This window comes from Sturnus vulgaris, chromosome 13 (assembly GCF_052056855.1).
Source record: "Sturnus vulgaris isolate bStuVul1 chromosome 13, bStuVul1.hap1, whole genome shotgun sequence".
Taxonomy (NCBI): Eukaryota; Metazoa; Chordata; class Aves; order Passeriformes; family Sturnidae; genus Sturnus; species Sturnus vulgaris.
The window spans coordinates 15,136,853-15,260,487 of record NC_142255.1 but is presented as its reverse complement, the minus strand read 5'-3'; the positions used below and the strand labels follow the sequence as shown (position 1 = coordinate 15,260,487).

At 42.3% G+C, this 123,635-nt stretch overlaps 1 protein-coding gene across 6 annotated transcripts; it reads right to left on the bottom strand.

Annotated features, from left to right (window-relative positions):
- Nucleotides 1-17,181: 17,181 nt before the first annotated feature.
- Nucleotides 17,182-58,927, bottom strand: LOC148222261 (uncharacterized). 6 transcript variants are annotated; one of them, XR_015806548.1, is made up of 5 exons: nt 58,776-58,927; nt 56,683-56,791; nt 54,627-54,743; nt 22,580-22,683; nt 17,182-21,201 (listed from the first exon to the last, which is right to left on the bottom strand). XR_015806548.1 is itself a non-coding variant. In XM_088172642.1 (4 exons), the coding sequence occupies exons 1-4, from the start codon at nt 58,843-58,845 to the stop codon at nt 20,993-20,995; spliced, it is 492 nt and encodes a 163-aa protein (XP_088028768.1). In that variant the 5' UTR covers nt 58,846-58,927; the 3' UTR covers nt 17,182-20,992. The 6 variants fall into 6 exon arrangements, 1 of the variants encoding a protein (XP_088028768.1); XR_015806546.1 differs by lacking the exon at nt 54,627-54,743 and having other exon boundaries at nt 17,182-17,368; nt 17,591-21,201; XR_015806547.1 differs by lacking the exon at nt 54,627-54,743 and having other exon boundaries at nt 17,182-17,368; nt 18,810-21,201.
- Between the last annotated feature and the right edge of the window lie 64,708 nt (nt 58,928-123,635).

Here is a 123,635-nt window from a genome sequence, read left to right as displayed (position 1 = left end):
AAAACAAAGCATAAAAGCTCTCATGTCCCTTCCAAGTGAGTATTACCACTGAGGTATAGAAACACCAAACATCTTCTTTTGACTCTGGCATAGAGGCTTGTCCCCCATGAAACTGAAAGCTGAGTGGAAGCAAACCTCACTCAGAGACACCTGCAGACTGCAGAGGAGCAGCACGAAGCAAGGGGCAGCTTCTCCCACCCCTCCCATTCCCAGGTCCTGGGGGCCTGCAGGAGCTGAACTGAAACGTAGAAAATTGCAGGCAATGAGAGCAGACAACGTGAGAGCTTCCAAGGGCAGCTGCTTCCATTTGACTCCTGAACTTTTGTTTCTATTCTAATAGCAAATCAAACCTGTGTGTTTTATAACAGCCAGAGCATCCTCCAGCTTTGTCAAGCTCCCCCAAAAGATAAGATGTTTACCAAAAGGTAAGATGCTGTTTGAAATCCCCCAAATGCAGGCCTTTATAAGTTGCACCCCCATCCTTCCCATTATTTAGAAAACCCTGAAATGTGCTTCAAATTGCACATTAAATCCTTTAAATGGCTGTGACACTCCCTCATTTAACCCTCTCAGTTAAAACCCATTTTAAGATGATGCCTGTTACAAGGTCTGATCACTAAGTATTTCTCCATCTCTTTTTTTTTTTTTTTTTAATTTATTGACTGGCCTAGAAGAGCTGATCACATCCCTATATGACTGTCCCAGGATACATAAACACATCCCCTGGTAGACATTCAGATTACCTCTAAGATGCAACTGAAAAAGTTGTGTCTTAAAGCAATCTGGTCTCATTAGTGCTCGCAGCTTGCTGGCAGTTTTTCATTTTCCTGAAAACTAATCAGGCTATCCCTATCAAACCAATTGGTTGCATGCAACCTGGAAGCAAATTTTATGAAAAAAAGAAGGAAAAATTAAGATATTCATTTGCAGAGACCTTCTAAGACTTAAAGCAGCAATTCTGTGCATCCTCTCCCACCTGGCCAATATTACTGACAAATATTCTGTATTAATTTGAATAATTTCGATAAACATGACAGTGAACACAGGTACCAATATCCTGCAGCAAAAAGTCAGGTGTTGAAACTCAGAAAAGCTGATTTATATATGTGCAAGATAGAGAAAACAACCCTCAAATTGACCAATGAGGAGGGGAAAAAAATCCACTTCCACTACAAGGTTATGTTTCTGCTTTGGCTTTAGCTATACTAAAAATGGGCTGAAGATGGAGAATTTCTTTACAATATTTCCCCAATTAAGAGAAAGAAATCACTGGGAGATCTGTCCAGCAAGATTACTGGACTTACTTGGTAAAACTAAATTACTTCATTGATCCTCACAGACATCCTCCTTCCTTTTAAAGTCTATGTGAGAGGGAGGCACAAAGGCTGAAAAATTGAAGCCTAGATGTAGCTGAAAAACAGACTAGAAGGCTTGATTACATTTTCCATCAAGTTACCCTGGTTTATTGCATTGCAGCCCTGGAGAATTTGATTAGCAATTTCTCCTCTTCATTCATCCTCACGTCATCTGGATTTCAAACCTCTGATCCATATCTGCAAACATGCTAATACAGATCCCTGCTAGGTCTTGTCACTACCCACTCCTGACATACCAGAATTTTAGTGTCAGAAACTCCTCTTTATTTGTGGCTAACTGGTGCAAGCTCCTCACAGAACCTGCAGAATAAATGGGCAGAAATAAGAGAAGCCCAGGGCAAACCTGGACTGAAGTCAAAGCGAGGTACATGGAGCAAGTTTATATTTTTTTAATGTGGTGATCACATAATGATATATTACCTCTAAAAAATGGAAGATATAAAGGTGAGTTGATGACTTGGCTTTGCCTGTCTTTAGGCTCGTGCAGTGCACATGGGCACCATCAGGACTCTGACACACACCAAAATGTGCTTTAGGAAGGAACATAAAGAAATCAGTCCCCTTGCAGCACACACCATCCCAGAGCAGATGCTGTGATGGAGGCAGTGAAAAATGCAAATTTAAAGTGCAAATTTAAATCATAACAACAGCACTACCAGGTTATCTGGAGTGCTAACTGCAAAAGCCAAGGAATATCACCACTAATGTCATTATCACAGCTCATCTTTGCTTGCCACACGTCCCTTTCACAAGTCAGAGAGAGGGAAAAGCTTCCCTATATCCTCTGTCACAGGGATGGGGTTGGGTTTTTTTTCCTTTTTTCAGGCCATTGCAGAGATTTGTACAAAGTAAAGCTTCCATTGCTCTGAAAGCTTTCCAGCAGTGTCTTTACAACCCCACCTCAGCAGTGTCACTGGTATCACTCTGCACTGAAGACAAACCCTCTCCCTCAAAACCTCAAAATGTAAAAGTTTAGCCTGTTAACAAAAAAAGTTTACATCTGCAGCTCTCCTTGGATCTGGGGCTGCTCCCATGGAGAGACAGAATTACAGCAGGACAAAGGGAGGAGTGGAAACCCCGGGGGCTCCCAGCTGAGCAGAGCTCCAGGAGGGACCATGAGCAGAGCGGGTTTGCAGGTGCTTGGCTGCAGGGAGAATTTGCTTTGCAGAGCCTAAGAAATCACCCAGGGAGGGTGGATGGGGGTTACACCATCTGCAAAGAGAGAGCTGCAGCATCTGCTGAGCAGAGGAGCTGGAGGGCTCCATGCACAAGTGAGCTCTGTGCCAGCAGATGGCACCGGGAAACCATAAATCCATAACCTGCAGGATGCAGGAGCACATCTGCTCCTGCTGCCTCCAGCGATCCTTCACTCACCGAGGCTGCACAGCGTTGGATAAACACACTGATAAGTGCAATAATTCTGCACTAACTCCTGCTCAGGGCTTTTTCTGCTGCAGCTCCATTTATTTACTTCCGGCCCTTGCTGTGGCAAGGCTGATAATAGCTATGTACAGAGAGGGAAGAAAGGAAGGGGGAGCACGGTGGGCTGCCTGTTGAGATATAGAAAAAGTGGCATGGCAAGGGCAAATATTCTCCTCAGCCAAGCCAGCGCTCTGCTCACTTGTCTCAGCTGCAGGAAACATGATGTGAATTTAGTCTCAGCATACCTGCATATACAGGCAGCTGGGGAGACTGGTAAATATTGTGGTTGAATTTTAATTCAATTATTTCTCTTTATTTGCACTGTTTCTAGGCACTTATTCATGAAAATTCCTCTCCTGTTTATAATATCATAGAGCACCTGAAACTCAGCTCACATTTCCACAGAAATGTGTTCTCAGAAAAATGACAGCAGTTACTGACCAAAGATGGGAGGGAATCACTTGGCTAAGTACAACAAATATTTTGTTTCTAACTTCGTCCCATAGCAAGAGGCCAGCATGGTTTGTCCAGCAAAATCTCTAAAAACTGTTCCCAGCAATTGCTTCAGAGGCTGGGGTATGGGAAAATGCTGCCTTGGTGACAGCAAAGGGAAACACTGGGGAACAGAAGAGAGCAGCTGTGATTGCAGGGCTAAGCCTTGGCCACATGAAACTGTGTGAACAATATCCCTGAATTTCTGGATTTTATCCATTCCAGGTACTGCTCTGCAGTCTTCACCTCCAAATCATATAATGTTTCCTCCAAATCTAAGGCCTTTTCCTCACGTTACTCTTTCCTTCTATAGCTTACTCAGAGGGCTTCCAGTTTTAAGAACAGCAATATTTACATTTGCTGCTGCATACCTCCTTCCAGAGCCATGTCTTGGGGCTTTTAGGAGTGTGCCTGAGCAAACATGACTCTTTATATAGACTTCAAGAAGAGGTAACTCGAGTAAACACTGTGTGACTTAAAACCTTGAAAGCTAATATTTGGCAAGCTCTTGTGTTCACAACTTTGGAAAGGCTCGCCTCTGGAAATAAAGCAAGAATATCTCCTCCTTAGGAGGGAAAAAAAAAAAGTCAGAGTGGCAAATCCACACCCAGGACTAACACTGGAATTCCTGACTTCATATATTATCCTATGCTGGGAACAACCATACCCAGATGCTGGTTTTATAGAGCCAGGTTTTACAGATGCAGACCCCCAGGACAAGACTTTGAAGAGGAGTCTTTGTACCTGCCTGATCTGTACGGGCAAGTTGCCCCAAGGCTTGTGAAAAAGCTGAATATCTGTCCAGCAAAAGTAGGAGAAGTGGAAGCAGCCACGGACTGATTAACAAAACAAACCAAACAAATAACCAAAAAAACCCAACAACCCTCACACCAAAAGAACCCAAAACTGAGCACTTGACTTGATAGGGATGTAGTGGTGAATGTATTGTAGGCTGTAAAGAGTGCCCCAGCCTAACAACTTTGCTCCCAGTAAATTAATTCAGGTCTCTCACAGCTTTAGCAGATACTCTAGGAAAGGCTGCATCTCTGTGAGTTTTTTGCAAACTCATATGATTTCATTGCTCTTCATGTTAGCCCATTACTTCAACAAAGCTCTCAATTCCATATATTAGTAACAAGGAGGGAGGGTACCAGATAAACAACTCTCAAACATTTTTTTCCTCTTCCAGACAAAGTAATTCAAAGATCAGCATCATCTCCCACGTTTCAACATGAAAACTAAGGCACAGAGCAGGGGATGGGCTGTGCCAAGCATGGCACAACAATTTGGTCAGCAGATCTTTCCAGATTATGTTAGCTGCACATGAGCTTGGCCCCACAGTAACTTTGAGAAGAAGCAAAGCCCAGTTACCATTCTTCTGCCACTGCTTCCAAACTCCTCGGCAGAAAAGGAACATAAAGATCATTTTCCCAGGAGGATACTGATAGCAGGATAGAAATAACACAGTAAACACAATTCTCTTGAGCTATCTGGCTCAATGTAAAACCAAAGGGGTCAATTTGCAGAACAGCTGCACTCAGCTCTGTAGAGGTCTAGGGATTAATTTCTCTCACATGCTGGATTGGATATTTATCTGATATTTTTTTCCTGCTCTTCAAGAGACTTTGAACACAGTTCCAGCTTTCCCAGTGTCTGTTTAGGAGCTGCTCTCAAGTTGGAGGTGGTCCTTGCTCTAGTGAATGACACTTCCATGGGGACACTGTCTATGAGCTACCACAACCAGGAGCACAGAGCACACTCTTGAGTCTATACCAGGGCAACACAAACTATAGCAATGCCACGTCTTTGACAGGCTCTCCAGGGACCATCACAGATGTTTTGGAAGCTATTTTGCAGCAACAGCTTCATTAGAAGAACTCAGCAGGAACTCTGCGCTCCCCTCTCCTTGCAACCGCCCCCTGCCACATTGTAACAATGGTAAGTCTTAATTTTCTTTGCTGAATCTGTGACAGGAAGAGTTGAAGAGATGATCATATGGAAGCACTGCTAAGAATCCCATGTGTAGGTAGTTGTTTGCAGCACTCACTGTCACTCCCCAGAGGCACCAGCTTTGGAAAGTGAGAAGTGATCTCCCACATCACAAACAACCCCACACCATTTTTATCTGGGCACTGGAGATAATGGTAGCACAACCCTGCTCACGAGCAGGAGCTTTAATCCTTTTCAACATGCAATAAGGAAGCAGGGCAGCAATGAGGAAAAAATCTCTATGCATGCAGGTATTTGGTTAAGCACAAAAAGGTCCTGGCATCTCTCCAGCCCAAATTGCTCTTTCCTTTGATGCTGGATTCCATCTACCTCATGTAATGGCCCATTGGTTTGGCTGTCAGCAAGAACTGGACCTGAGGCACATACCTCTGCAGGTAGTTGACTAATCCAATTAAGTGGAAGCAACAGAAAGTTGAGATCCCTCTTGTATTCTGGACATGAGCAGGAAAGAGGCATAAACAAGGGACTTTTACTTACCAAAAGAAGTTAACTCAAGAGTTTAATTTGGGAAACTTGCCACAGACAGCCATGGAAATCATTTTACTATTATAATTAATAGCTTTCCTTCAGCTTATCTCCACATGTTTTCATGGTAGCTGGTATCACCGCTTTGATTTTACAGGAAATCAAAGACAGATGAAATATCCTCTCCAAATTTCTTCTTCCTTCCAGGCCAGTAGCAGAGCCTGGAACAAAACATGGATCTCAAGCAATATCTGAAAGTTTAGATCCTGCCAGGCTAACCTTCTAATACACTTTCAAGTTTGTGTTCAGACAAGTTCTTCAGAAGCTGTTAAATAAACCCAAAGAACTTCTGAATTATATCACTTATCCATACTTGTTCTGATGCAATTCTTTTTTGCAGATCAGTTTGGTATCCCTTTTTCCCTCCATCTTTTATCTGCAATTATTGCAAAGCCACCCATATGGTGCCTGTTTCATGGTGAACTGGATTTTCGTAGCTGACCCCACTTCCTCTCTAAGCAAGAACAGCCAAGCTCCAAGTGTGCTCTTGAGCTCAGGTTTGTAGAATCACAGGATGGTTTGGATTGGAATGGACCTTAAATCTCATCCCACCCCCCTGCCAAGGACAGCTTCTCTGTGTAATATCTGCTAAGAGTACTGATTGGCTCTGAAAAAACTTAGAGGACAATAGCAGTATCTTCTTTCTTTGGATACATTTTTTTGCCTTTTTGTTGAACACAAGTTGTCATTGAATTTTGGCCTGCCCATTCCTTCTGGTAACTCTAGGTCCAGTTTCCCTCCTCCTCCAGGCACTGGAAAGGATTGCAGGAGCTGGTTGAACACCAGAGCAAGATGCATTGCTGAGCAGGTACCCAAACAGTGTCCCAATAGCAGCTGCAATGACCTCTCCACTGCATCTTAATGGAAAATGCTGGGAGCACCAGCAAACACCAAAGCAGGCCTTGAACTGCCACATTTTTCTGAGGACTTCTTTATAGGTCAAAAGAAAACCATTGTCCTCAAATCCCACACAGCCTCACTGAGCCCTCAACAGGATTTCAAGGATCAGCTACTGCACCTCAGACATAATCACAGCTACAGCCTGCCCCAAACACTCTCATGTTAGAGTTCACTGTCACCAGCTTTTCAACAAGTTGAACTTTTTTTACCTCCCACAAAAGACACTCCAGCAGCTTTGGGGCCTGACAATTCACACTCTCTCTCTAGGATAACCAGTACAGCTCCTGTGTGTTTGTAGGCTTGTTAAAAGGCTTATCAAACTTGAGTAAAGCTTCACCATAGGAAAAATAAAACTTCCTATCAGTAGAAGCTTCATATCAGATCAATAAACAGTAACACAAGGCCTGAACAGGAAGTCCCTTTCAATAGGGACTTTGGATAAGTAACAAAAATTCACATAAATCAATCAGCATCTTTATGCCCACACACTTCTGATTCCACCAGGGGAATCCACAGCCATCACTGCAAATACTGGGCTTGAACAATCTGCTCCAAAGGATAGGGAGATAAGCAGCAACCACAAAAATCTGCTAACACACACAGGTAATCTGAGAACTAAACTGCCAGCTGCATTTGCAAACCAAATTTTACATTTTCCCCATGACATACATTTTGACATAAACCCCAGAAATTTGGGGAGGATTCTTCCAGAGTGTTTCTGAAAAAAATCTGTAACTAATTATTCAATCATCTTTGGCCATAATCCTGACGTTTCTGTTCAGACCTTATGCACACATGGAAGAGCTGCACACAAGGCAAATTTAAATTTCACATTTTGGACTCTGAGACAAAAGATTCTCAGGAGGAATATCACAAGATCTTCATACCACCAGCCTTTCTCTCAATATTTATAGGAGAAAAACTGGGCATAGGGTTGGGAATAGCTGAAGAATTTTCTGCGGACTTGTCCTGCACTTACTCCTCCAAACAGCTACATTATTTGCCCCAAAATAATTAAAAATATAAGCCTTAGTTTGAGCAAAAGATTTTTCTGTGGAATTTCTGGGTTCTAAGAAATCACCCCTTAACAGAAACTCTTCCAGCATGTAGGGAATATTTGACATTTCTGCATGAGGAACAGCTACCACTGCATGGGGGTACAGGGTACCTGACTGCAGAAATGTTCAGATTTCCTGAAGAATTATACTGGAAGCACCCAGACATATCTGAGCTCACCTTTCACCCTCAAAATCCATTCTCCCCAGCAATCCCAGCTCCCTAGGAATGACTTGGCTTCTGGGTTGGTGTTAGCCTGTTTGACCAAAATTTTGTTCAGCCTGTTTGGGGGATATTGCTCGTTAAAGAATTTGTTTAGAGAGATGGGAAAGAATCTCCCTTTGTTTTTAAATGGATCCAATACAACATAACCCCAAGCTCTTTTCTGTGGCTGAAACCAGCCAGCACAGGTAGCCAAGATGTGCTGGCAGGCAGCAGATCACCACTCAGTAAATACACATTACTCACCTCACAGCAGCCAAGCAACCCAACTCTTCATTTCACCTTTCAAGCACTAATTAATGGCAACAGCGTGAAAATGTAATCTATGATCCCTCTATAAGCTGTCAAGTGTTTACAGAGGGGAAAAAAAGGAAAGTTTTAACAGAGCTGGGAAAAGGCAACTCCTGCTCCACACACAAATTTGTGCTCTGCCTCACAAAACTCTGCTTTTATTTAATTTTTATCATCACCATGTGTTTACACCAGAAATGCCTTGGTGGGAAGTAAAGGACAGAGACAGTGCAATAGGAATGGGCTCTAAAACTTTCAGATTTCATAGATCACTCCTTTGGATGAGCCACCTCAGAGCCTTTGTTTCTTCTCCCTGCACAGCCTGAAGGGGAAATGTCATTGAAAATTCAAGAGAGGAGCAAAAAGTAGTTCTGGCCTTGCCTTTCCCACAAACAGCTGTGCCAATGCATCCGTGCCTGGTCCAAATCTCAGCAGACAGGATTTGCAGCAGACAAATCTCCTCCACTCTGGCACTTCACTGGCAGCCTCATCAGGACTCGCAGCCCAAAGGCTGGAACAAGCCATCCCAATTAAACCACTGACACCCCTGGAGAGATTCCTTTCTTTGAAGGGAGAGAACAGGCTGCAATTCCACTGCCATCTTTGCACAGATAAACAGCCAGCCTTTTTCTGTGCAGGTGCCAGCTTTGCCCCTATGCACTCAAAATTCAGCTTTTTTCTCTCTTGTTCTGTCATCACAACTCACTGCCAGTAGCACTTTATCTCATCCCATTTTATGGGTCACATGTGCAGCATTGTCTTGGTCAAATTATGAAGGCACAAACACCACCTGCCACTGGTTGGTGGGCTGTTAATCTGCCTTATCTGTGTTCAGGTAATCCATGTGCCATTTTCTAAGCACCAAAATTCCATTATTTCTATTTGGTTTACCCAAAACTCCATATTCTGAAATCTTGTGGTTATGAGAGCCCTGGGTTTGATTTAAAATAGCAATAGAATCAGCAAATTACAGAAATTACTTTTAGTCACGTGAGTGACCCTGTGCTAAAACCAAAAATAATTTAAGGCAAGAGTCAAAACCAAGAAATGGGAAGGAAAAAAAAAAAGCATCACCAGAATAATATGTACTGCAGTCCAGACTACAAGGGCTATAATAAAATCCAGATATAAGGTATTTCAGCCTAAGGTTAATTCCCAGTGAAGTTTCCGAATGACATTTGCCTTACATTCATATCAGCAAACTCCTCTCAGGGTTGGAATGGTATCACTGAAGGCCACAGGATCAGGCCCTGAAGGAAAAATAAATAGTATTTAACTGTTCAGAATTCCTCTTTTTTCTCCTCTGCCTGGATTTCCTCTGGCATTTATCTGAGATCACTGCAATATACCCTGATTCCCAGAAATGTGCATTGGGCACCCAATACGTGCATTTTCTTCAAGGCTTTGGTAATATCTTGCCTAGAGAATTTGGGGTCCAACCCCTTTCCAGCAGGAGTGTCCCCCATCCATGAATCCTCCCACACTCCCTGTGTGTACTTCACTAAATGTGCCTGCAGCATTTTCAGACACCTTTACAGGAACCAGTCCTCCAGCTGAGCACATTTCCAAAAAGGAACACAGACACATTTACCCAAGCAAAAGAAATATTTGAAAATTCAGATGATTAAATACAGCCTGCTGTTCATTTTACCTCTGTGGTCTCTGCTAAGTACCATAAATCCTGGTTTCCCTTTGAGACAAATTGTCACATTATAGCCCTGCTATACAGGCATGCACACATTCCTTGCTATAAAGAGAAGGAGAGAAATCCATGCCAGATTAGGACATATGGAATCTCTGTTTATGGATAAATCATTTTTAAACCCCCTCTCTCTCTCTCCCTCCATGAGTCATGTGTGAATTGCTTAAAGTGTCCTGTCAACAATAGTTTATTTACATACAGAACTAATTAGCATTATTATGGCAGACTGGAGAAGCAGGATTATAGCAGGGAGACATCATCAGATGAGTGATGCCATTTTAGGAAGGTTGGGGAATGGAGGTTTGCAGCTCTCTAGCCCAGAATTTCATAAACTGGCCACCTTCCAAGCATGCCAAGATGAAACTAATTTTTAACATTTCTTTCATTACTGATAATATTACTTCACAATTAAAAGCCTAAATCCTAATTTGTGTTATCTTGATTTTTTTGTGATACGCATTTCAGAGTAGGGCCTGGTCAGCTTCTTTTGCTTGTAGACCACTGTCTCAGTTCCATATCTTAGCACCACAAAATTGAGTTTAGATTTCCAGTAGTACAGATCCATTAATAATTTTTAAAGGCTTTAAATGCCCTAAAACATTTATATTCTCTATTTGAAGATTATTTAAAGTCAGCAACTAAATTTTAAACTAAATTAAATTTATATAGCCTCTTTAGGTTACTGAGCATAGTACATACAGCTACTCTGGGACTTGCATGGACCTTTCATCATTAATAAGTGGAACAAGATAATTACATGCTCCAGTAGCTCTTAGGGGTCTAGAAGTTATCACCACATAACCTGCTTTATAATGCAGGAAGAAATCATCTGTGCTAGAGCTGGGGGTATAATTCAAAGAAATTTCCATAAATATATAAACACTGTGAAATGAATTCATGTGATGTGCAGGCATTTTATTTCAGAGCTGCTAATGTGTTTGCCCATTAATTTGTCAGGAATGTTCACTTTGATTTGCTCCATTTACCTTAGGAGGATGTTCAACAGCAAAACAGTCAAAACTGCAAAATTAGTCTGAAGAAGAGCACGTTAGGTAAGTGCTGCTGAATTTGCTCTAAAAGGTCCTTGCACAGGTGTCTGCCCATGCAGAATAGCCAAATGCAGGAAGAATAAGGGCCAGAAGCTGCTTTGAGCTCAGGAGAGGATTTCTGACTCCACACACCCTTGACTGATGGAGATGCCTCCTCCTTAGCCCCACAAAGAGATTCCCTCTTCCACACTTCTTTTGACAGGATCAGTCCCCAGGCAGAGACACCCTGCTCCCAATTTACTGCCTCCCTTCTGGGGCTGGACTTCCACACCAGCTGTGACAAAAGATGTTAGCACTCAGAAGGCTCTGGAAAAACTTTCACATTATTTGGAATTGTAGTTAATAAGTGCTTTCTGGCTGGCTCCAGATTTCCCAGGGATTATTTCCAGCAATATTCCGACTGTGATGGACAAGTTTTCCCTGCAGAGCTTCGCAAAGCTCCCTTCAGAGGCAGAGTGGCTGTGTGAGAGGGCACAGCCCCCTGCCCTGGGCTGGAGCCCTGCAGCTCCCTGGGGTCAGCAGGCAGCTGCCTTCTGCACCAGGAAGGAGCCCTTTGCTGGGAGATGCTTCACTGCTCCCCACAAGTGTAAAACAGTGATCCCTCAAGCCTTCTGCTCCCCTTTGCATGGACAAAAGCCCTACAAGATACCCGAGTTTTCCGGTGCTGCAGACACTGGCACATCTGTGACAGTCACGACACACCAGGATCACCTTTGCTTTCTGTCACCCTTGAGTCACCCGTGGCTATCACACAGCCCCTGGCTCAGGGCTTTGCAGGGGGAGCTGCCAGGTCCCCACACTCCCAGCCTGTGCAGGCAGGTCCACACAGCTGACTGTGAGCATCTCCCAACCCTGGCACAGGATCAGGGGCTGGAAAAGCAGAAAGCATGGCCAAGCTTAGGAGCAAGCAAGTGGAAACCTGCACAGCCTTGAGCATCTAGAAATGGTCTGAAGAAATATTAGATAAGCACAGAGTGTTTTGCCATCTGAACAACTTCTCTGTTTCTGTTTGGCACAGCTGTTTACATTTTGGGGTGTTTTGTTTGATGGTTTGAGGGGTTTTTTTTGCAAGCAAGTTCCTAATATTTCCCCTTATCGTGATTTTCCCAGTTTCTGACCATTTTTAACAGTTAACAACAGCTGAGCAATTACAAGATTTGGACCTGGAGAAATTGCATTGCTCAGAAGCCAAAGAGGAAGTTTTAGTCTTGAGAAGAACTGAACTTGATAGCAGTGAGGGACAGAGCCCATTCCAGCACCATGAGCATTTCAGTGGGCATTACAGAACTACACTGCCTTCTCCTCAGTGAAAGAAGACTGACACACAAGCCCTGGACTGCAGGCACGAGGAAAGAATACTGGGAAGAGCACTGCCAGTCCTTACTCACCATCTTGGAGATCTAGAAGGTGATGCTACCATTGGGGATGGGAATGGGTGTGAAGAAAAAAGAAACGAACATTGGGGACTTCAAGGAAGTGTTTCCAAACCCTGCCAGGTAAGATTTCCACACAAGCTGACAGAAACAAATGCTCTTACGAGGTACTTCCTACACAGCACCACCCCACAGATCCATTTGGAATGTCAGCCCCCTCAGATTCTCCCTCCCAAGAGGCGATGCCAGCACTGCCCAGCAGCCAGGTGTGCCCTGCAGGTATGAGGCAGATGTGCTGCTGTTTGCCTTGCACACTCCCCAAGCTGATATTTGAAACTTCAGCTTCCACTTATTCACATCTTCGGAGAGATAGCTTTGTTCCTTTGCTCTTGGCATTTTGATCTCCAAACACTTGAATAAGTAGAGTTTTGATTGTGTTAGGATGAGGGCAGCAGGGATCCGCTGCTGTCACTACACAGCACATGCACTTAGTACACAAGAGGCTCTCAGCGAGTCAGGTTTCACTCCTGACATTGGGTTTTCTGTGTGAACCATTTCTTTTGCTGAGTTGGCATTTATACACCCTCCCCCTTTCACCATTTGAAATCCGAGACAAATATAAGCTTGAAGTCCTGACATTTTTTTTCCCCCCAGAAAGCTAAGCTGGTGTTTACATGTGGCCACCCAAATTCCAGACCAAGCTGCAGAAACCCCGTTCCACTGTACATAAAGCGTGTAAGTTCTGGCTGGTGCTGGTTCCCACATTCCTGATCCAGGCAAGCTGGATTGAAGTTCCTCCCTCACAGCCTGCACTTCTCCTCCATGCATCTAAACTTACAGGGGTGAATCGACACAAAGGAAAGCCTGGACAAGTGCAAACTAATTTTTCCACAAATTTAAGTGCAGAATAACCTCCCCTCCCTGGCTTTCTCCCCATCATCCAGCTGTGCCCATAAACCAGAGCCTGAAGAACCAAGGCAGGAGTTGAAGGCAGCTATTAAATCTGCTCCCTGGAGCTTTAACACTTGGAGCAATTTGTAGTGGAATTATTCTCCCAGCTCAGCTTGCAAACCACCTCCACACAGGGTTCAGTGCTGGGGTGGAGAAACCTGCTCTCTGCCAATCCTTCCTGTCCAGAGGAGGGGCTCAGATGGGCACACATCCCCTCATTGCCCTTCCAGCTGGCGAGGGAGGCCAAGTCCAGCCTCTTCTCCTTCTTGAAACACGTTATTGTTAGTGTTAGCTGATCTGCCAGATATGCCAACTGTCTGGCAAGCCATTCCAGGCAGCATTGTTTGTTTAGGATAGGACTGGGCTCTATGAATCCAAATTAGACATGGGTTTTTTTGGTTTCTTTTATAACTACCTCAGCCAGGAATGTCTGAAGGTGTGTTGGGCTTGAGGAGACAGGGAAACAGCAAAACAGGCCACAAGCCTAGAGCTTTATAAGGGTTTGTGTGTGTTTCTTTTTTTAGTTATTACCTTGCCTCCACTTTAGATTCTTTGGGAAACCAGAGTGTATCTGTATACCAAATTCTCCTTATCATCACAGAAGAGGCATTGATTTGTTTTTCAGCAATGGACTACAGAAACCAGATTTTTTTATTGTTTGGGTTCTCTTGTTTATGTTTTTTTTCCTCCCTCTCCTCTGGAGGGCCCTCAAACACTTTACTGGTGAGCACTGGAAAAGTGAAAAGAGGAGTCCATCAATACTTCAGCTCCCCCTTCACTGCCACCACTGCTCCAGAGGAAATGCAGACCCTCAAGTCTCAGTAATAATGATCAGAGGATGAGCTGACTGTTCCTCAGCAAAGCTGTTCTAGACCCTGGAGCCACACCCCATCCCACTTCCACAGCTCTCAGATGTTCACATTCAGATACCTACACAAAGCATCCCAACTACTGAACTTTGGCATATGGAAGCTCACAAAAAACCCAGGCATCTGAAGAGCTGTTGCTATTTCTCTCTAGTCCCAGAATTGCCAAGGAAGGGAAATAAATGGGGTCTTAGTTGAAATGATCTGAAGCACATGTTGCTCCACCCCAGGCAAAGTTGCCAACCTGGAAAACCTCTTGCAGCCAAAAAACATAGACCAGGCTTCAGCTCAAGGACTAGAAAGTAGATCTATCATAGCTATAGAAGATGAATATTATATTTAAGCCTCAAAATTACCCACCATTGAAAAAAAATAGCCATTGTCAGCTCCTTCTTGAGAGCAGCTGCCCTTGGGACGGAGCAGGAGAGCTGATGGTCCCAGGCCAGGAGCCCTGCAAGCTTTCCTCTAAGGAGCACAGACTACCTCCTCCAGGCAAACCAAACCCTCCTTTTACCACAGCCCCTCTGGGCTCGTCCCTCTGGCCAGCTCTGCCCCTCAGGTGCTCAATTGCAGATTAAATTGCAGATTACTTGGTGCTCTTTGGCCCTTCCCAGGCTGGTGCCATGGGGGTGGGAATCACCAGCACATCTCTCCTGGCCACAGGTGGGCAGATCCAACCATTCTCCATCAGAACCATGTGTCCCTCCCTGCATATCAGCAAAGTGCTTTAATCAATTCATGGCTGTCATTTACCCAAATTCAATCTCAGCCTTTTTGCATTCACATCGTTCCCAGGCATGTCCCAGGCAGTAAAAACACACCTACATTTGCCTCCTTCATAAGGCACAGCATCACTATAGCTGTTTCTCTTAGCTTAAGGGAATCTCTTTACAAGAAAACTGTGTGAAATTGTTAAAGAGCTTTGTTCACCAAAAGTAGCATCATAAAATACAAAGCACCAGCCAGACTCTGAGCAGCCCAGTGCCTTGAAGAAGTGAAGCAGAAACACACATAAACCTTGAGCAAGCACACACCAGGGAAAACTGCCCTGAAATTACCCTCTAGGATCTGCCTTTTGAGACAGGGTGAAGGTTCTGTGCAAAATGAACTTGCATTTATTTGGAAATAAATGACAAATGGCTCCATTTGTCTTTTATTCTCCCGTTAACGCTTGAACCTGGGGATTATTATCCCTGCAGTGCCTAAGGCTTGCAGATGAAGTGACCTCCTCATCTGGACAGGATTTCCTTCATTTGGGGAATACCTTTCATCAGCCCATTCAGCCTTTTCACCTGTACCTTTGACCGAATACTTACTTCTCAAGTAATTTTGAAGAGTTTGCCAATTTAGTTCCATAGCTGGGATTTAGCTGCACAGCTCTGGGGCAAGGAGAACTCCTGTGAATGCTGCTTGACAAACAAGATCCACAATATAATAATTAATTCCATAAGCAGGAGCTGGGGCACAAACTCCATAAAGAGACAGTCTGAACAACCTTTTTTTTTTTTTTTTTTGCTTTAGCCACTTCCAGCCACCTCGAGCCATTTATCTGGTGTCTCTGTTTACCTTCCTCCCTCAAAGAGGAAATGATTGGCAGGATGAACAAATAACACAACCCAACCTGAAAAGTGTGATTTTATCATTTTGTACATTATCAGTGATATTTGTTATGGATTTGTTATGGAGTTTTCATTGTATTTTTATAAAACCTAGATATTTTAACTCTCATCACACACATCTGGAAGAAGAGCAGGGAATTAAGATTCTCTGGGACATAAATTATCAGAAATATCAAGATTTCAAGTAAAAATTGATACCTTGGAGACAGAAATTGTGGTGAATAAAAATTCCAGGGTCCTATCAACAAAGACATATTCAAAGAATACAAGTTCATACTCTTCTCCTTGCTACCTCTGCAGCAAATGTGTTTATGTGTATTTTTCCATTTCATTTCCTCATGCTTCTCCCTTTTTGTTACTCACTCGAGCTGTTAATTTTCTCTCCCCTCTTGCATTCGGCTTATGTTTATAATTAATTGTTTCTGTAGTAGATTATAAGTAAAAAGAAAGGGAGACTGCTTTCTAATATTTGACCCTCAATAGCAAATATCACATATCAGTAGAATAATTTATATGCTAATCCTAAAAATTCTGTTTTCCTGTTTAAATCAAAAGGTTAAGGCATTGTTCCATCCCATTTTTAATAATGTGTTCATGGCTTTATTTTGCAGTGAGGAGCAATGTATTTCCACATTGGGCCTGGGGGAAGAGGGAAGGTTGCTCCCTGGATAAGATTATATTTGTTTCTGTTCTTTTCATTGTCCCGGTCATTAACTCCAAAATCCAGTCATTTAATCCAAAAATTAGCTGTATTTCTTGTAGGTTTTTTGCTTATCCCCACACTGAGGTCTTTGCAGTGATCTGGAGATGTGTAACACCAGTAAATTAATATTATTTCTATAGTACTGGACCTCCACTGCACCTACGCCTGATTTATCCTACAATCAGCAGGAGAAAAAGCTTCAGGCACAGCAGAGAAAGGAGAGAGAGGCAAGAATAAGCTCAGGAAACATACTGAGTCATCCAAAATGCTGCAGATAATGATTCAGGCCTGGCTGAAACGAGATATTAATTTCTCAGTGTAGTTCTCATTCTTTCCTATGGATTGCCTTAACCTTGGGCACAGACGAATTTCTTCCCTTCACTGCAATTTCTCTTCTGTCAGATGGCAAAACCCCACAAATGCTCTTTGTAAGAGTCATCTGAATAAATGGACAGGACATTTATAGTAGTTCTGTTTTAATATATGTGGTTGCCTAAGAGCTTTGTTCTACCCAGATATATCCTCATACTGGCATTTTATTTTCTTCTCCCCCAAAACAGCCCAAGATGTTGGATTATGTGACTTCCAACAACTCCAGAAAAGATACACCTGTAAAAAACGGGCTTGTATTGCAATAAACAGAAATATCAAATTTTATTTGGTTTCAGGAAACGTCATGGATTTTTTTCTCTCCCAGTGCAAAGATCCACAAGCACCAAAACCTGTTTAGTTTTCTTCCATTTTCAGTCTTCAGTTTTTGTTTTCCCTTTTCTTTTCTGTTGAGAAAGCAAAGTGCACGTAGATAGAAAACCTGGAGACAAAAAAGGAAAATATAGATTGAGAAAACTTTAAAAATTACACCTGAAATGAGTCATGTTTCTGAAGTTCAATTTTGATTTTTGTGGGTTTTTTTCCACTGGAATATCAAAATATATGAGGACAGTAAGTTAATAATGTTTGGACTCTAATAGAATATTGACCTATTTTGCTTCGGAGAGAGGGGAGGAATAAATCTAGAAATAATCTAACTCACAGGACATCCTGTTGCAGTCAGCTCTTTTCCTGCAGCAAAGAGGTGGGAAACAGTGGCTGTCATTATCATCATCATCATTATGATACATAGAAATGTTGATCGTAATTATAGTACATGCCACAGAGAGCTGTGAAGTGCATTTTATTTCTCACAAAATATCCTGGAGGTGCAAATTAGACAAAAATAGGATTAATTAAGTCTCTTTTGTCTGCACATTTCCATGCTGATTTTAGGCACTTTTAACTGTGTTAGAGAAAAATCATCAGCTATAGCAAGATACGTTTGTGACATAAAAATATGTATTTTTAATGAAGTTGCTTCCAGGAATGCCTTTCATGCTTAACCTAGCAAGGGTGTTCTAGGTGGTCCAGAAGAACTCTGGACCTGAGGTGACCTATGCAAGGCTTTGTGCTGTGAGAAGTAAACACTGAATCAACACAAACTGATTCTTAAATGAACATAAACATCTGTTAATTGTTTTCTGATAAAAGTGTGATGGATGTATTAGCAACTCTAGATCCAATCAAGGAGGAGAGATAAGCTCTGCTTGCTGATAACAGCCTGATTCATGCACACAGAGGAGACAGGTAAATTGAATTTCCATGGAAATTATGGGGTGGGGGAAGCCTCACAGAGGTGAGGAGATGCTACTGCTTCTTGCTGTGGCCATACAGATATGCAAATATTTTACAGCAGTGCAGTGATGAAAGGTTTTCTTGTGAAAACGAGTAGAGAGGAGACCAGGACCAAAGGAGCCTGGAAACAAAAGCACTTCCATGCTCTGGTAGTACTCTGAGAGAAGAGGGACCGAATATCCAGGATTTTGTCATGAGCAGGGTTTATTGGGACTGAACTGCTCAAAATGCTGCCTGAGAAAAGCCATTCTATTGAACTGGGTCAGAGATGTGTGAGTGACCAAGCTTCTCCCTCATCTGGCTCTCTAGAATCAACAATAATGTTTTGTACCATGAAGAGACACTAAGATCTCAATGTCTCCTGCAGCTGCTTTGCCACTCTGCACTGTGAGCAAATAACCTTTTCCTTCACCCCCTCCCTGAACCCATTTCCCAGATTTACTTGGCATTCTTTTTCCTTTGTTGAAACTCTGAGTCCAAGCCTGGGGAAGTTCACACCACATCTTGTCTTGGACTTTCCATCCAGTGTCACCACATTCAGGGTTTTGTCCACTGGGGTGTTTGTGATGACTGAAAGAACTTACCCTCAGTCAGGCTTGACTTCATGTCAGCAAAAAGACCCAGCAGGCCTTCATGAGCCAGACCTCCTTCTTCTTCTCCTCCACTTCTTTCTAAGTCCCTTCTGACAAAACCAAGGACCCTTGGGCCATATTTCCTATTTATTTCACTGTCTGAAGCTAATTTGAACAGATGCACAGAGAATGACAGTTAAACAGCCTGAAAAATAGGTTTCCAATCCCTGAGGCAAAGTTTAAACTATTCTCTTTTTTTAATTTTTTTTTTGCATCTATCAAAACAGCCTGAGACAACCCTGCTGCTGAGCTAATGGCTAGCTTAGAAATTGCTGCATTCTCTTGTTTTACCCTTTAACCAGGTTTAGACTGAAAGCTTTGTGTTTCAGATTCAACAAAAGAACTACAACAAGAAGTAATTGTACATCACTGTTGGGTATCACCAGTCAAAGAAGATGAAATCATTTGTGAAATGCTCCTATTTTCCAGGGCTGATGTAGCTTGTAAGCTGTTTTATTTCTTCATTACTGCTCTCCTTAAAGCTCACTCATGCAGTTCAGGCAATTCACAAGCAATAGGAACTCTAATCCTGCTGCCTTCTTTAAGATCTCATGGCACCTTCTGAAGAGAATACTTATATCAAATTCTTCCCCTCCATCCAAGTCTTCTCTTTTGATTTTCCTTTTTTGTCTATGAAACAGATGTGCTTTGCTTCTGGGTTGGAAGTCAACCAGAAGTATTTAGCCCCAGAGGCATTTGCATTACAGCAAGGGACCACTTTGTTCCTATGGAAATCACCTGAAGAAGAAATGAGAAAAGGTAAAATATCCTTGAACATGGATTATGCCATTAAAAGTGAACCATAACGTCATCAGACTCTGAAAAAAAAAAGAGAAATTTAAAACACCCATTCCTTTATACTAAAATAATGCTAGGTCATGCTGTCTACTCTTGCATCGTTCTAACAATTTAGGCAAGTGTTTGTGTGATCACCTAGGAATCTCCGATTTTTCACTCTCTGTTTTATAGTGTTTTCAGGTCTCCAAGTATAAACATCTACTTGGATACTGAACGTCACACAAATGCCTTTAACAGCCCTGAATACAGCTAAACAGCACTTTACTACCAGGATGTTGAAACATGTTTATATAAAATATGTTTACAAAATTTCAAAGAATATAAATGTGTACCAAAAGGCATACAAAAATAATTGCAGGATACCAAGAAAAACTTGACAGGTTTAAAACCAAACATTTGCCATGAACATTTACCCTAACTACTAAGGTTCTACTCCTAACCACCAGCAAGCGGATAGAGAGGCTCCATCAACCATTTGTTTTCTTTCCATTGCTTTGTTTGGCTTTAATTCTAATTAAAGACATCCAGAAAACTTCAGGGAGTTATTTGTCTTCAGACTATAGTTAGAATTCAGGTCTAATATCGTTATTTATTCGTGGAGATGAGAAGATGGAGCTGTTAGAGAACCAGAGCCATTCAGGAAACTCACTGATAAACAAACACATTCATGTCACATATGTGTGATATCCACACACACACACTTGCCTAAGTGCGAACGAGAATATCTGAATATTAAAATAAATATTTCTCCTTTAGCTTTCCCACATGCTGTTGCAGAGCTGAGCCAAAAGCAGAGCAGAAGCAAGGGGCAGTGGGTAACTCACTCTTCTGCTTCTGCCAAGGCTGTGGCTTCTCCCCTGCCCAAAGGAGCTGTGTGTGACATCCTCCAGGTTGCAGTGGCATCTCTGAGCCACCAAAAATCAAACGCCACAAGGCATGGCATGGATCAGGTGTCAGTGTCTGCTGAGGTATCTTGGTACCACTGCAATTACTCCTGATTCTGGTCCTTTCCAGACACTCAGAGCTCACAGGACTCCTGTAACCTCTTTGGAAGTTAAAAGGACACAACCTGCTATTCTCAAAGGCAAACCTCCCCCAGAGGTGGGATGCTGAAATCCCACTCCTGTCACCATCATCATCACCATCACCAGTGGAGGTGATGCAGAGCAGCTTGGTTTGGCTTCCATCTCCCTGCAGGTGTGAGCCCCTTGATGGAGGAGGGGTAGCAGTGTAAATCTATCAATAATACCTGTTTTCCTCAGTTACTTTCTACGTGCCTGGTGTGAGCATTCCTGGATTCCCAGCACCAGGAATGAAATCATCACTGCTGCAGAGGCTCAGGGTGAGCCTTCCTCTGGAGACCAGGCACTGCATCTCTGTGCTGGATCAGCCTCTGTCAGCTCCACAGGAGATCCTCTAACATTCCTTCCAGGGAACACTAGTGACCAGCCCATACAGCCTTCACTCCATTTACTCCATTTCTTATTTTCTTCGTTCCTTGCAGCATTCTGCTCTCCACATATCTTGTAGCTGCACTCCTCTTTCACTGCAAGTCAAGAATATACATGTTCAGTAGAAAAAAGACCTGTTCTGTTAGTTAGGTACTGTCTGTGACAGGATAGTTTTGGATAGTTTAGTTCCTTCCTCGTGCCTGAGCTTGTGCTCCTATAGCTAAATATCTGACAGCAAAACAGGAGAAACACTGAGGCCACCAAGCTTCAAGTCACTTCAGAAAAAGCTGTGCCTGAGCCAGATGGCTGGAGCTGGTGGAGTGAAATCCGGGGCCTTGGAACCACCCCGAAGCATTATTTCATCTGAACACAGCACACCTGGCAGTGCCTGTGACTGGGTAAACGCCTTTCAATCTAAAGCAGCACAGTAAATTCGAACACGTCATCTCTCTGATAGGAAATCGATGCCTACTTTTAGTGTTCAGCTTCCAGATCAGATTTTCCCTTTCCTTTTCTCACTGCCAAGTCCCTGTCCTTCCAGTGGCTGCCCTCTGCTTACCCAGGAGAGTTGAAGAAAGGGCTGATGTGGAGGAAAATGTCCATTGACATTTATGTCACAGTGAGGAGATGCAGGTCAATGACAGATTGGTGACAGCCCTCAGGTGACAGGTTTCTGCCTGCACTGTCAGCCTGTGAAGGGGATGCTGTTTATGGCACTCACTGGTCAGCTTTGCAACCTGAAACACTTTGCAATACTGTTTTCAAAATCTTTCAAAATGCTCCGAGCCAACAAAAAGAAAGCAGGAACTCAAACACGAAACGTCCACAAGGCTCATGACAGCAATGCCTGTGCCAAAGAAATCTGGCATGTCTGAACTCCTCATCCTGACAACGCTGGCTTTTCCCCCTTTCTTCCCCACTCTCTTTCTTTTCTTCTTGGTTTCCCACCACATCCTGAGGTTTGAGTCACTGTGGGTTGTGCTTTTATCAACAATGAAACACAGAGACACCTTTCACAGCTGCTGAGCTCGTTTCTGGATTGGAATTTGGCTTTCTAAAGGTGAGTTGTTTGCCTTTGGAGAGTTCACACACGTGTACACAGCCTCAGACTTGCACACAAAGAATGCTCCCTTACAAACAGCCATACACAGCCAAACAACAGCCATACACAGCTGGGTCTGTCACTGGGGGTGCTGGCTCTTGCCCTGCTACCCTGGAGCAATAAGGGGATGCCAGATAAGCACTGCCAGCCTAATTAGAGCCCTGAAAAATAACAAAATAATTAATAATTTTTAAAAAGCCCAGTGGATGAGGAGCCTTTTACAAGATGCCGGGTACAATGAGAAGTGACAACAGCATCAAGATTAATGTTACTGGTTTGGGATTCTCACATGGAAAAATCATTCTAGAACTGCATTTTCAGCCTCTCATTTCATCCTCCTGCATTCTTCAGTCGCAGGGGAATGTTATTACCTGGGCTGGACCAGTGAGTGGGCTCAGCTCCTCTTCCAGAAGCACATCCTGCTGCTACCTGGCACAGCATCCCATCCCCACAGGAGCTGATACCTGTCAGGTTTCTGTGGCATTAGAGAACTTGATTAACTTTCCTTCTCAGTATTCCTTCTTCCCCCTCATCCCAAACCCAGCATTCTGTTTTACATTCTATCTCTGCCTCTGCACTTTCTAATTCTCTCTCCTACAAAGAATTAGTGAGAAAGGCTCATTGGGTTGTATTTCCTGCCTGTCAAACAAGAGGAAGCACCAGGAGCCTTGTGAGAAAACCATTTCTCATGACACCATGAGGTGAGTGAGCTGGGCCCAGATGGCTTGGGGAACTTTGGAGAGCATCCACATTAGTATCTAAGTGTTAGGATGTTTATCTGAGCTTTTGATCCTGTAACTCTTTTATGCTCCCTTTAAACTTTGACTCTGCCTACCATGACTTCTCTGGCCAAATGCATCCACGAGGAGGGTTATTGATACCTCCTGATCAGCTCAGGGTGTGCACAGTGCTTCAAACTGCTCTGGTTGCATAAAGATACTTCCTGGTGGTGTTGCTTCTTTTACTTTGCTCCGACTTGTGGGGTTTTGACTCACACATATCCCAACAAGTGAGGATCTGTGTATGTTGACAAACCCCTTTGCTAATCCCTTTGACATGAGCTAAAACTCTTCCAAGTAAAGAAAATTTTCTCCTTCATTGTGTTTTAGTCATCTAAAACTGGGAAAAAGAATTCTATTGTGTTGTTCAGTTCGCTCATCATGTGAATTGAACAGGAAACAACTGATTCAAAGAGTACACACTGTCCAAACCTGTTAATGAATATTGGGAGAAAGGACTTGAAAGAGTGTAGGTTCACTTTCCAAATAATTTATGAAACAGAAAAGGAGTTATGGTCCTGTTTGGAAAAGCACTGGGTCCTGGTTGGATTAAACATTTACCCTTAACAATAAACACGTGCTTAAATCCACATAAGACAAGTGAGACTAAAGAGTACTGAGCTGGGACTCCATTGTAGAACATTTTCAGCTGTTTTCAACCCTGGAATTTTTCTCCATATCCTGCAGACGCTGCCGGAAATCCCCAAGACAGCTGAGGGTATTTGGGTATTCACTTCTGCATGTCAAAATTTCCCCGTAGGGTTTGCAAAACTTCAACCAGCTCTGCTTTGTGTTTGTCTGAATGACAATGTTAGCTACTGATTTCTGTTGGAGATGGTATAGCTCCAAAAATCAAAGGTTCCATTTTGCTGCAGTGGTTAAATGGAAATAAAAAACAGGCAAACTACCAATTTCCTGCCTGAAATGAAAGTAGCTACCAAGATGCAGTAAAAAAAGTCAAAGATTCAAACTGTGTTATTGAGCAGAGTTTCTCAGGACATACCTGAAAGTGACTCTTCACTTTATTTTTCTCATATATTTCCAGGTAGAACATTCTTTACTGCAATGTGTTGGCAGCAAATAACATTTCATGAGGCACATACAGTCTGCAATGTCCTGTCTGCAGTTCTTATTAACAATTTTCCCTGCTCATCTATGTCTGTGTCATCTGAAACAAAGAGTCTACATGTCAGATGTTCATTATATTGATGATGTCCCAATGACAACCAATTTATTTTCCTGCCTGCACCTCAAAGAATTGTATTAGTAATGATGTCTATCTGCTCTAGAGATGCTTTGTTAAAACTGATGGTCTGCCATGAGGATACTTAATTATATCTTCTTAAAGGAACACAATTAAGTTTGCAGGTAAAAGATGGCTCTAGAGTTAAAATGTATTTTCAAATTAGTTTTCCTGGTGGATAGGATGTTTAATTTTCATTTTGGTAGTCAAACTGGAGAATTGATCAGAGTGATCTGGTAAGATGAATGCTCTCAAAAGCAGAGCTGACACTCATCAGAATTCTCTTTTAACCTTCAACCAGTGTGATATTTGGTGGTAAAAGCAGGGAAACAAGGCACACGGAGTCATGAGAGACCCACTGTGGTGGGGACAATGATGGGGACAGACTAGGCATCCCTCGGGGCTGTCAACCATTAGACAGGCTCTGCTGAAACTGCAGCTCTTCATTTGCATTTCTGTCAGGGCTTCCTGGGACAGCTACAAGGAAACTTCATTCCCAGCCGAGATCTCCTCCTGTAACAAGAAGCTCATCCTGCACACGTGTGTGTGCTTGGCACTGGAACTATAAATATTCCTGGCTTGAACAAACCCCTGGGGGGCACTTGGCTATCCCACAATGGGGTACAGGGCTTGGGGCACCACCCACACTCAGATCCTTTGCCCAGCAAGGGTCAATGTGAATATAGATTGGCCAAGAACCAACTCATTGACCAACATCAGCAGAAAGTCTCCTGGACCCTTCAGAGAACCTGGGGTCTTTCATCTGTGGTTTCCAAACTGTCCTGACACTGTAGAAGTAGGACTTTCTGCAATAGCTTCATTTGATTCATTTTTGGGATCATTTGTCCTTTCAGTTCAGTCTGCTCCAAAGTTTTCCACATCACCTCTGACATATTGAGTTTCCACATTAGCTGTAACATATTCATTATTTTTAGCTGAGCGATTACTTACTGAAAGCAAATAACTTTTTTTTTTTTCATAGCATTTTGGAAACAACCCCAAAAAGATGCCTGAAAGGAATGTCATGAAAATACATGTAGCAATACTTTCCTGCAATACAAAACAGAACTCATTTAACATGCAGATCTCTGCAAATGTTGGAAGCCACCTGCTTCCCAGAGCACACAATTCTGTTGTCCAAACCAGAAAAATAAATAAATAAAAGTATCTACATGCACACACACACTTCTGTGGATCCTTATCCAAGTCTATTTTAGTACAGCAGAAACCAGAAACTGTGGATGTAAAAAAAAAAAGGACATAAAGAAGAAAGTCCTTTGTGCACTACTAATTTAAAAATAGTCTATCATAATTATTTCCAGAATATGTCAACATATAATTTAAAACAAATGTTTTGGATGAAAAAGTAGCTTTTCAAATTACTGGTGGCAAGTAATATTTATAATAATATTGATTTTATTTGTGGTCTTTTCTCTCCTGCTTTCTGGTAAGCCACTCATTACTGGAATATATTTACCATACAGTTTGGACAAGAAACTGCCAATCTGTTGTCTTTTTGCAACTTGTACAGTATGATATTTTGTTAGTTGATTTAATGATTATGATGATACCAGCTGGCTCAATCACATGCTAATATTTCTGTTAATTAAGTGGAGAGACAGAAAAAACTGAAACCAATTAATATTAAATCACAGAATGGTTTGTGTTGGAAGGGACCTTAAAGACCATCTTGTTCAATGGACAGGGACACCTTTCACTATCCCAGGTTACTCCAAACCTCATCCAACCTGGCCTTGAACACTTCCAGGGGTGGGGCAGGCACAGTTTCTCTGGGCACCCTGTGCCAGGGCCTCACAGTAAAGAATTTCCCCTGCATATCAAATCTAAATTTCCCCTCTTTCAGTCTGAGCCCATTACTCCTTGTCCTATCACTACAGTTCCTGATGGAGAGTCTCTCTCTGATAATAAATCATAATAAATGCACTTCCAGGTGCAAACATCTGGTTGAAATCAATGAATTTAATTAGTTTAATGAGTTGCAACTCATTAAAAGAAAATACTGTGGAGAGTTGGCAAATATTAATCACAATATGACCAAAGTCTTCATGCTGATTAAACTTTCCATGCTATTCATGAGTCAATTTTTGAATCAGGCTTTAAGTACTATACCTGCTCCAGCTGACAGAACAAAATAAAACAAAATTAAAAAACCCAAAAAGAGACTGTTCTGTAAAAAAGCCAGATGAGACATTTGAGCTGGGCTGTGTTCAGGAACACTGGGAATATTCTTTGCTCTCCAGGTTCCCATGGCTGGAGATCCCTCTCCCTCACAGATGCTGCTGATGCTGCTTAAGCCACTCTCTCCCCAGGTTAAAAGTTTCCCCACTAAGCCAACCCAGATCCAATAGATCTTATCCACTGAGGAAACACCGTACTCCAGCACGATGGATTTTCCATGCAAGTACAAGAGATTAAATCAAACCTCCAGATACAACAACAAAAAAAAAAAACCAAACAAAAACCCTCCTGCTCTTCAGCAAAGCTTGGATTGAGGCTTAGATCCAAGCTTCATGGCTCGGGATCATTGCCAATTCTGTCGTGTCTTTCCATTCCTCTTTCTGGACACGATCAATAGCGGCCGTGCCAGTAGAAATGAGCGTTGGAGGCTGTTTTTAGAACCCTGGTGATTTGTGCAAAAGCAAAAAAAAAAAAAAAAAAAAAAAAAGCAGCAATACTCCAGCTGAAGACTCCATGAAATTTCCATCTCCATCCTGCAGGCTTGGGGTTTGGATGAGGTTCAGTGTTGAGGTGCTTAGCACTCAACTCACGGCCTAACGAGCACGGCACCAGCCAAGACCTGGTTCTGCTCCGTTTCCACACAGCCTCAACTCGTCACCAAAATCAATGGATGGACTGGAGAGTTCACCATAGTAACACACAAGAAAAAATTAAGAGCCCTGGGAATTTGCTCCTTTTGCTAGATTTTGAATGCTTTGGTCTAATTCTTTACTACAATGCTCTGACCTTAGACTAAACCTCTTGAGATCAATGGATGGACCAGCTTTGGTGAGCTCTGCATTCATCTTATTCTGAGAAAAACATCAACCCTTCATATTACAAGAGGAATGAAATTGTGTGGGTAGGTGTACCTGTGAGAAAAATGTTAAAATTATTCTTGCTCTCTTACACATTTCAAACACGAACCACAGAATTCGTGTACTCTTTATAAACAAGCTCTCTATGAGACTTCCACATAAATATTGCATTCAGTCAGGTTCCTGACACATTATTAATAGGTTTTCTGTTTTCACCCAACAGATTTGATAGAAAACATTGTCTGCTCTGTGAGGAATACACAAGAACTAGTTGGCATCCATGCAATGTATGCTGCTTGATGTAAATTGCTTCAGAGCTAGACTTGCAAAATGTTTATTCAAGGCCTTGCAGCAATCTGTTTGGATACATGGCAGCTAGGGAATGTGTCACCTACAATGCTGCTGGGCAGACTCTCCATTTAAATCATTTATGCTAAGAAAAGCCATGCTGCAAAGAACCCTGTGTAGAGACTGCCAGCCAAGCCATGTTTAAGAAAAATTGATTTTTTATTGATCTTTATAGGGGGACTGATAAACTGAGGCTTTTGCTGGATACTCTCAGCAGAAGCACATGGGGCCTTTTGGTGACAGGGCATCTCTTGGAGTGCAAAGTTAGGTGTGACACCCCCTGATAACCTCCCCATGGTAGTGCCTCCACCTGCATTCAACACTTTAACACTTTGTCTACAGTTTCATTTTAAAGGTCTTTCAGATTCTGTTTTTTTACACCGTTATATGATACTAAATCACCTGCTTATCTTGAGGTTTGCAAATCAAAAGCTTTTGTAGTGCATGAGGACTAAAAAGTCACCCTCACATTTACAAACCAGCAAGAGGCTTTGCCATCTGAGCACCCTAAAAGAAATGTCACATGTGAATGGCAACCCACAGGCAAGCTTTCCATCCTCCAGCAGTAACATCTGGGGCATCCTATGCATTTTTTCTCTCAGTGGCAATCCCACAAGGATCTGACCAAAGAGCCCAGTGGAGTCTGCATGTTGGGGGAGATCCTGACTCCAGGCACTCGCAGCCAGGTGCTGCCCAGGGCACAGCCAGGTGACACAGAGCCCTGGTGACAGCAGCACGATGTCCCCACCAGGCTGTGCTGAGTGGTGTAGTGGGTGTGTGGCTGGTGTTGTGCCACACTGGTTGCCAGTGACAACCAGAGCGAGCTGCTGGTGAGGTGCCAAGGGAAAACTCTGACCCATCAGGAGCCCTGGCTGTACCGTGAGAGCCACCACAGGGGTTTGCTTTGTTTGACTCAGCATGGAGCAGGTGCAGAGCTGGCAGCCAGCAGCAGCAAAGCCTAGAAAATGTTGAGCTGAGCAAGGAGGAAATGATGGTGACCCACCATATAATTGCTCTGTGGATAATCTTTCCTCCCCAAAGGCCCTGCAGGGCTGTCTGCAGGCGAGCTCTCGCTTCAGTCGCTCACACACCGAGTTCACAGGATTGGAGAGCTCTTGCAAACCAGTCCAGACTCCAAGTTTTAGGTAACAGTATTACCTCTGACAGCCCTACCCCACTCTGTGCAGCTGTCAGATGCATGGTTGTACAGGGCTAGAGCCACATCTATCCCCTCATCTATTTTTTGTTCAGCTCTTTGGATTTTTGTATTCCCCACTGCCTTTAACTCATTGTCTCCTGTTAAACTGATTGACAGGCTTGGCAACTATGCCCTCTTAAAAAAAAAAAGAGAGAGAGAAAAAAAATAAAAATTAAAAAAAAAAAAAGCAGTGTCTTGCCAGACAGAGTTTAGAGACAGTTCTGCATACATCTGGAATACAGCAAACCATGAAACACTGGTGTCCTCTTAAAGCTCCCCTTTAACCAGCCAGAGGTTGCATAAAGACAGTGCTGTGAAAGTCCAGCCCAGCTGGCCTGTAGGTAATGTACCAATGTAGAAGGAAGAACATTCTAAAAAGGCTGGATCACTCTGCTCCTTAAACTCCCTTGTATTCTCCCTGTAAATCTGGCCACACTCACCATGACTGATCTAAAATATTCCATTTTTAATTAGTTCCAGGCTTGCAAATGTGATTGCTACATCTGCACGACATAGCAGTGCCAAATCAAAGTCTGAGGCTGATGAACAAGTACTGCACAGTTTAAAGACCTGTTGAAGGAGAAAATAGGGCTACTCTGCTATTGGAAATGCCTTTTGGAAAGTTTGGAACAGCCAGGTCTCCACCTCAATTTCACAGGCCCACTAAAAATGAGAAACTGGGAGATCCTCTTTAACTTCTCCCAGATTGAAAAAAAAAACAGCTCTCAGAAATAATGAAAATTTATAAATGCTGTGCTGTTCTGAAGATACCTCTCTGCAGAGGTACCACCAGGAATTGTATCTGGAGGCTTGGGAATACCTTGACCCACTGACCTCATATTTTAAAGCTGTCACTGACAGTTCTTTCTCCTGAGGCGTCCTACAACACAAGGGTGGGACAAACATCCCATCTCCTCCCAAATAACACAAAAAATTTCCTTTGCTCTGGATCTCTTCTTTCAGTGGTGGTCAAACTCTCTTTTGGTGGTGTCTAACTTGATGTTGTTGATTCTCTGTCTTCTGTCAGAGACATAAGAGGTTAATAAGGATGAAACCTAAATGCTGATGGGAGCCCTGTTGTCCCAGTAGCCAGGTTTAACCTTTTCTCCATAAATACAAATCCCTCTGCTGTGGAACTCTGCTGAGAAGCTACTTGAAATGCAAGGCACTTCAGATGGAAGTTAAAGAATGCCTTGAGAAATTATTTTATAAGGAAGACAATAACATGAGAAGGAATGCATCACTAATAATAAAGCATATGAGCATGGTTGATAGACAGAGAGACAGATAGGCTGAGAGATAGTCCCAAGTATTACTCTGTGGAATTTTATGCCAACTGAAACTAACATTTCTGTGGTTCACAGAAATCATTGCTGTCCCTAATTAGATGTCATGACTAAGCCACCCTAAGTCTGTGCATATGTGTTTTTTTTCCTTTTATTTTTGTAAATTTTCTGTGTTACTTTTTTTACTCTCTTGAGAGCAAGGCTGAAACTCTCACAAGGACCAGGAGGTGAAATCTAAACCATTACAAACTGTGGCTTACATAAATCTAACCATATGCACTTTTGGAATGTCTCTTATATTTTAAAGTAGAGGTCTGTGTGCAACTGTTCTGGCTCTTAAATCTCAAACCCAGGAAAATGGATGTCCCTGGGCTCTAATAAGATCTCTTGTGCAAGGATACTAGCACCTGGCTTCTCACTGCAGGATAAAAAGAGGGGTTTCCCCCTCTTCTCTGCCTCTGTGAGATCCTATCTGGAGTTCTGTGTCCAGCTCTGGGCCCCCAACATCAGAAGGACATCGACTCATAAGAGTAAGTCCAGAGGAGGCCACACAGATGATCCGAGGGCTGGAGCACCTCTGCTCTGGAGCCAGGCTGAGAGAGCCGAGGCTGTTCAGCCCGGAGAAGAGAAGGCTCTGGGTAAACCTTAGAACACCTTTCAGTACCCAAAAGAGCTCCAAGAGAGCTGGAGAGGGACTGTGGACAAGAGCATGGATGACAGGACAAGGTGGAATGGGGAAATTGAAAAGGGGAAGGTTTAGATTGGGTATTAGTAAGAGATTCTTCCCTGGGAGGGTGGTGAGCCCTGGCACAGGGTACCCAGAGAAGCTGTGAATGTCACATCCCTGAAAGTGTCCAAGGGCAGGTTGGATGGGGCTTGGAGCAGCCTGGGATAATAAGTGACATCCCTGTCCACTGCAGGGGGGATTGGTCCCTTCCAACCTAAACCATTCTACAAAAAGTGATCACACAATCACTTTGTTTGCCACTTCTTACAGCTCCCGTGGCTGGGGGCTGCTTACAGAGGTGCTGAGGAGATGAGGCTGAAGGGTGAGTTCCTGAGGTTCAGAGCTGTCTAGAGGCAAAATGCCTTTGCTTCCCAAAGGCTTGAGTTTCTGGCTAGCTGGAACACAAGCCTGTCTGTTTCTGCCTTGCCTTGTCAGGATTAGCAGTACCTACCTGGGATCTGCAGTGTTGACCATGGCTGTCAATTAAAACTAAACACATTTCAGCATGGCTGCCAGCCAAAAACACAGAACCTGCCAAATAGTAAACACAGAAGATCTGCCTAGTTTCAAAACTATTGTGCCACCGCTGCGAGAAGAGAGTGCATATAATTCCTCTATGATCCAGGGGCTGCCAGTGCCAATTCCCAAATGATAGATGAGGTCTTCAAAAGGAGCCCTCCAGAGCTGACTGACTCCTATCTTTCATCAATGTGAGGTTTTTTTATTTTCTCATAACCTTTCTTAAAATATTCCTGGTTCATAGCAGCGCTTTTGTTCAGTAAGCAATGAGGACACTAAAATGCATCAGGCACAAGTAAAACCACATCACTTGATCAAAAGACCACAACAAGTGGATTTAGATTTTCAGACTGGACATCTATTTGTGATGTTCCATTAAAGAATCTATTGAGTTTCTATAATTAAATAATACAGGAAACTATTTTGATAAAACTGTTACTGAGGGTGAAGCTTTCCCATAAACTCTCTTCTGAAGGGTACATGACAATTATCATATGGTGATTCCAACTAAAAAAAAAAGTGTCTCAACTATAAAAAAGCTGCAACTTCTAAATGGTAAATGGATACTCAATGAAAGAAATACATCTAAAATAACAGTGATGATTGAAAAAGATCTCAGAAGATGCAAACAGATTGAGCTGTGCCTGAAAGCTTTGGGATATTTTGACCAGTCAAAGAAAGTACCTCAAAGCTACTTGTGCTTGTGGCAGCAGAAAAGAAATGGGGCTGCTCTCATCCCACCTTCATGGACCTCCAATTCAAAACTTGGCTCTAATCCTTTGGAACTTGGAAGCAAAGAGTTTCTATTTCCTGAACTATTCTAGAGCAATAAGAAATACATTAGAAGATGTTGAGGAACGGTGACATGCTGAACATTAGGTGATGTGTAAGGCCTTCACAAACTCTTGTGGAGATGATACTGTGGAGATGAGGAGAGACTTATTTCCTGGCATCTCAAGGGCCAGATCTTGGAATGCTGTAAAGTTTTTTTGGTTTTTTTACAAGTTTGTAAATCATCCTTAAAACCTACAACAGATGAAATATGTTTTTAATTTTATATTTTAAATGGAAACCAAACAAAGATGCCAGAGCACATTCTACTCTGTTTAACTGAACTTGGTAAAGCCTATGACAGCCACCTTTTCTTTTGCCAGAAAAACCAACTTGCCTTTTCAATTAGACTTAGATTCACTCCAGAAATATTATGGTGCTGGGTTTAAATAGGGCTCACATGTTCCAGCTTTCACCATTATTGCCTCAAACCTCAACCGTGAAGATCTGACAACACGATGGGACAGGTAGATCAAGGGAAAGAAATATGGAGACACTAATAACCAAATACTCTACTTCAATCCCTGCCTTTCATTCTGAAAGCCCCTAAAGCACATTACAAATTGGGTTCTTTATCTCCCAAAACAATTTAATTCACCCATGAAATAAAACCATCTCAGGAGGTGGGGTATGAAGGAGGGTAGAGAAAGAAGCAGATGTTTAACATCAGGAGAAAAGAAAAGAAAAGAAAAGAAAAGAAAAGAAAAGAAAAGAAAAGAAAAGAAAAGAAAAGAAAAGAAAAGAAAAGAAAAGAAAAGAAAAGAAAAGAAAAGAAAAGAAAAGAAAAGAAAAGAAAAAAAAGAGAAAACCCAAAGATTTGTTTATGCAAACACCAGATACTGTGTGTCTCGAGTTTTCTATAATGCAGGTAATGGAGCTGATACTCAAAATTCACAAAGTTCTCATAATGTTTTGACAGTCCACAGGGAGTTAAATATTACATATGACTAAATGTCCTTCTGCCTGTCCAGGAGAGGTAAGTACTCACTTGCTGCTACAGCTTTTCTCCAGGGAAGTATTGCAATATAAGCCCTCAATCCAGACTTCATCAAAGTATAACAAGATGCCTTGGTTATCCTAATTTCTCTAATTTTCTGAGTGTAAATAACTTCACTGAGGATGCAATAGTAGAAGAATCACCAGTGTATTATGAGGGCACTCATCATGTCTCGTTCCATCTGAGCATGATGGGCAGCAGTGCCATGGAATTTTTGGCAACAAACAGAAAAACAGGTTTGCTGTCTCTGGGCCTGCCCACCTTCCCTCAGCAGCAGCCTCAAACGCTGTTTTGTTTTGACACGTGTTTCCAATAAAAACACAAGGTTCGTATTGACAAGAGGAATGCTGGAGCAGACCACTAGCATTTCAGAGCAGCCACAAATCCTTCTTTCTCTGAGCCCCCAAGGGTCAATTCCACGCAGCAAGAATCCCACTCTCTAATTATTCACGTTCCTCCACTACCAGCCTCATTATCTGGTGAACTACTGTCAGCTGAAGCAGATTTTTTCACTTATTTAAAGAGACATTGTCAACTCAGCTATGCTTTATTTACATATATAAAATCAATAATGTCTCATTAGCTCTGCTATGTCTGCTTTAAATACTACTGAAGTTTGGAGAGGGGCAGTAGAGGTTTTCTTCTTTACAGTAAATACCCTAGAGTGATATTCTAGTGACCCACATAAGGGCTGGGCTACTAAGATGTGTGAGTGAAAACAAAATGTTGCCACTGAGATATGATGCTGGAAGGTCCAAGTTTTATTTTTTTTTCTTAAGTTGCCATCTAAGAGTTTGTGACCTAGTGGGTATTTTGCTCTAGCCTTAGAAAAAGAAACTCGTAACCTAGCAAAGGACAGAAAGCTGCCAAAGTTGTTCTCAAGAGCCATGGTTCCTGGTTGTCATCAGGTCAAGTGACCAGGGTATTAAAGAATCAAAGTCCTAGTCTGTGTTTCTCCCCTGCTTCTTCTTAGACATGAGAGAGGAACAAGAAAAGCTCTGCAGGTCCCTTTAGAGTTCATCCCTTTGGAGCAGGGATGTACAAGGCTCACATAGTCTGGGAAGGCATCAAATCCTTTATTTGTTATCCTCAGGCAGGGCAAAGGGCAATCCCAGCTTGCTCCAGCTGTGCACCTCTTCAGGTACACAAAAATTCCCCTCACAACCCTCCAGCAAGAACTGCAGTGCCATGACTGCAGACTACCATCAAATGGATTAAGAAATGCAGCCTGTGTGAGCTGAACGTCTCAAATAACCCCACACAATCTTAGCAGAATAACTGGGAAAAGGGCACTGGTTCCTTTTCATCTCCTTCAGGGGCAAGAGGGACATTTTTAGTGAGTCTCCTTTATTCATCAGTCTCAAAGACATGATCAATGTGTTAAGAACCCTGTCTACATAAGAAACTAGGAGTATAGCCAAAACAATTGATACCACAGGACTTTTGCCTCACAGACAAGTAAGTATGGTGTGACATTTATTTTTTTTTAAATTCTACTCAGATTTCCAAAAACAATCACAAAGAACACAGAAAAAAACCACCAAAAAACAACACTCCTGAGACACATTGCTAGTACACACCATGAATTGCCATGTCTTCCCATTTCACCTCACACTGGCACAAACGATAATGGAAGCCTGAACAAATTTCTTGAACCAGCAAGTCAGGCTCTCAGGAGAACAATTCAGAACATTTGTTGTCTTTCTGCTTTGATGTGCTCTACAATCTCACACGAAATCAGGCCTCAGTGTACCAAAGGCAATGGGCTCCCCTCCTAGGGAGCTAATCAAAACCATCCAGTGTCAGCAGAGGGAAGGCAAAAGCAAAGCACCAGCAAATAACTAAATAAATACAATTGCTACCCCTTAAATAACCTTGTCACCGAAACACAGAAGTACACTGATAACTCCATCCTTCTTCTGAGCAAACACACTGTGTGTATTTAACTTGACAGGTTTTCAAGACTCATGTTCCATAGCTTTCCATATTGTCCTCAGCAGGACACAGCCAACAGTCTGGAAAATAATATCTTCTCTAACTCCACTATTCCCTCCCCCACTTTTTTTTTTCTTGTAATCATCCATATTATTAATAGGAGGCAGCTGGTTCCCATTAATGTTGGGAAAAGTGGTCTATCTCAGGAATTATGGTTTAAATTGGCTTGTAGTCTGGGGGAATTAGCCATCTGCACCTGGCCTAACATGGATATTTTCAGCCATACTAATCATAAACAGGGCTTTGTTCTAGTTGTGTCCACTTGGGTCTCACACTCTGTCTTTTTTTTTTTTTTTGCCTACTTAGAGAGTGGAGAAAAAAAAAAAAGAAGAAAAAAAAATAATCCCATTAACCCTTTCACAGAATTAATCAAAACTTAACTACTTTATTACTGTCCTGCATTTTATTTTGTGTTTGTAACTGAGCACATCATTTGAGTGGGGCCCAGAACAAGTCCTGTAGCTTTTCAGAGGCTGAACAAAATTGGCAAGAGGAAGAGGCAGTTGTTTGGCAAGCCAGCTGTGATTTAGCAATAACTTCATGACGTCCACACAAAGCTGAATTACCACGTGGGCAGGAAAGGCTGAGCACCAGGGTAAAGCTGCAGAGAGGGAGGGTTGCAGTATGTAAAGCAAGGACACCAGAACACTGCAAATTACTCCAAAGAATGTACTGTAATGTAAAGGGAATGTAGGTTTTGGGGTAGCTTTTCCCCCCACCTTCCATTTTATGCCCATAATTGGCAAAATGGTTGTGTTTTCCAGTGGTTTGGGGCTGAGGAAAGAGTGGATTCAAAGGTGAGTGAAAACAGATGACATAATCAGGTCAGGGGACTGCTCTCTTTTGTCTCAGACTTGGCACTGAAGGTATAAGCTCTATCCCACCTCCAAACTCTGTAGGGAATCCATCTACAACTGCAGTTATAGGAATAAGGAGTTACTCTGCAGAGCCTATCCAAAAGTTTGACCACTTTTCTTTTTTTTTTTAACAGCTGGATCTTTACAGAAATTTGTGAAAGACAGGATTTTCTCTCTCCCCATCCATCTTTCTGCCTTAGTGATTATAAATGGACAGTGCTAATGTGTTTAAAAACTGTATAGACAAAGTCTAGGAGAATAGGTTCATCAGTGGCTCTTAATGATCTGGACAAGAGTTTTGGCTTCAAAGCCACTGAACTACTGCACACTGGAACTGCTGAGGCTGTGCCAAGGAACTGCTCGGTCTGATCACATCCAAATCTCCCTACAGACAGGATATTGCATTAGCCATGACACTGTAGCTGTTTGTACACACACCGTTATGAGGGCTTGTAGTGCAAGCAGAAATACACTCTTTAACCTGCCAGTCACAGCTTTGTCTATAGATCTGGGGTTTTGTCCGAACAAAGCCATCTTCAGTGGCCACTTTTTGTGGTGCAGCATCTCTTCTCCACCCTGGGCTACTGCACTGAGGTGCCAAATTCAATATTGTGCCAATACACAGTCACTCCATTCCCCACTCTGTCAAATGCCAGCATGTCCTGGCAATGCACATCTCAAGTAGAAGGAATCAGAGAGTTCCTTACAGCTGCCTCGTGTTTCCACCTGGTTGACGGGACCACCTAGCTCTAAATGGGCTCGTTTGCTGGCTCACTCCTTTTTCAGCATCCAGCTAAAACAAGCAGCCAAAACACTGACCTCTCATGCAAGAGCCTGTTGCCATGCTATCTGCAGCTTCTCTGGGATCAGGAAGTGCCAAAAGCTCAGAAAACAGCCTAGGTCTTCCTGGCCAATTTGGAGTCTCAAGAGGCCCAGATAGTTTGGATAACCTACAGTCAAGCATTACAATTTATGGGAGCTTATCCAAAGCAAACTCGGAATCAAGTCACTCACCCATCAGTAACTGAAACACCTCTCAGAACAAGGTGTGCTGCCAAGTGCTGTGAGGTAGGGCCAGGCAGCAAGGAGAAGGGACAGGGTCAGCTGGGGATGGGCTGCTGAAGCCAGGCTTTGAAGGGCAGGGAAGTTGCAATCACCCTTCTGTGAAAACATGGGCAAACAGCTGGCAGCAGAAGGAAACAGAGCATAGGGGAGGTAGTTTTTAATAAGCAACTTTGAAAAACTCGTTCAGCTACCCCCAGACAGATGTAAATCAGGAGGAACTGGTTTGTGAGAGTTGGGAATAGTGCTGAAGCCACAAAGAGGAAAAATGGAAACTACACCCACAGTAAAGATCAGTGTAGGTCCCAGGGGACTGCAGCTGAACATGAGCACCTTGTCTGCCCAAATGTAGGGCAGGAAAAAGAATGAAAGGAAGGAGGCGAGGGCAGGAAGGCATCCTTAATCTTGGTGAAGTTTACTGAGACAGCCACAAATTTCTGGAAATTAGAGTTCCCACCTCTTCAGGGAGGAGGAAGTAGGCACAGAAGCCAGGATAATGAATCTCGCACAAGAAAGGTACAGTAAAAACAAAATAATAGAAACTACACAATGTAATAATTGAGAAAAAAGGCACCTGCAATCCCCACATATGTTGTGCTGGAGGTGTGCACAGTGTCCCTGATTCAGACACAGTAATTCAGGAGAAATAGAAACCAAAAGCAAAGACTCCCCTGTGACTTGCTCCTTTGCCTGACTCCACCAGCAACAAACCAGCCCATGACTTCCACCTGCTCCCACTCTCCTCCTCCTCCTCCTAACTGAGGTCCTCAGGGCCCATCTTTGCAGTAATTGCTGCAGTGTCTGGTACACTGCAAACCTGCTCTCCATCTCTGTGCTGCCTGGACAGTTAAACTTATTTCTTCTTCATGACAGCGCTGACTGATCACAAAGTCCAGAACAAAAAGTGCAAAAGCCAGAGACAAAGTCTCCTGGCTGGAGATGCAGCTGTGGAACAAACTTGCAGAGGAAATGAGACAAATCCAGTTAGAGCACCTTTGGGACACAATGAAAAACGTTTTCCATCACAAGCAGGATGATGTTCACAGCACCACTATCCCTTCACATCTGAGGAGAGAGATATTTTTAATCATAAAAAAGACAAGAACCAGAGATATCCAAATCTTGCTTTAGCTGACCCTTGTTTTCTCTCATGAGCAACAGTTATGTATTAAATTGCTGTGAAAACCAGAAGGATAAACCATCAGGAAGCTCAGTTTAAGAGTAAGGAAAATACTGATGGGAAATACTTCAGGAGGTTGTGGAGATGCACAGCTCCTTAACCCTGTATGGGAGATGAAGTGAGACTCTTACAGAGAGTGGAACTATTTGCAGAGATTGATTTCTGTACCCCAGGTGTGCAAAGAACCCGTGGGTTTAACACAGGACATGAGGATTCACAGAAGGCAGAACAGTGACAGGTGATAAGGGCAGCACCAGCAGGGCGTGGTCTGGAGTGTATCACATGCCCTTGCTGTGGGCATACTCTTAATATTCTTTCCCTTCCCATCCTTCCCAATTCAAAAGATACATTTCTTTTTAGGCATCCCACAAATCATCACTACTTTTGGCTATATTTTGCAATTGTTTCTAGAGCTGTAATCAAATTAAATCATGTTGCCATCATCAGTCCTGTCCAGCTACCTATGGAATGCTTCTTCTAAGATGCCAGCAGTGCTTTCTTTCTTTTCTCCTGTGATGTTACCCTCCAGGAAAACACTTTCTCAAATAGAGTTTCCAGTTTTGCAAGAACTAGAAGAGGTGCCAGACTTGTGTGTATCCACCCAGCCAGAGTTCCTGTGTGTTCCTCTAAGGAAACAGGAAATAAAAAGATGATCTGGAGATTGAATGTGTATGGTGCAGCCCAAATGATGAAGCAGAGATTTCAAATTAGGTTTAGTGGAGATGGAGATGAAGGAAGGATGAAAGAGGGATGAAAGAAGGGAAAGCCACACACAGATGGTCCATCAATATTTTTGCTCTTTTTGTGTGTGTTTTGGGTTGTTTGGATTTTTTTCATTTTGCTTCATTTTGTTCAAGAAATCTTGAAGTAAATAAGTAATAAGCTGACAAATGAATGAAGACCAACATTGATTCTCTGTTGTGACATGAATATCTGGGCTTCAAAAGAAAAAGAGAGATGGGTCACAGCACAGTAGCAATCAGAGCCTGCCACAGAGAAATTAAGCCACTGAAACTAAAGCAGAGAAATCAGGAGCCCAGAGAGTTGTTGACTATTTAAGGTCTTGGAAGACATCCTGAAACTTATTTCTCTGTGTTGTGATGACCAAGTAGAATGGGGAAAGCTCTTATGGGCATTTAAGGATAGGGGAAAAAAGACCAGCTATAGGGACTGGGAACACCATATGTGACTTCTGAGTGATGAATCTCCTTCCAGCTTTCCCTACCTGCTGCTCTCAGAGAGCCACCATCACCCCCCAGCCACAAAGATTTTTTTGTAGAAAATAATCTACCTGTAAAAAAATGCATTTATTTCCATCTCATTCTGAATTTCTGTGCATATTCCAAATAATCCTTCTAGGTGCATTTCAAAACCAAACCTCTTGGAACACCCTGGGTCTTGGAGACTGATACCCAGACCACAGCTGGTCCTCCAAGAATCAGAGAGTCATGTCACCAACCTCATCACGCGAGCACCTCTGAAAATCCAAGCTGAACACGCTTGACTCCAGCAAAAATGCAGTCTTGTAACAAAATAAACACAAGAAAAACCTCTTAATAGCACAAAGACCTAATTCAGGGAGTAGATTTCATTATGGGAATAGCAAGTCTGTCTTACAGACCTTAAAGTATCCCACATGCTTCACTTATTTCAGAACCTGACTCCATAAAACAAAACACTGCAGGATAATCATATTTATTTGTTTGGTTTTCCACTTTGTTCAGTTATCCTAGCTTAAATCTAAGCCAAATGTTACACTCCAAAAACCCCATGGATATACATGTTTTTTGATTTACCAACAGAAGTAACAAAATAGGTTACGAAAGCCAAGAGCAGAGGTCCTCATTTGTAACCATTTATCCTCATGTAGTTAAAGGTCACCCACAAATTACAGACTGTGGGCTCTAGCACTGTTTTATATATATAAATATACATGTATATTTACAACTGCTACATACTTATTTTCCACGGTGTGGTGCCCAATGTTTCTGCTCCAGCCTGAAACAGAGCTGCCTCACAGGAAGGCTGTGCCTGCTGCTATATTTAACACACAGGAATTGTTTTCATTGCCTACAAGTGGGAGGAGGAGAGGTAACTTGGTTAAATCAGTTGTGCCCGAGACAACCAAAGGTAACTGTTGTGGTTTGTGAGCTAAATGGCTGCTCGTGTCCCACATGAAACAGAGAAACAAACCTAGAAAACCATCCCGTTAAGAAATGACTCACTAAAACAGAAAAAAAAAATTGTTTGCAAGTATTCCTATCTTTTGCTTAAATGAAGGATAAATTGGAATGACAAGCTGATGTTTTAAACAACAGAATGTCTTAATAGCAATAAGACTTGTGAAGAGTTATAGAAATGATGGAATAGTACTTACATTCTCATTTATGATTCTTTAGGCATGAGCCTTTCAACATTTCTCTGCAGCTCCTGCCACTTGAAAAACTGAAAACCTGCATTCTTAGGGAAATACATGACTCAGGAAATCAACACTTTAAGAGAACTGCAAACACTGTGGGACCAGCACTAGAACTGTGAAAGTGGGCAGTAAGCCTGTGTAAATTGATTACCCAGCAAGTTTATAGGGCCAGTGAAATTATTAAGGAGTAATTTGTAGTCACCTACAAAAAAAGAGATCTCAGATTAAGCAGATGGTGTGTTAACATGCAGGGAACACTTAAGCCAGTGAGATGGAGCTTCTACATTATTTACAACTTGCCATTAAAATTAGTCTTCAAAGATGACCAGACTTCTATAGGCCTCTTCCAACCTGGAACATTCTGTGAGTTTAAGATTTTGGCATGTATCTCTCTTGAGTGAGGGGTGAGGAGGAAGGCTTTTCAAAATGCAGGAAGGAGGCAATCCTGGTTGAAAAGCCAGAGGTGAGAAAAATGAGGGGTTTATGCTTGGGCTTTAAATAATGTCCTCCCTGCAAAATGTGTTTTGAAGTTTAGGCATTTTCTAAGTGGTTCTTCAAGGAAATTATACAGGCTCTTCAGTTCTATGCTGCTGGATGAGGTTCAGCACAGAGTTGCTCACTACTGTAAGGGACTTCACACATTCTGCAGTATTAGCCTTGGTGCAGCATGTACTGACTGATCCTGTCTCCCTTTGAATTCCTACAGCTCCTTCCCCTAGTCTCGAGTTTTATTTCTGTTCAGACTTCCCATGGAAAGTCACCACAAAGTTCCTAAGTCCTTAAAGATAACTTAGGTTTTCTTGCAGGATTTTCTTGCCCTGCATACTCCACCTGGGAATAATACCTGGAAAAATTACCCAACCATGTATTTCATACAGATGTTTATCTCATTAAAAGGTATCCTTTATATTCCAGTTTTAAATGGATATTTCTCACTTTGCTTTCTCCTTCTCCTCACCTTCCATCCCAGTGCAAGCATAACAGCCCCAAGACACAAAATCACAGAGTGGTTTGGGTTGGAAGAGACCTTAAAGATCATTGAGTTCCAACCCCCTGCCATGGACAAGGACATCTTGCACTAGACCTGGCTGCTCAGAGCCCCTGGGACAGTCCCCAGGAACAGAAATGGGACAGTCCCCAACACTTGTGCTGCTGCCTGTGCCCCATGCTCTGCCTCACATGGGCAGCCCAAGAGGGCACTGAGGTAAATACACGAAACTGCACCCCAAAAGTGGGAAGTCCAAGCATGGCACACACAGGGCAAAGGGAGAAGAAACCAAGCCCTGCTTCTCCCAGCTTTCTGCTCCCTTAGAGAATCACACAAGTACAAAACCATGAAAACAATAACCCCAGCTGCAAAGGCAATGAAGCAATTTGTTAGGGAGATGACATTTTTAATGAGAAACACTTGCTGGAGGAGAACAAAAGGCCCTGTTTGGTCAGAGAGATGCTCTTGATACTCTTCTGAAGTGCATGAAAAAGTAATTTCATTTAAGCGTCATACACAGAGCAGCTGAATTTCCTGGGGCTCCAGATGTTGTCCTGTGCAGATGCTGAACAAATGGAACTCTGTCTTGATGAAATGAAAAGAAAAAAGCAAGCCTTCCTAAACCAAAACTCATGCACCAGAGTATTTCACATCTTAAAAGAAGAAAAAGAGAAGACAAAAAAAGACAGAGAAAGCCATGCAAACTGGGTGAAAAGGAAGTTCCTGAACCTGGCAGTATTGCCCGTGGGATAGACTGTTCTTAATCACCCGATGGATAATTGAAGGAGACGACAATCTGGATTTGCAAAATACCAAGATCTGGCTCTGTCCCCTCTTTTTCTTGGCTTTGCTTTGTTTCTCTTTGACAGTTATCTGGCTGTGATTACACCGAGTTTGTTCCCTAAGAAGGGACAGATCCTGCAAGCTTTTATTAGGCCAGAAGTTACTGGAACGTTCTGGGGTGACTGACAGATTCAGAATCAACAACTGCAAAACTACAATCAATATTTCTCTGTATTGACAAAGGGCAAAAGTTGCTAATTGAAATGACACCACTTTCTTTCCTGAATTTTGGGGAGGGCAAGTGGTTTGGTGCCTCAGTAGTAAAAGCTTTTGAAATAAGAGATCAGACCAATATCAGCTCTCACGTTAATGAAGACTAATGAAGTATAATGACCTTGATATTCAGACACTTCATTCCTGAACTTTGGGGCGAGTGACAGATGTAGATGTAGATGATTCCTAGGCTTTGTAAGCCATACATGGCCTATACAGATCCTGATGCAAATCAGAATAGCCTTAGGACTGCTGGCTTATGCTCTCATTTTTTTCTTCTGCCTTTTTAGGCTCTGAAAAAATGGACACTATTCACTCTTTCTTCTAAGGCACAAGTCGCCTTCTGACACAACATTATCCTTCTGCTAAGTGGTAGCAGATGACAGAGTCCAAAGCACTGCACAAACACGAGAGCATTCCTGCCTCTTACACAGGGCCCCTTCCCAAGAAGGCAATGCTGTCACAGACAACTCTGCCTTTGAAAAAAGAACCAACAAAACTGTAATAAAAGCCAGGTTTGTGATGCTGGTCCATCAGCAGGTGGTACTGTGTAGTCAGTTTATAGCGAGCAAAGTGAGAAGGATAATATTGTTTTAAATTGGGATTTGGAAAGGTTGGTTAGCATCACATCTGACACCTCCCCGAAGGGCAAAACTAAAGAGTGACACACCAGAGTACACACCAGAGGAGAGGGAAGCACGCAGTGGGTGTGTTAAGTAGATCTGAATAAGAATAGTGCTAAAAAATTGAAAAAGAAAACAATGTAGTGCATGCAAGTTATGAGAAACTGGGGACTGACCTTTTGTTTCTCTCTGTTGAGAGGTAGAAACTGGCAGAGAGCAGCTGCTCTCCTGCTCAGAGGGAAGAAGCTGCTTCCAGTAAGCCTCACCAGTCGGAGACAAGTGATCTCAGAGTTCAGGCAAGAAGCAGATAAGAGGGTTAAAAAAGAACGTTCCTTGTTATTTTTTAAAAGCAATGCATCATAGGTCAAATGAGCTAGTTTTGTCCAAACTCAGTCAAAGCTAAATCTTAGATGACTTAACGTAAACATCAGCAAACCAGCCACGGTGCTGGTGGCTCACAGAGGACCATTGTGCTTGGGAGAAACCTGCTTGAAGCAACGCAATAAAATGAATTGACCTTAGGATGGAAAAATCAATTTTTACAGAATTATTGGGTGTGATCTAATGACTGCACTGAATAACCCAAATTCCAACAATGGGTAATGCTTTTAAGCACGTTACCAGGTTTTGTTTCAGGCACACGTTGCCAAAGTAATCCCTTTGCACACACAGAAAGTAGTCAGTGAAACTTCTGGTGAGCACTTATGAGAGCCTTCCACAAGCAAGCAATCTGTTCCTTTATATTCTAGAGAGGTTTGCCTTCAGGCCTGCCCCCACCAGCCATCAGCAGCACACTGACAGGCTCCACATCCTGATTGCTAATGAGGAGAAAAAAAAAATCACTGGGGAAGAGAGAAACTAGAGATAAATAAGATATTTTGCCCTCGTTTTCTCTCCAAGCACGCCCTACAGCAGAGCATGCTTGAGCCATGTGGGTTACAGGTTTGATCCCACAGAATTTTTGCTGCAAGGATTTTGGGGCAGGGAGCGTTTTAGAATTTCCAGAGCAACAGCGAACGTTGCCACATGAGCCAGCATCAAGGAGCCAAACAGGGAGTGGTGCTGAGAGACTGGGGACTTCAGGGCAGTGAGAATCTGTGGATTTTTAAGGGTGTGTTTTTAAGGGTGACCCTCTTATTAAAGATGACACCATTCCAGAGCAGGCACGCTAAAATCCTGCTCATGGGGGTAGAATGTCACTTCTACCCCATGTTGCCTCTCTCCTGAACCATTTTACCCAGAAATCCAAGGATCATCTGTGTGGCAGATGCTAAGTCTTCATCTGACAGAGAAGCCAGGGGAAATGGGCTGTGTGCCTCTCCTTACAACCATGGAATTATCTCTCCTTGTGCATCTCCAAGCAATGGACAAATCTTTGGTAGTGTAGCAGCATCCAGGGTATCATTAACAACATCCTGGATTCAAAATCCAAATTGTCCATATCCATCTTTTAGGGACTTCTTGGCCTTCTCCGTATTTCTTTTGATATTTCAGAATATTTTTTAAAATTCCCCTAGGCATAAATATAAAAAAATTCTTAAACTCATCTGGAATACCCAGGTTCTTCACAGATTGCTAAGTGAACACACTTATCCCCTCAAAAACACCGGGGAATGATGATTTCCTCATTCAGGAATCGAATGTTCGTTTTCATGGGTCATTAGAGATGGATAGCTCTAAAGGTAGTCTAAACCTTTAAACTCCCCTGTCTTTTAGTAAGGGGAGAAAACCAAGAGAAAGACAAAGAGAAAGGAAATAATGAACATTTGCAAAGCCACTAATGAGCTATTGTGGGTCATTACTTTTATTTCCAATAGGAATTTAAATTACAAACTGTTTTGAGATTCACATGCATTAGGCATTTACTTCATAATGAATGTGAGTGCAATTTTAAAAAGCTGGTGTGCAGGATGGTAGAGGCCATAAAAAACCCAAGTTACATATTGAATTCAGTGTACACATAATGACCATATTATTTCTAGGGAATTAACTTTTTTTTCCCCCTAACTTTCCAGACTCTGAATCATTTTCTAATAGGATCTCAACAGGCAATAGTATTAAAAATGTGTTAGATGTTAGCATCTGGGCCAGGAAAAGCATGACAATCTAATATAGAGAATCTAACTAGGGCATTCATCCAAGCCTGCCATCCATCTTTCCATTCTCTGTGGTGTCTCTCCCACTTCAGGGTACATATATTGAGCAAGTCCTTGGAATAATTGCATTTAAGTGAGGTAAAACCTACCTGATGACGTTTCCTTGCCAGGCAGGTTGCAGGTCTCAGAGAACTGATACCCAAACTACAGTTGTCTCCCTCTCAGTAATGCCAATTTGAACACGGGATTTCAGTACATGGGAGCAGATTAAAACCTGCAATCTCATTCCATTAAAAGGAAAAGAGAACCCCAAAGCCCCAGCTGTCATGATCTTGACACTTGATTTTCATTCCACAGTGGAACTAAAACGAAACCTTTCAGCAATTCTCATGAAAACTGTAGGGAGAGAGAGATGAGCCAGAGTAATGAACTTGGTGGGTGGGTAAGATCAGCAAACTGGAACAGCCACGTTGGGGGAATTTGGAAAGAGGGGCTGATGCCACCTCTGTACTCGAGACAGAAGATTCAGTTTCAAGATCCTCATTTGTATGAAACAAATCTCATAATGAGTATAAAGCAGTCTGATCTGCAAAACTCATTATTTTCCACTTTTTGATAAAATGGCTTCTTTAATATAAATGTTTTTAGCTTTTGGGGTTTTTTGGGGGGAGAGAGTTTGAGGGTTTTTAGTGAGTTTTTTTTGCTTGTTTGTCGTTCAGGGTGGTTTTTTGTTGTTGTTGGTTTTTGGGGTTTTTGAGGGGGGGTTGGTTTGCTGGCGTTTTTGTGTTGGTTTTTTGGGGTTTTTTTTGTTTTTTTTTTTTTTGTTGTTGTTGTTGTTGCTTTGGGTTTTTGTTTGTTTTTTGTATTTTTGTTTTTGTGGGGGTTTTTTGTTTGGTTGGTTTGGTTTTGGTTTTTTTTTGTTTTGTTTTGTTTTTTTGTGATCCTAATCCTTAAGACTGTGGGGAAAAAAAAACCCAAAATCTTATTTTGACTACCATGAAATTAACTGTCTAGATTTAAGACGTCCATTTAGCCTCTTCCTATTTATCACAGCAGAACAAATGAGGTAAGGTTGGGAAAAGAACTACATGAAAAATATCTGCATCTTTTTCTGAGGAACCCAGGGAGGCTAAAAATTAATCAATCAGCTGCACAGCATACAGCTGCACATCATATTTGGATGCTAGTGAGCTTGATTAAAGTCTTACTTCAGTAGGGCAAACTGCTAAGAAACCGTGGCTGTCTTTGAAGGCTTAAAATTGCCAAAGGCAACATAAAGAGAAAGAAGAAAAAGCATTTTAAACAAATTAGCCCATTCACGTGTTTTAGCTTAGGAATCTTTGCAGAGAATAAAAGAAAGCAAATTACTCAAATGCACTTCCAGTGGGTTCAGTATGCAATGGTTGTGTTCCCTCCCTTTAGGACAGATTTGCATAAAGGAGCCAAACTCAAGTTTTGCTCAAAACTCAAAACTAAAGTTTTAGTGTTTAGAGATATTTTGTTTTCCTACTCCTACACACAGAATGTGGTCAGAATAGTGGACAAGACCTCTCTGGATCTTGTGTCCAGTCTCTAATACTGCAGGTACTTATCATTTTATGGAATCATTCAGAAACTATCATTTTTTTTAAAAGCCATTTTAAAAGATCAATATAACATCAAGATGCTGCCTCTTTTTCTAATGTGGATGTTCCACTTTATGCCAGTTCACCTTCCTACATTAAAAAGCAAATCTCTTGCAATCATTAATCTGCAGGGAGACACAGTACAACGTGTGAATTTGGCAAACATTTCCCTTCAGATTGCTGGGCTTCACTTATAATTTGCATGTCTGCTTGGATGACCCCATAAAAATACATTAGTCCAGTTGAGCTGGGGTGCTGTAAAGTCAAAATGCATTTAACTGAGTATATTTTGTGTTCTCAGTACCCCATTCTAGATGCCCCAAGAACAGGGACATCTCTGTGTTTCTAATAACTCCAGTGGCCAATAGAAGGTAATTTCTGTGCTTAGTTTAGTACTGACTTGGGAAATGCCTAAATAAGACAAAATGGTTTTTATTATGGTCATTATTATTATTATTGTTTTAAGCAAAAGACAAAACAAGACGGGACAAAAGTTAAAGCTTTTGGAACTGAATGGTGTTTGTTTTAATTCCAAAGGAAAAAGATTTTCTTCCAAGGCTTGAGTATTTGCAATGTCCTCATTAGTCAGAGTGGATAAAAAAACAGAGAGACGAAGAAACATCTGAAATGGAAAAATGAGCTACCCAGATGTTACAGGACTTTCACTTTGAATTCCTACCTGTGTGTGGTTATTACAGACACTAAGGTATAAAGCAGAGCAGGGCTCATTTTTATTGCAACAGAGACTACATGTAACCATGTGCATTATGCTCTAGTGTGTTCTATCCATTATTCACTGATATTTTTGATGTACAACTTTGCTTTTGCCATGAATATTTACCTCAAAACAACTTGTGGAGAAGCTCCTGCATAAAGCACTCAAATTACTGGGAATCCCAGGAAACATCAAACATTTGGTTCTGCATTTTGTTGAGAGTATTTTCAAAAAACCTCCGATTTTGGCCTGGTATTCTCATCTGAAAACATTCGGGCTCATAACATTTCATGAGAACATTTACACAGAGCTGCTTTGAGGCAAAATAACCTGAAAATGAGCAATAGAAACTTCATTTTGGCTTTAATTATAGTTATTATTGCAGATCAAGGGATATTAAAGTAGTCCAGTGCAGATGGATTCACACATATATTGAATCAGAGGTTTGAAGTGAAATATTTCATTGGCAAGTTGCTTGTAACTCCTTATTGTTGCACCACAGGGCAAGCCAGTCAGTAAGATAAAAATCTATTAAAACCCCTTTCTAAAGTTTTCACTCAGAGTAAAGAAGAGAGCTAAATTTTTATATTAATATTTTGTATATACAGACTGAAGAATTCTCCCTAGATATTTGTTAAGGTGGGGGTGAGTGTACAGAACATTTTGGGAGTGTGATGCTCAGTTCACACTTCTGGCAAGGAGGAGAGGAAAGGAAAAAAAAAATGGGTTTGAACAACTTTTTGCACTTCCTAAACTATGCAGGATTTGTACAACTGGAAAGTAGAACAAAACCTTACAGGAGAGTAGTAAAGATTATCTCATTGGGATCTTTCTACTAAACATCTCTTACAGGAGGAAAATGTTCATTCTCACAGATTCCTCTGTGGTGATTTATGAGGTTTATCTCCCAACTGAGAAATCCCATAGCAGAACAGAGCCTTGCTTGATCAAATTCCTTGATCAACTGGTCAAAAATCAAAGCTGTGGTTCTTAGAACTCCTCTCAAATTTAGATTTCAATACCAATGTGGAAGACTTAAGGCACAACCATGGACCTTGTTCACACATTTTTCTGTAATTAGGTTGCCTGCCTCCACAGAGATCTTTGCACAGTGAACATTTGTAGAAAGACAAAGAAGAGCAATGGAAACCACTCCCACACCTGGAGAATGGCATATTTAATTTTAAATTATCTTACAAACTTCAGTACAGGAGCAGTGGATGAGAGTTAGGTGGGTAAGTTTGGGCTAAGGGAACGAGTTGCTGAAATGGATGAGAATTTAAAGGAAAACAACTTGATTGAGAAGTTTGTTCTGCAGGGAGGGCCCAAAGACAGGACCAGAGCAAGAAGTCTGGAAGGTTGTTCCAGCAGATTGAAATATCCAAACCACATCCTTCAGCCAGCATGAGCAGTCAGACAGAGCAATCTGAGAAGGAAAATAGAAAAATAAAATTTACATTTTCTCTCCTTCCGTGACTGCCTTGCTGATGGGATTTTGCATGTTTACTGTCATGCCCAAGCACATGTGGAGTGCAGTCAGAGGCAAAGAGGAGGAGGGAGAGGCAGTAGGAAATCAAACAAAAGTCCTATGAGAAGAAAGTCTGGAGTAAAAATAGCATGAAAGCCCCGTTCTGTTATCATGGGGCCAGATGTGGCAAGGCAATGTATCTAGAAATAATGTGGGTCTCAGATGGTGTTTATGTGTCCATCTCTGTTTATGCTGGTGAAATATTACCTTTATTACTGCATTCATGTGCATCCACTGCTCCCACAGTGCAGGTTCTGAGCTACAGTGCAAAAATGAGTAATTACATTAATTTATCACACACACCTTTGGCTGCCTCAGCACCTCCCCCCTCCTGAATTATCTTAGCCTTCCAAACAACACTTTGTGTTAGAAAATTTTTAAGTGTTTAAGAGGGAGGAAACCAGTAGGGTTCTATAAAATCTGAATAAGGTATACAAAATATACCCTGAAAATATGTTGGCTCCTTCCTTCTTGTCTAACAGTGAAAATCAAGATTAACACCAGTGTAGTTACACTACTGCTCTATAAGAGGACAACAGCACAGGTCAGACTCAAGAACCACGGGGTGAAATTGCCTCCAGCACTAATAAAGCTTAATATCTCTTGTAAAATTATTAACCCTAATTAGGGTCATTATAGCTCCTTAGCACTAGTACCTCACTCATTCACCTCTGTTTTAAAAGCAGTCCAGTTTCTGTCACCACTGGTGGTCTTCAGAGGTTACTGCAAAGGCATCTCTGCTGATGAAGAGCTTCCTTAATTTTTACAGCCTAAGTTAACCAGTGCTTTTTCTGTTCCCTAAAATGAGATGAAAAAGTGAGCTAATAAAACTCTCACAATAAAATATCCCACTCCAAGCAGGTCAGCCCTTACACTTGCAACGTCTAAGGACAAACAGCAACACTGAGCTTTTACTGTGGTGGAGTTTAAGCAGTGGAAGCCATAAATACACCAGGAAGGACAGATAAAATCTGGTATTTTCAAGAGTCCTCCCTGGCCCCTCTCTACCTCTTTTGTGTGGCTGCTGGTACTCACAGCTTCCCCAAGGGGCAGGACAATGAAATAGGTTTTGCTATTAATTTCACATCTGCACGACAGAGGGTTCCTGGACCCTGGCAGCAAGAAACAGCTTCTTTTGGGTTGGGGATCCTCATCTTCTCTGGCTTTCCTTCCACACCCATCAGGTGAATGAGATTTTTCAGCTGTCCCCCACCTCACACAGACACCAGCTCACCTGCAGAATCATGGCTTTTACTTTTGTAAATCACTGATCCTGGGGAAGGTCTCAGGTTGTTCAAAGCAATTCTGTGAATAAGGCAGCATTGGGTGGATGCATCTACATACAGAGATCCCAAAGAGATTTTGGGTGCAAGGGGAGAAAATTCATCTGTTTCTTTGAATGCAAAGTTACCTACAGACCCTTAGATCTGCTTTAAATGTTCAGGCCACCTTCCATACAGATACATCCTAAATTTAATTTTCTTCTGAATCAAAATAAATTCCCAAAAATCCATAATTCTACCTGTTGCATTCCCTCACTGACCAACTTAATATTTTACACTCCAAAAATCAAATAAGAAACTAATGATATCATAATCATTTTCCTCATATAACATCTCTCCTTCATCCCTTTTTGAAAGTTCTTTTATCTCCTCTTAACAACCGTGACTGCAAACACAGAGAGGGTGGTTCAGCTCTCTGTGCTCGTGCCAGTTGAATTCACTTTTAAAGACATTTAATTCCACTTTTAAAGAAGTTTAATCCTACTTTTACAGAAGTTGCTTCTACTGGTCTCTATCTGCTTCAAGGTTACGTGACTGAAATCCTGAGATTAGAACCAGACACAGGAGCAGCTTATTCAGCAAAGCAAGTGAACTATTTTGATATAAATCAAATCTAACAGAGAGTGTGATTAGGTATCTAGTTTTATATCACACAGCAGGAAAGAAGATTGAATAGTAAGGATTTTGCATCTGAAATCCACTGATAATTCAAGTCTTTGGGTTCTGATGGCTGGGCATGTTTGTGCATAATTTTCCTTAGTCTGGCAGTCTCAGTATAAGATGAAATTAAAGAAGTCAGCCTATAAGAAACTAAGATCTTGTGATTCCCATCATCATAAAGGGGAGATAAGGGCTCTTTAAGCTACTGGTGACAACTTGACAGCTCAGAGACAAGCAGGCACTTGGTTTAACATCAGTGCACAGAGGTCTGCCTCAGCTGATGCTCAGGGTCACCCACACAGCATCGCCCCACCCAGGAGATTCCTCTTTGGGGACATTTAACATAGAGGTGCTGGGGCCAGCTCAGCTGTCAGTGGGAAAATGCTCACATGGGAGAAGCAGACACAGCAGAGCTGTCAGCCTTGGAGCCCTGCAGGAGACTGACTTCTGCTCTGGGTACCACAGCTTCATGAAAACAGGAGGGTTTGTTTCAGTGGTGCCAGTACAGCATGGCTCTCAGTGCTAACTACAACAGATCTTTCAAAAACATAAACTTTTAGAATCTAAACATTTTTAATCTTAGCTTTCAAAGCTGATCAGACAGAGCCAGGGAGTTGTTTGATGCCTGAAACACCTGGAAGAAACTCCTGCACCCCCATTCGGTCATCATATTCAAGGTGTTTCTCGCCTTTTCTGACTCTGTTTAGTTGTTAAACAAGAGAAACGCCTTTCAGTGATGCCATCACACCCTGCTGCTGGATAAAACCTGGCTTCAAAAATTCTAAGAAATCAGTTTTGCACGGATGAATCCTGCCCCCAGCACCTTTGATATGCAGAATTTGTACGTAGCAGAGGGGAAGTCTGGCAATGAATTCCTGTTGCTTAAGATCTGATCTCGATGCACAAAGTGAAGTCTTGAGATTAGAAAAACGCATTTGCTTCTGGGAAATATTCTACATGCACAAACGTGTTCAGAAAACAGCTTTTCCTAGCACAGGATTGTGATCTCTATCTGCAGCCCTTTGTTCAGAAGCAGAAAAAGGAGGGAATAGTGGAGAGATCTGGGTAAGAGGCTTCAAACTTACAGATACAGCTCCAAAGCTTTCATAACTAGCTCCCATTCCTGCACAGGCGGGAGACCCACGGAAGCAATTCTCCCAATAAATCCTCAGAAATAATTTCTTCATGTAATTAAAATCTCTTATGATCCACGTAACCCAAGAATAGCAGATGACTATAGCAGCATTACTGTCCACCTGTTTTAGTGTACAAGCAGAAGCGGAAAAAAAGACAGTTCAAGTAAAGATTTCCAAATACAGACACATGTCCAGGTTCTACCAAATGATTCCTAAAGGTTAATTTAATCAGGGCTGACACTCTTTGAAGGACCCAGTCAACCTTTCTTAAGTGATACAAAATAAATGGGGCAAAACTCTCACATTAATCTGAAGCTGAACTCATAGGCTTTATGAAAGCTGACATCTGCATATGAGAAAATTACACATGGGTGATCAAAGTTCCTCTCTGACATGATCTATTCCCACATTTATAGATTTGAGGATTTTGTGTTTGCCAGCAGACACACATTCCTCATACATACTGGGCACACTCCTCAAGGCCCATCCTGGAAACATGCTCTGCAGATTCAGGCCTGAACCTCCTGCTGTTGCATGGATTGGGGAGCAGGATTTGGTGAGGGAAGTGCTCACATTTGCTCCATCATCGTGTCCATCACGAAGTCCATGCAGACCAGAGCCACTCTGATGGTTACACAAAGGCTCAAGGTGCAAGTGCAGCATCCCCCTGCAGTTCACCTCCTCCAGGCTGATGGAACAGCAATAAACTCAAACTGTTGCCTGCAGAGGTTTATATTCACAAAACAGTGGCCAACTACTTTGAATTCATGTGAGCCTCCCAGTGCCAATGAAGATATTTAAGCAACCCAACCCCTGCAGCCAGGAATTACAGTTTTCCTTACCCTGGGGACAGTGAACTCCCATTAGCTGAGCAGGATCTCAGAGAACAGGCAAGTTGAAAGGGAACTTAGGAAAAGTTGTCCTGTGAGGATGGCATTGATCTGTCTCTCAGGGCATGATGTCTCACCAGCAATGCACAGAGCTCATCCCAAATTCCCAGAGTGCCAGAAAGACACAGAAAGGAAAACACCTGTATCTATCCAGATCCTCCTGAGCAGACACTAAAAGTCCTTCCAGCATCTTGATCCTGTATTCTGAACAGCCTCAGGAAACACACACAGTATCTAAGAAATCTCCCAATATCCGGCCATCCACAGGCACAAGACAGAAGCATCCTGATGAAACACACTGAAACTGGTCTTTCCAAAGTGTGCACAAGCACAGATGTTTTGACAAATATGTGCTGCAACTGGCAAAGTTGTTTCATCTGCCTTCAGTATCACTGGATCCAGAATTACTTCCATATTATTTTCTTAGACCAAGACCTTAAGGGAGAAATAGAAGGGAAGAGAGGGGAGTGGAACAATCTCTCTGTTAAATCCACCTCATGTGTGAGCACATAAAGCCAGAGGAGTTTGCTGCCTCATGCTGTGAGTGTACGTCTCAGCTTTTGGCAGTGGAACAAAACCCTGGGAGCACTCTGGAGGCATTCATATGTTTTGCTGCTTGCTTTGGCTACTGTCAAAGCAGCCTAAGCCCTGTGTACTCCTTGCAGAAATATGTTTGCACTGCATTTTTCTGAAAAGGGTCACAATGAAAATACCTGCCATTTGGACTCCTCTACCCCCCTCCTTTAAAAAAAAAGTTATTACAAAAGATGATTTTCACATTTTTCAAATAACAATGGCAGCCTTATCCATAAGAAAAATCAAAACAATTGGGTAAAATGTTTTTTTTTAGACTATCCTCTGCATGCCTCATTTTTTATTCATCAGAGCACATATTCTCTCCTCTGTGAGATCTTACTAGGATATAAAATATATTCAGACTTTGACTGCTGCCTAAGGAAAGCCTTCAGAGCTCTTCTAAGGCCAGGCATTTGGCACAGGAGGAAGGCAGCACACCTGAACCAGCAGGAAGGGGCAGTTCTTTCAGAAGTTACAGCAGCAGATGGCTGTGGGGCATCAGCCCAACACTCACTCTGCTTCTGAAGCTAATTTAGCAGCCTGCAAGGACTTCTCTGCTGACCTGGTGTATTTTGAAGTTGTACCTTGACTTTTGGTGCCACACAGAACACATTTTGTTCCAGCTCTCCAAAGAGCCTGGATTGGAAGTGGAACTGTGTTCAGCTGCTTAATTACCCTCAACACCTGATACTGCAACTCCATGCTTTGTCTTGGCAATTCAGGGCTAGGAATGGTCACCAGTTACCTGAGTTAGATCCCCTCTGGACTGGAGTGCTAGGGACAAGAAGAGCTCAGGGGAGAGGGAAGACTTGAATCATGAACCAAATTATAGCCTGGACCATGAGCCAGATGTTCTGATGAGCTGTCCCAAGAGAAAGAGGAAAGGAAGGAAATCAAGAGTACATCACTTTGGAAATTTCCATCATCACTAAGATCATTTTACACCTGACATGGCAGGAATTAAATAGTCCTGCTGCTCTTCCCCCAGCAGATCAGAAAGAGCTGTTAAAATGTCCCCCTGAGTCCAAACCCAGTTTCTCTCAGTTCTATTCATTGCAGCAACTCTTCAAGTTTGCTCCAGCTTCCACTGGCTCAAACTTTCTCCTAGAGCTGTAAGAAGATATGAAGAATGGAGTAAAGGGCAAAGGAGCTGAATTTGATTGTTCTGGGTCTTTGCTCACAGTCTGATTGAAATATGAGGCATTATCTACTTTTCCTTCGCATCAGAGGAGCCTCAAACCACTAGCTCTGAAATGAACCCCTTTGAGGCTCTCTGATAATGCACTTCAGCAAGCATTTCACAATCAAAATGAGTCTTGGTATTTCTGAAAGACGCCAGAATCATGCCAGCACATCTGCTTAGGCTGGATGACTGACTCATTTGGCCCAGTCCTGCTGCCTCTGTTTCCCTTTCCTAATAAAATGAGGATAAAAATTAAACCCTCAGTAGACTGAAGTTCTCAACCCAGTTCCAAATATTTTTCCTCCATTTTTTTTAATGGCCTTCAAGAAAAGAGAATGCTTGGTTTTTTTCACTGCTGTCATTCTCATCTGTTGTTCATCACAAAACAGATTGAGGGATTTTATTGATATTGATATATGTCTGATCTTTACATGTCAAAAGCCAAGGCAGAAAAGCATTTTGGAATGTGAAAAATACAGGCAATATAAGGAGGGAATAGAATGGAATAGAAAAGGGAAAATTCTACGTGAAATACAGTTTATTGAGAAAAATGCTGAGAAAATTCATCCTAAGCTTGAGATAACAATATGTATTAAACAAAATAAGATGGCCTCTGCAAGTGGAATACAATGAGAAACACTCTAGGATCTTTCCTAAGGTGTCAACTATTTAGGAAAAGGACTGGAAGATATCACTCAATGAAACAGGTAGGAGAATATATTTAAGGGACTTGTAACAGAGTTTTAATTTAATTAGATCATGGCCTGATGATGGGCACTGGCCCTTGGTCTGCATGGTCCCTTGGTTTTCACTCCCTCTGGAAGGCAGAGAGTGGGAAAAATGGATTGGGTAGGTTGTCTTCAAGGAATAGAGCAGAAAGAGCAATGTTGTCTGTAAAAAAATCAGAAGTGCAACAACTGCAAAACTTTCTTTCCCCAAATCTGTTGAAGCTGTGGTGTGTTTTACACATTAACCTCTCCATCCCATGGGCAGCACAGGGCCAGATGATGCTGGGGTGATAGGTCACTGAGGCAATAAAGCTCTGCCTTATTAATGTCTGTGTTCCTAAAAAATGCACCCCCAAATTCCTTCCAGATATTCAACCGCGTGATGGAAGTTTTATTTGTGGGTTAAACCATAGAGCAAACTGCAACCTTCCTGCCCTCTTAAATCATGCAGCCTCCTTGGAATGACTACAATTCCCTCTGAGTTGCATTACCCAGAGTTTGTAAATGTCTGGAAGGCATAAACCACTAATGCATGTAATTTTTCTTTTCTCTCCCGCCATTTCTCCAGCTTTCCCACACAGATCGCTGCTTTTTCCCAACCACTTCAAGAATGGGATAGATTTCTGTCTCAAACCCCATGCACTATCTCTTCTGATCCAGGGAGTCAGATTTCACTGACATTCAAAACATGCTTCCTCGCTGAACAAATTGGACATTCCTTCTTCCCCTGCAAGGGGCTGCCTGCTCACAGACCAGGTGTGACTTGGAGTGGGCACCCCCAGGGTTTCCTTCAGGGAGGATTGGGAGCCCTTGAAGAGAAGTTATTGATTGACTCCAGCCACGAGCAAATACCTGGATGCACGTGCAGTGCACAGCACTGGATCTCTTACCCTGTTTCTCTGGGTGCTGTCCTTGGATGAGGTGTTTCCATGCAAATCTGGCTCTGCTCTTCCCACAGCCCTCTGCAGGCTCCTTCTGCCCAGCACTCAAGGTTTCCTCCTGCAGAAGACACGTGTTAAGCCACAACAAACCTGTTTAACAGTTCTATTCTGCTCCCCATCACTTCTGCCAGGTTCACTTTGCATAATGTCTAGCACTGGTTCCCAAGGATATTTTTCACATGCAAGGAGCTTCCATCCCCTGAATACTCTCAAATTATTAGCATATTCAGAAGGCACTTGTTTCTGTATTTTTCTTTCATAGTAAGGCACTCAAAAGCCTCAAACACCAAAGCCAAGGTGATCCGGGCCACTTCACCTTTAATTTTGTGTCTCTCCAGCTCACTAAGATGACATGCTCGGCATCAAAAATGTATTGCTTGGGTTTGAGCACCTGGATTAATTTTTATGCATAAGCCTTACCTGGATCTCTCTCAAAAATAATTTTACAGTCTTCCTGTGGAGGAGCTCAGGCATTGCTTCTCATCCTTTCTTAATGCAAACTCTGATACAGGTCAGACCTGTGTGCACCCAAGGCTTTCTCTCTTAGTCACCAAATCCCTGCTCCATGCAAGATTTATTCACAACCACCACACTAAAATCATTATCACTTCTGAATAGCACAGCTAAGAATTCTGGCATAAAATAACTCTGGTAAAAAGCAAAGGGAGAAAAAGAGTTCCTCTCCTCTCCGATTTTTACTCAGAGTAATGGCAATAATAAAGTAACAATGTTTTTTTATAAATCTGCGTGACACTATAGCTGTCTCAGCTACTTATCCCTGAAATTTAAAACTCCACTTTATATTCTATTCCAGGCTTAACCTCCAGAAACCTTTATAAAAAGAAATGGACTTTTCTTGACTTCTTGTGGTGTTTACACCACTGCAAGGTGATGACTTTATTGGCAGCATCTCCAAGAGTCAAAAACAGACTTAACATACTTAAGTAATCACTTAACATACACAGACAGGCTGAATTCAGATAAGGATATGAAAATCAACTTGCTATTCCTAACTCACATTGACAAGTCAAAACTTCTTCCATTTATGAAGCTAATTCAGAAATGTTAAAACAACAGGGAGGTTCAGACGGCTTCTGGTTGAGACAAAAATATACAATTTTGGCAGAGATTTAAAAAAAAAAGATGATATTAAAGGTGGGTGAGGGAGGAAAGTAAATGAAACCCAAGATTTCTGAGACTGGAGTAGTTTGATATAAATTTAGCTTGGTGAATCTTGCAGGAGGTTGTTTTCAGCATGTGTTTCTTTGCTCCTGAATATTTTTTCCCATCTTCTCAAGGTCAGCGATTTGTAACCACAGGTTACAGCGTTACTTTTGAACCTCAAAACCCCATCTTTAAGATTTTGGTTCTTGTTTACTTCAAAGGCAGGAATTATGCACAGCACTGCCTTGGATCTCACCTGTCTCTGCTACCAGATGACAAATACGTGTGTGCCATTAAGCTGCTGTATCTGTTGCCATATCTGGGACTCCTCTAGTGGATAAATAAACACTGAAGTGGCACAACTAGTTCTGCATGAAATCAGTGAATAGGCCTGATTAGGTATGTGCTAACAAATCTCTGCTCCGTTCATTTCCTCCTCCTTCCTTCTGTTAAGAGGATTCCTCTCTCCTTGGGCTCTGTTAAAAAAATTGTTATCCTTACTTTTTAAACAAGCGAGGATACTTCTCAACCCTGTGTGTTTCTTTGAACCTCTGATCATTGCAACTAATCACTTAATTGTGGGTTGGTTGGAGATAGCAGGCATTCCAAATGAGCTTTTCCATGCACCAGGCAGTCAAACCCAGCCAGATTTCCCAGCTGGGTGGAGTGAACTCCGGTGGGTTTGGCAGCTCAGCTGCTCCCACCACCCACACCTGCACACCAGCATTGGTGCCTCATTCCCTTTCTTCTCCCCCTCGTCCCACCCACCACGGCAGCTGGGCCAGCAGGGGAATTTGTAGTTCAGCAGTTCAAAAGAAATCCCGTTCATCCTGCGCTGAGAACTGTGTCAGGGGCACGGCTGCCCTGTTGTGACTTGCCTGAGATGCTCCAGCTCCGAGCTCCCACGTGTGGAATCCTCCTGCTGTCACACCAGGCAGTGCCTGGCATTCCAGGGCTTTGGCTGGCTCTGCAGATGAGGAGAATTCTCTGCTCACTTCTGAAGGAACTTTGTGCTGCCAGGCAGCTGGGAGCCAAGACATCCAAAAATCCACCCTCAGCTTTTCCACAGCAACACAATAATACCACGCAGGCTCCATGGCTACATAAAGCTCCAGTGATTGGGGTATAAGAAACAAAATAAAACCAAAGGCCTCCAGCTTTCTTCAGCTTTAAAAGTACCTCAAACAATGTAAAGACTTATTTTCCCTGTTTTATTATTTTTATGACTGTTTTTATTCTCCTTACAAAATGCTCAGCATTCAAGCAATATTAAAAGCACCTGAACATTCAGCATTCAAAAGGACACAACTAACACTCAAAACTTTTTTCCTCCCTTTTATCTACACCTATGAAAAAGAAAAAAATGGCAGAATGAAAATACAAGTTAATATTCCTGGAAAATAAAATAAAAAAAACCAAAAACAAACAACAAACAAACAAACAAAACCCCCAAAACAAAAACAACAACCAAAATAAACCCCAACCAAACAAACAAAAAAAAAAACTCAAAAACCCCAAAATAATCTTTTCTGCCTTTAGACTCCCAGCTGCCTTTCTGCCTTTCCACACAGCTACAAAAATGTCCTCCCTGAAGTCCTGCTGACACTATTTCACTATTTGTTGATTATGGTCCACAGGGACTACTGTCCTGATAAAGCTGGGTTTCTTCCCCTCCTAGTGGGGCACTGCTCATTTCCAAATGCAAACAGAGTTTTCCAAAAGAAGCACAGCAAAGGTAGGAAAAATTTTAATGCTATATTCCTTCACAGAGCATGGAAAATATAGAGGATATATAAGTGGAAAATCATTCTTTCCTTCTATTTCCTTGCAAATCATTTATATCTGTTGCAAACTCAGCATTTCAGCTGGAATGCAGGCAAAAACCTACCCAAGAAAATGTGATGCTCTGGTCCCAAAGTCATTTGAGCCATTTTCCCCAGGAGGTTCAGGCATTAACCTAAGGTCAGACATGTCCTGTGTGAAACAAATACAAGAAAGTTGGAGTCTTCCCCACTTCCACCTCACTAACCATGGTTTGGAAACAAATATAATTAAAGGAAGAAGCCAATTGAGCTTTGTTGTTAAATATGATGGTGCTTGTTTAGTGCTCAGCATTGTGCTGATCCACTGCTGCTCCCTCCAAAGGACATTCTCCATCTTTACAAGCCCATGAGATAAACAGAGGCCCGGGGATGGTGACAAATCAGAGTGAATCGAGCTTGTGTTTATTATATCTTCATTTTACCCCTTGCCTTATCTGTAATTAATATCTGTAAAATGTTTTGAACTTTCCTTTTCTCTTATCTCAGCCATGGCTCAGCCCCTGGATGTGATGAGCTGAAGCAACCTCCTGGAGGGCTTGGGGCTGGCAGAAGGGAGGAATCTCTACCTGCTTACCATTTTTGTTTGGCAGGATCAAAAGTGGTCCTAGCCAAGCACTGCTTGCAATCTTTAATATTAATGTGGTTTATTTTGGTCAGCAGGGTGAGTCTATTGGCTTGTGGTTCAGATCAAGCTGTGATTTTCCAAAGTGACTGACCAAGTTTCTCTCAGCAGTTTGCCTCTGCAATGATAAGTACACGCCTGTGTAACCCAAGAAATTTCAAGGAGGTATGAGGAAGGGTTTATGAACCAAACCAATCTGAGGTAGTGCTGCTCTAGGCAGTGTCAAAATATGACCCATGTGGCTGGTTTGATTCCTTGGTATGGCCACAAATTCCCTTCCGTGGGGACTGTAAAGCACAAACCAACATTTTAATTTGTGACAAACAGTGGCACAAAGTAATTTATTGTGAAAAGATGCAAAGTAACTCAGCACCAGCCCTATTCTGATTCTTTTTTTGTAATTTCTACTATCTGTAATTACAGGCATGAAATCCAGGTAATAAGTGGGTTATATTTTCTGCTAAGAAAATGATGTCTATAATTACAGGCACATGTTCAGCTGAGATACTGTGGTATCCAGTGCTTCCACAAAGATGATAATTGTCAACCTTTGCACTGTAATTAAGTCTAAATGGGAATCCTAATCATTTTCCAAATGAGCAAACAGTAAGCCTATCTTGATTGGCTCCGTTGTGGCAATGAATGAAACTGATTTACACTATGAGTTAATTAAGTTTTATGAAACCCCATGCCCCCCTCTCCTCAAAGCCCACGTTGTCAGCAAATATTTGAGCTAATTAGTTCTGTATTGTTTTAGTGCTGTGTGATAGTATTACCTGCATTATCCCATTAGGTTTTCTGCAACCTTGATTTCAAATTTTGTCCCTTAGAGCAACTCCTCTGCCTTTGATTCACCTGTTCCTTGGGTTCACAGCCTTCTTTTGCCTTTGAGGCTCATGATTTCAGCAGGGCTCACGAACAAAAGAGGATGTTGTGCACTTTGGTGCTCAGCTTTCCTGACAAATGCTCTTTATGCCTCTAACCATGACCTAACGGGCTCGGTGTAAGTGATCACATCTCAGGGGCTTTCTGTGCACTCCCATTCATGTGGGATACTTTTTCCTATCAAATGCCAGTGCAGGCAGCCCAGCAGGACTCTGCTTAGCATGGACAACACGGGCAGGGAGTGTGGCTGGCTGGAGGCAATGTATCACCCCAGGTGAGATATTATGCCACGTGAGCCAGCCAGAACCAATGGAACCTGCCCTTGCCCTCTGCTCCCACATTAAACACAACATAGTTGTGCTGAAAGTGTTCAAAACCTGTGGATGTGGCACTTGGGGATATGGTTTGGTGGTGCTGGGTTAACAGTTGGACTCGATGATCTCAGAGGTGTTTTCCAACCATAAAGATTCTATCATTCCATATCATTAAACCAACTGCAGTTCAAGAGGCCATTTGAAGTCTCAGGGTGATTTGCTCCCTGCCAAGCAATTAGCATGTAACTGTGCAGAAGAGTCAAAAACGCTTCCACATCACATCCTCAGTCTCTCAGGAAAGCCACAGACAGATACGGGTTCAGGTAGAGGTTGGTAGGAATTGCCACAGCTGGGGATGGAGAAAAAGGAGAATTTTGGATCCCCTCATCAGCCAATACAGCACAGACACACTGTGGCAGTCCATATACACTGATTTACTATCTGTGAACGCCAGGTTTTGTTTCCCACTATCTCTGCTCCCTTTGCTTTTCCCCCTTAGTTTTCCTAGTAGAACATATTTGAAGGACTTGAACTGCAGAATAAATGTAGAGTAAAATGTTTCCAATGCACTTGCTCAAATATAAAGATCTGTGCAATTTAGTGGAAAAAATCACAGAGCTGAAAAAATATGTGTGCTTCCTGTGGCGAGAGCACCTGAAAGGCAATGAAATTCCATTACCTGAAACAAGCCCATAAACAGCATTACATAGCAGCCACTTGTCAGTGCTGGATGCTGTTTGTGGGAAGCCACTAATTGCAGCTTTCATAAAACGGTTTGACTCCCTTCCAGGCTGATGCACAGAGCATTCCAAGTGGGTGATTTAGGAGCTGCAGAAAGCCAAATGCCCCAGCCACGGGGGAAAGTTGCCACTTTGGGCCTCCCTCAGGAGAGCTCCCCAGCTGAGCAAGGTGTTGGCCACTTCCTGGCAACTGCCTGCCATCCTGTCAGTGTCTGCTCCTCCACCCTAAAAATCAGGGATCTGTGGGAGCAGGAATGGCAGCAACACCGTAAGGGGCAGTCTGTGCGTCCAGCAGACTCCTGGGATTTAATTTTATGGGAGGACTAGGCAGAAAAACTAAGATTGCCATCTATTTGCCTAAACAGAGACAACTAATGTCTCTTAAGATGTGAGTCTCAAGTTTGTGGTCCTGGCACAGAGAATGCAGGACCTACAGAGACATCCTCCTTCCTGGAAGGACAGCTGGAGCTCAGGTGGGGCATGGTGAGCATCCCAAGAAGTTTGGGGTGGTTAGGCAACACTCATGGCACAAATTACTTTCCCATGGCCATACAATGAGCCCGCAGCAGAAGCTGCTTTTCCAGTCTAATGCTTTAGCAAAGGACCTTTCTTCCTAATTACCTTTCTTATGTAACCTGGGCTCCCTCAGAGAAATACGGGAAATGAAATTTAAGTCAAAGGCATTATCTTCATTCTGAATCCAAAACACACAGGCCTGGCCTCTGACCCCAGGATTGCTTCATACCTTGCCCCCTGCATCTATAGGGATGACACAATAGGACAAGCTTGATTGGCAGGTGGGAAAGCTGGCATGCAGCAGTGTGATTCATCCATCCTGTCAGAAGACAATCTGCTGATGTTTGGATAGTTTGCATGTTCTTATCTCAGTGGAACTTGTTCACACAAGCTAGGTTTGATTGTTATGTTATCTTAAGCCTTGCCCTATACTTGTTCTAGTAGCTGGAAAAAAAGTTATTTTAACCAAAGGCTCCAAAATTCTCAACCTTTTTTAAAAAATAAAAATAACCTGATCAGTAAATTTAAAAGAGAGAGAGAGAGGGGGGGAAAAGGAAGAGAAAAAAACAGAACAGTATTTTCAGTGGCTCATGAGCTGGAAAAACAACATTTTTTAATGAGGGGGAAAAAAAAAAGATTAAGGCCACTCAGCAGCTGAAAAAGCAAGCACTTATTAAACCAAAATATTTAATGTTCACAGCCGTTCAATGGTTGGAAAAGCATGTTCTAATGACCATGTTTAATAATGTTTAGAGCCACCCAGGGCCTTGAAAAGCAACTTCTTGCCTAACTTTACAGAGCTGCTGATCCTAATAAATAACATGCATGTTGAACCCATGTGTAGTGAATCCGATTCCCTGGCTCTTTTGGGGAGAAAAGGGTTAAAAACCTGAAGCAGAAGATGTCTCTCTACTTTAGGACACTTGGTAGAGAGAGGAGGGGAAGGAAGCAAGTGCTGCAGAAAGAAGCTGGGATTGTTGCCATTCTTCCAATGGGGAATATCCAGGATCCAGAGAGTGACCACGCTGTCCCCATGAGAGAAATTGTAGAATAAATATAGGTTTTCTACTGCCACGTTTGTGGTACTGCAGGCACCCTCTGTGTTTCCACAAACTGGGAGCACTGGGGATTGCTACTGGGCAAAAGAGGCCAGGGGCAGATTTTTATCCATGTTTCCAGGCAACCTATACCATAAAATTCTTCTTCAGTTTGATAATCTAATGGCTTGTCCCGAGGCAGAGTCACAGGTTCATTCAAATTTCATCATATTGGCACAGATGATATTTGCTGGGGAAGGGTCCTGCTTTAGCTGTTTCTTACTCAGAAACAGCCTGTACATATTGAAAATCGTCTTAATTCTGCTGCTCTGAAAAAATACTCAGGGTTTGGTCCTAGGAGAGCTGAGGTGTTGCAAACCCCTCAGCCTTTCAGCAGCAGGACTGCCTTGCATTCGAAACAGTGCTGCAATTTGTTGTCAATATTTCACACTCCTCTAATTTTCATTTGTGGAAAATGAACGCTCAGAGCCATCTCTCCTTGTTGACGGGGATGCAGGGAGTCATTCACATCCCTCGGGGCATCTGGAGCCTTTCCAGCAGCTCAGCCTGCTACCTGCAGAGCAATTTGTCTTTGCAAAAATATTTTGCCGTTTAAAGCCACTAAGTGGCAGGGAAAAGCAAGTCCTGAAATATGCATTGTGCTTATTGCTGGTTCATGCTGAGGGTTTTAAATGCAATGCAGAAACCCCTCCCAGAGACACCAAGCTGCTGCTGCTGCTCAGAGCACCCTTTCCACCAGCAGAAAGAGGAGAAATCAATGCATGTTAATCAAGGTATGAGGTGGGAGGGAGATGTATCAGCAAACAGAAATAGAACCGGTCTGCTGGCATAGTGCCAGGCATCTGGCCAAGGCTCTGAGCAAATAAAGACAGAGCAGAGGCTCCAGCACAGCCCTCCCAGCCCAGCTCCACACCAGGATGACAATCAGGGCTTCAGCTCATGCTTGCCTGTGGTGCCCACTCCACCCCACCTCAATGACCAGCCCCAAGCTCAGCCTGGAATTGAGATGATGACAAGAATTGCTCTGAACATCTGACTTCAGCTGCCTCAAAGGAGCTGGCATTTCTCGGGCAAAGCTGGAAGCTTCAGCTGTTTAATTTCAGGTGGCACTCACAGTGTCCAGCTCATAGCAGTGATCTCCAGCTGAAAGAAGGTTTCCATTAAGGACACACTGACCTGAATTCTTGCAGTGGCAGAGCCTCACCCTGAAGCCCCAAAGGCACAGGTTTTTATTCAGAGGGAAAACACACTAGTTAGTTTTCCCATGCTGAAACGCTGGCTTTGTGTTCCCAGCTAAAAGGCACGTGCAGCTCTGGTGAAAAGCCATTTCTGTGAAGAGACAGCAAGTAACATGAATGTAGTCAGCAATGGGGGCACCCCCATGGCAGAATTTGGGGTTCCAGGGGTTGGAGAAGAGGGTAACAATAAATCAAGTGTGCAGCTCAGTGAAATTTTTAGAGTGCAGCACATTGGATGGTCACAGCTGGGTACCACAAATCTGTCACAGAGTCTAAGACATTTACCACAAGAGATCATTTACAAATCTACATCACCCTGTCCTGCCTGGTCCACAGGAGCCCCTTACAGCCTCCCTCAGCCCAAGGGGAACACTTTTCCCTATGAACAAAGAGTTTAACACAAAACTTGCTTTGTGTGATATCACTGATGCCAGGACATCACACAAAGGAGTTTTACTGCTCCACAGCTGCAGACAACAGAAACCTTCAAAAATAGGCTTCAAGTCCCTCTGTTCCTTCCAGAACAGGGCTGCAGGTGATCCCACCATGTCCACCTCCATGTCCATCATCTCACATGCCAAAGGGTGACATGTAAGGAAAGAACAAGCTCCTTTTCTCTTCTCAGTGTTCACAGATGGAGATTTCAACCATCTTCTAGGTCCTGCACCCAGCTGTGTTGCCCTCTCCTTAGTGCCAGGCCCAACATTTTGAGATTTTCCTAAAAATCCTGAGAGCTTTCAACACTGGCATCATTTAATGTAGAGCTTTTTTAATTTTTTTCTGAATACCATGCAGTCAAGAAATTGGCTTTCCCTCCTTCCTTTTCCCCCTATAAATTATTATTAATTGGAGCTGAAATGGAAGTTAGACTGATGCTAAAACACCAGGCAGAGAGGGCTGCAAAAGGTAAATGTGGGGAAGGTATAGATCAGCCCAAAAGAAGGATCCTGGAGGGAAAAGAAGAAAAACCAACACAAAGGACTGGAGGTAGCAGCTCAACAGGACACATCTGTTACTGCTCCAAAAAGCATTCGAGCATCCTGTAAGAAATTTGTGGTCACTACTCATGGGACTTTTTCCCATTTTCTGCAAACATCCTGACAAAATCCTACAGCTTAGCGTCCCCAGCAGCTCCCACCACCTGCTCTCTGCAGCCTCCAGCCCTGGGCTTGTCCAAGCTCTCACAGATACTGTGCAGATGAGAACAGGCTGCAGGAATCCCGGGGAGGAAGCACATGTCTGTCTGTACATCTAAATGAAAAATGCCCCGGATCCAGTTTCCTCCCGTTAAGCTCGTACCAAACACTCATGCTGTTCTCTCCTGAGGAGCTGGAGGGAACCACCTTAAGCCCTGTGACAGTTTTGACAACAGCTGCAGCAAGATTAATGTTCTAACTACATTAGTATCCTTAGTGGTACTAAGTGGTTTTTCATATATTTGCTCTTCCACAGTGGTACTACAGGATATTTACCCACTGGGAATGCTCCACTTTAAACAATAAAAGGACACGAGGCTGTGTTCTCCCGTACCAAATTTTCACTCACTATTCACAACGAATTTATTGGGATTCATCACAATTTAAAGTAATGCAAACAAAGCAGAAGAGAAATAAAACTCCGGATCTGGGGAGTAAGGGTGTTCAAGTTCAGCAAGGAAAGCTTTGCTGTAAAAGGATGCCCCAGCACCCTCCAAACTTCTCCTGCTCCAGGGAATTTTATAGGGTGAGAGCTGATGAGTAAACTGTATGGAGCAAGCTGAAAATCTCATGTCAAGAGAAGCCAAACACAGTAAACTGAATTGACATGGTTAAGGGAAATGGAAGGAAATGGAGAGTAGATGAGGCTGGTGGTGTGAAAGCTGCACTTGTGTTGAGCTCCAGTGGAAATTAATAAAGGGAATGAGGTCTGGCTGTGGTGGGAGATGAATAGAAACAAGTAGGATCCATGTTGTCCCAAGGAACAAGAAAATAGCCTTAGAATCTGCAAGTGTCATTACAGTACAACAGAGGTTCACAAGAACATGATGACTTAAATCTTCCTTTCAGTTGACAGGACATTTTTTTCCCTCTCTCTGAGAAATAACCTGGTTAGACTCCTTGGAACAGCTGTTTTCTACCATCCTTGTCATCTGTTTTTCAAATTACCCAGATATTAAGTGATTATTTCTTACAATTTCAGCTCGAGAGCATCTGGATTTCTTGAAAACTCCCATCATTTCAGGTTTCCCTTCCACCTCCTTTACATCCTGTCTTCCTCTCTTTGGTCTCAAAATTAATTTTTCCCCTAACATGCTGATATTCTTGAACTCAGAGATCTGGCAGGGTCTCAGTTCCAAGACTACAGGCACACACATAGAGGAAAGGGTGTTAATTATTCATCATGAATACTGACTATTTCAAAATCTTGTCCTTCTAGTTACAGTTCAAAGGGAAAGGACTATCCGAGTCAATTGTAAAATTTCTGTTGCTGTACAATCATTCCTCAAAAGTCTTTAAGGAACATAAACTATGCAACCAGTGCTCACCCTGGGCTGAAATGGGGAAATTGCTCTCCTTCCATCTGCTGGATCTCTGTCCTAGTGGTCAAATCCACGGCTTTGCTAACAAACCTGAGGCATATTCCAAAGGTGAGTCACTGTCTAAGGTGCAGAGCACAGGCCTGAAGAGCTCAGTGCTGGAACATTTACCACCGAGTGTGTGACCTGAAATTTAACATCAAACAGCAGCATGGGCAGCATCAGCGAGGCTGTAAAGGGATGAATGATTGTATACATTAAAGAAATGAAACATGATCTCCCAGTTCACAGAGTGATGCGCTTTTCAGGTTTGTGACAACACGGCATCTTGAGACTTTAAGTGCAGCAAATACATTTTGCTAGTTTTGTAACAAGATATTGCATCTTCAGTTTGCCACCTGCTGCCCATGTTACTCCATGTGGATCCTAAATCAGGTATCCCTCGCTACAATTGAACTTTTTTTCCCTCCCCAAATCACCAAACACCTCTCTGTCCTCCTGCAGGAAGCTAAACTGACTCATTAGTGCCACGTTCTCCTCTGCAGCACTGCGATAAAAAAGGACTTGGGATTTCCCATTTAGTTTTTCAATACAGATTCCTTGATGGAATATACCAGGGACTAGAAATGAGTTTTATTTGTCTGCCTGCAGGTCATTTGTGGTGATTGCTTGCTGTCTGTAGAGGTTCCAGCTGTCAGCACGGTGCTGCAGGGATGCAGCAGCCTGGCACCCACAGATATTTGCAGTCCCTCCAGCTGTCACATCTCACCCTCATCATTTCACCAAGGCTTAGCAGGACCTTATCTGGCAAGCCAGTCTTTCTCCCTGTGAACAAACAGGGTGGGTTTAGTGGCCCGGGATGTCACCTGCCACAGGAGGAGCAGAGGGATGGATCTGTGATCCTGACACAACAGCCCCAGTGCTGGGTCCTGCACACACGTGGGACAGAGCTGAGCTGCTGGGTACCTGACACTTTGAATCTGCCTGTCTGAGCACGACTGAGAGCAGAATGTGTGAGGGATGTGCAGGGTCTGGGAGTGCTGCTGTCTCACTCATGCTCACACAAAAATCTTCACTAGAATGAGAATCATTAGAGCTGGAAAAGACCTATAAGGACATTGAGTCCAGCTGTGCCCATCACTGCCATGTTCACCACTAAAACATGTCCCTAAATACCACATCTACACATTTTTAAATGCTTCCAGGGATGGTGACTCCACCATTTCCCTGGGCAGCCTGTCTCAATGTTTTATCACTCTCAATATGATTTCCCAATATCCAACAGAAACTTCCACTGACAGAACTTCAGATAATTTCCTCTTGTCCTGTTAGTTGCTATCTGGGAGAAACATCTGACTCCCACCTGGCTCCACCCTGCTGTCAGGTAGTCACAGAGAGTGAGAAGGTCACCCCTGAGCCTCTTTTTCTCCAGGCTGAGCCTCCTCAGCTGCTCCTCATCACATTTGTGCTCCAGACCCTTCCCCAGCCCCACTGGATGCTCCAACACACCAGTGACTTTCTTGTAGTGAGGTACCCAAAACTGAGCACAGGGTTTGAGGTGCAGACACCACACCCTCACCACACTGTGGCCTGTGGTGGCAGATAATCTGGGCAAAAAGCTGCACCAAACCACCCACACATCTTTTAGGGTCTAAGGTGGGATCTCTGTGTGGCAGGTGGACTGGATTCCTTGAAATGATGTTTGGCACCTGTAACACATCACTGCAGAAAGCCCTTAATGGGACTGCCCTGGGTCAGCACTCAGAGGATGGCCTTGGACCCAGGATCACCGTGGGCTATTGACTCAGGAGCAACTAAAATGAAATATCCAGCAAGGAGGACACACTGGAGAAGCATCTATTGACCCGATTGATGTAGATTGGACCATGCTGGACTCAGGAAATAAACTCAGGACTGAAGTTTTGCTGCTCTCCACAGCTATCTGACCCCATTGCTGCTGAATTGGCACCACTGAGGCCAGTGAATGATGGGTTGGATTTTTGTCCCACCTGAATTTTGAACACTCAGCAGCTCCTAGGCACCAATGCCCTTCCTCACAATCACATCCATCATGATTGGCATTGATGCATTAGCCAAGGAGTGACTGGACATGAACTAATGAGCAGCATTGGGGTGAGGCTGACGTGTGCTAAAAGGGCAGAATAATGGGAGCTTTCATTCCACAGGATGCATCTGCACTGGAGCCCTTGTCCAGCCACGGCCTTGCAAACCCTCCAGCCCCTGGTCTGTGGGATGCAGAACCTTGCACAGCTCCTAACAGCAGGTGTAGGCAGTGTCCCTGTCCCAAAGTGGAGTTAAATGAATGTATCAGCCTCTGTGGAGGTGTCCAAACCCACTCACACTCCTTGGGGTAGGATCAGGGCATGCCATGAACAGTAATAAAATATCTCTGATGTCACCACCAGGACCAGGGTGGGTGGAAGCTGTGATAGTTGGATCCTGTTCCAAAAAACAGTTTAAGATGCAGTGACAAGCAGGTATCAGAGACAGTTCCCAGGACCACAGGGGAAAATGAGGCTCAAAAGGCACCCGACAGCATCTCAAGCCTAAGAGCAGACCACGTCTAGTGTGTTGGTGTCTGTCTGGAAGGAAGGTCTCTCCTACAGCCTAAGGCAGCTGCTCTGGGACCAAGATCCCAGTTAGCATTCTCAGATTTGCTCCAGCCCTGCCTCATTCCCTCTCTGTACTGCCTTGCTGTCCTCTCTTCGAGGTCTACAGTCATGGATCAACAATCTCCACATGCTACAGCAGATATCTCCCTTTTCAAAAACAACTCTGAAGTAGAATTACCTAGAGACCTCAGAAACACCCAGTTTTACCTGTGAAAGGCAAAATTTTCCCTCTTCACAAGATGCTTTACAGAGTATTTTCCTTAACACCCTGGGGCCTGCAGCAACTGTTTCCCATTTGTAGCATCTTTTATTTCCCACATGACACGTGTGACCAAAACCCTGATGTAAATACTGTGGCACTGCTTATCTTCACGAGTACACACTGACACATTTCCTTTTGAAGATAACTGGCAGCGTTACTGGATGCAAAGAGCAGCTGGAAGTAGGGAAGTAAGAGGCAGATCAGATGAAGCTGTGAGTAAATACCATAGAGATTGTGTAGTGTGGGTGTGAGCTGGGAGATTCCTAGAAAAGAGCAATAAAATAACAGCCCTTGGCTTTAAACATTACTCACTTATGCATCTAGGCAAAGATTTCAGTTGGTAGGGAACAGCTAGGGGCAATAAGGATATAGCAAATGCAGTTTTGATGGTTGATTTGTCATAAAAGGTCCATTTCACACCCATCAAGTATTTAATTACCCACACAGCTTTAGGAATCCACCACAGGGTTTCTCTTCCCAGAGTTTCAAATGGGGAGAGGCACGTGACAGCACAGATCTTCCTCACTGCAACATCCAGCAACAAAATGGTAATTGATGATGTACAAAAAATAGATCATCTGTCTGCTATTTTCCACCCTCCTCAGGAGGGAACCTTTTAATTGGCTGATAATATCCCCCCTTTAGTCTGTCCTCTGAGAGGATTGTATAAATCAGGCATATAAAAGGTCATGGGATTCCCAGGGGAGGATCCATAAAGAACAGAAAGTTTGTGTTGCAGCCATCCTCCTGCCTCCCCCCACGATTCACAGAGGGACCACAGAGCTCCGACTCCACCCCTCACATGGCCAAGAAGCTCCTGGTGAGCAAAAATGAATTAATGTCTTCCACTAATGAACATTTGCTTCTGTCTCAGTAGGAAAATCCCAGTAAGTGGCACCAGTGGCAGCCAGTTCCAGTTCCCAGTGGGTTAATGACAGAACCCACAAGTCAGATCAATTTGTGGGTTTTGCCATCAAAGGGGAAATTTAAAAAAAAAGAAAGGAAGAAAGAAAAAATAAAAAGAGCATCTATTTGCCTTCATTTGCCACATTGATGAGGTTGCTTCCAATACTTGCAATTATTCTCATCTTGAGAAAGGAATTAATTAGCATCATAATATATCTTCAAAGTTCCAAGAAGAATAAAGGAATCTGGCACAAAGCAGGATTCCTGGCATGGAAATCAGCCCCTCATCTAAGCAGCAGGGGTGATTGTACAGGCATATTAGCGTGAAACAGGGGGATGCACTTCTATTTGCTGCTGGAAAAATTTTGATGAATAAATCAAAATCTTTATCACGTCTGAATGCACTAATAAGGCCTCTGGTGTTGGAGGAGGATCAGCAACTGCTGTGTGATAAGGGCTTGATGCAGCTCTGTGGAAAGCTACAGGAATGTTGCCCCAGAATTCAGGGGGACAGAGATGAGGCAGAGAGAAATGTGCCTCAGAAAATGCTGCCTTCTCCCAAGGACTAATTCAGCAACCCTCAGGCAGAACATGCATCTCCCTTCTGAGCCGCCCAAGTAAAACTTGTTTTAAGTTGGGCAAAAAACATTTATAACCTCAGAGAATTTCAGCTACTGGCACGACTGCTAAAATATGATGTTCTTTATGCCCTATTTATTGAGGCATTTCGATAACATATCTGGAGACAGTGTGTAGACACATTAAAAAAAGGCATCCCTGTGTCAGACAGCACAGGCCACAGAAATGAAAGATGATGTAACAACAGATGAAGGCACTTCATCACAGATCTGCTGCTTGCAAAATTCAGAAGAGTAATAAGGTGGTGGGCAGCAAGACTCACAACCTGCCACAGATCCAGTTGCCACTGCAGGAACAGGAGTTCATTGTAAATCACGGCAGGAGATGGTGCTGAAGGACAAATAGCCATTGCTTCATGGGCCACTGACACCCAGGCAAGCCATGGCCCTGGTGGGCTGTGTTACTCAAAAAATGATGGACCAGATAATGACAAGCATCAAATGTAATCCTCACAGTCCTACCCGACCTGAATGGAAAATTCTGAAATAAAGACATTGGAAAGAAAGAATGATTTTATGTATTCTTGAAAAATAGTGACTGGCACCTGTCAGTGCATCTCACATTCTTCCTTGAAGGTTTTCACTGACATTAAACTAGAGTGTAAATAATTCTAATCTCACCCCTAACAGAAGGGAGGGTGGAAACAAAAGAGGTGAGGAGAAATGCAATTGGGTTGTGCAGGGAGGATGAGCAGGCAGGTGCAAGCAGCAGCCCCGGCTGCAGCCAGAGCCATTCGAGATGGTTGCACTTGTTATCTCCAATCTGTTTACAGAGGAGTAATTGAAAGTAGAGATGTCTGTCAGGCCAAGTGTAACAGTTTGTTCATGCTTTTCTGCCCTTTCAGTGTAGCTGAAACGATGGCAGGAGTGATAGAGGACGAGGATCCAGGAGGTGTGAAACCTATCTGATTGGCGCCGGGAGAGGCTGTGATGTGTGTCAAGTTCACCTCCACAGCGATGTTGTTTTTACAGCTTGTGACTCATTTGGGCTCGTGCAACTGCTACAAAAATATTTCTGGCCACTGGGACATGCATTTGACCAGAGCAGGACTGAGGACAGAGTTTGTGCAGGTCACCATGTCTGTGTTTTAAAAAGAGAGCCCTGGGAGCAGAGCCCCAGAGCTGCTGGTGCAGGACATGCCCAGGAAAAGGGAGTTTCTAACTCCATTTTCCTACTTCTTTTACTCTGTTTTACAGTTTCCCCTACTGTTTTCTCAGTGCTGGAATAGGAATAACCTGTATTGGGCACTTTCTAACAAAATTTGGTGGTGAGTGAGACATGCAAGTTGCTTTTACTTCCCTTCTTTCAGACTAAGAGTTGTGCACTGGGCAGACTTCCTAGAGTGTGCTGCAAATTCCCAGAGTGAGACCTGTGGCAATCATTCCTGCAAAAATTGTGTGCTGACACAACAAATTTGATGCTGATACATGTAAAAATGTATGAGAAGAATATTTGTGGGATATGACTTTTTTTCTAAAATGCTGAAAATTTCTACTTGGACGATTCCTTGAAGCCAGTGAAGATAAAGTCTCAAAAGGAGAGTGTAAGGAAGCAGGCTGTGCTGAAGTCCAGCTCAAGCAATAGCAAAGGTCTCTCTACAGCTCTATCACCACTTCTCTCTGCAGACAGGAAAATATATTTCCTATTCCTATTGTATTTCCCTCCACCCCATGCACATAAATTGCTCACAGCATAACCTACCCTGGAGAAGCAACACCCAAAATGCTCAATATTCTCCTGTTTGATGCTAGTCAAGGGCAAAAAGATGTGGTGAAATCTCTGGAAAAGCTGTTGTGTGTACCTGGGTACAGAAGCATCACAGGGTAATGGAAGCAACGGCCAAGCAGAAAAATAAAATCACCACTTGTCACCTAATGGAAAGTGCCAGCCATAAGGGAAGAAAGAGAACAACTGGAAAGAGGTGGCAGGGAGGGGAAAACTACTGCTCTGGCTGCAGACTGCTTGCTGCCAGGTGTTTGTTCAGTGCCATGATTACTGGGGAGCATCACTAAAGGAAAATCTAGAAAGTAGCACTGAATACTGGAAGACAAGGAAAATTAGACTATTCCACATCCTTACCAGATTTAGAAGAACAAAGTCAGGATGGGAAACCTCAGTCTTCTTTGCAGTGTTTAACCCATGGCTAAAAGGATATTTATAAGGTCATTTATTACTTAGAAGAAGAATAAACGTTGGCACAAAGGAAAAGACTTCACAGTGGTCCTTGCCTAGGCCTAAAGAAATAAATCCAACAGCACTTTATAAGAAAAGCAGGTGAAGTTTATACTAAGCTCCAAGTATCTCTTTGCTTTTGGAATTATCTTGTCCTATTTGATTCTGGGCTGTGTTTGGCAGAAAGCACCTTAAAAGTGAGAAAACACCATCCTGTGTCTCAGGTCTTCCAAGGAAAGTTTGTTAGAGTTGCTTGAATGATTCAGACATTCCCAGCATGCACACATGTAAAACAAAACCCACCGGCCTGCTACCCCCAAATCCCATTTACTCCTTTTCATGCCCTGTTGTCCTTGAGCTCCAGCTGGCACCAGCAGTGGCCACAGCGAGTCTCAGGCAGCATCCCCTGCCTCAGCAGCTCTGGAGGAAGGCTTGGGAGAAGCCTCAGTAGGAAGCCTGCATAGCAAAGATTTTTTTCCACCCCTTTTTGAAGGCACAATGTGACTGGAGAATTTAGATAAGGCTCCAAATGCATCTGTCCCTTGGGCTGAGTACTTGCAGCCAGAGCCTGTTTTACAGACCAAGGCTGAAGATTCCCCTGTCACAGATAGGAGCTGGATTAGGCTTCACACATAAAATTTCTCCCCTCTCTTTTCCAAGACTAAGAAGCTGTTCCAGCTACAGGGTTGCATTCTCTGCTGGCACAGATGATTGTTAGTGCACTGCATTGCCCCACAGACAGAGAAAGGAAAGTGAAGAGAACCCCAGGAGTTTTTAACCAATTTAAATAAAAACCAGCATGGATGAATGTGACTCCTTGTGTCCTAATAAACCAACAACACAAAACACTGCCAAACCTACCAGAGGCTTGAATCTAGGGCTGAGATTTGTGGCTAGCCAGAACCCAAATCCAAACCCAGACCTGGCTTCCACCCAAGTGAGTCTGAATTTCACGTCTAGTTTTTCTAACGCTCTTGCTTATGCAAAGCCTGAAATAGTCAACATCTTCACAGTAAGTTTGGTTTCCTTCTTGCTCTGAGGGCCAGGGAATGGCAGAGCAGAGCACAGAGGGTTGTTTGTCTTTTGCAACCTGTCTTCATCTCCATAGATCAATTTGGCAAATTAAATCCAGGGTGTGAATGGCCCTGCTGCCCAACCGCTCCGGGATCGATCCAGCACTGTCTGTGCCCCTCAGAATATTTATGCCAAAGAGCATTAAAAATAAATAACTAAATGCTGCTTCTTCAATATACTCTGACATTCAGCAGAAAGAGAAATGAAGGCGAGGTGGGGAGGGGGGAGGAGAAGGGAGAGCAGTCAGTTCCCAGAATGAAAAGCACAGGCACGGGTGTCAAATGGTTTTGTCTGGAGCAGCAGGACCAAGAGGATGCTGCAGTGGGGAAAATCCTCAGCTTTCCTCCCTGGCAGGCAGATCTGCGTAATTGCAATTCAGGAGGACAGGGTTGGTCCCCTGCATGCTTTGCTGAGGTGAAATTCGCTCAGAGGTTAAATTATTTAGCGTGGCAGAAATAAAGAGAAGAAAATCAGGTTCAAAGTTACCTGCTGGAGGGTATTTTGGTAGAGAGGAGTCAATCAGAGGGGAACTAAGTAAAAATAAATCACACGCCCGAATTTTTTCTCAAGGTCTGGATGCTAATCTCACCTTGCATGGATTACATGGATAATCTGGGCAGGCAGACCCCAGCTTTCTGGAACAAGGCTGCTCTCCACAGTGATTTTGAAGCTTAGCCCTGCAGTAGCTACACGTGGACTCCCAAGAGCTGGAATCTCCACAAATTCAGAGCTGGTGGGCAAAGACCTGTGTTAGCACCCAGAAACCAAACCTACTGCTCACAAAACAGACAAATCTTTACAAGATTCGCTCTAAGGTTGTAGCTCTGAGCCAATATTCACCAGGATATCCAGCAGAGCAGGGAAATACTGTTATATTTCTCATTTACCACCCACAACTCATCAGCTGATTTTACCAGGGAAAGGAAACATCAAAGCAGCTCCTTGCCCAGCCCAGGCAAGGGCTGAACAGATCCACTCATAAGCTTGGTGGCACTGTTATCTGTGTTTTCCCTCTTGCCCTCCATTTGCTGTCTGAAATATTCCAATTCACTCCAATCTTCCAACCACTTCCCCTTTGTTCACCTCTCTTTTGTGTTTCCTTTTCTGCAAATACTCCAGCAAATGAGGTCCCTGGAAGGAACAAAGGCATTTAAGGATAATGTCGCCATCCTGCAGGAAAATGGTTTTCAAATTTATCATTATAAATAGAGCGAGGAAATATTTTACAGACCTGACTTTTTTTTTGTCTTTTTTTTTCCATCCAAAACATTCCACAAATTTGGGCTGATTTATGTGAAATTACTTTGTCAGAAAAATGGGGAGTAGTGGTGGAGAATACAAATGTTTGTTTTTAGCATTTAGAGAATAAAACACTGGTTCTTTCAGCTGCACTTAGTTTTGTGGGTTTTTTTTTGCTTCAGTTTTATATAGCAGATCTTTTAAAGCCTCTGAAATTAAAAATAAATCAATTTTGGTCAAAAAAAAATCTCTTTTTTCATCTGACTTCCATTTTTCTTAAATAATGCAAAAATTATTTCCAGTTGAAAGGAGTTCTTCCTATTCTCATAACAGTTATATATCATTAATGCCTTGTAAGAGCTAGATTTAGCCAATGAGCTAATACAAATAAACCATGTGATTGGCAAAGACAACTCTAATTAGAAGGACTTCCAACAAATTGACCACAGATGAGATAAAGGGCAGGATAAGTAAAAGTGCTATATAAATTACTTGCCATGAATTATCTACCAGCTCAAGACAACTGACAGTAATAGACCTGGGCAGCACATTGTGTCACCTTTCATTTCAGATCCTGATTTTTCCAGTGAAATCAGGAGCAAAAATCCTGCTCTGCTCACTAGGGAAGCACACAAGACATAAATTATAGCTGGGTGTTTTTTGTGTCAGACATGGCTCTTTGTGTCTCCACGTGCAATTGCATTCCCCTTGCCTTGAACCCAGAATTCTGAACTCTTGAGGATTTTGGTGTGGTCCCTAACGGAGCCAGATTCAGGTTCTGAGCAGGAGGGAGCACAGCAAGCATTTCTTCAGGGATGGGGGAAAGAGAGAGAAAATCATTATCCCCAGATGTGTCCATCCAAGGAGACAAAGACCTGTGAGGCTGCTCCCCTCTGAAAGCATGGCTGGGGTGCACCAAAAGGCAGGAAAAGATTCCTGAGGTTGGTTTCCAAGTCTTTGGTTTTCATGAAGCCGAGAACATTTACTGCACTGGACAGGGTGTGTACAGCATTTTAAACAAAACCTCGTAGCATCTCTCTGCAGGGATTGATTTAGATGGCATGATAAATCATTTCAAATAAAGGTATGGGATGATATCCAGAGACTTCAGGCTTCAATCTAATTAGGAGTCTGGGAGCAGCACAGAGCTGCTGGCTGAGCAGGGGTTTGTGCACAGATCCACAGCCAGCACCTTCATCTAGGGCACATCCAGACCTCCCACCCCACAGGGCTGTGATGCTGCCAAGACCCACATTGCACCGAGGTTCCCAGCAGAATTAGTGGTCGTGGTGGTCTCAGTGGGGAGGAATGAATGGGATAAGTGCCCTACCTACCCTTAAATCAGCATACAGGGAACAAAAATCACCTTGTAATACAGTTCCAGCACCAGGAAGCTTGTATTTCTTCTGGTGACACGTCAAGGCCCATGACATCATGCCTCGGTGTCATGGCCCCACATCATTTCATCATGAGGTAATCAGGTCAGAAGCAGAGTAAGGACCCTTTAAATCAAGCGAGGAGAGCCAGAGGCTGTTTCTGATGGAAGGGCAGCCACGGGGAGAAGGTGCCATTCACAGCCTCAGAATGCTCTGTCCTGCAGCTGCACAGCTCAGGAAGGAGAGGGGAGGAGAAAAATCCCCCCACACCCAGGTGTTTGTACTTTGTCCTTGCTCCGAGGCAGCCAGATGCTTTAGCATTTCAGAGAATAGGTAGAGGAAGGGGAAGGGAAAGAAATAGCCTTTGCTTTTCACATGGAGTCAGAAAGAAATGAGAGAGTCCATTAGATGTTAATAAATTATCCTGCAATATGCTGGGCAGGCAAAGCCAGCTCTTTAAGTCCAGAGCTGGCAGAGATGCCAATTTATCCATGTCTGCAGTACTTTGCAATAACATGCCAGACTGTGTGATACTTTCCCCTCCTGCACCAAATGCTTCCTCGGGGCCCATCACCAGCAGCACTGTGATTTAAGACCAGGGTGAGTGTGTGACCTGCAGGGCCAGTTAAAGCACTAAAATAAATTGCCAGAGGAGGGTATGGAACCAGCAGCAGCAGCAATTTCTAACAGCAGGTTTGACATCCTGCCTGCAGCCAGAGGGATGGAGCAAAAAACCCTAGCAAAGTCCTTTCCAATGTAGTTTTTATGATTTCACAGGTAACAGAAGCAGCTTTGAGAGCTCTGAGTCTTATTATTCCACATTTGCTGCTGCCCGACAAAAAAAAAAAAAAACATAAATATTATCAAATCCACTGGACTTATTTTTTTCTTTTTCTTGGTTTATTAAATGGCCTTCAAATCAAATTTTAGAGGTTCTTCCTTTATCAAGAGAGATGTTGCCCATTGCAAAAGTTATATCAGCCCCACAGATTACTGCCTGGTCTGGCAAAGGTTTCAGTGCACTCTCTGCTCCACAGACCTGCAAAAGTAGCTCAAACTGCTGTCTGAGGACTGGCCCTTTTCAAATCTACCAGATACAGAGCTAAACCCTGAAAAGGGCTCTTGCTGCCTCACACAAACTTTGATGGAGTTGAGAGCCTAGGCAACAACCTGAACTGATAAATGGAAAATAGTTTTAATTGTTATCAGAACATCCCTCTAGGATTTAGAGCCAGAGGGTGAGATGTAAGCCAATCCAGGGGTTATCTTTTAATCATCTCAGAACTTTAAAGTTCAGCACCTGAGTTTTGCAAGGTGAATGTCTGAGATTCGAAGGTCTGAGTCTGGCAGAATTGAAACAGTGCCAGAGCAGAGCCCAAAAGGTGAGGTACAAAGTGTTTCCCTGGAGGATGCTGAGCACCCTCACCTTGGCTCTAAAACACTTCACTGGCAGGTGCTCACCCTGTCCCTGGGTGCACTCAGAGCCTCATAGGAATGAGTTGAAAGTTCATCAGTTACACCATTTACCCAAATGAATGTAACGACATGACAAGTAAAATCAATTTTCATATGGTTTCTAAGCTGAGATTTGTTTCCAGAGGTTAAAGACACCAGGCAATACCATTCAGTGAAGCTAAACAATTTATTTATAGCAGCTGAGGGTCTATCCTTCAAAGCTTAGCTGCTAAGAGCAGAGAGAAATTAATTTCTGAATCCAGTGCATGTTCAGCCAAGCTTATAATAAATGAGGATTATTACTCTTTTCAGGTGAAAAGCAGATTATAAAAATAAATGTATATTGTAAGTTTAAAAGCAAGACTCCAGGGAGACAGTTGGATTCAGAGAGAAATTAATCAGAAAGCAACTTCTGAAAGCATTGAATATTCTTTGCCATTTCCCAATCGATTCTTAACTCAGAGAGCAAGAAAACAGCCGACACTTCTAATTGCTGCTTTTGGAAGTGCAGTCTGCTCAGCAGCGTGATTTGTGGGGCTTGCATGAGTTCCTGGCAGTCACTGCAGATGAATCAGTGGTTTCTTTTTTAACATCATCTGTGATAATAGTCTGGCAGCGAGGAGAAGCGTTGTTTTCCTGCAATCCAGCTTTGCAGGATGCTATCCTCTTTGGTAAAGCAGACATTAAGATTCAAAATCTGAGAAGGCCCTAATGTAGAGAATATGAGCTAAATATATCCACTCTGCAGATCAATTTTTCCCTTGCCAATATGTTAACATGTTTTTCCTTTTTATTTTCTGTTCTTTTTTTTTTTTAATCTGAGATCAGTGCAGCATTCTCAAGGACTTGGCCAAATTAATAATACCCGTTCATTATTTCAGGTTCCTGCAGTTTTAACTCTGCCTTCTCAAAGTAAATGCAGAGAGGCTGCACAAACACAGGCTGCCTCTGGGGTAGGAGAGAACCTGGGAATCAGACCAATTGTCTCCCTCACTTCAGCTCCATCAGGGAATTTTCAATCCAAACCCAGTTTTCTTCCCCACCTAAAACGGGTAATCTGGGCCTTGCTATTAAGAATTGCATCACTCCAGGAATAGAAATAAATAAATAAATAAATAAATAAATACTTCTGTGAGATCACTGCTCTCCAGCAATCTTCTATCAGCCAGTCTTCCTTGCACTGTCTTCTCATTAATTAAATGCACAGTTTGGACCACTGAGGCAAATCACAGTGTAGCACCCAAAATATTCCCCTGGGAATAGCTTGTGAAAGCTCCCACTAATCTCTCAGGAAGGGGCTCAGAGCAGCCCAAGCAATCAAGCCTCAGTGATTCCCCAGCAACTAATGAAACCTGGCAGGGCAAAAAAAAGATAAATGGGGGAAAAAAGAAACCAAAACAAACCCCTTGCCAGCGTGCAGGGAAGTTTTTGAGGTCTCTGCATTAGGAGACAAAAGCCTCTCACGCTCAGCTCAGCTTGACACCATTGAGAGCCAAACCTTTGCTGCAGATTTCCCCAGCATCAGTCCCTGTCCCTGACATGTGCTTTATCCCCTCAAAACAGCAAAAAACAAAACAACCCAGCACAGGAGTCATTTCAGTGCTTGAAGATCCAACCATTGACTACTGGCTTCACCTTCCACCTCCACACAAACACCAGCCAAGGTCTGCACAAATAAATCAACTGGAGAATGGATCAGGGAAGGGGAAAACCTGGCAAAACACTAAAAACAGCTTTCTTTTCACCTCTTTCAGCACTCAGCCAATGGATGTTTCCCTAGGGTAGAGTAAGGAGGGCTGAATTAGTGCTCTATAAACAGGTGAAGCACATATCCAAACCTGTACTTTCTCAGGTTAAGGCTAAAAAGGTAAATAACACAACAGTACATATCCCCAGTATTGCTCAGGAACAGCAAAGCATGTGCATAAAAGCATCTATTAACTTGCTTTACTTTTTCAAATGCTTCTGTGTTTGACACTTTCTGTATGGCTTGCTACGAGGAATCAGTAGTGTTTTGTCTTTATTCTTTCTTCAGTTTACTATTGAAAAATAACATGGAAGATCTGTTTCAGTTCATCCTTTGGCCCAGTGTATTTAGAAATCCAAGAGCCTACTAATCCTTTCCTCAAAGGAAAAGGAATCTGACCCACTCTTGAGTCTCTAAAATGTAACAGTGGTCCTTCCCAGCTCTCATCACAATGAAGTTACGCCAGGTGCTGCCTCCCTGGCCCTCAACAATCCCTTGTGAAGTCAAAGGATGTCTTCCCACGTGTTACTCCTACCTTTAAACCTAAAAATAGAAACTATGGGTGCTGTGAGCATCCAAAACACTTGCATTTCCTCTGACTGGTGTTTGGTCAGTGCTTTACAGTTGGGGATAAAAGCCTTTGGCAAGCTGAACCCAGCTCAGTCCACCTTGGAATAGCCACAGCCAACAAGAAGGAAATTTTAGTTTCTTAATGCTGTTGTTCTGGCCTTCCTTTACACTTCACTTTTGATCTGGAAACCTGACTTTTTTTAGAGCTCCAGAGAGCAAAGACATCTTAGTTTAATTTAGCCTTTGGTTTGAGGTCAGCTGTTCTGGCTTGTGCTGACTAACCTGTCTGCACAGCACAAACAGATAAAGGCAACAGGGAGAGGAACATCAGCCACACTCAGATCTTGAAACGTGATCTTGCTGCCCTCCTTCCTATGTTGTTGATGCATTAACTCTCCATTTTGCTATTTTTGTGCCTTGGAGCACAAGGAGAAGTGAGAATGGACCCCATCAGGCACAGCTGTATGTTAGGGTGTGGTTCAAGCCCTGTGCTCACAGCACAGCAAACGTGATCTATGTGGGCTAACAAAGACAGGGACTAGGGCTAAAGTGCTATGCCTTTCTCCTGGTGAGCCTACAGTGACCCAGAGCCACCAGGGTCAGGGCAGGCCATATTGCCTCCCCTTACAGACACATTTCTCCCAGATGCTCCTGTATCCTCCAGCCCTTGCTGCATCCCATGTGTTCAAGAGTTCATGGATGACACAGCCCATCTGTAGAGCTTTGTGCAGCATCTACTCATGGTCCTGAACCTAAGTGAGAGCACAGGTCCCAGGAAAGGCAGTTCAGAGATGAAAAAAAACTGCCTGCATCTCAAGCAACAAGCCCACCCTTTGCTCCCCTGCCAGGAAAAGCCACAGTGAAGAGCATAACTCACTCAGCAGAGACCAACAATTCCAAAGCAGAGAATAAACCAACCCTTCCTTAAGTCTTTCCTTGGCCTTCCCAACAGCAAAACAACTTGTGTGCATTAATGATGCCCCTCCTAAACTCAAATGTTCTCCTTTTCCAGCAGTACCTGGTTTTTCATCTGACACCCAGGGCAGGATTCCTGCAGGAACAAACTTTCCTCGTTGTTGGCTCTTGCTTTTCAAGGGATCAAGGCACTTTTCCTGCACATTTCCACATATGAGAATAAATAAAAACTAAGCCCCAGTCCTGATCCTGAAATCACTCTACTTTTACTCCTAGTCTGGATCTCTAGTCTCCACCAGAAACAGTAGTGCTGTTATGAGCACTAGAAAATCCAGTTCCCAATGCACAAGGATTTTCTTCTCAACCAGAGTAGAGAGTAAAGACAGAAAACCCAGAGTTCAAACAGAACCAAGAATGGCTGTTGTTCAGTCATCTGTTTTGGATTTTTTCAATGCCTTATTAGGAGTTGATTGACAAAAAAAGAAAAGGAATAAAATTAATAACAAATCCATAGCCTGTCCAGCAGGGAGAAGGGAAGAATGCAACAATTTTACAAGACTGATAAATTGAAACCAACACAAACTCCACAGCCATGACCTTTTAAAGTGTCACTTTTACTGAGAGCATTGGCATGGAACAGTGCTTTTGATTTGTGCTGGGAGCAGAAACATTCAGAAAACCCAATCTGCACTTTGACATCAGCTGAGGCAGATCAGCCTTTGCCAGTTAATTTAGAAAAGCCCAGGATGGTTTGTGCTGCAAGGTAAGACTGAACATCTGCCTTCCTTCCCCTTGATTGCCCACTGAATTCACAAGATCTCTTTAGGGGCTATATAACATGGATGTGACTTTCCCAACTTCTCCCCAGACTAAAGTTGATTTCCCCAATAGGGGAAGTGTGTAGGGGTAGTATGGGGGTCACTGACAGCATTACTGCCTTCTGTCAAAGTGCTCTCGGAAATACCTGTCAGCTTGGCAGCCTCTCCATCAGAAAGAGACACTGCTATTTTCTCTTACCATCACCTACCTTACTATCCTACCATGCCAGGAAATGTCCAGCCAGACAGCAAAGCTTCCCTCTGCTGGACACTGCAGGTCTTTTATGATGTTTGGGAAAGATTTTGTGCTGTCTAAAGTCTGAGATGAGATCACTTCCCTCCAAAGACACTGTCCTCCGAGACAAGCATGAATAAACATGGGTGTATATTCTTGCCCAAGCCTGAACTTGTGCAGTTCTGTTACATCCACAATGGAAAATCAGCCTCTCACAGCTCTGCCTTTCACACCGAGATGAAGGGAGTACTATCAGGGACGAAAACACGAATATAGATGTGTGCCAGAAGTTTTAGGGTGGAAGTAACGTGAGGCACAGACTCCTTGAAGAGCCTGTGTCATACCTTGTCCTGCTAAAAAGCAAAACCTTTCCTGCATTAGGTTTCAGGAAGTGAGCAGGCAATCCAAGGGAAGCATCATCATGAGGCACAAATTCAGGTTTTCTCAGCTGCTAACACAAGATGGGACTCTGGTTAGTGAACATTTAAACTATTAGTTTATTCTAACCCAGTGTGTGTCTGGTTTCAGCTGAGAACAGTTTGTGTCACACCCTTGTATGAGCCCAGAAGCTGTTAAAATAAAATAAAAGCTGGTGTGTCTAACCATGCCAACAATCAATATGCCTCAGAAAAAAACACAAAGAGCATATCTGCAGCCTGACTTTACAAATAGTCTTTGCTCATTTGGAAAAGCTCTTCTAGGCTGATCAGCAGCTCCATACCTTTGGAAGTTAAAGCCTGGCCAAGGTAGATATAGACAACTGCAGAGCCTGTGAGCACATTGAGTAATGAGGTTGCTTTCTGTTAATGCAGGGTAGGAGAGAGGGCAGGAGGGAAGAAGCACTGGCAAAGGAAAAGGGCTGCTGAGCTGACAGACTAATCTGTGCAACAGCACAGGAGACATAAATGGCCACGAACTGGACAGAAGATGTTAGTCTCCAAAATTCCTCATTATTAAAACACAGGGTTCTGGAAGGGCCATTTCCTGGCCACACAGGACCTTTGGGCCCTCAGTTCCCAAGTAATATGTTAAAAAGTTATTCTCAGAGAATTAAGTTTGGATGAGCTTGGCTCCATGGGCACACCAATCAGCAGGGAAGGGTAGAGAGAGGTTTTGTAAAATGTCCATTGCACTGGGGATTATTTTAACGAGAACATGGGAAAGAATTCCTTGCCCTCTTCCCTTACAACCAACTCTGTCAGCACAAATCTTCCCCTCTCATCTACATTAAGATGTTGCAAGGATACTAAACAATTGATTTCTCAGAAGACTTTTCACATTTATCAGCCTGGAAGACTGAGATTAATTCAACTCCAAATTAAAGCAAAGGCACTGGCAAAAGGGCCTGGAGAGCCCTGCAAATGCATCTTTCAGAACCCTTTTTCAGCTCTATGCAGACTTAATGAAGCTGCACATCATTTTAAAATGTTTGGGAAATTGTGGGGCTATTTTTCAATTACCAGACATTTGTCTTTTTCGCAAAGATTTCGTCTGCTCTATTTCAGATTGCCCAAAAAATGGAATAAAAGCCTTCCATGATTCAAGACCTCATCCTGCAAACCCTGCCATTGTGTCCAGATGACTTTGCCCACAGCTGTACAAGTAATACCTTTCTAAATTAAAAGGCAGGGGTGATACAGGTTTTTATCCCTTTTTTTCTTTTGCTACTCCTGAACTAAGAATAAAGAGAAATTCCTGAGCACAAGTAGATAATCTGTGAATAATTCATCACCCTGTTTTCTCTTCCAGATGTAGAGACCCATGTGCAGATTCCTGTGCCTTTGAGTCTCCTGGGGGTTTGGGTACAATTGAGAGACAGGTTTCTCTTATGCTAAATCTTATTTCATCTCCTAGACCTGTGCTAGCAGCTCTCTCAGGCTGCAAGCAAACTCCCGGATGAATTCCCTCACCTCCTCCTCTTTGTTTGCTCTTCCTTTCATTGGCTTTGTCCGAGCTGCTTACACACAATGACACCCTGCTTCGCAGCTCCTGCAAAAAGGAATAAAACATTCAGAAATGTTTTACATTCACCCCCAGAAACACGTCTGCCTGCTCCCAGGTGTGTGTTGCCTCGGGTTTAACTGTGTGCATGCACATCTGATCACACAGAGGAGAGTTACCACATTCAGCTTTGCATCAGACAGGTCAGAAAAAGCCCAGAGTCCTTCACTGGCCAATTTGCTTTTTCATTTTACAAAGGGAGCTTGGTTTGCATTAAAGGAATGGCAGAACAACACTGATAAAGTATTCCTTCAGTTTTTAAGCTGCCTCATGTAATAGAGAATATTAATCAAAGCACAAAAGAAAATCATATGCTTCCCCAGTCACAAATGTCATTAGAATAACTTTCCAGCTTTAGAAAGTCCTTTCCAAGTTGTATCTTGAGTGGCAGTTACTAAATTAGGCTGAGAGTCATCCATCTATTCTATTTTCTCCCCATAAAACACATTATTTTAAATTTATCTCATAAATTTTTTTTAATCTCTTTTTAATAATGCTAGGGAAAAGAAAGGGAGGAGGAGCTTTTTCTGTCTTGATTTTGTTTTTTATCCAACAGTATTCAGATTTGAACCCTTTTTCATTGTGCATAGAATTGGATATTCTAGAGGTCTGCTATTTTCAATGAGAAATTAATTTTTTCTATAAATAACAAAAGTTACAATGTTTCAACCAGTTCAAGGGAGAAAGCATGTACTGACAAACTGAATATTAGACCCTGCCACTGCTCATTGCCAGCACTGACAAGGGGTCACCTAAAGATGTCCCTTTGCCACAGAGGTCACACGACCAAGAAAGTTTCACATCAGTGATGAGAGCTCCACAAGAAGGAGAAAAATGCAACACAATGCAGAGCTCTTAGCTGAATCCTTCTCCAAAGTGTACCCTTAGACCCTAGAGTCAATCTCCAAACAGGATTGATAACATTTGCTTCCAGTTTTTTCTGTGCTTCTTGACTGAAAAGGTGATGTTGCCCTGGGTCACAGCATCATGAAAACAGGTAAACCAGAGGGAGCACCTCACTGCCTGCTCTTCCTTAACTTTCATCCTTCTTCCACAAGGGCTTGTCTAAAAACAACCTCACAGAGCCGTCTAGGAGAAACAGCAGGACTGTAGAGACAGAAAACAGAACTGGCCACGCACAAGAGCTGTCAGATGCAGAAAGAAAAAACTGAGAACAGATACAGAAAAACATTGCTCTTCATACTCATTTAGAGCCATCTTTAGGCAGTACAAAGAAAGCCAGCACACAGGCAGAATCCATTCCATGTCTGCCTTTCCCATGGGCTGGGTATTGCTCTGTGCTCACAACATCACCAAATATTTGGAGGGTTTTAGAACTCCCCTAACTCCATGTGGAAGGCTTGTGAGGTCATCAGCTTTCATATATGAAAAAAATCTGAATTCAGTATGAGGGAATTTTACAATTGAGTTCGTTTGGGAGCATGCCAGTTCAGGGAAGGGAGATAGATCTTGTATTAAGATGTGTTTATTTGCAATCCTCACACCTACTGACACACATTTGATTATTAATGTATCATAAACAGGGCTTTATGCCTGCCTGTTTCTCTGGGAAGAAGCTGAGTGGAAAGGAAATGACAAAACATTTTCTAGAGTCCCTACCACACTTATAAAATGACTATTCCAACTGTGAAATAATGCTGGATACCACAAATAAAAGTTATGGGCGTCAATGTACTACCAGAATGTGTCTAAGTGTTAATTTCTACATAACATTAACACTAACAGATTTCCTTTAGTCAGACTTGAGTCAGACCTGCTGGACACCTCCACTGACCAGAGCCACACTTGGTCCCCAGCCTGGCAATCCACATTGCCACGAGCAGTTAACACTTGGCACCTGGTTTTTGGTGTTTATTGGTGGAAGAAGTTTGTGCTGTGTGAGTCAGCCCCACCGAGTGCATGGGAATATTTTGGTGTATTACACCACGGAGTGAGCTGGCTGGATAAAGATTGTACTGCTGCTTATGGAGCTGCAGAGTTTGGGGCTGGGCACGGTGGCTGTGTGGGGGTGACCCTCAGGAACAAGAGCTGGAGGTGCTCACATTACTCATGTAGCACATTACAGGTTTTAGAGGGTTGGGGGAGAATTGTTGTTTGAGGAAATCGGCAGGACATCAACAAGTACTGAGGGTCTGACCTCGCTGTGCACCTCTGGAACCCTCAGGAGAGCCCCCAGCTGCAATTTAAGGCACTCAATTACTGCAGACACTCCTGGGTGATTCCATGAGAACTAAGTAAAGATATATTTCCCTTTCCTCCATGGACTAGAAACGAAACAAATGCTTGATCAGCTGAATCAGAAGAGAACAATAACATGAAGCATTTTCCAAGGATCCCCTTTAAAACTCCTTATATCTTCCAATAAATAAATACCATCCTACGCCTTGCAGTTTTTTTATAACTTACCACTATATTTTGATAATCAAATTATCAAACGTTTGACATGGGATTTAAAGCAAGAGAATGAGAACACAGAGGGGTAGGCAGGAGGGAAAGGAAAACATTGGAGCCAGCTACTACGTCAACAGAATGACACCCTAGAGGAGGAACCTGAGAGATCCATCTATTTTTCATCATCAAACTAGTGATACATCATTTGGCAATTAACTGAGACCTAAAAACATTAAGTATTGATTCCAATTAGTTCTGAGGTGTAATTAATTGTTTTCTTTCCTTAAGATCTCCAAAGTAAAATAGCAGTTTGTAAGGCTGTGTCATGAAAAAAAACAAACAGCTGATAAGAGCAGGGAGACTTTGGACACTAAAGGAGAATCCAATGCATTTATTCTGGTTGGGAAATTGTCCCTGTTTGTTATTTAATTATGTGCAAAATAAATTTACATTGTACTTGATTTTTGGCAATATTATATCTGTGCTCTCATGGAAGAGCCAAACAATTCTAAAATTTCTGATGAGCCTATATGAGCCTGACACAGGGACTAAAACTGCATTTGCCCAGTGTAAGACTTAGGACCAAGGATCATTTTGCTATCCAGGGTCATTTATTGCTTTACTCTCCTTCACTGTTTCATTCTTCAATTAAGGCCAAGAAACATAAGGTGGTGACTAAACTAATGTCTATTCCTGAACGTGTGCCAGGGCAGGTGTGTAATTCAAGCTACAAATGGGAACCTTGTGCATTGCAATTTGAGAAGTCTTGGGCCAAGCCACAGGTGCAGTAAATCCGCAGAACTTCTCTGCCCCATTGATGTATCCTGCATCCATTTTCTGCTCACCACAACTACACCAAATTGCCAAGCAAGCCTCAGCAATAGTTTAATAATTATATAATTAGCTATGATCTAGACAGCTGGATTTTGCACATAGAGGGATGTCTAATGAGAGACTGCTGGAGCAAAGGGGGTTAATTTGAACTTCAGCCTTCTTCAGGCTATTCCACAAGGTGAATCCCACCTCCACAGCAGCATTCACGTGGACCTGCTCTTTGGAAACAGCAGGGAAGTAAAGCAGGTGAAGAAACCCGACAGAAATTTCCACATTAGTGGCTCAAGTGCTCAGCTGCTCTGTCTCCTGGTTGCAGTTTTCCCAAGACCATTGTTCTCATCATAAACAGTTGACTCAAAAGATTTCAAATAAAGCAATCCTGCCCCGTCCCCTGCTGCTCTCTTCCCAATACACAGAGATGCTTAAAACAAACCAGATGTGCCACATAAAGCTGTTTTGTGATAAAACCCTCAGAAGGCTCCTGCTCTCCCAGCCTGTCCTCAAGTATCAGAAGTGGCCAGTTCATTTCCGTAAGTTATTATGCAAAATAGCCTGACAAGCCAGGGTGCTGGGAAGACGATTTCCCTTCTCTAATGTGACTTTCACACTCTCCTGATGATATACAACTTTAATAAAAAGCATAAAAAGAAAGTTCAGCCGAGTTGGGCATGTGGTGCACGGCTCAATCCCATTCCCCCCTCAGGCACTAATTTAAAACACATCCCAGGATACTGATAGGAGTCCAACATGCCCAGAGCCTGGTGAGAATGCACAAATTCAGGGCTGGAAGGTCATCAGCTGGCAATGTCATTTTGCAAAAGGATTCCCAGGTGGTCTTCATTTCCAGAACAAAGGTAGGACACATGTGACACAGTTGATAAAAAGACACGAGGTAGTACTAATTGCTTCTGTAGCAGCACTTTTAATCCCTTCAACTTTTAGATAAGAATTTTTCCTCCTGCATTTTGGAACTGGGGGATCCCAAGTGGCCTGAGAAGTCACTAACAGAGCACAGAGTGAGACACTCTGATAACTCAAGATGTTATTGGGTAGTACCAGATTTAAAACACCACTGCCAGCCCACCACAAGCTCACCTGGGGCTTGACCAACCTTTAGCAGAAGGTAAAATTACCTCCTGGCTTTTCACAGCCCTTTCAAAAGCCCTAGAAAGTACAAATAGTACCTTGCAAATATACCCTAATTACCCCCACCAGCCCAAGTACCCCAGGTGCATGAGGAGATGGGTACAAGGTAGGAAAGAAGGTGATAAAAAAGGAGAGGGAAAGGTGAGAAGGAACAAAAGTAAATCCATTATCTGCTTGTAATTGCTAAAATTATCTGAACTTCCCTTTGCTGAATGCTACTATTCCCTGTAGTCCTCCCCCTCATCATCCAACCTTAATATTGCTAAATCCTTCATGCATGTGTCTGCTCAGGTATAAAGGCCTTCAGGACATATAAAGATCTTCAGGACAAAGCACAGGCCAGGCTCAGTGAGAGGTGTCTCATTCCCCCACCTCTAGAAGCAGCCATGCAGAAGGCTCCCATTTGTCAGAGTGATTCAAATCCCTCATCAAAATTCAGCCAAATGGCGTTTGCAAAGTGATGACCCTCCTCTGGGTCATTATTATGTAAGGAAATAAATTGGAAAGAGAGACTGAAGAGACCCAGTTGGATGGTCACACAATGGGAAGTGATGCAGTGATCCCAGTGCTTCCACGGGCTGTGTGCTCATCCTCAATGCTTTAAGGGACCATATTCTCCCTTCTCCAAAAATACACAGCCTCCTTTAATAGAAGAACAGCTTATGAATTTCCCCATTGAGAGAAAAGAAGGAATTTGTTTCATTAGAGCGAGGCTGATTTTCACTCCAGCTCCTGTAACACTGGGAATTGATAATTTCTGTATCAGTGAACACACGGGTTATACTGAAGAAATTATGCTGAGGAAAGGCTACTATCTCAAATTTCATTCTGGATTTCTGTAAGGATTTTTCCAGTGCTACAGTTCTGGCACCATGAACAGCACCCCATTGCATTGGGCATTATATAAATGCAGGTGAAAGTAAGGATCCTTGTCCCCAGCCCCAGATGAGTGATATCAAGTGGACAATTGATGGGGAGAAAGAAATGGTGAAAGCAGCATAGGCTGCATCAGGGCACAGTGGTGAGGATGCTCCCTGCTTCTCAGGTAATAGAAAGCATGTCTGTTTTAATACATAATCTCTTTAATGAATCACATTGGGTGAAGCCACAGATGCTCCATCTGAAGGGCACAGGGGGTTAAGATCACAAAGCAATCTCATGCTGTTCCTAGTGACAGCATTTGTCTTTGCTTCACATTACACTGGATTGAGCAATGAATTTGGCAACTAAAATCATTTCCAAGAAACAATTATTTCTTTGTTGGATTGTGGTTGGGAATGTTCCCCCAATTTAAAACACCTTATTTCTTTTGAAAGCAAGAGTCTGGGGAGGAACAAACAAAAAAAACCAAAACTAAACAAAAAACTAAACAAACAAACAAAATACCAAGTTCAGCTACAGTTGACTTCTATCTCCAAGAAATAGAATTTGTTTTCATTTGTTTTCCCTGCTCTCTTTTGAAGGGGCATCTTGACATTTGTAAGAGGAAGCAAATGTCATTACTTGCTTTCTCCAAATCTGAGATCTCCCTTGTGAGATATGCAGTAGGTGATATGAAAACAGAACACAAAATGGGCAGCCTCCCTCCCAGGGGTTGTAGCAGAGGCTGGAAAGAAGAGGATAGAGGAAAACCAGACAAAGGGAGAAGAAAAGATTTGGGGCTTCAGGCACTTTGGGCTCCTATGGCCACTCACCAGCAGCTGTCCAGCTCAAAATGTCATGATTCCCAGTTTGTCAGGAGTGACATTATCTTTGGTATTCCAAAGAGCCAGGCAGCTAAATAAGGATGAAAAATTCACAAGGGGAGAGAAAAGGGTGATGAGCCAAGTGATGTTAACTGTTTGATGTGTTTTGATCTTTTTGTGGCACAGAGGGTACAAGAGTCACCCAACTGAGCGAGGGGCTTGTGTTTCATACCGTGGGGTTTTTTTTCCCCACAAAGATGAAGATATGAGAAAATGGACTGACAGGAAAGCTCCCTTATCACTCTCTCTTCACCCTTCTCCTTCCCCTGCCCCTCCATCCTGAGGCTATCTGGGGACATTCATATCCAAAAATACACAGGCACATTAAATAAAAAAATAACAAATCCTGAGGATCCAATATCATCCATCAAAGAGACAGCCCTTGCTCTTTCTGATGACAATGGTGCTAATCTTATCCCCTGGCTGCTGCCCAGAAGTGACATAATGCTTAAAAATGTGTGTTTGTTTTAGAGGCTATTTACCACAGCAGGGGAGGGGGGAGAGTTGTGAAGGCAGGAAAGGAGCTGGATTTGTGGTCACCCCAGACCGGATCCTCGGGCTATCACGGTCCATTTGCACAGCTCTGTGTCACTCTTAGATCCATCAATACAGAGGGGAGCAGAAGAATCCTTGTGCAAAAGGACTTTAAGCTGGTTTTGATCCCTTTGGAGCTGAATGTGCACGAGCAAGAAAGTCACACAAACATTAAGGAAACCGATCACAGTTCCCTCTGCAATACCCAGACTCAGGTGACCCTCTTTAGCAGCACACAGAGATCTTTTAGTCATCTTTTGTTTCCAGACTGATTTTATTTCTTCAGCATGAACTCCGCAGTGATTTAAAAGCAGCAGGACCTGCTCTTTCAGCATCACTCTGACAAAAATAAGTGGTTAACTGAAGAGACATCGATCTGCATGAGCTTTGGTCTATATTAAGAGCACTCCCAACAGGAACCCCAACTGCAGACATGCTGTATTCATGCAAAGCAAAGCCAGATTCCTAATAGGAAAATTACTTCAGCATCTTACCAGGTTAAACCACGCCACTATAAAGCCTTCCTGCCAAATATAGGCCCCTCATCCAGATCTGTTAGAGGCAGTGTAGTCAAACCAGTTGTTAAAATCACAGCCAGCTGCCCAAAGGCTTGTCAAAGGCTCATTTCAGAGCACCCAGGTCCCTCCTGGCCCCAACATGGGGCTTTCCAAGATGCTCATTTTAGAGAGAATGAGAAAACTCAGTCCCTTTAGAAACAGATCTGAATTTTACATATATTTACACACACCCAGATACATATATATACACCTATCTATCTAGTGCTACCATGAGACACAGCACCATAGGTAGGCTGTTGTTTCAGGGGCCATTGAACAAGAAATGAGGTTTGCACTATTTATCCTGAAATAGATATATAGGAACTGAGAAACCAAGTGGAACAATTTAAAAACATGGTTCTAAATACACATTTCATGCAGATTTTACTAATCCACTGTTTCCTAATTAGTAACATGTGAAAACAGAGGAGGTTATTTTGAACTTCCACAATATAGTAGATTAATCACTATTACATAGTGATTTAAACTCCCAATACATTTGCAAACAATAAATACTCAGAAAGCATAAAGTGAGGGCCTGATTAGATCTAAAGTAAATATATTTCATTCAGTGCTTCACTGTCATGATAGGAGGAAAAAGACCCCACACAGAGCTGCACCAAAGCACGTTGGCTCACAAGGCAAACACAGCACCTCACCTCCCCAGTTCTTGCATTTCCCTTTGCTCATCGGGGGAACAGCCACCAAGATGTGATGAGCTGCCCTTTACAATGAGGTGCTGGATGTGGTGTTTGTGTAACAAGGTGTATCTGGGTGGAAACATCACCTGTAGAAAGCCTGAGACTGAACCTGGTCTGGCTGAAGTGCTGGGAGTGCAAAGGGAAGGAGAGCAGGACATAACAGCACCAAAAAGAGAAACCATGCCCTGACTCTAGGATTCAGCAGCCCCTGCCCAGCATCTCCAGCAGTACACAACACATCAGGACACAAATGAACACAAAAAAACCTAATCCTGATAATACCTGGCTTCTAATCACAGAGGGCCAATGCGCTGGGGTTTATCCTTTTAGGAGGAGTTTTTGTCATTAGGAAAAGTGTTTTCCACTATGAATTTCATTGAAAAAGCAGAATGAAAGGTTGATAGTGAGTGAGCCAAATTCTCCAGTTACAGTCCTAGCAAGATTGATAGCCAACCTCATTGTCCTGGGCTCCATAAAGAGAAATGGGCTGGATAAACCCTGACTTATTGCCTGATCCTCCCATTGCCTTTCAGAACAGTTTTGCCTGGCTTTGTCCGAACAGACTGATATGACACATAAGAATTGCTTTTTTATTCTTTGAACGCTTTGTGTAAAGATTTGCTCTGCAAATCTGGCTTAAAAGTAGGACAGAGGCAAAAAAGAATAATCCATCTTTCAAAGAATAGAAGTCAATCCCTCAATCCAGGCACTTTTAGGTACTCAGGCCCTAGAAGGTTACAAAAGGCCAGTTTAACACACAAAATCTCCCTAGAACACTAATCAGTGCCCAGCAATTTGACAAGATAAAAATTTGATAACACGTTGGCTGGCTGTGATTGCCCAGGGAAAAACATCTCCTTCATAATAATCTTATTATAGGCGAGCAGTGCTATTTTTTGAGCCCATTCTTTGCGCGGAGCAATTTATTTTTATGGCTGGCAAAAGGAAATAAATTCCTCAGAAATGGCTCCTCGGTGAATCGGGGTCTCTGCAGCTCATTTTACGTTTATAGATAAGCAAAAGGTCAATTGAATGTTATGTCTTTTATGGCAGGGTTTGCTAAGCCTTGGTGTAACAGGAACAGATAACACGACTGCTCCAACGTTCCCTCCAGGAGCCCTGGCTGAGGGGAGCCTTCTGTTTTGTGAGGTTGGAGCAAGACATGGAAGATTGGTCACTTGTCACAGGGTATTTGTCTTGCTTGTGAGGTTTAATAGAGTGCACAGTGTGAGATAGAGTGGGTATTGCTGATGTGAAGGTAGGAACGTGCTGGGACCCTCCAGTATTTCCTGCTTCTCATCACACATAGATACACCCAGTAATATTAACTTATTAGAGGGTGTTGTCTGTGGAGTTTTCATCCCTGACCAGAAGAAGCTGGAAGCATATTCCCTCTCATGATTTAAAGCTTGGATGCTCACAGCACTACCTGCTTCCAGTTTTACCTGCTGACAGTCACCCTGCAGAATTACATCTCACCCTTTTCCCACTTTGCCTTTTCTTGCATTGTGATCACTGTGCCTTTTCAGAGGCTGTGATCTCAACTGACCTTTAAGAGAAAAGATTAAGGTGAAAATGGCTAATGCAGCAAGAGCGTGCTATTGCACTTGCTGGAGAAAAAAACCTCCAAGAACCAGGTTCTGGTCCTGGCTCTTGTGAACGCCTAGCAGCACGTTCCTGACATTTTGAGGGTGTCCACAGGCACAGAGGGCAGCGAGTGCCAGAGCCTGGTATTTCCAGGCTGCATTGTTTTCTTTGAGGATATAAAACAAAAACACATGCTGAACAGATCTAAACCGTTGCTCATTACATATGCACATCTCTCTTTTCATTTTAGGAGTCCTTGCCATGAGCTCTCTCCTCTGCCCTCAAGTTCTCTACTCTTTAGAGCTGCCTCAGCCCCTTCACTCACCAGCCCCATGGTGCACAGAGAAGGGCATGGACGATTAGAGCTCATCAACCCCCCTGATCCAGTGCTTGTCCCAGCCCAGTTGGAGAAACAGCACAGACAAAAAGCTCTTGCACATTTTTGCAGAGTTAATATACACATCAGTGCATATTTTCTCTGTGATCTTGCTGCAGTGCTGAAAGAGCAAGCAAGTCCCAGCTATCTCTTTCAGAAGCTCTGCCAGTTTGATAAACACAGGGATTCTCTTGCTAATAAAACTGTTTGAGGAAGACAAGCCTCGTGCTTCCACCTTTGCTCTGATGGATTTGACCCCCATGCTCCTGCATCTACAGAGACACAGGGAGAGCAAATGAACTATGACTGAGCCCCCATTTCTGAACAAATAACACTCTCAGCTCACTTTTGATGCAGTTAAATATCTTCACCAGGTATTTAAAGCTAATCAGAGAGAACATTACTCAGACAGCTTTCTAGCTGTCCTAGAAGTTCTATTGCATTTGTGTGTGCACAGTCCACAGGGCTCAGCATCTGTACTCTGCACCCTTCCTGCTCTCATTTATTGTTTGATATCTGAATTATGTGCCAGCTATGCTGTTAAAATGAGCTCTTCGAAATAACCTTTTCCTCATCCACTGAAGCAGTTACAATTCCCTGACATAACTCATCTAATCACCACCTCAATGAGCAGGGCTTAATCTAAATGCATGTACTAAGCACCTGCCACATGTACTCTTCATTTATCTTACACAGCTTTACATTAAAATCTAGCGTGGACCTTTGATACATTATAGATGACTGTATCAGGCTGTACACGGCGTAAATTAGGAGCAGCCACTCAAAGGACATTACAATTATCTCCTCGCCGATACAGAGCTTTAATTAAGCTACTGCCACCTTGAGGGATTAGCAATCAGATCCCAGGCCGTATATGGCAAGAACATGAAATGCAAAGCCCTGATTATTTTGGCACTCTCGGAGCACTTGAGCTGTAAAATTTAAAATGCCTTGGAAGGAAGAGCCCGTTGTAGCTGAGGGACTGCGTTACCTGCCAATGCAACCCACTGCACTCCAGAAGCATCCCTGACACAAGCCTGAATTTTTCAGCAGGGGAAGAGCAGAGTTCACTGTTGACTTGGCTAAGTTGGCTCTTTTTCACACAAGAGGTAACTAGAAGTTCAGCCTTTTTTTTTTCCTTTCTATTTTTTTCTCTTTTGTCTCTGTTTTAAAGATAGCTTGTGACAGAGTTTAGCTTGTCTAATCTCTTAAAGATGTTTCTATACATCTTCTATTCTGTTGCCTTACCAAGAGAAGTTCGTTCCCTTAGGGAACAGAAATGGTTGAGGTCTAATGGACTTGTTTTTCCATCTTCCAGCCACTTTTTTCCAGAGAAGCAGCAGCCTGGTTGCAGTCACTGTATCTGCAGCAGGGCTGCAGATTTCACTGCAATTTTACAATTCTGCCCTGAGGATAATGACTGTGACTCAAGGCAACAGGCATCCATGGTGCACACGTGGAACTGAAAACTCCAACTACAAACCAAGCCCACAAAAGTCTCCAAAGGTTTTTTAAAAGTCGGTGGCAGGTCTTTTCACTGTCCTCATGTCACTAAAGCTGTTGTACCACCAAATTGGTGGATTTTAGGCTGTGTGTTGACATAAACACCCACTTTGAATGGCAGAGGTGAATATTTTTGTTCTGTTTCCAGCCCCTGGTTCCTGCAGGATTTCTGCAGATTAGGATTTGAGGCTGCATCACCCATGTCCGGTTGGAGAGATCATTCTGTCCCGGGACAGGATTTCAAAATAGGTTGCAAAATGTAACTGCTAAGTGTAGCATCCATGAACTCAGCTTCAGAGAAAGTACCTCATGGTACTGTCCAACAGATCTTCCCTGAAGATCCCATCCCAAAACACAAACAGTTTATTTCACTAATAAATGTTCTCTATAAAAGCGAGTATTGCATATGCCTGCATATTTAGGAACATGATAAAAGCAGTTCTGATAAACAATCCCAATACTAATGATATATGTCTCTAGATATATAGACTATATCTTAGATGGGCAAGAGGTAAGCAATATTTTTAGTGATAGAAGGCAACCAGTAGTGAATCAGAAGAAATATGGAAAAAAAACCACCAAAAACCTCAGGACATTTCTTAACTGTGGAACTCCAGCAGAGCTATGTAAATATTACTGTACTGATGATTAGCTGGCCTCTGTGGCATTGCTGAAAATTAAGCATAATCCTAGTGATGCTAATGACTTTCTGTTAATTTTCAGTAGCACCACAAGATTTAAAACCTTTTTTTTTTCACATCAGTGACTACATGTGCCTCCAAGGATGGACTCCTCCCAAAATAAATGGAGCAGAAAAAACATGGATTTCAAAAGAGTCAACTCTGCATTTACCAACATATACATAAATTCACAAAGGCAAGAAACCAGATTATCTTTCAAATTTTTATATATAATAAACGCAATGAAAGAATCTTTCTTGCCTTATGCAATATTTGAATTCCATGAAAGGGAGAATATTAAAAAGGAGGGGGAAACTGGAGACAAAGCCATGTTATTTTGACAAAAGCAGCTATTAAACAGATTGCCAAAATTGAAGTCAGCAAATACTATACGTAAACAAGCTGACTACACTTCCACCTTCTCTAAGCAGAGATCTGGACACACATCACAGAGACATTAGCATTGCCAGATGTGCAGAAATACCTAAATTTAGTTCAGGATAAGGGGGTTTTTGTTGTTGTTTTGGGGTGGGCTTTTTTAAAATTATTTTGCCTTTTATTTTTTTTTCAAAAAGCTAATTTTCTTTGCTTAGGAAGTAGTAAAGAAGGCTCTGAAAGGTTTCTGAACTGAGTGGTTGTCAGATGCCCAGCATAAATCAAACCTGACAGGGCAACAGGGAACACTGATTTAACTCCCCCCAGCACCAGCTCCTACTCAGATCAATATAAATTTCCAAACGTTTAGAATAAGTGTAAGTAAAATCGTTCCAGTACCATAAACATTCCTTTCATTGTTTTTTCCCCCCTTTTCTTTCCCCTCAGATGCCATTTGGATGGGGCTCTCAAGCCCTCCTCCATTTGACACTCTGCTTCCCCGAGCCTGCTGTCAGTGTTTGATTAATGGTCCAGATCCTGCACACCACATTTGCCAAAGACATGAAATACTCTCTGCAGCTCTGCCTTTGCAAGGCACATTCTCCCTCCCATAAGCTGCTGCAGTCCCACAGTGTATTTTCATGCTTTGCTTTCCATGGGACCTGTGAAATTTCTCCCCAGCAGTCAAGCCACAAGCTGAAGTTTTTCATGGCAGGTGGCCCAAATTTTTTTATTGTTTAAACTGCACCATGATGCGGGTGGAACCACATTGGTCACGTCTTGTACATCAGTGTTACATACATTAAAAAAAAAGATAATGTTCCCAGGGTGTTGGAGTTCATCTTGAAATTGTAAGTGGAAAAATGAATGTGTGTGTGTGTGTGTGTCTAGAATTGTCTTTACGTACAGAAGAAAAAATATAGCGTTATTGTGGAAGAAATATCTGGACTGATATGGATTTTTCATTGCTGCTCAGACTCCAGGGATTTTCATCCAAGGCTTTTCCTACAGGCAGCAATCTAGCAAGGGAGATTAATCAGAGTCCTTGAAAGCACTAGTTCAGATGGCAGGTGAAGTAGAGCTGTGCACGTCTGCTGAACTGAATCCAACCAATAACTCAATCCAGGTTTCCATGAGACATTGTTTCAGTCATGTCAGGAGCATCAAGTTTGAGAACTTCTTCCTCTTTTTTTTTTTTTTAAGGATGTTGCAATGATTTTTACTTCTGGACTCATGCACTTATCTAAAGCATCTTCTGTTCCAGCAAATCAGACAACCTGGTGAAGAAGTCCAGCTGGAATAAGTGTTGGAGCTCAATAGGTGCAGCCTGGCTTGACATAAAAGGGACTGAACTCCACAAAAACATTGACTACACTAAAATAATTCCACCTAGGACTTTCACAGGATTTCTATAGTTGTGTAGACACAAAAAAAGGCCAATAATTCGCTGGAAAACTAGGCAGAGAGGAAGACTGTGGCACAGAAAAAAGAGAAGTCATTGATTTTTCCTTTTCTTCCTCATTGTCATGCCTCATAACTTTGAAGAAATGAGAAGTCTGAAGGTCTAATCTATGCCATAAAGCCAGTTCCAGTGTGAGCATTTAAAGACAGCAGACTCACCAGCATTTAACACTAACAAAATTAAGCACAGCCTCATCCTCACACAACTCAAACAGTTGGATTAATTTCTGTTCTATACTCAACAGAGAACATCTTGAGTCCATTCTGTCCTTGAATTTTCACTAATTGTGAAGTTTTCTAGGAACAAGTGTGGCTAAAGAACCTTAAATTTACCAAGACTCAGATTTAAAATATTTTAAAAGAGCACATTTCTACACAAATAATTATTTTTGGTGTGAACTTGTTGCCACATAACATTTCACAGAGCAACGCAGTGTGGGTTGCAACTCTTGGCACTCTGCTATGAAATAAATCAAACACTATTTATTTTCTGAATGTTCTTAGTTTTCATCAACCCTTTGGTAGCCTGAGCCAGCTCAGCCATCTCGAAAAAAACAATGACAGGAATGTCATGCAAAGCTCCAGCCCTCCCTGCAGTCTTTTCCACCCTCCAATTCCAGAAACTCACCTAGACTAAATGTTTACAGGATGGAAGAGTTGTCAGACACTTATCCTTTGCCATCTGGCAGTAATTTGCACCCCCCAAAATAATCTCTTTTTAGGAGTTCAAACACCAAGTTCAAAGGAAAACCGAAGAATAAACAACATATTTCACCTGGTATTGAAACCCCAAGAGAATTTCAGCATTACCTGATTTCATCTTGAAACCATAAATCTCCCCAGGTTTACACCAAGGTTCAGGACTTGGTTGGGACAAACTGAGGCTTTTCACAGATTTTTCACACCAACTTTACATGATCCTCATCAACAGCACTGATGGGTTTTTCAGAAGGAGAAAACAGACCTGAAAATCCCAGCTTTTGAGGACACTTCTAGTTTAAATCTCAGTCTATATTTGAACTGTTCCTATTCATCTTTTTTGCCTGTAACAGGCTAAGACAAATCAGTGCATGTTCAAGAATGGAATAAGTATGGATGAAGATGCATCTTAGGAGGTAGATACAATTCCTGTGCAATCCACAGTGGGAATGCAAGTATTAAATCAGCTAACAAATTGTACAGAATTACAGTTAATTTTTTGAATATGAAATATTTCAAAGATTAAAACTCTTACAAGAAAGCCCAAACCCTAAAATCCCAGTCTTCCTGCACATGCCTTTTTTTGTTTGTTAGTACCTGCTCTCCTGAAGTTCTAATTAGAGATGTTACAGATCTTTGAGACGGATTAATTCTCACTGTGTTCGATGGCCAAAGTCTGAGGCACGAAAACCCTCTAAAGCATTTAATCCCGAAAATCTAAAATCCAAGCTTTATAGTTTTTTGGCTTTTTTCTTAAGCAAACTGCTGCTTTATAATCTTCCCATCATTGCCAGCTACTAGAGTTTACAAATACTTTCATTTGTTATCACAAAAAGGCACTTTGAGGACAAAAATAGTCCTAAAGTAAAGGTTTATTAATATTCACATCACTTGACATTTGTGCAGAAGCATTGTCCCAAGTTAACTGAACACAATCAAGTTTAACCTTGTGATTTTATGCTTTTAGCAAGTGAACAAATTTAATGCTTTTAAACCCTTATCAACTGCTTTTCAGTCCCTGCCTTTAAAGCACAATCTCCATCAAATGCTGCTGCACATGTCCTCCAGGTGACCTTGAAGTGAATCAGAATATGCAGAGAATCCATTACAAGGAGCACAACAACTTGTTTCCTACTCAAGGAAAACAGACATCAAAACCAAAGAGGATTATCTGGGGCTGCCTGGGGAGGGTGATGCCTCAGTCACCTCCTACTAACCAATTTCATTAAAAACATGACACAGTGCAGAATAACACCACTGAAATAAGTGCCCTGTCCTACATGCTTTGAAGGGGAAAGAGCAGTCAGCTGTGTCACACTATCAGACAAAGAATCTGAAGGCGTTTTTTTCAGGAAACAGGAGCCTCGGGGGATTAAAAAGAGAAATGAAGTATTTCCCATATGTGTTCCCAACCTGCTTGTTGAGCAGATCCATATCAATAAAACCTGTCTTCCAAGCCCTGGCTACTTAAAATTAGCTCCATAACCCTTGTTTCTAAAGCCCAGGTAATTAGGAACACAGGCTTGATTGGCACCTACTCATTGATATGCTTAGCAAAAGAAGCAAGAGTTGAACCTTTGTGGTAGAATTGTTGTTTCTGTGGCCTCCTCCTACTTAGACCTCAGTTTCTCTAGGAAGGGGGAAAAATAATCAAAGAAGGTCTTTATTTAAACTCTTATCAGCTACACTTTCTACTGCAGCAGAACCACCAGGAAAATTAACAACAGGTAGTGTTGGTCCTGGTGACAAGGAAAAAAAAATATTGACTGTTGCATTCTATGCAAGGAGTTCTGCTCTCATTAATGTGGTTAATGAGACAAATGAAACAGCATCATAGCCTGAAATTTATAGTACAGGACCACAACAAAAAGGCTCTCTACTTTCTTGCAGACAGAGGTTTGAATCATTAGGATGAAGAAACAAAGATATTTTAGGTCCATGTTTATCTTTTGAGTTAGTTTTAAGTTATAGTGGTATATTCTGTTTGTTGTTCTTTGGACACACAATATCATAATACCATGTCTTTTCCCTCACATTTAAGTACAGAAAACTTGGGAGATAGGTGGGTGTGAGGTTTCTCTCACCTTTCATAGATTCTTAGGCCAGAAGGAAATGGGTTCATAGAATCACAGAGTCCCAGAATGGTTTGGGTTGGAAGTGGCCTAAAAAAAATCATCTCATTCCAACCCCCTGCCATGTGCAGAGACACCTTCCACTAGACCAGAGCCCCATCCAACCTGGCCTTGGACACTTCCATTGAAAAGTGTGAGTCCACAATCTCTCTGGACAATCTGTTCCAGCACATCACCACTCTCACAGTTAAGAATTTCTCCCTAATTTTTGATCTAAATTACCCTACTTCAGCCTAAGGCCAATTCCCCTTGTCCTACCTCCACATGCCCTTGTGAAAAGTCCCTCTCCAGCCCCCTGTTCTCCTGCAGAACAGAAGTCAGCAAACTCCACCTGGTCATTTCTCCATCAAAGTCACAGCTGCTGCTCAAGACAGTGTATTTTACATGGAGGAGGGAAAATCCACAGGGAGACCTGGGTGAGTTGTTAGTTACCTTCAGTGTCAAAACCAGCAGAGCTCGACTCGGGCAGCTTTGCCTTCCTACCAGTGGATCTCCTTACATGCTTTACTTCCCACCTCTAGATTAATGGAGCTGTCTACTATCTATTAGTAGATCAAATCACCTCTTAACCTCCTCTTCAATAAACTGAATAGATTGAAGGAAAGGAGACATTTAGCTCTCTTAGAAGGGTGTGAAAGGACATCAGTCCTTCCTCATCCCCAGAACAGGGTTGATGAAGGAGATGTGATCAGTGGCAGGCATTGTACCAGTCCCCAGGGGCAATGTATTCATTCTAAGTAGGCTGGGAAGTTGAGAAAAATATGGGTCTAACTGAAAAATTTATGGTCAGCTATCGAAGATTTCTTCCTTTAGTTGGCTCCTTGTATAATACTGCCTTTGATATTTCCCAGTGTTTGAAAGGCTTTCCAGCAAATGCAGGAACAATGGAGGTTTGGGGTTTTTTTTAAACAATCCACGTTCATTAAAAAAAAAAAAAAAAATAGTGCACAAGCATCACAAATGTATACAAAAAAAATTTCAGCTTTTCAGTCCATTCCAGTAAGCTACACGATATTAAGCAATTGGCAATTATGTCATGCACATTATAATAGAAATGCACAGTTTATCATCCAAAGAGCCCAGAGCAACAGCTTCCCTTAGGAGTTGAGGGGGACCAAGCTCCACTCTCCTGCTAAAATTGCAAGCAGTTGGCTGGACTATAAGCCACCTGCAGCTCAGCTGTGCATAAGTCTAGGGGCTGTTACTATATTTTTATACAAATATATTCATAAAACCTCAGAATATCTAATATGAAATCACCTTTCAAGGCAAAGAAAACAAAAACCTATGATATTACCATACTGTGATATTAATGCCATTTTGGAGAGTCTAGATGTTTCATGGTTGTTTTGAATACTGGTGAATCCAAGAGAATAGGCTGGTTTCCAAGTATTTTCCCAGTTTCTTTTCTGTGATTGGCACGAGTAAGACCAATTGCCAGCTTCAGAACTAACCTCACAATTTACTTATAAGATTTCACCACCATTGTAAACACAGCTGAGAACAGATTATCAGAATTAATAATCAAGTTCCTGGTATATGAATATGCATGCAGTTTTTATTGCTTTAATATTCCAGTCTTATCATTCCCCAAATCCCAGAATATTTCTGCCAGTAAACATGTTCATTCAAGTGCTTGAAGAGAGCCAGCATGCAAGGAGCATGAGAACTGGTAAAATAAATGAGTTTAGAAAGAGGAACAGGGAAAAAAAAAAAAAAGCAGCTTGCTCGTTGAGCACTCCTCTCACCATTTTCCTTCCACTTGTCCCAAAGTATTTGGGACATTCCTCAACTTTACAAGAAAAACTCAAAAGCTGTAACATCATCAAAAGCAGAAGGGGGAGAGGAAAGCAGGAGGTGGAAGATGCCTCAGCATTGTCTGATTTGCTTCAAGACAGAGTTGCTTCTGAGGAATAATGAGTACATCCTGCTCAAAGATGAGACTCATCACTACTGTTACCTTTAATAACCCGGATTCCTCAGAAGAGCCCTCAGTGCTGAGGATGAGGCTGTGAGCTGGCAGCTTGAATTATTCATGAGGGCTGGTGGAAAACAATCATCTGCTCTGGCATTAATGGTCTGTAAAGAGTTGCTTTTGACAAAACCATTTAACACCAGCAATAAAATAAATAAATTAATAAGGGGGAGGGGGAGAAGAGGAGCATAATAATGATAATAATAATGATGTACTGATGTAAGCCAGCCTGGAAAATATTGGTGTCTTAGATTGCAGATCACGGGCTCTTCCATCTCATCAGGGAGGAAAGGAGAAGGGGGAAGAAAAAAACCCAAAACTAAACACAACAAAGAAACAAAATAATAATTCTTGCTCCCAAATGGTGAAATGTAATATAAATTTAGGTTGGAGTTGGAAAAACAGCAGATCTTGCAGAGGAAAACATGTAGAGGCCAAAGGAAGATATTATGGGTAATTAAATCTCTGCTCCAAGCAGGGAGGGAGGCATGGAAAACCTGGAATGGTTTTCTTAGGTCTTTGTTAATGCAGCAGCAGAGAAAAAATTCATAGGGTGAATGACAACAGATCTTTTGGCTCCACCTCTACCATAGCCTTGGTAGATGCCCATGGCTGATTTCTACATGTAAATGTGACACTTGTACTTTCCTTGCTAAATAAAGAGCTTTAACTTGCATAACACACAGGGGACTTGAGAATTCAAAGTCCAGGTAAGAGTTTAAGATGTTTAAGCAAAGAATTTTTCATTACACACTTCACTAGAGTAGATTATTTCTCTCAGATCCCCTTCACAGCAACTTACAAAAGAGCATCTTTGGAAAAGGAAATTATTTTGCACCGTTTTCTTCTATTCAGCACATTCCAACCCATTTGGGAACTGTGGCTTTTTGAGAAAAAAAAATGTAGTACTTTGCAGTATTATTGTAGCCCTTGAGTTCTTTGACTCTTGTCAGGAAATCATGTCAGTATAAATTTTCATTCTAATCTGTGTAAAACAGATTACCTCTGCAATTGGGAGGTAAGATTCCAACAAGACAAATAAAATAAATATTAAACATTTGCCTGGCTAAGAAAGTCAGTCTACACACTGCTCGTGTCACATTTCATTTATTTGTAGTAAGACTTCCTCTGTAAAAGGGGAGAAAAGAGATCAGGAATATTTGTGCTCATTGTTTAATAATAAAACCACTGATACGGGACATGCTCAGATATTTATCAGTAAAACTTTTTTCCAGATTCAGGAATCCAAATCTCAGGTCTCCCCAGAGCAGGGCTGATTTCAGTTGTCACCCATGGGGACACTGCCCTGCCCTTGGACACCTCCACTGGCAATGGCTCCAGCCTCCCCTCAGCTTATCATTCCTAACATTTTCCAGATTTCTGACCAATCTTCTTGTCTTTTTCTAAGTCACCAGATCCACAAGCAAAAACCTTACTGAGCACCCCAAGTGCCACAACAATTAGCCCTGATAGTAAATTGAAGCATTTATAGCAGGTGATCTGTGCCATAGAGTAAATTATAAACAAGTGGCTCTTCAAGCCTTACTCCAGCAGCCCCGGTCCCAGTAAAGCTTTCCAGTATGCAGCTAATTTAACAGGTTATTTTTCACTGCCAGCCAGGCAAAGCAATTGAACACATGCTTAATTTCAAGCACACACCTAAAACTTACTGCTTCTAGTGAGACTAAAGCTCTTACTGTGTTTTGATGAACCAAGCTGTTATGCACAGATCAAGCCAGCAGGATTATTCATGTTCTAAAGTCATACACCTGTTAAGTGCTTTACTGGACTGAGGGCATAATTAGCGCAAAATGTAGCTATATTTATTTAATTACAAACAGAACTAATGACTAAAATTATTTTTAAAAGAGCAGGATATTTCCAGAGGCCAACTGTGAAACCAGCTCATATTCCAAGATCTAATTCTGCATCCTCTTTGAATCCAAAGGGAGACAAAACAACCGCTGTGTTTTTCTCAGTCCCACAGAAATCATACTTGAATCAAATTATCTTTTGTATTTATCAGCTAAATAATTCTGTCAACTGTCCAACAACTGCAGCAGCCCCAGGAGCTTTTGTAAACTAGCTGATGAATGATTGGTTAAATAAATCTGCTACAATTATTCTGGTAATGAAAAACAAAAACGACAGCATGTCTTCTGTAACACAAGTTAAATCCCATTTGCTGCTTTTTGGTAATGGGATATATTGTATTTTCTTTAACAGGGAGGATTTACATTTGTGGTTAATTGCAAAGCTCAAAATAGCTAAAGAATCTTTTTTTTCCCTGAGATAGGATCTTAAAAAGCTAACATTCATATTGTCCAGGCTTATCATAATGTAACATCTGACTTAATGAAACTCACGAATGACTCAAGCATAGCTGAATTTATAGACTTTTTGTGCGTTAAGAAACAGACATGAGCTCAGACTTCGACCATAATGAATAGAGCAAGAGCATGAACAAACAGCTATTTATATGAGGGCAGTGTCTCCACAAAAAGCTACAAGGTCCCTGGGTCAAACTCTCAGCTGATGTAAATGCCTCTTTGCGTTTTATTAGAAATATGTTTTAATAAAAAGCACAGCAAGGTGTCAAAACGGAGCCAAACAACTCATCTCTCCCATCATCCTTCCATAATCCATCTATAACCTGTGTCAGCCACGTGTCTATGAGACACAGAAAAAACCAGCAAGTCTTTCATCCTCCTGAAATAAATTTCTGATAAGTCCTAAATGAATGACCATGAGGAAGCAAAGAATTGATGTGTTCTTGCCATTCCAGGATCACAAAATCTGTGTTCAGTCATCAAGTCAAAGAGGTTCATCTCAGGGAAAGCTGTTGTTTATTCATTGTCTGGGGTGGATGGCACAGTTTAGATATTTTTTAGTTGTTAGAAAAAGAACATGAAAGACAAAAAGAAATAACTTGGGCTTTTGTGTGGAGCTGGGTTTCCTCCAAGAATTATATACACAGTTATCCATCCTCTGCAGGGGGAACAAATTTTGTTGATACATTTTGTTTTTGTTTTTGTCCCTTGGCAGGCCCAAATCCACCACAGTCTTTGTAGATCTTTGAATCCAGAAGGAAAAGCATCCAGGATTGCTTGCATGTGTTCTGACCTACGTTTTGATCCAGCATTTGTTACTGTATGTGTTCTGCAAGTGTTTTTACAAGCCAGGCTGTATTTAAACAAAAAGCAAAAAAGATTCATGGGCTAGTTTGGATTCATTTTAAAACTGGAATTATTTTATCAAGAGAAGAAAGCTCACCCGCAGTTTAGAAAAGCTATGAAGGAAAAATAAAGAAAGAAGGCATAAGCAATGGTTGACTGAATTCCTGTTGAAGGGATAAGGGAATTCAGACCTTCTATGTGAATAAGAAATCACAGAATTCTTTTACAAGCAGAACTTTGAAATTTGTTCAATCACACTTGCCTGGCAATTTTGGATAGGCAGCAATCCATAAAAAACATGGGTTCTTAAATCACAATCTGATCACAGGCAACTCATGGAGTGAGAAATCCCTGGATGAATGCCACACAGGTGTGCTTACTTCATGAGCAGGTGATGTTATTTGGTCTGTAAAGTGCTCAGGAGAATCTTAGTTGGCAATCCTACAGTCCTCGAGGAATAAATTTGTTTATTTGTTTCAGTTTGTGGACAGTTACATTTACTCACCACAAATACTGCAATACCATGGACAGAGCACTTACATTTAGAAAAATGGAGGGAAAAGGTTGATTGCAGTCCAAAAAAACTGTTCAGTTCTTCTCATACTCTGTTGTGACTCTGGGAATATTAACATTACTAGTAAGAGTTGAAGGACTGTTATTTTGCCATCACCAATAAAATTGTGGCCACATTTTTCCTGTTGGAAAGGAGAAGTTGTGCTTGACTTCTCTAGGGCTAAAACTGGAAGGAAGTTCTAAACCACAGACACAAAAATGCTGAAGCACAGAGAAGAGCAGACAAAGTGCTCACAGCAGAGTCAAAGATGAAATGGGCTGAAGAATTCAAGCCTCTGCAATTTAATGTTAGAGAGGCAAGGATTCTGGCAGAAGCACAACCTCAAATGGGAGCACATTATAAAACAAGCTAAATAAGTGTGTTTATGTAAAAACACGGAGACCTTTTTCCTTCTTCAAATTATATTTTAAAAAAGCTTAAATTTTAATACAGATATATGCATGTGTTTGTGTACTGCTGTCCTTTTGTAGTTGCAATTTTTTTTCAGCTTCCAAGGATGATCAAGGTCAGTCTGCAAGGTCTGGGGATCTTAATCAAATGCAAATTAAAACATGAACGCACAGAAGATCATAATATTCAATAAGGCAACTTTAGAAATAGAGTAAGTGAATTAGAGGGTTGAAGGCATAATTCATTTTCAATGGATAATGTAAAGCTACACGGGAAGGAAATGCTTGTGCATTTGCAAAGCCCAGAGTCAGCTCAGAATAAGAAACTGGATAGATGGATTTAGCAGGTAACACATAATGTTTCCCTGAGGTGACTAAATTTCCCTGAGAAATGAACCAATTCTTGCACCTGTGCTACAGGGTTATGAAACCCTGGGGAATGAAATACCCTGTCTAGAAGTTAAAATTTGTTATTGCATATGCAAGATTTAATTCATGAATATCTGTGCAGAGAGAACTATTTTCCATATAACTGCAGCTGTGTTCTGAGACAAGCATCCCAACAAAGAGAGAACAAACTCCAGTGAGGCTGAGAGAAGAATGTTCCCTCTGATGGCCTCCTGCTGACACAAAGTCCTTACAAGAATGGCAAAATCAGAGCATATCTGCACCTACAGCAAGAAACAAATACTGATGAGAGCCTAGTGAGTGACAGTGGTACAAGGTGCTGTCTGTAAACTTGTCTGCTCCTGAATTCCTGCACTATTTCTATACAGAAAATACCAAAAATTAGCAAGGACATGATTTTTTCAAAAAAGTCTTGAAGCAACAGCTCATTGCCACCCCTAGAAAACAAGTAGAAAGTGAAATTTGTGGGCATTTGTTTCCTTTTGAGATGTTTTCAAGTGAAGTGTCTGGTTTAAGTAAGTTTGCTAGCTCAGTTCTCTCACTTGCAGTTCACTCATATTGGACATCCAATTCCCTACCAGCCCTTGATGGTATCTGCTGAGTGGTATGACAGAACAGAATAGAAATCTCTAAAATAAGCATCCTGTGAGCATCAAAGGCTCTCTCTGGTTCAAAAAGGCATGAGCTTGTGCCACCTGTGTATGAATACTTGAAGCCCTAAGGAGCAGCCCTGCTCAGGTAGCAGCTCATATCACTGACAGAGGATGCTGCTCATCCTCTCAGGCTGAGCTCAGCACAGAGGACAAGCTGCTAAATCAGACCTTGGCAGATCCACCCCCAAACAACCGTGATGCAGCTCAGTCCCTGGTGGCACCAATCCATAAGCAGATCACAGTCGCTTTGTAAATCTGGCCCTCTTTAAAATGGGTGAATACATAATCTCATGCTAATTCTTGCAGTAATTCCCTTGCACACAGCTTTCGTATTTCTGGATAATTAGAAGAAAATGTAATCCATTCCCAGAGACACATTGCTCTCAGTGTTTCCTTTTCTTTAATAAAGATTTTGCAATTTTACTTCCTTGGCAAGTGGCCCAGCTCAGTGACCTTGTGTATTTTACCTGTGTGATAAGCAGCAATAGGAATGGAGCACAAACAGCCATTAGTGTTACAGTCTGCATTTAAATATTTGGAGGAAAACAGGAGCTTGTTAGAGCAGGGGTGGCTTTTGTGAACACTCCACCATGCCATGCCCAGCTATCTAACGTGTCATCAACACCACCACTTTTCTACTCACCTTTGCCACTCAGCAGTAATTAAATTGCCCACATCAGAGTGCACTAAACAGTACCAGTTCCCCTGATTTCTAGTAATCCTATTTCAGAAGCATCAGCTTTCCACTTTAACTTATTCTTTCTCCTGAATCCACTATCAGCACCAAACTATTCCCATTCCTGTTATAAACTTTAGTGAAGGAAAAGGTCTCTAGAGTACTGAGGATAACAAAAATATGTTAGGAGGTCCAGAGTCAGGGATATCCCTTGTCTACCTTCACTACCTGATTACCCAGTTAGGTATTTATGCCATGCTAAAATAAATTATCTCCTTGCAGCATGGGAACTACAGAAAAAAACCAAAACAACCTACTTTTTTGTTTAAATGAAATTAAAACCTGGGGCATTCTATGGCTAAGCTTGTTACAGGAAAAAAAGCACTTTCCACCTGTGCACTTATAAATACTTCGCAGATAGCAATTCACCTTTGTATCACACCTGAACAACAGGTTAATATTATTTCACTCCTTTGGAACTGAAAAACTGAGGTGCAAAAAAGCTCCACGATGGCTCAACATCACACAGCACTTTAGAGTTGGAAGAAACAATAAAACTGAGGCAGGAGAGTTAATGCAGTGCTTCCAGCTAATAAATGCATGTTAGGGAGATGTGCGTGTTGGGAGGCTGACTGGCCACAAATAAAGCCAATTTTATCCTGGTGCAGCTGATGGTTTTGGTGGAACACAGGATGGCAGCAAACATGACCAAAGCCTAACACTTCTTAAGCTCTGACCTCATTCCTCAAAGGCAGAGCAGGAAGAGACCTGCAGGTATCAGATCAACTCTCAACTGCCTGTTTCCACTGTTCACAGTGTAATTAAATTATAAACAAAAAGAGCCATTATTGATCAGGTTAAAATATTTCGCCAGGAGAGACACTTTCTTTGAGCCAGGGCATCCTGAGAGACTTGCAAGCCTCAGCTGCAGTGATCAATCTCAGCTCTGCACTACAAAGCCCTAAAAAACCCCTTTAGTATATTAGAACTCTTATTGGTCTACCCATTTGGAAAGAAAGGAGGGGCAAGAAAAGAAATTTTAAAAAGTCAAACGCTAATTTATCCTTTCCCTCTCCATTCAAAATCCACCTGGGGTTCACAAAACTTTCCTTTTCCCCTTTACATTATAAACCAAAATGAACTCCAAACATCCAGATACTCCCTGGGTTTTATTAAAGGATTTTAACAAACACCGTGGTACCATCTCCTGTGTTAAATCAAGGTTCAGGCACCAAACACACACTGGCAAAGCAGTCAGGAGAGAGCTTACAAGGTTAACAGCTGACAACTGACTGGAATGGCATGGAGGTTAATTGCTATTTGCAAAGCACTTTTCAGGTCTCTTCAAATAAAAGGTTTTCTGTCTCCATTAAGAAACTTTGAAGCAAACTGCAGCCAGTGAGTAATCAGCGCCCAATGCCTCAAAATGCTCAAGACAATCAGCTACTATATGCTGTCAGATGAAAAATATTTTGAAGGATAACAAGGTGAAAAAACACACTTCTTTTTTTTTTTTTATGTGAACATTACATAGAGCAGCCCTGAGATCTCGGGAGGAAATGCAGCCAGTGCCTGTTGTGTGCCCCACAGCCAGGGATTCACCACCCCAATCACACGGAGCCCCAAAGGCCATTCCAGAGTGGCTCTGACACCCCACAGGGGATGGATGGGACTTGCCTGAAGGGCAGGAATAAAGAACATTAAGATGTGAAACCATCCCTGTGTCTCATCTCCCTGCCAGGTCAGAGGTGCCACAAAGGGCTGGGACAGTAGAAGAGGAATAAACCAGGAGGATGATAGGGGAAGGACCAGAGATGAGAGGAAAAGAGAAATGAAACAGCTCTTTGAAGCCAAACCCCATTTTTCTAAGGTAGTCAGGACTGCAGTGGAACAGGGGAACATCATTCAGTCTACACCAGTGTAAAAAATCCCCTTTAGTTCTAAGGTGTTGTCATCTGTACTGTTTGTACATCCCAAGGAGATGGAGAAGGAGAAGCATCCTCAGATCAAGATAATCCTCTTTCTTGCCTGTACTTTCAGCCTGTTCTCTTTTTTTCAGTGTCAGCAAGTTCTGGATTGTTTGTAAGCCAAAAAGTGACAGCAGTTTGATCTTAGTTCACCCAATATGAGTATGCCACGGGACATGTGGCTCCCATACAACAATTCATTGCATTAAGGTGCAGGAACTGAGAGTCTGAGATGATCCTGTGACCTCCCTCCTAGAGAACTTTTTTTTAAATTCTTCTCAAGCTTGTTAACCAAAATAAATTTTTAAAAAGGCCCATGCTAGTTTGAGGAACAACTGATTAAGGGTTTGGAGTTTTTTAAAAAGAAAAGGTCATGAACATGACCAGTGCAAGTCTTTTCATTGAATTAGAGTATGGGAGAAAAATTCTATTTTTTGGTGTATGAGGGAAGATAGATAAAAGTAAATGCACGCTCAGGGACAGGACTGTGAAAAGCCTGCAATCTCCCGAATAAAATGAAAAACTGAGAAGTATGACATGTTTACAGGTTATTTATTAACAGTAGGACAGAAGCTATTTTAGGCACGACCATTAACAGAGTAATTTACTCTCCAGAGTGCCCATTCAGGAAACAGTAGGAACTAAGTAAACCCCATACATCATTCAGAACCAGGAACAATTCTCATTGTTTTTTTCCTAAATCTATTTCCTTTCTCACAACTTTGTCACCACATGGTCAACAAGGAAGCAGCGTAACAGGATCTGATACAATTGATTTATATATTTTAGCAAGCTTCAGGAGTTGGGACAAGGCATTTAAATAAATCAGTTACATAATTGGGAAAAATTGCTCGGCACCTTATTAAATGGAAAAAAAAAGAACATAGAAAGGAAAGGCTTCACATGTGATCTAATTCATGAGGGGCTACATAGACATGATAGCAATGAAGGAAGGGTCAGGCACAGTTGTTTCTCATGACAGCATGTTAAAAATGGCTCTTTCCTGAATATTTTTTTTAATTCCTCTAAGAGAAGCAGGCAGTAAACATGACATAATGTACACCAAGGCCTGACAGCAGACAGGATGCTTTGCTGTTCCCCATCACTGCACGTGTTGGGTTTTGTGCTGCTCCAACAGCTGCGTCCTCTCTGTCTACACATCTTGTGTCAGATTAAAGAAAAATCAATCTAAGAAAGAACAAAAGTGCCCCCTCAGACACGAATTGCACACTGATGTGTGGGGTGTGGTGTGCAGAGAGGCAGCACACAGCAGAGCTGTGCGTGCTGTGGGTTTGGAACTGGAGATTCAATGGCCTCCACCTCCAGCAAGGCAAACTGTAAGAGGGAATGTAAAGGCCAGAGAAAAGCAAAAACAGAGCCCTCTTCAACGGGTTCTAATAACATTAAATGGGATGAACAATGTGAACAAGAAGGAATTTGTGTTCTGGCTTTCTGCTCAGATAGGTCTCCTTTGATTTCTCAAAATGGGACCTTGGTAGGGTTTTTGGTAGGTTCTCTGTCCTCCAGGGGTAAATTTCATGCAGAGAAAGGAAACAAGTTTCTAGGTCCATAACAATATTAAATTGTTTCTTCCACATAGCCATTTCAGAATCTTTTCTCTATTCCAGCTCTATTTTGACTGTCAAGGCTACAACCCTAAGAACATTCTCCAACGTGATGACATGGGACATATCAAAATATTTTGTGGAGATTGATGGTGACTTTGAAGCAGAAGCAAAGCATGAGGAGCCCATCCAAGTGCTCTTCTTGTATCTCCTACAACAAAGCTGCCAACTGATTTTGTCAGAAGATGAGTAAGACATTACAGCTGGTGCTGAGGTTTTGCAGTGTGGTCCTGATGCTTCACTGCAGGGCTCCAAAAGCCACCAGAAGCCTTCCTGGAGCCTGCAAGGAAATCCCTACGGATGTGGAGCCCTCCTCAGCACCCAGGGGAGCACATCAGAGGAACAACTGGATGATGGCTAACTAATGCAAACAGCTGGGAATAATACTCCCCAGTCAGAACCCAACCCTGAAACAGTGTCAACTGCTGGACTGCTGCTAATTGTGCATGTCCTCACTGTGTTAGCCTCTCAAATTGTGCTTCCATCCCCAGTTATCAGATGTTGGTCCTTCCAGACCCTTGTATCTTTTTGGAAAGCCTGCAAAGGGTGTTCAGCTCTTGCTCTCAGCTCATTGGAATAATCTAAATTATAAAGGGGAGTGACCAGCTTTCCCAGATGCAGCACTGTGTATCCACACAAATTATCTCCCATTCTTTCAGTTCCAAAGCCAGGGCTGCCTTACACTTACTACCTTTTATTTTCCCTGAAGAAGGAATTTTTGAGCACTCCATTTAGCAAAAGCATCACAGAGAAAGTCTGTGTGTAAAACCCTGACAGCTCTGTACAGCTTGAAGATATTCTCCTATTGCCAATACACTCTGTATAAGCAACAAGTATTTGTGTGGACAAGGACTGCCTGGGAGTCACACTCCACTACCAGCACACTCAGGTTAATTTACTTCTGCGATATTTTTAAGAAATTCGGCTTCCTTTAAATAAAGCAGAGAAAACAAATAAAAACACAGTCCAGATGGAAACAAAGTCTGTTCCTTCTTCATTAGCCAAGCCACAGACAAGTTATAATTCACATCTCCCTGGAGTCTCATCATTACCCAAATTTGGAAAGCAAGCATCAGGGTTAGGGGGTAATGGTGAGGGGTGGGAGGAGGGGGTGAGGCTTGCCAGCAAATTACACGCTAAATTTCTTTGCTTTTAATTGTATCCGAAATAAATGAAAAACTTGTTGTGGTCCAAGTCATGGGATTCCTTAATCAAGAGGATGGAGCTGGGCTTGCACAACTGAAGTCCCTGAGGAAATGGCTTCACTACTGAAGGAAACAAGTGACTCAGAGCCCCATCCTCAGGCTCCAAGCTTTTCTTGTCATGGCAGGGATTGCCCAAACACAGGATTGGGAGCCTCACACATTTCCAGGGGGGGAAATTCTGAGGGCTGAAAGGTAACATCACCCTCCACTCCTAGCAGTTGAGGTGCACTGTAAATTTATTATCTGTAAGAAAAAAAAAAATTTAAAATATTATCAAAGGATGGATCTCTTTAACAATGGCTCTGGCCTTCTTAATAATTAGAACTGTTAAGGGTAAAATTGTATCTTATTTGCCTGATGAGTCTCATTCTTAATGCAATTAGGCAGCCAAGGTTTGACAGACTAGACTATCAGAGAGCCAAAGAGCCAAAGGGAATTTGCATATATTAGAAAATAATTGGAATGGCAGGGTAAAGTAAGAACTAACCTGACCTAAGCCTTCACTCAAATAGAATTGTGTGAATAATTGATTTTCCACATTCCTAGCTGAACAAAAAATACAAAAAAAAGTTCAGAAAAAGTAGATTTTCTAATCTGTGACAAAAAATTTTAAAACCCACCTGAATGTACAGAAAATATTAAAATGAAATGCTCATTTGAAACAATGTACTGAAGCATTGCATTTATAAGGTAAAATATTTGCAGCCAAAATACACCAGCAAAATGAATATCTTTAGGGGAAAAAACTTTGGACTGAAAAGTTTCACACATCTTTAATTCAGGGAAGGAAAAAAAAAAACCACACACTCAAACATTCATTTTTTTCCTCCAAAATAAGAACAGATGCTAAAACTATGGTTTTTTCAGTAGTTTCAATGACACTCTTGTCAAGGATGCATTATCAACTGCAAGCTTTCCAGTCAGATCCAGAGGGTTTAGAAACACATCCTGCATAGCCAATAGCAGACATTAAAATCTCTGTCTCCCACATCAGGTGAAAATATCTCCCAGCTATTGGCCACTCCTCAGCATGGCACCCCTTCTTCCATTCCTGAACTTTGAAAGTTCTAAATATCTCCTGGACTGATAATAAACTTTGCAATCTTCAAACTGTAATCGTTTGAGGAAAAATAAATAAATAAATGAATTTCCTCATTGTGTTTATGCACATTGTTTTTCTTTCCAAACTGCAGCTTTTATACTCATGCCTAGGACACAAGTCCCAAAATATCAGGAAATAATGGATTTTGGCAAACTTCCTATTCCATCAGAGCCAAAAGGACACCAGAAGAGGGGGTTTAGGAGAGGGGAGAAAAGGGGAGTGGGTCAAAGAAAACAGAGCTGATGTCAACCAAATGTACCCAAAGGAAGCACCTGATCTTCTTTACAACACTTTAGCTGGACCTGAGATTTTACATTGCACCTACTTGTTATTCCAGGACATAAATAGAAGGTAAATCCACTTTACCAGACTGTTTCTACCTTAACTCTTGACTGACTTCTGGAGCTAAACTGAAGCATACATTATTCTTCTCATGCAGCTTAACTCTTCACAGAGGTCAGAGGAGCTCATACTATTAAATAATGCAGGCTAGACGATGCTGACTTAATAAAACTCACGTGTCATTTTGTGTTGAAATTGATTTTCTTACTTGAGGGCCGATTTAGCTTGCAAATCAAAAGTGTCTTGTGTTGGTGCTTTCAAAGGGATGCTGCTGCAGCCTTCCTTCAGAAACAGAGATTGATGGGCCCAGTCCTGTGCTGGGTCAGTGTCTAATGGCCTCCTCTCAGGAGCCTGAATTATTCATAAGTGCTGGAGCATCTCACCATAGCATGTACCAGGGAGGATGTGTCATAGCTGCAGCATCAAACTGCTGCTCTGCATTTTGAAGGCAGAGTTTTCTCTCTCCCAATTCAGAGCAAACAAGCTAACTTATTTTGATGGCAGACACATCTTTTCCTAACCTTAAGGCATCCCTAGGCAGGTAGACCAATTTCACTAATTTCATTTGGATTCTTCACACACTTATATATTCTCATTTCCTAGCTTATTTCATCCCAGGCTTCTTTAACAATGGCTCACCTGTATCCACCTGAGCTATAACCTTACTAAGATCACCAGACCATCCTACAGCAAAGTTAAGAATGCATTCACTGTTCTTATAAAAATAATCCTCTCCCCACTTGCCCCCTTTCATCCATCTGCAAATTTTCACTGTTTCTTTTTCAGAATTTAAGAAAAGGCTTGCAACTCACACATAGGATCCAGTTGCTTCATAAGCTGAAACACCCATGAAACAGGAATACTTTCCTCACTTCCAGCCCTTTTCCTCTGGGCTCTACTCACTGCCAAACAGCAGAGCTGGACTTAAACACAAATCCTACACCAGTTGTAGGCAGCTATGACTATCAAACCTTGGCCTGTTGGCTCAAGAAATAAGCAAGGCCCAAACAGAGCAAGAAATATGAAGGGGAGAGCAATTAAACCACCTCTAGAATTAATTCTGTTGCACCACCACGTATTTTCTGTAATAGGTAGTGAGTTCCAGTCCAGCATGCAGCCCAGGAACTTGCAGAGTGGCCCGGGGCTCCAGAGAGGTTTGCAGGTGGTGGAATGCAAGGTACTTGGCAAACAAAGCCTGCAGGTACAAGACAGGATGTGAGAAGGAATTCTGCTCTCATAAAAAGAGGCCAAATGTGGCTACTTGCAAAGTCCTTTAGAATCTTTGAAGAGCTAATATGCAAACAAGTGAAGGAGCCTTTCTTAGACCAGAGATGAAGTGGCTGGAGCAACTTGTTTCTCTTCCCAGCTTTGCTACAGACTTCAACAATGTGAGTAATTCTGAATTTCTGCAAAATTTTACTTTTGTCCTGCAACACATCCCATCCCAGCTCTAGAGCCACACTGCAGCAGGCACGAGTCAGCAGCTGACACATGAATGCTCCTCTGGCTCCTCACAGGTCCTGCTCACTGCTGCAGTAACTCCAAACCTCATTCAGAACAGTGAAGCAAGATGACAAAACAGGAATCGAGGTTTAATGCTATCCATTGCAGCAATGACATTATGTAATTGAAAAAAGCAAATTACAGAAGACAGAACAGATCATAAGTCCTTCCTCTGATGATCCACACTGAACTTGTGGTTGATTGATTAGTTATGTGCATAATTGCAGCCACTTAAATTCTGCAGACCTGAATCTTCTCAGCTTTGGTCCAAATTAGCCTAAGAAAATTCAACCTATTAAAAGTAATAGTAATTCTGAAGGAAAACATGAGTAGATATTGAGGTACAAATTAGAAAGAGGAAATTACTTATTCAGAGAGACCCAGCAAATTAACTTTCCTGTGTGCTGAAGTGTGCTTTGCCTGAATTTGAAATTACAACTTTGAAGTTGAAATGAAAACCCCAAACCCATTTAACCTATTTTATCTCCACCAAATGAAATCCTTTGCAATGCCTTCCCTGACCTACCAGCCAGGTAAGCAAAGAGACTCCAACACAAGCCCTGGGTTGAAGAACCTCATTAGCAATTCATATTTCAGCATTTCTAAGTTTCTGTTTATTGTCCCTAGAGTTCATTCTCAATGCACTAGGCCAACCTCATGAATTCATGAATAGACACAAAAGACTTATGGTCATCATTAGGATGTATTTCCCTCCAAATAGCCACTTTTTAAATGTCACTAATCTTTCTCAGGTCTGCAGCACAGAGCACCTAATTTGCTCGGGAAATTTGGGAATGCAGAGTCCAATCAAAGACAGCATGTTACATGTACATGCTTGAATTTTATGAAATCTAAACATTTTCAGAGTCATTTATATTCCACTCTATCCTTGTGACCTTCTGGGCTGACAAGAAAAAAAACCCTTCCCTAACCAAGAGAAGTAGAAAATACTGATTTCATTTACACACTCCCTTTCCCATTTGCTTTCAAAAAAAATGAGGGAAGAGGAAAGAACAAAGATCAAGCTAGAAATCCTACTTAATAATCCAACTTTTACTAAGATTATGCCTGTGTTTAAGATGTGAAGCTACTTCTTGCTCATTCTCTACTGAATTTGATTTAGTAATTTCACCCACTCTTTTCTGCTTTATATTTGGGCTTTATATTTGACGGGTTCAAGATGTCATCTAACTAAATGCATTAAAATTAATTAAAAAGATAAAGTGAAATATGTATATTTTTGAAATTAAAAATCCTGAAATAAATTACTGAGCAGGCATAGGTGATCTATAAGGAAAAGATGAAAGAGCACAGAGTATGAAGGGAATAGCAGGCATAGAGGGAACATGAGCAGGGTGTGCAATGAAGCAAAGATGCCAAAGGAAGAAAAACACAATGAAAAATGAAAATACAGAAAGATAAATAGTAGGGTCACAGACTACCCTGAGGGGAAAAGGAGCATGAAAAAATAAACAACCTATGTCAATGTGAAAAAAATAAGCCAGAAAGAAGGCGGGGGAAAAAGGCTTCAAGAAGATCAGAAGAAAATCTGATAGAGTGACAGGAAAGGGTCTCCCACCTGGCAAGGATGATTCCATCATTAAATTGATGACTAAAAAAAATGGGAGTATTCAGAAGGGCTCTGAAATTTCCAGGAAGATGCCACAATAGCTAATGCAGCTATGCCTGGGAAATATCAGGGAAAGCCCCTCTTTAGCCCCATTTCCAAGGGCAAGGGACAAGGGTGCAGCCCCTTGGAGGGAAGGGGGATCAGAGCCTGTCTGTGCATCCTCACCCCCTCTGCCATTGCCACCACACCTGCAAGCAGCTGTGGGGGCTTTTTATACAAGTGTCCCCCCAAGGAGAAGGGGGTTACAGCACCAAGACTGACCTTAAAAGGAGGGAGCAAAATCCATAAGGGTGATGGCAGTTCAAGCTCTGCTCGAGGCAGAGACCCCACAGGGCAGAGGGACAGTGGGACAAAAAAGCTGGGACTGCCACCCCACAGATGAGGCTGTGCACTGCAAACAGGTTTCCTTGAGAGCTGGAGGGGAATGAGGAAGACAAGGTGTAAAAGGGAGGCTGTTGCTTTCTCTGCAATATAGGGACATAGAAATTTCCCAAGGAGAAGATTTGTTCTCAGAACAAAGGCCTGGTACATCACTCTCTCCAGTCAGAGCATAGCAATGGGTGAGAGCTTTTATTTCTTATCAGGTGCTTTTATTTTGTTTCTAATTGCAGATGACTGCTTGGATGCTTTCAGCTCAGGGGCTCAGTGCAGCAGGAAGACTGCACCACGCTGTACTGTTCTCCCTTAGCTGGGCAGGGATTTTCATGTCATCTATTATTCACATCACAACTTGCTGCAGTGATTCCAGGAAGACCTCAGAAGTGCCCTGTTCTCCTGTCAGGAAAAGGAAGGGAATATAATTTCCCTATACAAGGGGTCAGGAAACTGGAAAGCCAAACTGTGCCTCCTCCCTGTGCACAACCCCCGTGTTTTACAGCAGGGACAGCAACACCAGGACCAAGAGAAGCATTTTGAAATTTAACTATGGCATCAGGCAGAAAGAATCACATAATTCATAAGTATTCATCAACATAGGCTAAGAGACAAGCTATTTTCTCTCCTACACTGCTAGACAGGAATTTGGGCGTGAGAGGACTCCTGTAGACATCTCCCCATAAAGATGAGACATTAGCAATAAAATGACTTTGTCTGAAGGAGCTGAGGGTGCTGATGCCACTCAGCCATCAGTGCTGACAACAGGGGCTCTAATTGATGTGGCGAGGTGGGGATGTGATCACGGCTGCCCCTCTCACCTCCCTCTGCTCTTGTTCCTGACCCTTTCCCCCTGGTTATGCCATAGATCACACACGGCCTTAAAAAAAGAAAATCAAAAGCCAACACACAGGCTTGCATTTGTATTTGGGATACACTTGAGAGCTCCCAAGGAATCCAGGCCCTCTGCTGCAAGGCTCTTTTAAGGGGGAAAAAAAACTAAACCAAAACAAAATATACACTTCTGGCTAAGATATATATTTCATGACCTGACTGTGCCCTAATTAGCAGCTCAATTCATTTAAATTGACAAAGGAAACAGAGTGGTGGACAAAACTGAATACAAGCTATTTCAAGTCCTAATTCACTTTAACTTTTCAATAAGTTTTCCTACTATGCAGTTCCTGCACCCACTTTTTTTCCTACATTTCCATTCTGCATTTGGATCGACTCCATTTTCACTGAAGCAAAATTCCCTTTGGCTTCAACAGAATCTGACTTTAAAGAGGCACCAGTCTCTGTTTCTCCCACTGGCTCCAGGAAGGTAAAGATTATTTTTAATGCTGCTTTTGTCATATTTGGCTTGTGACTTTTCAGGAGAGAGGAAGGGGTCCCAGATGAGGAATGGACCTGTACTGGTTTCTACAAGGAATATTGGGGCCCATAAATAAGTGACATTTTAATTTAATGAGAGTATGGAGAAGTTTAGCGTGCTGCATTGTGGCATTATGCACTTCCAATCACTACAACCTCATTCAGCTCTTTTAGGCAGGACATTTATTGCTCCTTTTTATGGTTATTTGTAATGAAAATGTTACCCATGAAAAAGTTACACAAAAAGGAAAGAGCAAACATGCAAATACACACAGGAGAGCCAAAGTATCACAGCACAACTGCTCCCAAGTCCAGCTGTTCCTGGGTTAGGGCTCAGAACCCTACAGAGTTCACACTTTCAATACACGAGACAGGGAAAAAACGTAAATTTTGGGAAATAAAAGCAGCAGCACTGGGAAATAACAGCCCAGGTCAGGGATTCCCACACCTGAGCTGCCACCAGCTGGGAAGCTCAACCCTGGCCCATGCTGCTCCCCAGATGCAAGGTGAATTTGATGCCTTAACCACCACTGCCAAAACAACCTCCCTGATTTGTGAGGTGTGACTGACTGGTGCAGCAAAGCAGGACCCAACCTGCAGGTAACTCCTGCACACTCAGCTCTGGCTTTAAGACAGTAAATATTGAGCAGGATTTGGGAGGTTCTCCTGATTTTTCTAGTAACATCTTGGAAGACACAGGTGGGTTAAAGGCTCATTCCTGTGAGGTTGGTACCTCATCTCCAGGAAATCAGCACATCTAGGGGAGCAAATTTCTCTCAGGGTCAACCATAACCTGACCTGAACTTAAAAGAAGGATTTTCCTGAGTTTTCTCCCAGAGCTGACAACATGCTGCTCAGTTAGATGGGAGCAAGCCTTCAGCAGAGGTACCAAAAAATAATCCCCTTCCTGAAAAATAGGGCAGAGACTCCACAGTTGTACTTTGGAATATTTCTTCTAGTTCTATCATAAAAACAATAAAATAAAAATCTCCAAAGCTTCTACAAAAACTGCTAGAGGGAAAACAGCAACTGGTTTACAACAGAATAAATCCCTCCTCCCACAGACAATATTTCATTATAGCAGCAGCAACTGGCCCACTGCACAGGGCTTGATGATACTTGAAATTATGAACATGGCACAAAAGTTCACAAGCTGATTAACACAATTACTATTCATTTCATCCTGATTGCTGCAGCAGGGACTTCTGATTAAGTCAGGCTCTCCCACAATTTCCCTGGATTTTCTTCCATGCTTTGAATACCATAGGACAAATATCCCAAATTCATCCCAGTTATTTTACTTGGTGTGCAGCAGCCTCAGCAATCCCAATTAGTGCATTTATAAGTAGCCATTTAGTTTTGTTCCCCACAAGCTACACATTCATTAACATCCCTAAGGTTAACGATGTAAATCAAATGTCCAATCAGTCCAGTCTCAGATGAAGGTTTTCATATTTCATCTTTTTCCATATACACTGCTGAAAACAGAAGCTCAGTTTAATTACAGAAAAGGATTGCAGGTTCCAGTTAGGAAGAAAAGTGGGAATTTTCTCTGAGGTTAGGGGGAAGAAAAGCAAAAAGTAAAAGGAAAGATTTCCCTTTGCATAGCACCAAACCCCTCTTAGTTTGCAGATCCCCACTACTCATATTTCCACAGAATTAAAATAGAACAAAAATAATCCTAATATGCTATCAAATAATAACAAATTCCCTCCATTTTACACCCTTCCCTACAGCCACAGCTGTCTCAGATCCAGGGTTTTGCAGTTCCAAACACCTTCTACTCCCTGCAAATTGAATGCTGAGCTCTACTCAACAGCACAGAAAGCACAGGGACTTGAAAAAGCTTTGAGATTAGATGCTTCAAGAGGAAGAAAAAAACTGGTGTTTCTCTCTATTTTTCCTTGTTTCCCTCCCTCCCTATGCCCCACATTTTGGGTGTGATGATATCCTGCAGCCACTGTATGTGGAACTGGAGCAGCTCAAGACAAGGATAGAGGAAAATGTGTCCTGATAGAGCCCTGGAGCATCCCTAGTGAGAGGGGATGAAGTAATTGCTCACTGCCAGGGGAGCTGTTTTATTGAGCCTACCTGCAGTTAAGTTCAGGCATGTGTGATAAACCCTGTATTTTAATATTCTTACTCTATTCCCCACTGGGACCTTACTGCCTCTAAAACTGCTTCAGCTGAAAGCCCAGAAAGCTTCAACTGGCTGGAAATGTCTTGACAAGTACTAAATAATCACACTACAAAATAACTGAATAAACAGAAG

What these genes read in the sequence shown, in the direction of transcription:
- LOC148222261 (XM_088172642.1), bottom strand. Translation starts at nt 58,845, where the DNA reads ATGCCAGGCACTGCCTGGTGTGACAGCAGGAGGATTCCACACGTGGGA. An exon ending in TCGGAGCTGGAGCATCTCAG is followed by an intron (nt 56,792 to 58,775) that starts GCAAGTCACAAC and finishes TGTCTTCTGCAG; the next exon opens with GAGGAAACCTTGAGTGCTGG. An exon ending in ACAGCACCCAGAGAAACAGG is followed by an intron (nt 22,684 to 56,682) that starts GTAAGAGATCCA and finishes CTAATGCCACAG; the next exon opens with AAACCTGACAGGTATCAGCT.